Source organism: Aquarana catesbeiana, linkage group LG08 (genome assembly GCF_042186555.1).
Source record: "Aquarana catesbeiana isolate 2022-GZ linkage group LG08, ASM4218655v1, whole genome shotgun sequence".
NCBI classification, from domain to species: Eukaryota; Metazoa; Chordata; class Amphibia; order Anura; family Ranidae; genus Aquarana; species Aquarana catesbeiana.
The window spans coordinates 277,196,619-277,318,514 of record NC_133331.1 but is presented as its reverse complement, the minus strand read 5'-3'; the positions used below and the strand labels follow the sequence as shown (position 1 = coordinate 277,318,514).

The following is a 121,896-nucleotide window of genomic DNA, read 5'->3' as shown; positions in this document are numbered from 1 at the left end:
AGCGACAGCGGCAGCATATACACTACAGTACATGACGAGTTGGCTGTTTTGACAGAACAGCGATACACTACAGTACATGACGAACTGGCTGTTTTGACAGAACAGTGGCAGCATATACACTACAGTCCATGACGAGTTGGCTGTTTTGACAGAACAGTGGCAGCATATACACTACAGTACATGACGAGTTGGCTGCTTTGACAGAACAGCGGCAGCATATACACTACAGTACATGACCAGTTGGCTGTTTTGACAGAACACTGGGTAAGGAGGAAAAAAACTGTTGCCACCTTGGAGGCAGTCAATTTGCTGGTTATTAGCTGGCGGTATAACAATGTCCACTCATTATATGGTGTACCGTAGTGTATATGCTGCAGTTGTTCTGTCAAAACAGCCAACTCGTCAAAATCTCCAATTATTGGTGCTGCAGAGTCATCGGAAGTGACGTGGTTGGATATTTTGGCGCGTCTGTGTTTTCGGCAGAACAACGGCTGGGATTCCTCATGGTCAGCTCCCATATCCAAGATGGCGGCACCGGGGACCCACAGTGGTAAGGAGAATCCGCTGCGGGAAGAGAGCGCTGGAATCCAGGCACTGCTAAGTACCTGATTTTATGCATTTAGAAGCTACAGTATTTGTTAAAAAAAAAAAAAAAGTGAACTATCGCTGCATTCAAACCTAAGCTTATTGAGAATGTGTGCAAAAGTGTGCCGCGTTTGTGTACATTCTCAGGCATAGAGCAGTCCATTCATTTTAATGGGCTGCTCTACACGTGGCAAAGTCGCTCTTGCAGCATTTTGACGCATCGAGCCTCGCACGTTTTCCTGTGTGGAAAAAAAAATGCATGTCTGCTTGCCATATTTGGGGGTGCCATTAATAATAAACCGCGCCCGCAGACACAACACGCGTTTTATGCGTCTGTTCAGATCAGGTGTGAATGGAACCGAACAGGGTTTCTAATCTTTCTAAACTCTATAACTAAACCATTTAAAATACTATATTAAAATATTATATTTCCCCCTATCTTATAAGAAGGGGGCACAGCCAGATCCAACATTCCTCTGCTCCACCTTTATTAAATATTCATAAACCTTATTACAGTACTAAACATCAGCTTGAGTAGGAAAGCCCCGACCTGCGCCCTCTGCTGGCCAACGGGCGCATACGCTTTGGCTGCAGACAAAACCTCTGCCCAGATTGGTACCTAAAAGGACCCGTAGCAGTGTAAGAGGCCATTTTCTTGTAGCACAGAGGGAAAGGGAAGGAAGTAGAGCAGCGGCCATTTTGTTGTGGTTCATCAGGAATTTTGTAGAATTGATAGAAGAGCGCAGGTGCCAGGTTCCCCTTGTCTGTCCATTGTGTATTTACTACTCACAGTGCAGGGTGTGTGTGTTTATGTGTAAGCTGAAACAGGTAGGTTGGTTCAATGTATGTAATAATTATATTATTAATATTAGCCTAATCTGGGGGCTGAAATAATTAGAGTGATTTTGGGTGTATAGAAAGTGCAGCAGTGTAAATATTAAATACCTAGCATGTATAATCTCTACTAGGAGCCTAAAATTCAACCACATTTTGTATTACAGTGAAACATAGGGGATGCCCCCTAATGTTACCCACGTACAACCGTAGAAGCTTGTGAACGGATCGCTCTACACAATGTCCAATCAACATATCCAGTTCAGAGTGTAAAGTTCACCTTCAGCTATTGAGCTCCGTAGATGCCAGGCTTTTTTCAACAAGGTAACTTGCTCAAATTTAAAAGGTTACTTCACCTTTACCAAAAAAAAAAAAAAAAACTCCTATGCAAATAAGGAGCTTCTGTAGGGGTTGCTGAGGATGTTGCTAAGCAATGCCCAGCTGTTACTGCTCACCTCCATCATCACAGGAGTGAGCTCTTAAAAGCTGAGCTCAGAGCTACTGCATCAGGGGAGAGAAAGAGCATGTGAGGGGGTTTGAATCAAACACCCCTGTCATGGTGGAGGTGAGCAGTAACAGCCAGACGTCTCTTAGCAAAGCCTTAAGAGTTATCCAGTCAGGCTTTACGAGGTATGTAAATGGACTACACCTATAGCAAGGGCATTATTTTTTTTGGTCAAAGTTTGTATTTATATACAGATGCCCCTTAACTGCATAAGCAGTTTTATGGTAAAAGTGAACTAACCCTTTAAAGCTGTATTTATTTTTTTACAGTTAGATCCCTCTTGCCCTATAAATCATTTTCTAATCAATGATTTGTTACCACAATGCCACAAAACAATCACATTTTCTTCTTTGGAATGGCTTCCTCCATGAGGCTTCCCCACAACTTAACTGGCTTCCTATGATGGTGCCCTGTTGTTAGTTACTGAGGTTTTCAATATGACCCGTGCTCCTGCCATTGTTTGTTGCTAGAGATGGTGCTTTGTTCAGTCCAATGTATTCAGTTGGGATAGATCCTCCTGTCTGTATGAGGTGTCTTTGAGCTGGTTAGTTTGCTGTTCGGTAACTCTACAGCAGCTGTTCTCAACCTTTTTCCTGTGGAGGAACCCTTGAAATAAGTTTCCTAGTCTCAGAGAACCCCTAATAAAAAATGTACTTCAGCATGACTAGAGATACACTAATAAAAAATAAGAAAATCTGAAAATAAATATGCCCCTTACATTATTGGTCAGTTGAGAAGGGTCACTTCACACTGGTGGTCAGTGAAGAAAGGACCACATCTGGTCAGTGGAGGCCCTCCTAACATCAGTAGTCAATGGGAAGAATGTCCACTGCTTTGATGATTGGATGGAAGAATGTTCCACTTACAGACAGCTAAGAAAATCTTTGGTTACTGTCCTGAGAGATAAGAGCAGAAGTTCCATCAAACCCACCCGAGACTCCATTAAACCCACGCCAGTGTCCCTGCTGACTGATATTAACTTGAGAACCATGCAGTCGCTATCAGATCACTATGTCACTGCTCAAGGAGCCCCTATTAAGCTGTGGAGAAACCCTAGGGTTCTATGGAACCCTGTTCGAGAAAGGCTGCTCTAGAGCTTGGGGCTCAAGGGGAGTTCTTGCTGCAAGAAGAAGTTGATTGTGTGTGAGATGTACAGTATGGAAGACTATCAAGGACTAGTGGTTTACCTTTATTAATAAAAGTATTTTTTTTTTTAAGTTTGCTTCATTACAAAATTCCCTGCCGAAATCTGATTGGGAGGCTCTTCCATGTGAACTACAGTTAGTTCCTTAAGTCATGACTGATCCACATGATATGGATAAAGAGAGGAAGAATACGACCCAGAGGATCTTAAACCTCACCCTAGAGATCATGTACCTGCTGACTAGAGAGGTGAGGAGGATTCTGGGAGGTCACATGACATTACTATTATCTCTATTAATAAAACACCCTGGAGACGTGAGAAGGATTTTGTGAGGTCACATGACATCACTCTTATCTCTATTAATAAAACACAGACCTGACCAGAGAGGTGAGGAAGATTCTGGGAGGTCACATGACATCACTCTTATCTCTATTAATAAAACACCCTGGAGACGTGAGAAGGATTTTGTGAGGTCACATGACATCACTCTTATCTCTATTAATAAAACACAGACCTGACCAGAGAGGTGAGGAAGATTCTGGGAGGTCACATGACATCACTCTTATCTCTATTAATAAAACACAGACCTGACCGGAGAGGTGAGGAGGATTCTGGGAGGTCACATGACATCACTATTCTCTCTACAAATTAAACACAGACCTGACAGGAGAGGTGAGGAGGATTCTTGGATGTCACATGACATCAAAAAGAGGCTAGGTAGGAACATCTCCACGGATACATCTCCCCCCCTTCCCCTCTATACCCTTTTACCCAATGTATCTCTCCCCCCCCCCCCCCCCATATTCAAATAAGGGCTTCACAGACAGAACTTTAATGTAGGACCATTACACCAAACTCATATGATATTACCTGGATAAAGACGTAATATCCAAACCATTCTGTTGAAAGCATCACACAACCAGGAGATCAGTAAATGGCACCTCAAAGCCAGGCAGAGGAAGCTTCCACCCAGACACAGTTAGTTCCAGATGGGGGTGTTTGGGTGATGTGGCTAACTACCCGATCTCACTGAGTAATGCACGATCCGAGTCAGTACAGAGTCCTTCAAAAGGATGTGATGTACCATTTCAGTTTAAAGATATCTTATTGTTGCACCTGTTCTAACTGAGTTATATAAGTTACCACTTGACTATACCTCTTCTGTATTTTATTTGCATACCAAAACTGTCACGACATCTCAACAGATCTCTAGATTTTAAGATTGTAATGATATTTTGCCAAATGTCTTATTGTATGTACTATGCAAAACCTTCAATAAAAACATTGAAACAAAAAAAAAAAGAGGCTAGGTAGGAGACGTGAAGGATTCTGGGAATGTTACATTATATCACTGTTACCTTTATTGTTAGAACAGACACATGAATTGATAGGTAAAAGGTTCTTGTTACAAAAGAACACAAGTTTAGTGCTGTATCTGGTAATATGTGTACATTTACTTTAATACTCAGGATTACATAGTGGTGAAGAAGGCATCTGGTGAACATGTGACGCTCAACCTCAATATGGAGCATCCAAGTCCCTGTATGATACCTGACCAAATCAATGTCAAGAGAATTATGGATGTCACATATGAGATCATTGAACTGCTGACTGGAGAGGTAAGAGGTGCTGGGAAATATGGAACATTATCCAGTAACCAAAGGGATGTATCTAGATGGTGACTGTATCATTATGTGTGTCGGGTTCCTATAAAGTGTCAGGATGTCACTGTCTATTTCTCCATGTAGGAATGGGAGTATATAGAAGGACACAAGGATCTCTACAAGGATGTCATGATGGAGAACCGGCTGCCCCTCACATCGCCGGGTAAGAGGAGACTTTAATTTCTTGTAAAGAAGAGAAGAGTATTGAGGATCCACCTAGATACACACAGCCTCTGATATAAAGACATAGAAACAATGGGGTTGATTTACTAAAGCCAAATATACTTTCCTGGTGCCTTCATGGCAGCATACATATGGTTGGTTGCACCGCTGCCAACCAACCCACAGGACCACTTTAACTCTTATAAAAGAAAGAGTCAGCCCCCCCAGTCATTCTTGTAACAAGACTCAAACATTAAGGATTATAGAAAGGGAGGGCGTATGCTGCCATGGATAGGCACCAGGAAAGGAAAATAATTACGGAAAGGTAAGTATTCAATCTTCCGTTTTCCTAGTGCCTCCATGGCAGCATACATATGGTTAATAACTCGCTCCCCCCCCCCACGTGATTCTTTTTTCTGTCCTCAAGCCTGCAGGATCACCTGGAAACAGCCCTTACCACACCACTATGTTGGTGCAACCATTACAGGTTCATGCTCCCCATGTAGTATGGTGTCTCAGCACTTAGGCTGCTAAATGCGCCATAAACGTATGGGAGCCCATTTTCTGTGGATCTTTTTGGGGGCCTTTAAGGATCTTGGGGCTCTAATTTATTATTCCTTTTATCTCCCTATCTGGTCTTCTCTCCTTGTGGCTTGAAGCTGGCTTTTTTTTTTACTTTTTTATTGATTTACCTTTATCCAGGACTATATTCCCCTCCTTCTGTGGACAGGTCAGCTACAGCATGGATGCAGGGCTGGTTCCGGACCACCCAACCACCCAGGTCCGCATTCATCAGCGGCCAGCGTTCTGCCCAGCAGGGCCTTCTCAGCTGGCCACACGGAGTTAAAAGCTGTACTCTGCCCCCTCTCAATTCCCCACCCCTCCATCTCAGCAGTGGCGCTTCGTGCGCGCCTCCTGGAGCCAATTTGCCGATTTTGGAGGTGGAGTCACGTCAGGCAGAGTGACGTCATTGGCGCATGTGCTGTAGCCGTGAGAAGCGGCTGGCGGCCATCTTGGTACACTCAGTTGGCTCCTGTATATGGAAGGATGCCTGGGCTCAGTATGGAGGCAGCTGTCAGAGGGGAAACATCTCCAGAAGGTCCTGGAGAGTTCCCTCGGTTAAAGGGATACCCCCCTTGGTGTCATGGGGCCCACCCAAGCTGCTTTTTGTAGTCCAGTGCTGCACCAAAAAGATCCTCAACATACCACTAAGTAAGAGGCTGCAACATGCAGGTAAGTTTTGAACCTAAAAAAAGAATTTCGAGCATGTTGTATGAAATTCCTTTTTATGTTTCACTACAGCGAATCCCGCGGAGATTCGCTAGATGGAAGGTCAAGAAGTCATAGTAGTTCTAAACAAACACTCCACAGTTCCCAGAGGTCATCTCATCATAGCCTGCTGGGCTTGCGGAGGACAGGCCCTTCCAGAAAAATTAGTATGTGAAGGTTGTCTCTTAGAGGCCCCTGAAGACTAGGAAAAGGACAAGCAAGAGGAAAACCCTTCTTCCTTTTTTGGCTTGATTGAACCATTTGTGGTCGCAGTAAAAGATGCAATACAGTGGGAGGAGGCTCCTGAACCCCCTGCCAGAAAATATTTTTCGGAGCTGAAGAAAAAATCTCCATCCTTCTCACTTATGGAAGAAGTAAAGGAAATAGTGACTAACCAGAAACACAACAGTGCCATAGGATTGTCTCAGATCTAAAGAAGGCCTATCAGGCAGCAGGAGGAGCTTGCAAGCCAGCAGTGCCCTAACTTCTGTCTCCAGGGCCACAAGAGCTTGGACCAATAATATCGAGCAAGCTCTCAGGCGAGGCATGGATTTTGAGGACATTATTAAATCCCTTGATGAGTTGAAATTGGCCTCAGATTTTATAGTTGAAGCAGCTATAGATACCCTGAAATGTTGGCTAAAACCACGGTCAGCGGATCCATCATCCAAGTGAACAATGAAGCCACAATAGCTCACAGGTTAAGTACTCTGACAGCCAGTGCAGCCATGGGAGACTTCCTGACAGACATGGGTTCAGATCCACATGTCAGCGTTCACTAGTGAAGGAGCCACTCCTCGCAGGTTAAGTACTCTGACAGCCAGCGTAGCCATGGGAGGCTTCCTGAAAACGTGGGACCTCCTCCTCATGTTGGCTCCTTGTGATATTGGGCAAGTCACTTCATGTATGTGTCGCAGCCTTAAAATGGTGCCACATACCCTACGATAGGAAAGCTCTATTTGGTGAGAAGCTGGATACCGTGATAAATAGTTACAAGAGGAAAAAGTGGCTTAATCCCTCAATATAGAAACAGGAGGGAAACGTTTTCTACATGGCCTGCTTTCCAACAAGAGTTGCTAGGGCATATCGTCCAGGGAGAGAATACTGAAAGGGCTCCCAAGAAAACTTTTTGAAGAGGGGGAAGCAGAAGACTACAACCTCCACGCACGAAAATCAAAAGTCCTTTTGATTTCTTGCCCACCCAAGCCGTAACAGTGGGATGCCGACTCAGGGCTTCCACTCTGGTTTTGGTGGGAACTTGTTCGGACCAGTGGGTCACTTCCACGATCCTTCAGGGTCATCCTTTTTTGGAGGTTCAGGCATCACCCTCCCCGCTCTTCCTTCCTACCCACCAAAATTGCAAGCTCCAAGGGAAAGAAATTTTTTTTGCTCCAATATGTTCATATGCTGTGACATCAACAAGCAGTAGTGCCGGCCCCAGAATTGGAATGATTCGGAGGGTTATATGCCCCATTCTTTCGGGTACCCCAAAGGGTCAGGGGGGGAATAGAGATCAGTACTACATCTGAAGTGGCTAAACATATTTATCCGCTTGGAACACTTCAAGATGAAATCCCTCAACACAGTTGACAGTGTAGCCAGGGGTTTGGGTGGTCTCTATAGATCTCCGAGACCCATGCCTCCACATACCAATCCATCAAGATTTCCAGTCTTTGTTACGGTTCAAAATAAGAGATCTTCACCTGCAGTTAAAAATGCCTACTCTTTGGCATCTTGACAGCACTTTACGAATATTGGTATTGGTATACAGTATTGGTGGCAATTTTGGCTCCTATCTGAGGGAAAGGGATATGCGTTCTACATTACCTAGATGATATATTGATTCTGTCCCAAGACAAAAGAATTCTGGAAACACACCTACAGGAAGTCTTGACCACACTGATCAAGTACAGATGGCTAATTGATTATGCAAAAAATCAACTTATACCTGCCCCGAGAATAGCATACCTGGGTGCATTGTTCAATACCCCAGAAAAAGTGGTGTCACTTCCACTGGAGAAAATCCCTATGGTAATTGGAAAAGTATAAACCGCACTGGCAAGCAGGCCCATGTTGGCATTAAACTGCCTGAGTCTTCTGTGATCCCTCCCCTCATGCTTACCAATGGTGAAGTGGGCCAGATGGCATCTCTATGTTTTTTTTTTTTTTTTTTTTAATAGGGATTGCTATCACAGTGGAGGAGGAAAATTCTATCTCAAAAAATCCTGATCACACTAACAATAAAGTCCAGCCTGTGGTAGCGGATGAGACCATTAAACCTTCTAAACAACTGTTGTCTGGACCCCATTTCGTGGATCACTTTTTTCTGATGAAAGTCGGTTAGGTTGGGGCACCCACTATAAAGACCAATTGAGCCAGGGGAATTGGCTGTTCAACACAGAGAGCATAATCTCCAAACATCTTTGAACTAAGAGCAACATGGATGGCGGTATCGCACTTGGCTCCAAGTCCATACTCCGACAGATAGACAACAGGGCAGCTGTAGCCTACGTCCAGAGCCAAGGAGGTACACACAGCAGATTTCTATCCAGCGAGGTAACCCCGGTTTTAGGGTGGGCCGAGAAGAATCTCACCAATCTCAGAGCGTCCTATATTCCAGCTCTTGAAAATCTACTACCGCATCACCTGCTAAGAGAGTTCGCCAACAACAACAATGGTCTTTGGGCCAAGGCATCTTTCATTGGATTTGTCATCAAGGAGGCAGTTCTCAAATAGTCCTATTTTGCATCTCCACTAAAACGTCAATTCGCCTGGATTCTTCATGAGATATCCTGCCCAGAAATCAGTGGGAGTGGATGCCTTAGTCCAGCCTTGGACCTTCAGATAGGGTATGCATTTCTGGTACCTATGATTCTGAAGTTCCTTCAAGGCTTGACACAGGAGAAAGTGACCATCCTAGCAATGATCCCTTACTGGCCAAGGAGGACCTTGATTCACACTCTTGGCCAAGCTATCTCTTTGCAAGCCATTACTCCTTCCAAGCACACGTAACCTTCTGTTTCAAGGGAACTTCATCCACTCACATCCAAATATCCTGGATTTGAGGGCTTGGAAATTGAGCGGAAAAGGCTGGGGTATTTATGTTTTCCCCCATGGAATAATTCAGATACTGCTTCAAGCCAGAAAGAATTCCACCAATAATACCTACTACCTCAGATATGGAAGAAGTGTTCAGGGTTTGCGGAAGCCAACCATTTTTTCCATGATATTCTCCTTTTTTTTCTTTTTTTTTTACAAAGGGGTTTAGATCTGGATTTGGGGTTGAGTACCCTAAAGGTACAAGTATCAGTCTTATCAACCCTGACAGACACAAGATGGGCCTCTGATAGAACATTTTCAGAGGGCAGTTCTAAGACTAGGATCTCCAAGAAGGTCTCTATATCCAAAGTGAGATTTACCCTTGGTACTCAGTACTGTTATGCCCCGTACACACAAGTGGAATTTCCATCGGAAAAAACTTGGATGGTTTTTTCGAAGGAATTCCGCTCAAGCTTGGCTTGCATACGCACGGTCACACAAAAGTTTTCTGAACTTTCGACCGTCAAGAACTTCAAAAAAATGAAGTTCAATGCTTCCGAGCATGCGTCGAATTGTTTCTGAGCATGCGTAGGAATTTTCCGCGTCGGAATTGGTACAGACGATCGGAATTTCCCAACAGAGCTTTTTCCGACTAAAAAATAGAGAACCTGCTCTCAATCTTTTGCTGGTGGGAATTCCGCCAGCAAAAGTCCGATGGAGCATACACACGGTCTGAATTTCCGACCAAAAGCTCACATCGGACTTTTGCTGGGGGAATATCCGATCGTGTGTACGGGGCATTACAGTTCCTTCTTTTTCACCGACTGAAGAATGTGTTCTGGAAGAGTTTACCCTTAAAGATGCCTTTCTAATTGCCATCACCTCAGATGGGAGAGTTTCGGATATCCAAACTTAGGGGCTCAAGAACGCTACATTCTTCCCAGAATGGAGTCATCCTACAATCTATTCAGCAGTTTGACTCCAAAGTGCCACCAGTTTACCACCTTAATAGGGAGTGGGTCCTCCCGACATTGGAGGAAAATCCAGTTACTTCAAAGTGACATGAACTGGACGTAGCAAGAACTTTGCAATGGTACATTGAGCTGACGCAACCTTTTCGTGAAGTCCAACACCTGTTTGTTATCCCTAATGGCGTTAGAAGAGGGAAGAGGGATGGCAGCATCCAAATAACCCTAGCAAGCTGGATTGTACATCTGATACAAAGGCATACCGGGCTAGTGGTCTTCCAGTGAGGAGGGCAATCTGAGCTCTCTCGACTCGGGGAATGGCCTCCCCCTGGAGCGGCTTTAGCGCGGGTCTTTCAGGAATTACTTATGCGGCAAGTTGCTCTTTCTTTAACACCTTCATGGCTCACTATAGCCTGGAGCCAGCCACCCTTACTTCCCAGGTTTTTGGGAAAAGGGTTTTACAGATTGGTAGTTCTGTAATACAAATTTAATTATATATTGTTGTAGCCCTCTGAGTGAGCAAGTTATTAACCATATGTATGCTGCCATGGAGGCACCAGGAAAACGGAAAATTGAATACTTACCTTTCCGTAATTATTTTCTTTTCCTGGTGCCTATCCATGGCAGCATACGCCCTCCCTTTCTATAATCCTTAATGTTTGAGTCTTGTTACAAGAATGACTGGAGGGGGCTGGCTCTTTCTTTTATAAGAGTTAAAGTGGTCCTGTGGGTTGGTTGGGGGTGGGGTAACAACCATATATATGCTGCCATGGATAGGCACCAGGAAAGGAAAATTACAGAAATGTAAGTATTCAATTTTCCGCTGTGCACTGGAAGTGCACTTGCTCCAGAACTTAATGAGGTAAAGCTTCAGTTTGCAAATAAAACCCAATCATATGCAAGGAAAAAAAGCATTTTTGCTTGCATATGATTGGATGATAGAAATCAGCAGAACTTCCCCTCAGATCTAGAGTAACTGTAAATCAACCTCAATGTATTCAGTCAGTGTGTGTGTGTTTCATTCAGATGGATCCAGTAACAGAAATCCCCCAGAGAGATGTCTCCGTCCTCTGTATTCCCGGGACTCCACACAGGAAGATCAGGAGATCCCTCAGGAGGATCAGGTAGATTGGACTGATATTCTTCATCTATGCTATTTAAACTTCACACATTCTTGTTGGATGACAAGATTGTAACTATATATATATATATATATATATATATATATATATATATATATACACAGTGGGGCAAAAAAGTATTTAGTCAGCCACCAATTGTGCAAGTTCCTCCACTTAAAAAGATGAGAGAGGCCTGTAATTGTCATCATAGGTATACCCATAGGCGTGCCCACGGGGTGTGCCGGGTGTGCCCAGGCACACCCTAATCATCCCTGTGCTCTCATTGCCTAGCTGTGACTGCTGTGAGTAGTTGTGGCTACTGCTCATGTCACAGTTGTCACCACTGGCCTGGGTTGGTCCTGGCAAGAAAAAACATTTTGTTTGCTGCACTGCAGGGACTAGGTAGTCGCCGGGACCTCAGCTGCGGCGAAGCGATCCAGCCGCATTTGCCGATGGGTCTTCTATAGTTCCGGCAGCGCAGGTCCCGCAGGCGGCGGAGTGATATACATCTGCACTCCGCCCCCCCTCCGGCCTCCTCTCTCTCCCTTCCCTTAGAAGAAGCAGCGGACTCGGCGGAGCCTGGAATCGGATAGCGGTATGTGGGTGGCTCAGTGAGGTGAGCAGTGGCAGTGAGACAGCACTGAGCACTGCAGGAAAGGGCAGCCACACGATGGACCAAAAACAGAAAAGGCAACTCGATATGAACCCTGTCCCTACCAGCAAAAAAAGTAAGTGTGCATTTTTATTATATATACACACACACACACACTTACTTTTTTGCTGACAAGCCAGGCAGGGTTCATATTGATTTGAATTGTATATGTAATGTATATATATATACATACATACATACATACGTGTGTGTGTAATATATATATGTATACACAATTCAAATCAATATGAACCCTGCCTGGCTTGTCAGCAAAAAAACAAGTGTGTGTGTATATATATATATATATATATATATATATATATATATATATATATATATATATATATATATATATATGAGAAAAGTTGCGCCACTAGTGACACAAAAAAATTACTAGAAAATAGCAGCTAGCATCAACAATATGACAAATTGTTTATAGAATAAGTAATAAAAAATGCAGCGCTAAGGGAATACAAACACCCCCACGGATCACCTTAGGGGTGAGTATTCAACTGGTGGATAATAAGTAATGAGAAATATTACAAATGTACAAAAATGCATTAAAAGTGTCAAGTGCATAAATGATGATGGGTGAACTCGTGTACATGACACAGGCAAGTACCTATTGTACATAAAGTCATATGACACAGCCCTGAGTATTCATTCCCTCTGTTGTTTTTGATGCACATCCCAGATTGCCGTGTGTGGAAGTAGTTTCCCATATTATATATCTTTCATCACCAGAAAGAATATTATGCACTGCCTCCTCCAACAGACTATATATCTCTACATAGAGGAGTTTGGGGATTTGTTTTCTTGTTTATCACAGGCCTATTATCATCTGGATCAGCCTGTGTGTATGTATATATATATATATATGTATATATATATATATATATATATATATATATATATATATATATATATATATATATATATATATATATATATATATATATATATATATATATATACACAGACGCACGTGTGTTTGAGCTTTGGTTTGAGGTGCACACCCTAATGCAATAGGCTGCGCACGCCTATGGGTATACCTCAACTATGAGAGACAAAATGTGGAAACAAATCCAGACAATCACATTGTCTGATTTGGGAAGAATTTATTTGCAAATTATGGTGAAAAATAAGTATTTTGTCAATATCAAAAGTTCATCTCAATACTTTGTTATATATCCTTTGTTGGCAATGACAGAGGTCAAACATTTTCTGTAATGCCCCGTACACACGGTCGTATTTTCCGACGGAAAATGTGTGATAGGACCTTGTTGTCGGAAATTCCGACCGCGTGTAGGCTCCATCACACATTTTCCATCGGATTTTTCAATTTTCCAACACACAAAGTTTGATAGCATGCTATAAAATTTTCCGACAACAACATCCGTTGTCGGAATTTCCGATCGTGTGTACACAAATCCGACGCACAAAGTGCCATGCATGCTCAGAATAAATAAAGAGATGAAAGCTATTGGCTACTGCCCCGTTTATAGTGCCGACGTACGTGTTTTACGTCACCGCGTTCAGAATGATCGGATTTTCCGACAACTTTGTGTGACCGTGTGTATGCAAGACAAGTTTGAGCCAACATCCGTCGGAAAAAATCCATGGATTTTGTTGTCGGAATGTCCGATCAATGTCCGACCGTGTGTACGGGGCATAAGTCTTCACAAGGTTGTCACACACTGTTGCTTGTATGTTGGCCCATTCCTCCATGCAGATCTCCTCTAGAGCAGTGATGTTTTGGGGCTGTCGCTGGGCAACACGGACTTTCAACTCCCTTCCAAAGGTTTTCTATGGGGTTGAGATCTGGAGATGCCATGATCTTAGAATGCTTCTTACGAAGCCACTCCTTCGTTGCCCAGGCGGTGTGTTTGGGATCAATGTCATGCGGAAAGACCCAGCCATGTTTCATCTTCAATGCCCTTGCTGATGGGAGGAGGTTTGCACTCAAAATCTCACGATACATGGCCCCATTCATTCTTTCATGTACACGGATCAGTCATCCTGTTCCCTTTGCAGAGAAACAGCCCCAAAGCATGATGTTGCCACCCCCATGCTTCACAGTAGGTATGGTGTTCTTTGGTTGCAACTCAGCATTGTCTCTCCTCCAAACACGACGAGTTCTGTTTCCACCAAACAGTTCTACTTTGGTTTCATCTGACCATATGACATTCTCCCAATCCTCTTCTGGATCATCCAAATACTCTCTAGTAAACCTCAGATGGGCCTGGACATGTACTGGCTTAAGCAGGGGGACATGTCTGACACTGCAGGATCTGAGTCCCTGGCGGCGTAGTGTGTTACTGATGGTAGCCTTTGTTACGTTGGTCCCAGCTCTCTGCAGGTCATTCACTAGGTCCCCCCGTGTGGTTCTGGGATTTTTACTCACCGTTCTTGTGATCATTTTGATCCCACAGGGTGAGATCTTGCATGGACCCCCAGATCGAGGGAGATTATCAGTGGTCTTGTATGTCTTTCATTACCTAATTATTGCTCCCACGTTTAATTTCTTCACAACAAGCTACTTGCCTATTGCAGATTCAGTCTTCTCAGCCTGGTGCAGGTCTACAATTTTGTTTCTGGTGTTCTTCGACAGCTCTTTGGTCTTCACCATAGTGGAGTTTGGAGTGTGACTGTTTGAGGTTGTGGACAGGTGTCTTTTATACTGATATTAAGTTCAAACAGGTGCCATTAATACAGGTAATGAGTGGAGGACAGAGGAGCCTCTTAAAGAAGAAGATACAGGTCTGTGAGAGCCAGAAATCTTGCTTGTTTGTAGGTGACCAAATACTTATTTTCCACCATAATTTGCAAATAAATTCTTTCAAAAATCAGACAATGTGATTGTCTGGATTTGTTTCCACATTTTGTCTCTCATAGTTGAGGTATACCTATGATGACAATTACAGGCCTCTCTCATCTTTTTAAGTGGGAGAACTTGCAAAATTGGTGGCTGACTAAATACTTTTTCGCCTCACTGTATATATATATATATATATATATATATATATATATATATATATATATACACACAGCATCTCACAAAAGTGAGTACACCCCTCACATTTTTGTAAACATTTTATTCTATCTTTTCATGTGACAACACTGAAGAAATGACACTTTGCTACAATGTAAAGTAGTGAGTGTACAGCTTGTATAACAGTGTAAATTTGCTGCCCCCTCAAAATTACTCAACACAGAGCCATTGTTGTGTAAAAAACTCGAGCGCTGAAATGATATTTGTAATAAATAGTGATTGAGAAATAAATAAATAAATAGGCTGCAATCATTCTTAAGTGTTCAAACACCCTATTATCACTATTTACTTCAGGGTGTCTGAACACTTAAGAATGATTGCAGCCTACTTAATACACAGCCATTAATGTCTAAACCGCTAGCAACAAAAGTGAGTACACCCCTAAGTGAAAATATCCAAATTGGGCCCAATTAGCCATTTTCCCTCTCCGATGTCATGGGACTCATTAGTGTTACAAGGTCTCAGGTGTGAATGGGGAGCAGGTGTGTTAAATTTGGTGTTATCACTCTCACTCTCTCATACTGGTCACTGGAAGTTCAACATGGCACCTCATGGCAAAGAACTCTCTGAGGATCTAAAAAAAAAAAATGTTTTGCTTTACATAAAGATGGCATAGGCTATAAGAATATTGCCAAGACCCTGAAACTTAGCTGCAGCACGGTGGCCAAGACCATACAGTGGTTTAACAGGACAGGTTCCACTCAGAACAGGCCTCGCCATGGTCAACCAAAGAAGTTGAGTACATGTGCTCGGCGTCATATCCAGAGGTTGTCTTTGGGAAATAGACTTATGAGTGCTGCCAGCATTGCTGTAGAGGTTGAAGGGGTGGGGGGTCAGCCTGTCAGTGCTCAGACCATACGCCGCACACTGCATCAAATTGGTCTGCATGGCTGTCGTCACAGAAGGAAGCCTCTTCTAAAGATGATGCACAAGAAAGCCCGCAAAAAGTTTGCCGAAGACAAGCAGACTAAGGACATGGATTACTGGAACCATGTCCTGTGGTCTGATGAGACCAAGATGAACTTATTTGATTCAGATAGTGTCAAGTGTGTGTGGCGGCAACCAGGTGAGGAGTACAAAGACAAGTGTGTCTTGCCTACAGTTAAGCATGGTGGTGGCATTGTCATGGTCTCGGGCTTCATGAGTGCTGCCGGCATTGGGGAGCTACAGTTCATTGAGGAAACCATGAATGCCAACATCTAGTACTATGACATACTGATGCAGAGTATGATCCCCTCCCTTGAGAGACTGGACCCCAGGGCATGATTCCAACATGATAACAACCCCAAGAACACCTCCAAGATGATCACTGCCTTGGTAAAGAAGCTGAGGGTAAAGGTGATGGACTGGCCAAGCATGTCTCCTGACCTAAACCCTATTGAGCATCTGTGGGGCATCCTCAAACGGAAGGCAGAGGAGCGCAAGGTCTCTAACATCCACCAGCTCCGAGATGTCGTCATGGAGGAGTGGAAGAGGACTCCAGTGGCAACCTGTGAAGCTCTGGTGAACTCCATGCCCAAGAGGGTTAAGGCAGTGCTGGAAAATGGTGGCCACACAAAATATTGACACTTTGGGCCCAGTTTGGACATTTTCACTTAGGGGTGTACTCACTTTTGTTGGCAGTGTTTTAGACAATAATGGCTGTGTGTTGAGTTATTTTGAGGGGATAACAAATTTACACTGTTATACAAGCTATACACTGACTACTTTATATATATATATAGATATATATATAGATATATATCTATATATATCTATATATATATCTATATATATATAAAGTAGTCAGTGTATAGCTTGTATAACAGTGTAAACAGTGTATATCTATATATAGAGATAGATAGATAGATAGATAGATAGATAGATAGATAGATAGATAGATAGATAGATAGATAGATAGATAGATAGATAGATAGATAGATAGATAGATAGAGATATATATATATATATATATATATATATATATATATATATATATATATATATATATATCAGATTTTTTCAAAATCTTGATTATAATGCTATTATACATTTTGTATTATCCAGGGTGAAGATATAATTGCTATTAAGGTTGAAGTTAAAGAAGAATCAGTAGGGCCATATATGAAGGAAGATGAGTCATGTAAGGAGGAAATCCCTCCAGAGATCAGCACAGGTGAGTAATAAACAGTAAATCCAGAGAAGAGTCCCAGATTCTCCTTGTTCAGTCACTACAACAATCTCTTCTTCTCCCCCCTCCTCTGTCAGTAGACAGTAATGAGGAGACAGTATGTGCCCAGTGGGGGAGTCAGGAGCCATCAGCCTCTATTAGACTCCGGCTCTCCTCCTCACATCATGTCATTGTGTGTTACCAGCCAAGAGATGTGACCAGTCTCCCCCCACACACACTCTCTGGGGTCTCTCATACATCTCAGTACAGGGGGCTTGACTCTCATCTTTATTCACAGACACCAGAGCCACTCAGACAGAGGCCAAAAGTGAAGAGGAGGACCTACAAGTGATAATTAAAAAGGATGAAGAGCAGGAACTTCCTCCATATATCAGCATAGGTGAGTATTAAACACTAAATTCAGGAAAGCTACTTTATTTATTTCAGGTACTTATATAGCGCTGTCAATTTACGCAGCACTTTACATATACTTTGGCTCCAAACGCATTGCGTCCCTCAGGTGTGAATCCAGAGAAGAGTCCCAGATTCTCCTTGTTCAGTCACTACAACAATCTCTTCTTCTCCCCCCTCCTCTGTCAGTAGACAGTAATGGGGAGACAGTATGTGCCCAGTGGGGGAGTCAGGAGCCATCAGCCTCTATTAGACTCCGGCTCTCCTCCTCACATCATGTCATTCTATGTTGATGGCTAGGTAAGCCAGCAGGCTGGCATGTTCTCATTACAAAGTAGTCAGTTTACTTTTAGGTGCTTTTGACCTGTTTATCCTCCTCTTTAGATGTCTGTGCATTTGCATTAACTTCTATGAGGAGAAAATCAGTTCTGATGCAAGCAAATATCTATGTATTCGAGCCAAAATTCTTCTTACATTCTTTTTCTTGGTTCCTTCAGATGGCCGACATAGCAAGAATAACTCAGAGAAATGTCCCATTATCTCTACGTATGTTGAAATAGAAGATGACATCACATTCTGTTCCTCAAAAGAACCTGATCCTGTTCTTCACAGTTCAGATGTATCGCCTGATCCTTCTACACAAAGGGGGAGTTTTCAGGATCGCTCACCTCCCATCACCCATCAGACAGCTCATGCAGAATGTGATTCGTTTCCATGCGCTGAATGTCTCACTGAGAGAGCAGAACTTATCACACACCAGAGGTCTCACACAAGGGAGAAACCTTTTTCATGTTTAAAGTGCGGGAAGTGTTTTCCCTGGAAATCGCATCTCATCGCACATGAAAAAATTCACACAGGGGAGAAGTCATATTCCTGTTCTGAATGTGGAAAGTGTTTTTCCTGGAGAAGAAACCTAACCATACATAAACGAGTTCACACAGGTGAAAGGCCATATGCATGTTCTGTGTGCGGAAAATGTTTTAGACAGAAGTCGGTTCTCGACATCCACGAACGAACTCACAGGCCAGAAAAGCCATTCTCTTGTTCCGAGTGTGGGAAATGTTTTACCCAGAAAGGACAGCTTGTTTCCCATCAGAAGACTCACACGGGGGAGAAGCCTTTTTCATGTTCTGAATGCGGCAAGTGCTTTGGTTCAAAGTCAGATCTTATAAGACATCAGAGGAGTCATACGGGGGAGAAGCCGTTTTCATGTCCCGAATGTGGGAAGTGTTTTTCTTACAGAGCCAATCTGGTTCAGCACCAGAGAGGCCACACGGGCATTAAACCGTATCAATGTCCCGAGTGCGGGAGAGGTTTTAAACGAAAGTCCCATCTGAACGAGCACCAAAAGATTCACAGCGGCGATCGCCCATTCTCGTGTTTGGAGTGCAAGAGAGAGTATACCAGTAGGGCTGCTCTAGCTAGGCACGAGAGACTCCACACTGGTGATTGTCCTTATTTCTGTTCAGCGTGTGATAGAGGCTTTAACAATAAATCAGATTTGGTTATACACGAGAGAGTTCACTCTGGGGATCGCCCCTATTCATGTTCAGTGTGCGGGAGAAGCTTTACCAGCAAATCAGCGCTGGGTAGACATGAGAGAGCCCACACTGGTGATCACCCATATTCATGTAATGAGTGTGGACAACAGTTTTCGCATAAATCCTCCCTCATGTCACATCTCAGTTCCCATGAGATACAAGAGTTTCCTGTGCCTAGAGGCAGCAGTTTAGTAACTTAAATTTAGCACACATGGGTACTGAGTGAGCAACCACACATGTACTCAATGGAGTATGAATTATAGTGTCACCCAACCCCTATCTTGCTCTGTAGGCAACCAACTGCACTTCTATTTGCCTGCCCCTATCTTGCTGGCTTCCAGTCCTGTCTTGCCCTACCTTTCTGTCTTCCAGTCAAGCTCTGCTCTTTTGGCACCCAGTTGCTATGCCCAGCTCTCTGCCTTACTATATCTTGCTGACTTCCAGTTCTGCCTTGCTGTCTCCTAGGCCTGTCTTTCCATGCCTTTCCAGCTCCTTGCCCTGTTTTGCTAGTAGTTCCTATTCCTTTCTTGTTTTGCTCTGCAAGTATTTAATCCAGGCTTGGCTTGCCTTGCTATTTCTCAATCCTACCTTGCCTGTACACGGTGTGTCTAGTTTGCTCTTGCACTATTTAAAAGGTCTGTTGTCTTCTCTGGTTTACTTGTATTAGTGTCATTATAGCAAAACTAAACCCACCAATTTAACTCCCAAAACATTTCCACTCAAGCATGCCTTACATGATAACTGCTAGCTCTCAACCAACCTGTCATGTCATCACATAGCTGATGTCATAGCTGTTCACACATGAAACACTATGGCAACCAGGGCTTTTTTTCAGCTGGAACTTGGTGGAACTCACCACCTCTGGCTCAGACCCCTCTGCTCTCTGCTCACCACTATCACTTGTAAACACAAAAGTCCGGCTTCTGTGTTTACAAGTGACAGCTTGTCTCCCACCGGCTTCCACAGATCTGATCTCTTAGGCCTGGTTCACACCTATGCATTTTCTAGTGCATTTTCAGTTTTGCAGAAACACACTACAGTCCATTTAACATGGTTTCCTATGGATTTAGTTCACATCTGTGCAACTTATGGAAAGGGCCAGGGATTTATTTCTGGTTTTTGATTCCATAGACTTCAATTGATCAAAAATGTGTATTGAAAACCCGCAAAATGCACCTGGAATATGCAAACTGCAAACTGCATAGGTGTGAATCAGGCCTTAAGTGGCTCCCACCAAGTGCAGGATGGGGACAAGTGAGATGAAGGTGCCCAAAGTGCAGTGTTGATGCTGACACCCCCCACTGGATGATCTCCCTGCAAGTGAATGAGGTAGAGCCACCTACAGTGTGTGGGGAGATATTAGAGAAGAAGAAGGGTGAAAGTGATATGTGGATGGGGGATGCAGAGGTAAGCAGCCATGGAAGAAAGCTGAGCTCTGCACTCTCTGTGTGTAGCGCACCCCTGAACTCTGCACTGTGTATGCAGCACACCCCCAAGCTCTGCACGTAGCGCAATTCTAAACTCTGCACTTTGTATGTAACCCCCCTGAACTCTGCACTCTGTACTTACTATGTGCTGTACTAAGCACTCCTGGTATTAAATACCGCTTTAGGACCCTCCCACTGTTAGCGAAATTTGACCATACCCACTATTTGATGCGGTTTGGAGGGTGTGTGTGAAGGTGGGAGAGGAGGGGTTTTGGGATTAAGTTCCAGCACCTATTCTATGAGGGAAAAAAGCCCTCATGGCAACTGTAGATCACGCAGAGGCTGAGATGGCAGCTTCCTTAGCTGTAAAGGATAGAAGGGTTTAGTTCCCCCTAAAGTTTATCATTATTGTTATTTATTCACTTTCCCACCGTTATTGCACATTCACTTCTCACAATAATATTTTACTCATCCTGGAGACATTGTTCCAAGTCTGCACATTCACTTCTGACAATAATATTTTACTCATCCTGGAGACATTGTTCCAAGTCAAGTTACCATTGTGGTTACACCATACAAACAGGATTCCCACATAGGTAGCCTGACATATGAGGTGTGACAATTTAATTCCCGGAAAGCCCACCGCATGGCACTATGGTGATGAGTCACACAGCCATTCACCCTCAAGCGTGTTCTGACATATTCCAGTCTGTACTCGCCTGGGTCGCAGATCAGTTGACTCAGTCTTTACGGAGTAGCAGATGAAAAAACAATGTGTGTGCATTGCACTGTTGGCAGAAAATGAGTGACAGGAATCTGGAGCAGCGGAATAACATCAAATTTTGTGTGAAAATTGGCAAAAGTGCGAGTGAAACTTTAGCTCTCTTACAACAGGTGAACATTCCATGAAGGAAGCAAATGCTTTTGAATGGCATAGGTGGTGTAGGGAGGGGCAGGAAGATCTCCACAATGATGCAAGAAGTGGGCAGACAAAAATGCATAGGATGGATGCAAATGTGGACAGAGTGCGAACCCTCGTATGCTCATGCTTGTCTGTGTGTGTGTGTTTTTTTTTTATCACAATAGTTAGATAGTTCACTACGAGTTTATAGAAGATGGTACAATGGTCAACCAACATTGTTACTTGGAAATTCTGAAATGGTTACGGGAATCTGTTCAGAGGAAAGGGCTGGAACTCTGCCTGACAAGTAGATCCTCCGCCACGACAATACTTCAGCACAAACATTTTTTTTTTTACAATCCATTCCGCAAATTAAATTGTCACACCTTGTTCTAAGACCCAAATGGCAAGGTGATGCATTATGGAGTTCACTAGGCATCTTGAGGCATTTGTTTACCTCTGTGTGTTATGGTTTGGTGTAACATGAATATCAAATCCATTATATTTTCATCCGTCTATGGAGCATGAGGGGTTATTGTAAGAACAGTGGTGATAATTTACTAATTTTACATTTGGTAGGGCAAAGAATGTATGATTTCCAACACTTTCAATTGTTAATCAACACCTGATCAGATCTCTTTTTTCTCAGATCCTCTGGACATTTCAGCCCAGGATTCCTGACTCTTAATCCTATATTTTAAAGCTGCAAAGCCTCAGCTACTGCTTTTCTACCAATAGCAAACAGACCTGCCTCCCAGTCCTAAAATTGTTATTTATTTCTGCCCAATAATTATGACTCCTGACCATGTTGCTTTTGCCCACTTCAACATCCCCAACTCCCTAATTGCACCTCTCTGGGAGAAGATAATTCAAGTTTTCAGCCACCCCTTTCCACCATGAGCAACCTCATTCCATTCTGCTACAATACTCAAAGCCTCTAATCATATCCCCATTGCCCACATTGAAAACTTTAGCAATAAAGACTCTTTTTTTCCAGTAACACAGCACCTCAACACTCTACTGGCTATATTTTTGCCCCCAGTGATTCAAGATACAACCACAGAGACTCCTGCTAAGAAATTTAAATGGAAGAATATGTTCTACCAGCAAATACCTTCCAGCCTCAAGCTCAAATTTCAGCTGACAATCCTACACCAGCTACTGTCCAGCCACCAGCTAAGCATCTAGCTCCAGTGGCTTTGAAGGCTTCAAATCTCTTCTCCCAGCTACAGCTGTCTTTGAACTTTGAGCCACAATTCTGCGGCTTATTTTCTTGTAACTTTTAAAAGCTACACTGATGTCACACAAAGATAAATAGTTCCTTGCAAAGGATGAAGTATTAATGTGCTGTACCTCTCCAGTAGCACGGCTGCCAACCTTCACTCTGTTCAAGCACAACAGCTTTTGTCAAAATCTTCAGCATATGGTTCCATCCTCTGGCTTCTGCACCAATATGGGATACAGCAATTACAGAGGGATTAGCAGTTGCAACCACAACACGTGGCAAAGGACATTGACATCCCACCTCCCAGAAGCATTGGATGCTGTAGATTTCGATGAAGGTTGTAGTGCATAATTGGGTGAAGTTATTCTTTTGCAGAGAACTGTTTCAAGTTTTTATGGCATGAAAAATGGCTTTACTCATTCTCTCGACATGTACAGTCTTTTGTGTGATAGCCATAACCGTTTACCCTGCCTCTACTGAACTCTGCTCCAGTGGCTCTCCATCCCCCCCACACACTCCACATTTGTGATCCAGAATCTAGACATGCCATCACCCTGACTCTGCTCCAGACAACCCACACCCTGAGTCTCCTCCACAAGACCTGCTCTCTTACTCTGCTCAAGAAGACCTGAACCCTGGGTCTCCACCAGAAGACCTGCACCATGAGTCTCCTCCAGAGGACCTGTACCATGAGCCTCCAACAGAAGTGTGTGTCCTGACTATGCACTGGAAAACCTGCACCATGAGTCTCCAACAGAAGACCTGTACCATGAGCCTCCAACAGAAGTGTGTGTCCTGACTATGCACTGGAAAACCTGCACCATGAGTCTCCAATAGAAGACCTGTGCCATAAGTCTCCTCCAGAAGACATGCCATCACCCTGACTCTGCTCCAGACGACCCACACCCTGAGTCTCCACCAGAAGACCTGCACCATGAGTCTCCTCCAGAGGACCTGTACCATGAGCCTCCAATAGAAGATCTGTACCATGAGTCTACTCCAGATGACCTGTGTCCTGACTATGCACTGGAAAACCTGTACCATGAGCCTCCACCAGAAGATCTGCGCCATGAGTCTCCTTCAGAAGACCTGCATCCTGACTATGCTCTGGAAGACATGCACCATCACTCTTCTCCGGAAGACCTGCACTAGTATCTACTCTACTAATACTCTGTTTAAATTGTCAGTCTCTCCAGATACTATCTTGCCTGAGTTGCTTGTCTCACTTAAGACAAAGCCTTCAGTCATCTCTCTTGCCCATGATAATCCTGTCTCCATTGCTGGTCCTGCTCAAAACTACTCTAAACTGCCAGCCTCTCTGGAGACTATGTCTGAGTAGCTACTCTATCCCAAGATGATCTTGTCACAGTTGCCTGTCTTGCCTAAAACAGTGGTCTATCCCCTTTGAGACAACCTTGCTAGAGATGCTTGTCTCTCTAGAGACTGACAAAATTATCAGTGGCTAATATGTCTGAGCTAACAGTCTGTCCTGTATTGACTGAGTTGCCTTTCTCTCCTGAGACTGTCCTGTGAGAACCAATCTCTCTCCCTAGACTGTTCTATTTGAGCCTTCTAGAATATACCGTATCTCTCTCATCAGTCCTGTCTGAGTTGAAGGTCTTCTGAGGTGCCAATTGTCTTTGGAGGCAGCGAGTTTACTTTTCTCACAAACCTTGGCAGTGGGGTACCCAGCCTTTTGCCAGAACCCGGTGGGGAAGTACCCAACTTTTGCCAGGCCTAACCTTTTTGTCAGACCCCGCTGGTGTAGTACATAACTTCTGCCAGACCCACTTGGTGGTCCCCATCTCATTTGCTTCACCCAGCTGCAAATTTAATTTTGATGCTATTCTCAAATACCTTACAGAACCTGCAGTGGCTTCTTGGACCTGCATGTGTGACCTATATATGTTTGGTTCAATCCCAGTTACTTACTACATTTGAGGATTCACCCTTGTGTTTTGAAAAATAGCTTACTGCAGGAGTTCTTTGGTTCTCATCTGCTTTTACTAGGAATGGCTGGGACCCATAGCTTCCGCTCCCATGGTTGAAGGGGCCCAGATTGGGAACCCTGTTATTAAATATTTTCTCTCTTTTACCTATAGTAACACTTTTAGGCTTTACTTTACTACCTCTCACAAGAGTGACTTCTTAGAAATCTGTTTTACCATGTAGTTTTGGCTACCTGTCCTGTTAGCTCCTGTCCTAAGCAGTCAGTCCTAAGCCTTGCTCTGCCCTGGTAGTTCTTGGTCCTATCCTACCTAGTCAATCCCCAGCCTTTCCCTAACAATTACAAATCTTGCCCTACTCACTCATCACCAATCCGGTACCATCCTGCTAGTTCCTAGTCCTGTACTGCCCAGACAGCTCCAAATCCTGTCCTGTTGAGGAAAGTGGAAAGATAGCACCGGACCCGTAGGGTTATCCTGCAGGTATTGTTATCTTAATCTTAGGGTATTTATGTTTGTATAAATAATCTGGTTCCTGGGCAGGCAGCTTTTACACCCCAGATGATCTCCACAATCTCCTTGGCTTGTAGTGTAATGTAACAAGAATTTAAATTAAGGAGCCACACCACCCACCGTTAAGAGGTCCAGATACAACATGATACCATTAAAAGTAAGGGGTACAATCCAAAAGGTATCCAACAAGTTTCAGGGGTCCAAGAGCACCCCCTTCATCAGGACTTGACTGACTAAAATGTGAACACACCTACACCTACTAAAAAGTGAACTACAATGTAGTGTGAATTATAAGCACAGGTCTGTTCAACTACTTGTTTGGCAGCCAAGCCCTGATGAAGGGGGTGCTCTGGGACCCCCAGAATGTGTTGGCTACTTTTTGAATTGTACCCCTGACTTTGGATGGAATAAAATTGTATCTTGACCTCTTGAAAGTGGTGTGGCGCTTCAGTTCCCAGTCCTGTCCTGTTAATATCTAGTTCTGACTTGCTCAGTCCGTCCCCAGGCTTGCCTTCCTAATTACCAGTCTTGTCTTCCTCAGTCATTCCCTAATCCTGTCCTGCCCTGCCCAGTCAGTCCCCACTCCTGTCCTACCAGTTTCCAAAATGTTTACAGACCTGTCCTGCCCAATCAATCCCTAGTCCTTTTTTGCTCCCAGTCAATTCCCAGCCCTTTCCTACCCAATCAGCCCTCAGTTCTGTCCTGCCTAGTCAATTCCCAGTCCTTTTCTGCCCAATCAGCCCTCAGTCCTGTCCTGCCTGGTCAATACCCAGTCCTTTTCTGCCCAATCAGCCCTCAGCTCTGTCCTGCCAGGTCAATCCCCAGTCATTTTTTGTCCATCCAATCCCTAATCCTTTTCTTCCTAGTCAATCCCCAATTTTATTTCAGCCCAATCAATCTCCGGTCCCACCTTTCTCTATTCTTACTAATACAGAGTGTATATATTATGCTCATACCCTGCCCAATAGTCTGGTTTGCTTGAATTATTGCTGGTATTTCTGCATCTCATAGTATGTTAATTGCTGCCTTGATATATATTCTATTTATACTCTTAGCAATAAAGACATATTGCATTTATTTTGTCGTCTTTTATTCTTAATTTTTCGCATACGGTTCTAATTGTACCTCTCAAATAGGAGTCCTGTAGAATTTTGCTGATAGAAAGATCCTTAATTGCAACTGATGTGCAGTGTGGTCCGGCCTGATCAGGGCAGTGGTCATGCACCGATCTGGGCACTTTGCGCTGCTCCATTTTTTTAAATGAACTTTATTGAGATTTTTATTTTCTAGCAAAAAAATTATGATTTTTATATGTAGGAGAGAAGTGTCAGAATTGGCTTGGGAGGGAAGTGGTTAAAGCTGAACTCCACCCTTCCATTCAGTGCTGCTTAGTTGTACAGGCTTCTCTCTTGTACTAAAAATGCTTACTCTACTTTCGCTGCACACTGTAAGCATCTCACATCTCTCCAGCCTGCCTGACCTTGGCCTGTCCTTCTCATAAATTAAATTTAATACTTCTTGCATGCGAATGTTACATACGGTGTTGTGCATGCAAATGCAGACCACATACCACACCAAATGCAAATGCAGACCACATAGGAACCAGTGGACCAGACTGGTATCCATCCATCAAAGTATTTAATAATAATATTTGAAAACAAGTTGCATTTCATTCATTGTACCTTGCTTTGTGCACTGGTGCACAGTCATGTTGGAACAGGAAGGGGCCCTCCCCAAACTGTTCCCACAAAGCTGGGAACATGAAATTTCTTAGGTATCAGGTATGCTCACACCAAGCCCAACCCCTGAAAAACAACCACATACCATAATCCCCCTCCACCAAATGATGTGGACCAGTGCACAAAGCAAGGTCCATAAAGACATGGATGAGCGAGTTTGAGGTGGAGGAACTTGAATGGTCCTGACCTCAACCTGATAGAACACCTTTGGGATGAATTAGAGCAGAGACTGTGAGCCAGGCCCTCTTCATTCACATCAGTGCCTGACCTCACAAATGCGCTTCTGGAAGAATGGTCAAACATTCCCATAGACACACTCCTAAACCTTGTGGACAGTCTTCCCAGAAGAATTGAATATGAATGCTATAGCTGTAAAGGGGAGCCCTACGGACTAAGACTGGGATACCATCAAAGTTCATGTGCGTGTAAAGGCAGGCGTCCCCATACTTTTGGTAAAAATAGTATATATATATATATATATATATATATATATATATATATGTATATATATATATATATATACACACACACACAATATCTCACAAAAGTGAGTACACCTCTGACATTTTTGTAAATATTTTATTACATCTTTTCATGTGACAACACTGAAGAAATGACACTTTGCTACAATGTAAAGTAGTGAGTGTACAGCTTGTATAACAGTGTAAATTTGCTGTCCCCTCAAAATAACTCAACACACAGCCATTAATGTCTAAACCGCTGGCAACAAAAGTGAGTACACCCCTAAGTGAAAATGTTTAAATTGGGCACAAAGTGTCAATATTTTTTTTTTGTTTCATAAAGATTTTATTGAAGGTTTTGACGCACAATACAGTAAATGATTCCATAGACATCACTGCAGGTAAACTAGTACATACAAAAACAGAACAAAACATGGTATACAGAAGCAACTCCACCCATGGCCCATATGAATAATAAGATCCGAGGGAGTCATCCTGTTCCTGTGGCATGTGATTAGCTATTCCCAATATTGTACCCTTTATTCAAGTTTATTGTATGGAATGACCACAAACTGTGTGGTATTTAAGAACAAGGTACATAGGATCGCCATTGGTTAGGTCGCTTGAAGTATCCAAAAAGGGGTGTGCGAGCAATATCGGTCAACATTTTTTTGTTACTGTTCCCACTGTGCCCTTTTATATCTATTTTGGTAGGAGGGAAAGGAAGAAGAGGGGAGGAAAAAAAGAAAAGAGGGGGGATTCAGAGGATAGAGGGAGGAGAGGGGGGTGGGGCCACCACCAGCTACCATCTCCATCTCTAACATGTCGATTTGTATCTTGTGGTAATTAATGAGCCGTAAGGAGGATCATTTGCTGCTAAGACCCCATCTCACGGGACATGTCACTTGCTATGTCGTATCAGCTCTTGTAGGTCTGAGAATCTCGGAACGTGTACCAAGCTGCCCATATGGCTGAGTATTCAGATATTTGGTTGAGAGTGGTATATATTAGCTCCTCCATCACTGCAACATGGTGGATATGAGAGGTCCACTCCTGCATAGAGGGAGGAGACGTAGACCTCCAGTGGACCGGTACACAAAGCCTAGCAGCTTTGAACATGTGGATAGCTACCGACTTTTTCTTGGGATTTGTGAATGATGTAGTAAATATTGTGCTGGAGTGAACTCTAGCGGGAGTGAAGTGATGATCAGAGTTGTTGTGTCATGGACCTTACGCCAATACAGCTAAATCAGCGAGCATTTTCTTATGTAGCCACATTCAGGGAGCGTGGTCAAGTGCGTACAGTGGCGTAATGCTCCCCAAACATCAAGGCATAGAGTGTCAATATTACATGGCTTTGGGGAGAGGATCTAGTGCAGAGAGACTCAAAACCCGTAGGGTCCCTATTAAGACTCCCTCTACGAGCTGGATCGTGTAGATAATGTTTCATTTGCAGGTATGACCAGAAAGGGAACTTCATGGTATTGGATAGTTCAGCCAATTCCTTGTGTTTTTTGAACTGTCCTCTTCAGAAAAAGTGTCTTGCCTGCATTTCCCTGTGTGGCCAGTCTGCTGGCAGGAAATTCCTGGCTAGGCCTAGAACGAAAGTAGGGTTACCCCTAAGAGGGGTGATCGAGCACTCCTTGGAGGAGAGCGTATACTTAGTACATGCTCTGTCAAACGCATGCAGAGTAGCTTCAATTATCGGATGAGCATAGAGATCGGGTGATATGTGTTCTTTTTGGAGCCATAGTACTATGCGTAGTTCAGCACCCGAGACTAATGCCGCGTACACACAGTCGGACTTTTCGGCTACAAAAGTCCGACAGCCCGTCTGACAGACTTTCGACGGACTTTTGGCGGACTTGCGGCAGACTTTCTAACGAACGGACTTGCCTACATACGATCACACAAAAGTCAGACGGATTCGTACGTGATGACGTACACCAGACTAAAATAAGGAAGTTGATAGCCAATAGCTGCCCTAGCGTTGGTTTTTGTCCGTCAGACTAGCATACAGAGGAGCGGATTTTTCGACCGGACTCGAGTCCGTCGGAAAGATTTGAAGCATGTTCCAAATCTAAAGTCAGTCAGATTTTCGACCAAAAAGTCCACTGCAGGTCCGATGAAGCCCACACACGGTCGAATTGTCCATCGGATTTGGTCTGTCGGCATCCGTCGGACCAGTCCAGTCGAAAAGTCCGACCGTGTGTACGCGGCATTAATGTTTGAGACCAACCCAAGCTTTACACCTTTCATGGATCTTCCCCAAAGTGTCAATATTTTGTGTGGCCACCATTATTTTCCAGCACTGCCTTAACCCCCTTGGGCATGGAGTTCACCAGAGCTTCACAAGTTGCCACTGGAGTCCTCTTCCACTCCTCCATGATGACATCACCGAGCTGGTGGATGTTAGAGACCTTGCACTCCTCCACTTTCCATTTGAGGCTGCCCTACAGATGCTCAATAGGATTTAGGTCTGGAGCCATGCTTGGCCAGTCCTTTACCCTCAGCTTCATTAGCAAGGCAGTGGTCATCTTGGAGGTGTGCTTGGGGTCGTTACCATGTTGGAATACTGCCCTGCAGCCCAGTCTCCGAATAGAGGGGATCATGCTCTGCTTCAGTATGTCATAGTACATGTTGGCACTCATGGTTCCCTCAATGAACTGTAGCTCCCCAGTGCTGGTAGCACTCATGCAGTCCCAGACCATGACACTCCCACCACCATGCTTGACTGTAGGTAAGACACACTTGTCTTTGTACTCCTCACCTGATTGCCGCCACACACGCTTGACACCATCTGAACCAAATAAGCTTATCTTGGTCTCATCAGACCACAGGACATGGTTCCAGTAATCCATGTCCTTAGTCTGCTTGTCTTCAGCAAAGTGTTTGCGGGCTTTCTTGTGCATCATCTTTAGAAGAGGCTTCCTTCTGGGATGACAGCTATGCAGAACAATTTGATGCAGTGTGCAGTGTATGGTCTGAGCACTGACAGGCTGATCCCCCACCCCTTCAACCTCTGCAGCAATGCTGGCAGCATTCATACGTCTATTTCCCAAAGACAACCTCTGGATATGACGCTGAGCACGTGCACTCAACCTCTTTGGTCGACCATGGCGAGGCCTGTTCTGAGTGGAACCTGTCCTGTTAAACCAATGTATGGTCTTGGCCAACATGCTGCTGCTCGGCTTTAGGGTCTTGGCAATCTTCATATGCTAGGCCATCTGTATGTAGAGCAACAATTCTTTTTTTCAGATCCTCAGAGAGTTCTTTGCAATGAGGTGCCATGTTGAACTTCCAGTAAACAGTATGAGAGAGTGAGAGTGATAACACCAAATTTAATACACCTGCTCCCCATTCACACCTGAGACCTTGTAACACTAGCGAGGAGGGAAAATGGCTAATTGGGCCCAATTTGGACATTTTCACTTAGGGGTGTACTCACTTTTGTTGCCAGCGATTTAGACATTAATGGCTGTGTGTCAAGTTATTTTGGGTGGACAGCAAATTTACACTGTTATACAAGTGGTACACTCACTACTTTACATTGTAGCAAAGTGTAATTTCTTCAGTGTTGTCACATGAAAAGATATAATAAAATATTTACAAAAATGTGAGAGGTGTACTCACTTTTGTGAGATACTGTATATATCCAGAAAAGTTTAGCACTTATGAGTTAGCTGTTCTTGCTGCTGTGCATCCAGCACAGAAATCAATGCTCTACCCAAATCTCACATTTGTTCCCCTAATGATAACTCTCATTAACCAAACTTATAATTTAGGGCAAAATAAAAAAAAAAAATCTTCAGTATGTCTCTGTAATACATGCATATTTTCCAATGTTTTATCCCTTTAAAACACTGAAAGTTAAAAAAAAAAAAAAAAAAATTCTAACCAATCCCCGCCCCTCTCTGTCCTCAATATTGATTTTTTTTCTAGCGTGTTTGAATTCAAAGAGCCTGCCTACACATCAAGTGAAGGGAAAGGGCTATTGGGAGATGTAGTTCTGGGGGCGTACCCATTTCAATAGGAAATGAGCTCCCAGCAGCTGCCTCCAGAAGAATTTTACAAGCCTGGTGATAATGTCACAGGGAGTAATAAAAGCTCATTCTTGCTATAGGAATGTAAAAGGAAAAAAAAAAGTGGGAATATGATCTTGAGGGGAAGAAAGAGGTTTGAGGGTGAAATTTGGTAGTGCTTCGACACACCTTTTAAAACCTAACTCAATTTTTTAGCTTTGAATAGAGCAGTAGAAAATCATCTATGTATCCATCTTTGCCATTGTATTACAATAGGGAAGAGTTGAAACTGAAATATATATTTTTTTTTTATTTCAGTCTGTGATCCCATTAGATACAGGAAATGGGGTTTCACTCATTACTGGGACAGGAAGCCATGGACAGTAAGGCCTTGTTTCCATGTGCGGCTATTTTACAGCCCCCACTGAAAAGCGTTTTGTGGTGGATTGCTTTTCAGTGGTGTTTGACAGGGGTCTTGGAGGCAATATGTCACCTCCTGGAAACCTACTGTATTTTAACCATTAAAAGCCCAGAGCACTGTGCTGCAAACGCTAAACAATACAAGCTGTATTGTACAAGAGATAAAATAATTCTCCCACTCCACAAGACTTTGGTCTGGCCGCACCTGGAGTATGCTCTCCAGTTCTGTCCTGGAATTGCCCCCTTGGCCGATCTGATGCCCCCTAAAAAATGCTGCCGCATCCCTTACTGCCCGCTGTACTTCTGGCCGAGACCCGCTTTATTTTTCACCCCCAGATGCTGCCTTGCTCACTGCCCAAACAACTGGTTGCTAGACACGGAGCGCCTGGCATTTAGAAACCAGTGACGTCACGACGAGGAGGAGTGCAGAGCCCCAGCATTTAGAGCAAGCCAGAGGAGGATTCCTCCTCCTAGTGCCTAAGCTCTGCCCTCCAACTCTGGTTCTTCCCTGAAGGCTGTTCCTGCCACTGGAAGAAAGGTAGGAGAAATGCTCCCTGCAGTGCCCCGAGGAAGCTCATGGCCACTCTTCTCCCTCCCATACACTGCCCCCCACCAGTCATGCTGTACAGTCCCCCCATACTGTCCTTCACTACCACCCCTCCCATCATACTGCCCTCCACTACCACCCCTCCCATCATACTGCCCTCCACCCCATCATACTGCCCTCCATCCCATTATACTTCCCTCCACTACCACCCCTCCCATCATACTGCCCTCCACTACCACCCCTCCCATCATACTGTCCTCCACTACCACCCCTCCCATCAAACTGTCCTCCACTGCCACCTCTCCCATCATACTGCCCTCCACTGCCACCCCTCCCATCATACTGTCCTCCACTGCCACCTCTCTCATCTGCCACCCCTCCAATTAAACTGCCCTCCAGTACCTCTCCTCCCATCATACTGTCCTCCACCCCATCATACTGTCCTCCACTGCCACCCTCTCCCATCATACTGCCCTCCATGCCATTATACTTCCCTCCACTACCACCCGTCCCATCATACCGCCCTCCACTACCACCCCTCCCATCATACTGCCCTCCACTGCCACCCCTCCCATCATACTGCCCTCCACTGCCACCCTCCCATCATACTGCCCTCCACTGCCACACCTCCCATCATACTGTCCTCCACCCCATCATACTGCCCTCCACTGCCACCCTCTCCCATCATACTGCCCTCCATGCCATTATACTTCCCTCCACTACCACCCCTCCCATCATACCACCCTCCACTACCACCCCTCCCATCATACTGCCCTCCACTGCCACCCCTCCCATCATACTGCCCTTCACTGCCACCCCTCCCATCATACTGTCCACTTCCACTACCACCCCTCCCATCATACTGCCCTTCACTGCCACCTCTCCCATCATACTGCCCTCCACCCCATCATACTGCCCTCCACTGCCTCCCCTCCCATTATACTGCTCTCTACTACCTCCCCTCCCATCATACTACCCTCCCTCCTATCATACTGCCCTCCAATGCCATACTCTCCCATCATACTGCCCTCCACCCCATCATACTGCCCTCCACTGCCACTCCTTCCATCATACTGCCCTCAACTGCCACCCCTTCCCATCAAAAACCGTAAAAAAAAAAACAGATAAAAAATAAAATTGTAATATAAAATATAATGGTAAAAAAAAAAATGTAACAAGAATTAAAAACTACTAATCCTATCCACTGCCCTACTGACAATATCCACTGCCCTACTGACCATGTCCACTGTTCTACTGACCATATCCGCTGCTCTACTGACCATATCCACTGCTCTAGTGACAATATCCACTACCCTACTGACCACGTCCACTGCCCTACTGACCACGTCCACTGCTCTACTGACCATGTCCACTGCCCTACTGACACCATTCACAGTCCACACTGACACCACTGGCGGAACTACCAGCATAGGTTGCACTTGCGACTGGGCCCTGGCCTTCTGCCACCATGGCGGGGCCCAAGACTGCAGCTCTGCACATGTGAAAGGGATCCGCTGTGGGACCATAAAGGGTCGTGGGATCAGTGGGAAGGGCTCTGGGCTCGGAGGGGATGACCCAGGCCGGAGGTCGGGCGGGCCCTTCATGGTTTCTTGCACCAGGGCACAGAAGGTTCTAATTACGTCTCTGCTGCACCCTGTATATAGCTCATCCCAGTACACTGCACCTTGTATATAGCTCATCTCAGAACCCTGCCCCTTGTATATAGCTCATCCCAGAACCCTGCACCCTGTATATAGCTCATCTCAGAACCCTGCACTCTGTACATAGCTCATCCCAGAACCCTGCACTCTGTACATAGCTCATCCCAGAACCCTGCACTCTGTACATAGCTCATCCCAGAACCCTGCACTGTGTACTTATCTCACCCCAGAACCCTGCACTCTGTACATAGCTCATCCCAGTACCCTGCACCCTGTACATAGCTCATCCCAGTACCCTGCACCCTGTACATAGCTCATCCCAGTACCCTGCACCCTTTATATAGCTCATCTCAGAACCATGGACCCTGTATATAGCTCATCCCAGAACTCTGCATATAGCTCATCCCAGAACTCTGCACGCTGTATATAGCGCATCCAAGAACCCTGCACCCTGTATATAGCTTATCCCAGAACCCTGCACCCTGTATATAGCTCATCCCAGAACCCTGCACCCTGTATATAGCTCATCCCAGAACCCTGCACTCTGTACATAGCTCATCTCAGAACCCTGCACTCTGTACATAGCTCATCCCAGAATCCTGCACTCTGTACATAGCTCATCCCAGAACCTTGCACTCTGTACATGGCTCATCCCAGAACCCTGCACTCTATACATAGCTCATCTCAGAACCCTGCACTCGGTACATAGCTCATCCCAAAACCCCTTCACTCTGCATGCAGCTCATCCCAGAACCCTGCACTCTGTACATAGCTCATCCTAAAACCCTGCAATCTGTACACAGCTCATCCCAGAACCCTGCACTCTGTACACAGCTCATCCCAGAACCCTGTACTTGTCTCAATCTAGAGCACTAAGTGTAATTTCTATCTGCTGCTTCCTTCTTCTGCTATCAACATGAAACACTCCTGACAAGTTTTCCTGACACCAAGAGAAAAATTGTTACAGGGGAGGGGCCTCATGCTGATTGACAGCCTCAGCTCTGTTGCTGTGTGAAGAGGGTTTTGTCTCCTCACTGATGAAACTTCAGCTCTCCACTCCCTGCTTTTTAGAGCTGAGAGATCCTGTGTAAATTCTGCACTTTGAATGGATGTAGGAGACAGACGGCTATAGATAAACATGTACAACTTGTGTAGGAGGACTTTTTTAATCTCTGTGTATCACCTGAGGCCATCCACTTCACTGGGTATATGTAAGGATTTACATCATTAAAGTCAAAACAAAAAAAATAAAAAAATAAAAAGAAGTAATACTTACCTGCTCTGAGCAACTAATTGCACAGAAATGTCACCTTCGTCCTCATCTTGTAGTCTCTGCCGGAGCAGTAGGCTCCTCGCCTCCTTTGAGTGCCTCCTGTAGCAAGCCGGGTGCTAAGGAGGCACCTGTGCGTGCTCCCACGCCAAGCTGTGTGCATCCATAGACATACACAGTACCAGTAAGCCACGCCCCTGATCCCTCCCCACAGAAGTTTTACTGACAGTAGCAGCACCTATGGCTCCGCTGCCCTCAGTTTCTCCTGTGAAAGTGAGGGGAGCAACACTGGAGCCACAGACAGCACTGAACAGTTGACATTAAATCAGGTAAGAGTTTAGAGACGGTGGGTTGGATAGGTATTGGAATGTTTTTTTATTACCTTACTGCAGAGAATGCATTAAGGTAAAAAAAATTAGACTTTAGTACTATAACAATTTGAAATATTTTATGTACAGCCCATCATCAGGAAGGAAGAGAGCAAATAGAGAGAAGGTGGTGATAGGTTGTAGCAGATGATAAAGTGATCCTTGTGTTACAAATATACAAAAACAACAACATTTATTAAATAAAATAATAACATCTATATGTTAACATGCATTTACTTGATAGAAAAAAATATAATTTTGCATTTTTTTTCAGGTAAACATGAAAGGTGACCTCTGAAAATGTCCTATTTACCACTTTCAGTCAACAGGTGGCACTCTCTAGGCAAATCCAGCTGCCTTTGCAAGCTCATAGTACAACAGCTCCTGCACAAAAACAAAAAAAAAAATCACTACTTCTGCATAATCTGATCTCCATCCCCAAGCAATATTTAGCTCAACTCTTACTATGATTTCTTTCTTGAAGTTTCTGCAGAAGAGCAGGGAAGATCAAACTACACTTCAGGAGGGACTCTTTCGGAAGTGCCATGTCCCCTTTTCCTACACCCTTAATGGGATAAGCCATACAGAATAATTAGGAGACTAATACTCCTCAAGAGTTTTATGGGAACTTTGATGTCTTAAAAGATGGCCCCGCTGTGAAAAACATTTCCCACACTCAGAACAGGAATATGGCTTCTCCCCTGTGTGAGTCCTCTGATGTATATCAAGATCTGATTTCCGCACAAAACATTTCCCGCACTCAGGGCATGAATACGGCTTCTCTGCTGCATGATATTTTTGATGTACAAGAAGTGTTGATTTTTGTGAATAACATTTCCCACATTCAGGGCAGGAATATGGCTTCTCCCCCGTGTGGCATATCTGATGTTGGGAAAGATGGGCCTTCTGAGAAAAACATTTCCTGCATGCAGGACAGGAATAAGGCTTCTCCCCTCGGTGAGATCTTAGGTGTGCAAAAAATTCTGTTTTTGACTGATAACATGTCTTGCACTCCATACAGAAATATGGCATCTTGCGCTTGTGATTTCTTTGATGTCTTAAAAGTTGGGATTTCCACAAAAAACCTTCACCACACTCAGGGCAGAAATACGGCTTCTCACCCATGTGAGAATTCTGATGTTTGGTAAGAGAGGACTTATCCAAAAAACATTTCCCGCACTCAAGGCAGAAATAAGACTTCTCACCTGTGTGGCAGCTTTGGTGTCCGTCCAAATGACATTTTGAGATAAAAAATTTCTCGCACTCGGGACAGAAATACAACCGTTTACTCATGTGAGATCTTTATGCACATGGCCACCAGTACAGGAAAACCTGTTATCTGTTTAAAGAACAGCACTGTCCTTTACATTATGAGGTTCCTCAAGATGGGCATTTGAGGAAGCTGGCTTTTCTCCTAGACAATACTGTGTGATGTCCTCATCTTCTGATTTACAGTCTGGAGACAAGATGAGAAAGTCCTCTGAGGATTTCCTCATGCCCCATCCATGCACTAAAAACAAATAAAGATTAATATTTAACGTGAGCTTACTTAAACCAGGACTTAGTCTACATTAGGCAGTTCTGTTGCTCATTATCTTATAAGCTAAAGAACATCCCTGCTATCCCTGATGAAGTCACGTGACGCAATGCGGAAAACGGAAGCATGGTGACGTCACTTTTGGTTACAGATGGAAGTAGCTATCATGGTACACCCAGTTTAATTTTACATGCTGTTTATGGGTCCTATTTTATATTCTTATTGAGCTAATAAAAAAATGACTACCCTATGGATAGCTCCTGGTCCCTTATCTTTTGAGCACTGAGCGAGATATTGAAGGGGACATACACCTTGTGCCTGTGGGAACATGCAGAATCTAATGAGTGACCCTGGAAACTGATGCAACTGAGCACTTATTGACCTGTATAATCTATGGGTCAGTTGACAAGGTGAGCATGCACGCCTGATGGTGGTGGAACACGGTTGTGTGTTTATTCCAAGATTCACTGGTGTATCTATTTAAAGACTATCAAGGTTTGGTGAAGAGGGATGTATGCATCTCTTTGAAGTTTGAACACTTAATTAGACTTTATTTCATCACTTAAACATTGTTCTGTTCTTTTGTCTGTGGTTTTTTACCTTTTTTTGCATTAGCAACTCAGCCGGGTGTTTATGTTTGTTATTTGCTTTATTTTCTATATATTGTCATTTTTTGCACTCTAATGCCCCGTACACACGATAGGATTTTCCGACAACAAAATCCTAGATTTATTTCCGACAGATGTTGGCTAAAACTTGTCTTCCATACACACGGTCACATAAATGTCGGAAATTCCGAACGTCAAGAACGCGGTGACATACAACCCGTACGACAAGCCAGGAAAAATGAAGTTCAATAGCCAGTGCGGCTCTTCTGCTTGATTCCGAGCATGCGTGGAATTTTGTGCTTCGGAATTGTGTACACACGGTCGGAAAATTTGAGATCCAGATCTCAAATTTTGCTTGTCGGAAATTCCGACGGAAAATGTCTGATGGAGCCTACACACGGTCGGAATTTCCGACAACAAGCTCCCATCAAACATTTGTTGTCGGAAAATTCTATCGTGTGTACAGGGCATATGGATAACACCCATCTATTTATTTTCTATGTGATGCTATATATCACATTTTTAGTATTTATTCCACTATATGTGGGTTTGATGGGCGGGAGGGTGTTGGAAATCATTTTTTGTCCAACATTTTTTTGTTGCTTATTTTCCTATGAGATATCATTCATCTATTTCTTCATTTTCTCATCATATATGAGTTAGATACTTTGGTGGTTCTTTGCTATTAAGCATCTGATTACTGATTTGGTTACTACCTTTATCACTACCTTTCACTTGACGTAGTTGTTGTAGTAGCACAGCACCAATTTTTGGTTACAGTAACTTATAAGCCCACCCTCAAGTGAACCACTAAGTGGGTCCTCCGAATCATCCTCCATTTCATTCCTGCATTCAACCCCCAGCTCATTTCTGCCAGATATAAAGGAGAACTGGATTTTTTTAAGGCATGACAATTTATCATTTTTAAAACTGTAAAATTTTACAATTTAGCGCATGCTTTAACGTGACATGTTAGGTACTTCCGTTCTGCAGCCGGCCTATTAGTAATTGGCTGGGCTCGGCTCAGGTGGGGGGCGATATGCAAGGAGGGGATGCAGAGAGGAAGCTTGGGGACAAATGCAGTCTTAACTAGCACTTTTCTGCTGTTTGCGGACAGCAGGAAAGTGCCCTGTTTTTATTGGCAACACTGCTGGGGGCCCCTCACCAGTGGCTGCACCTTGCGACCCTGGTAGTTTCGCCACTGCCCTATGTATACGCCCACATGTGTGACTCCATAGTCACATGGGCTGCTCAGATGTGATTGGGAGGAAATGCTCAGCATAGAAACTCACTGAAAATGTGCAGAGCTGTCTACACAGCTGAAATATTCCCAACTGCAGTGAGGACATGGACAGAAGGGGGAGATGGAGGACAACAAGATCTACCAGGTTTTTTGCAGAATACTGAAAACGAATCTCGTAGTGGCAGAGTGAGTATGAACAGCATTTATTACACAATTTATTGATATTTTTTAACGATGTGGGTTTAGTGACACATTAATGTTTATGACCCACCTGTGCTGATCTCTGTAGGAGTGTCTTCTTCTATAAATGACCCTGCAATTCCATCCTCCTTCATAGACTGCTGATCATCCCTCACATATGTTTCTTCTTCTTCTTCTGCCTTAATCTCAACCTTTATATCCATTAGATCTTCACCCTAAGCCAATACAATGGTTGGAAAATATACGGTTTAAAAATGCAAGACCACATATAAATCATCTTGTAGGGTCCATGCGTTGTCTTGCGTTGTGGAATAATTTTTCTTGTCCTAGATGCTCCGTTCCACCAACCTGATTATGGTATGTATAGTTGTGATCTTCTTGGGTGTAATCCTGTGAATTCAGAGGACAGGGACATCTCTCTGATGAGTTTCTGGTACTAGATGGCTCCATCATACCATGGAGATCCTTGTGTCCTTCTGAACACTCCTCCATTACACCATCTTCACTATACTCCTCTTTTACCCCTTCTTTCACAATATTATTACAGTTTATCGGGTCTCCTTTCTGAATAAATAACACAAATATATATTTAAGTGTAAAATAGAGCCAATGTACAGAATAGGATATAACTACTGATTGTTAATTATTTACCTGATCATGATGAGGGATGATGTGATTGTCACATCTCTCTGGTGGGTTTCTGTTATTAGGTGGCTCCGTTGTGACATCCTTGTGTCTTTCTAAAAACTCCTTCATCGCACCATACTCCTTATCTTGCTCTTTATACTCTTCTTTAACAAAAATATTATAATTCCCGGGCTTTCCACTCTGAATAGATAATAAAACATTTTAGGTATGAAACAAGCTTGTTTGTTAGTGGATAATATCCCATGACTTCCAGCATGCTCACCTCTCTTATAAGGAATTCAATGATCCTTTTAGTGACTTCTAAGATCTTCTGCATGGTGTGCTTCTCAAGTTTTAGGGAGTCACGTGGAGGCAGTGTGATGGTCATATGTTCACCAGATTTCACAGGAGGAATACTCTATTAGAAAACAACAGTATTATCATGTTAGAATGCCAGAATCCTCCTCACCTCTCCAGTCAGGTCTGTGTTTTATTAATAGAGATAAGAGTGATGTCATGTGATCTCCCAGAATCCTCCTTACCTCTCCAGTCAGGTCTGTGTTTTATTAATAGAGATAAGAGTGATGTCATGTGACCTCCCAGAATCCTCCTCACCTCTCCGGTCAGGTCTGTGTTTTATTAATAGAGATAAGAGTGATGTCATGTGATCTCCCAGAATCCTCCTTACCTCTCCGGTCAGGTCTGTGTTTTATTAATAGAGATAAGAGTGACGTCATGTGACCTCCCAGAATCCTTCTCACCTCTCCAGTCAGGTCTGTGTTTTATTAATAGAGATAAGAGTGATGTCATGTGATCTCCCAGAATCCTCCTCTCTGGTCAGCTCTGTGTTTTATTAATAGAGATAAGAGTGATGTCATGTGATCTCCCAGAATCCTCCTCATCTCTCCAGTCAGCTCTGTGTTTTATTAATAGAGATAAGAGTGATGTCATGTGACCTCCCAGAATCCTCCTCTCTGGTCAGCTCTGTGTTTTATTAATAGAGATAAGAGTGATGTCATGTGATCTCCCAGAATCCTCCTCACCTCTCCGGTCAGGTCTGTGTTTTATTAATAGAGATAAGAGTGACGTCATGTGACCTCCCAGAATCCTTCTCACCTCTCCAGTCAGGTCTGTGTTTTATTAACCACTTCAGCCCTGAAAGGATTTGCCCCCTTAATGACCAGGCCATTTTTTGTGATACGGCACTGCGTTGTTTTAACTGACAATTGCGTGGTCATGCAACGCTGTACACAAACAAAATTTATGTCCTTTTTTTCACACAAATAGAGCTTTCTTTTGGTGGTATTTGATCACCTCTGCGGTTTAAATGTTTTGTGCTATAAACAAAAAAAGATCGGCAATTAAAAAAAAAACAAAAAAAACACAATATTTTTAACTTTTTGCTATAACAAATACCTAACCCCCCCCCCCCCCCCCCAAAAAAAAAATTTCTTCATCATACATAGGCCAATATGTATTTTTACATATTTTTGGTTAAAAAAAAAGCAATAAGCGTATATTGAATGGTTTGCGCAAAAGTTATAGCGTCTACAAAATAGGGGGTATATTTATTATTAACTAGTAATGGCGGTGATCAGCGGTTTTTAGCGGGACTGTGACATTGCGGCGGATAGAACGGACACTTTTTTGGGACCATTGACATTTATACAGCGATCAGTGCTAAAAATAGCCACTGATCACTGTATAAATGTCACTGGAAGGGAAGGGGTTAACACTAGGGGGCGATCAAAGGGGTTAAGTGTGTCCTAGGGAGGTGTTTCTAAATATGGGGGGAGTGTAATGAGAGGGAGTAGAAATAGATTGCTGTTCCTGATTACTAGGAACAGCAGATCCCGCTTTACTTCCCTGACAGAACGAGGATCTGTCTGTTTACATTGACAGATCCCCGTTCTGTCTCTGAGGAGTGATCGCGGGTTCCCGCTGGCCACGCGCATCGGCTCGGGAGCGCACCCCCTATACCTCTTAAAGCGGCTGGCGTACACCTATGGCGCTTTGCGCAGCTGTGCCAACCTGGTCGGCAAGAGGTTAATAGAGATAAGAGTGATGTCATGTGATCTCCCAGAATTCTCCTCACCTCTCCAGTAAGAAAGTAGATGATCTCCAGAGTGAAGTCCAATATCTTTTCTGTCATTATCCTCGCCTCATCCATGGTCTGTGGATCAGTCATGACTCGAACACTGGACTCTGGGTATGGTGCAAAGGCTATAGGAATGCAATAAATAAAGGTACATAGCCAGTATGTATTTAAGAACTATGGCCTCCTGTGGGGACACATTTAATGTGCACTATTTATTGTTTTTTGGGATATGGGATCCTTATACATTTTTGCCTGCTGGATCATCACAAGTTGCATATTCTGTGTTTTGTTTTTATTTAGTTTTAGGAACACTAAATAGGATCCTTCTTCTGCTGCCTTTAATGTTTTTTCTGTGCGGCACTGCTGTGTGGTTTGTGTAGGGTCAGTGTTATGTCGGAGCACATGCTAACTATGGATGGAGGGACACTTGGGGGAGCTGTGAGGTCAGTGTGATGTCAGAGCATGTGCTGACCCTGGATGGAGGGCAGTGGGAGGTGGTGCTGAACAGACACAAAGGTCAGTGTGATGTCATGGGATGTGCTGACTCTGAATAGAGGGGCAGTGAGAGAAGAAACTTTCTTGTTCAGTGTAGGGTAAGTGTGATGTCAGAGGATGCTTTGGCCCTGAGTGGAAGAGCTTTGGGAGGAGAAACTCTGAGGTCAGTGTGATGTCACGGGACACCCCTACTCTAGATGAAGGTGCTGTGAGGTCATTGTCACGTCAGTTTGCTAGAATGTCCTGATTCCAGATTGTGGCGATGTAAGGCCAGTGTAGGGTCAGTGGGATGTCAGGAGACACACTAAAGCGGCATACACACGGGCGGACTTTTCGACCGGACTGGTTCGACAGACCGAAACCGGCGGACAATCCGACCGTGTGTGGGCTGCATCGGACTTCAGACAGACTGTTTCGGTCCGAAATCCGACGGACTTTAGATTTGAAACTTGCTTCAAATCTTCCCACCGGACTCAGTTCTTATCGGAAAACCCGTTTGTCTGTATGCTGGTTCGACGGACCAAATACGACGCAAGGGCAGCTACAGCATCTGCCAGCGATAATGTGATCGCGCTGGTTCTCGGCGACAGGGTGCTACATCTCGCGCTCGCTGCAATAGGAAAAACACATTTTCCTATTGCAGCGAGCGCGGGAGGAGGCGACAATGTCCCTTAGGTCTGGTATGGATTTTGGGGGGACCCCAACGCCATTTTTTCGGCGTAGGGGGGTTCCCCATAAAATCCATACCAGACCTAAGGGCCTGGTATACCCTGCGGCGGGACCCGCAAGGTGTCAATCTCGCAGATAAAAGCGGCGAGACTGACTTCCTTTTCTAGTCTCGTCGTACCCGAGTCACGTTCAAAATGAACGGACTTGTCCGTGTGTGGGAAAGTCCATTCATTCGGAAACTCCGTCGAAAGTCCGTCGGGAAGACCATCGGACCTAGTCTGCCGGAAAGTCCAGTCGTGTGTAGACAAGTCCGTCCGTTCAGAAAGTCAGTCGGGAAGACCATCGGACCTAGTCTGCCGGAAAGTCCAGTCGCGTGTACGCTGCATAACTCTGGATGAAGGGGCAATGGGAGAAGGAACTTGGAAGTCACTGTATGGTAAGTGTGATGTCAGAGGATGCGCTAACCTAAGGAGCACTAGGAGGAGGAGATGTGAGGCCAATGTAGGGTCAGTAATATGTCAAAAGCCGTGATAGATCCTGTATGAGGCTCTTGGATGAACCAAATCTTTGATCCTTGGTGCGTCTCGTCTCTCCTAACAGAAAAGTAAACTTTGAACCTAAAGTGGAACCCTAGTCAGAAAATTTATTCCTGCTAGATCACTTCAGGCCAGCCCATTTTGCAGGTATAGCTATGTAAAATATTAAAAATAAGCGCCTATACTGTGTAAAATCCAGTAATACACTGCCTCACCCTACTCTGTAAATGCTCAGTTTCTCTCTATTTTTAGACACTGCTGAATTTGTAGAGGCCGATCTGCTGACAGAATTAAATCCTCCTATCTATTAAAGCCAAGGAAGCTGTTTCTGTTTGATCTGCAACTGCCAGGATGCTGCACATATGATTAGTTGCGTCACCAGCCATTTGTTGGTTTGAAAGTTTGATTGAGGACACAAGCAAATGTGAATGTTAGCAATCCCGGCATTCCAGAAACGTAACTGTTTTATGAAACCGTTAAAGTGGTTGTACATCCTGTACAACCACTTTTACCTACAGGTAAGCCTATATTAAGGCTTACCTGTAGGTGCTTGAAACATCTCCTAAACCTCCACAGTTCAGGAGATATTTACTAAAAAGTCGAGCGACGATCACTACGGCGCATCGAGCCCTTTCTAATAGGGGTCATGCCGTGACTGGCGGCTCCCGCGCGGGAGTGATGTGACGCGGCTCCGGCCAGTCACAGAGCCGGAGTTCGCGGCCCCTGAAGGAAGAGGGGCGAAGATGGATGCTCCCTGTCAGTGGGGACAACAGAGACATCGCCGGCTTTGGTTTCAGGCAAGTAACACATAATGAGCTACTACTATGTGATGCATAGTAGCCCCTTATGCTTTACCTTTGCTGGCAAATAAAGAGGAAGTAAAACCCACCAGGGTTCACTTCCTCTTTAAATCGGTGGCTTTACTTCCACTTAATGATTTGCTGCTGCTCAGGGGCTCTGGACAGCTAATTGGCAGCCTCCAGCAAGAAGAAACAGGAACAATGCTGGAGGCAATTTACAGCACACGCTAATTTTGGTAGCATATGTGGAATGTATGTTTCTTGCTTTTTTATAAAGTTGTTATGGGTAAAGTTCCTCTTTGAGAATTATATATATATATATATATATATATATATATATTTATGTGCTTTCCTTTTACTCTAGAGCCTTTGCTGATCACATTTTGGGATGAATATCTGAGAAGAAAAAAAAATATATATTAAACGCCTAGGGTCACTGACGTGGCCAGAACTTTTTCTTGATATTGGAGATGTGTCGCTCTTCCACCCATGACCTTTCCACCTTAGCAGTCTATCCTAATGGATTAAAAAAAAACTTTTATTGGGTTCAGCAGATGGTGACTTTATTAGGCCCCTCTCACATGGGCTTTTCGATCAGGTTCACTTGTCAATTATTTGAGCAGATCTGATCAGAAGCTCCAATGCAGATTTATAAGCAGATTTATAAGCAGGCTGAACTAAAGGGACGTGTGTCCACCTACCTCCGAGTCCGTTCAGGTCCAGAAACGGGAAACGGACTGCATTCTTTTCCATCTTTCCAAACCTAACCATGACCAAAATAGCCTGATGTAGAGGGACACAAGTCCATTTACATCAGAGCCATCACTTATTTGCCAGACACAAACTGAATAGGCACGGATGTAAAAAAACAGACATCTGTCCCATTCTGCTCTGATTCAACGGGTGATCTGCTAATGGATCCTCTGCAAATGCAGCAGAGCAGCTCCATCTGAAAGAACCCTAAAGGCGTGGTTTTGAATATATATGTGTTTATTTTATGAGCTTCGATTAGTAAGAAAGAGGGAAAATCACGGTGTTCACACTACGCATGTGAGCTATCGCCACGAATGTTAGAGTGAGAGCAATAATTCTAGTGCTAGACCTCCTCTGTAACTCTAAACGTGTAACCTGTAAACATTTTAAAAGTGTCGCCTATGGAGATTTTTAAGTATAGCAGTTTGTCGCCATTCCATGAGTGTGCCCAATTTTAAAGCATGACATGTTAGGTATCTGTTTACTCTGCGTAACATCATCTTTTATACCTTAACAAAAAATTGGGTTATAAATGTTTTTTGTTGCATTAAAATTCATTAAAGTGTATTTTTTCCCAAAAAATTGTGTATGAAAACAGCTTCGCCATTTTATTCTCTAGGGTCTCTGCTAAAAAAAAAAATATGTATACTGATTGAGGGTTTCGAGTAATTTTCTAGCAACAAATACTGATTTTTACTTGTAATTAAAAATTGTCAGAAAAGGCCTGGTCTTCAAGTGGATATGTGTAACAACATCTGCTAGAAATGAAAGACATGACAGTAACAATGCAGTACAAGGAGGGACATGACACAGGTTACTGTGTGTAAATATAAAACTGTCCTATTACCTCCTCTGCTGCCAGTTTCAGCAATGTCTCTTCTCTATTTCCCTCAACTCACCTGGAAGTGTTACATCACTTCCTGTCTGTAGGCATCATAGAGACTTCCTGTCTGTAGGTATCATAGAGACTTCCTGTCTGTAGGTATCATAGAGACTTCCTGTCTGTAGGTATCATAGAGACTTTCTGTCTGTAGGTGTAATAGAGACTTCCTGTCTCAGTATACATGAGATTACCACCCTGTGGAGCTCAATGGAAGTGCATTCTCTTTGTGACACGTAATTCTCGTAGAGTTGCTGGTATTACTCAAGGGAAATGGAAGGTTATTTTATATGAGGGTGTAGCACCCTGATGTTTAGGCAGAGTTCCTATTACATTTATTTGCCAAGAGATAGTTGCCTTGGCCAACTGATAGGAGGTCAATTGATTTCACCCTAATTCTGGAATTGCTGCACTTCTCTCTTCTGTCACTGGGTGGTCGGGTATCTGATGGCACTAGAAAAAAAAAAAAAAGGGCATTGCAAGGACAGATTAGGAATGAATGGGGTGTCTCAGCCAATGGGCAGGGATTTTTTTGGGTCCCTTGGCCTGCTGGGAGAGCCTATTTGAGTCAGGTGATCGGGGTTCTGTACCACCTGGACAGCTGTCTGGGTGGACGTGTGTCGTATTGCCCCGGGCTGCTAGGCCAGAAACCTAAGTCCTATCTGAGAGCCTATCCAGAAGTATTGCAGGGTTGGGACTGTGGGCTTGTAGACTGCGGGCTAGTAATGACTCCGCCAGCCGGGGAACCTGTCATGGTTGGAGGTAGAGGGGAAGCTGTCACCACAAAGGGACCATCCACCTTGCTACCGGAGACCACAGTGAGTGAGCTGAGGCCAGTACCAGAGCAGACTTCTCGTCAACCGGGGACGGTAAAGAAATGGGAAAGCATCAGCAAGTGCCAAGTCAGGGACCCAGCGGGACAGCAGAGGTGACGCTTGTGGAGTGCCAAGCCAGGGACCTAATGTGTTAGCAGGGGTGAAGCTTGAGGAGTATCTGTGAGTGCCAAGCCAAGGGGTCCAGCAGTGAAGCGGGGGTGACGCTTGAGGTTGATACTAAGTGCTACAGTGAAAGAGCTCAGAGGATCCAGTGGCTATTGGATCTGAAGTCTAGTGAGAGAGACTGGGAGCTTGTTGAGTGAAGACCCACAGTGAGTGAGTGTGGGGTAAATAGAACTGTTTGTATTGCAGAAGATGAATACCTTTTGCCATTAGTAACAGCTACAAGAGTGTTGCCATAGGAGACAGCAATTCTACCTCTACAGAAGTGGTGTCCGGCTGGAGGCCTTATAGCTGTCTGCCTATAGAAGTCTCGGAGTCTGCCAATTAACATTGCATCTGCCTAAGGGTGTCCTGGCCCTAATCCTCTCTCACAGTTCTGTTTAAGAGACAATACATTTCTTTCCATTCAAAAAGTGTCTGGCGCCCACCTGTTCATCTTGTATTACATCACCATGCCTTGCAACCGACTCTACATTGAAGGATGTCAGCTGTCCTTAACACTGGAGGTTACCATTGGGCTTCAGGAGTATTTGAAATAGATTTTCCAAAATTTAAATTAGGTACCCTAGTTTTGTTTAGGTCAAATCCCTTGATTAGGCTGATTAGGGCTAATTTAGACTTAGGAAGGATGGGTCAACATCACATATTCTGTTTGAGAGTGAAGTAAAAACATACATACTCACCTGGTTGAGACTGGACTGGTTGAGGCTTTGATGTCTCAGATCCAGGCTGCTGCCAAAATGTGCTTCCTACTCTGAGAAGTGGAAGCACCCTTACATTGTACTGGTGGGCTTAGGGGTCCCAGGAAGGCAACAAAAGGAAGTGCAAAGCCTTGATGTCTGGGAAGAGTGAAAAGCTCCCTTTTGATGAGTAGAGATAGTACCCATAGGAGTAGGAGAAGTTTTTTTTCCTCTGGGGTAGGAGTACTTTTCCCCCAGTGACTTCCTTGATAAATTTATTAAGGGATTCCCCAAAAAAGGCATTCATCATCATGCGTAAAAGGTGTCTTATCAAGCAGCCCCAGCAAAACAAGTTCTAAGCCATGCTATGTCCCCTCTGCAATAACGAACACTTACCTGCCTGCTTGCAGTCTTCTGTTGATAGAATGTGCACAAGAGCCTCGGCTCTCCAGGGACTCTCCCTCCTCATTGGCTGAGACAGCAGCGGAAGCCATTGGCTCTCACTGCTGTCAATCACAGCCAGTGAGACAATAAGGAGAGAGAGGGGGCGGGGCTCTGTGTGCAAATGGGATGCAGAGCAATGGCTCAAGAGCGAGGCTGCTTGGATGTCCCCATAGCATTCTGCTTGCTCTGGGGGCACTGGGCAAGAGGGAGGGGCCTAACTCAGAGGCTAAACACCTTACCTCCATTCTTACAAACCATGATGACTGAAAGTCGAAATACCAAGTAAAGGTATTTTCTGTAAAGAAGAAGGTAAATTGTACAGCTACCACTCCAGCTACCACCACCAAACACTGAGCAGAGTGAAGAGCTGCTGATTGACAGTCAGCGGCTCTCTACTCGGGGAGGTGAGAGAACCGAACCATCGGCGCTGTTCGATCGCTCGGTTCTCAGTGTAGAGACGGGGGGGGGACAGGTGCAGCATCCACCTAGGTTAATATAAAAGGGGGAAAAAAATCCCATTCTTCTCTTTTAAAGGCCACTTTTTTGGGATGCGGCACTTCGTTTACTTTAACTGTCAACTGCGCGGTTGTGCAATGCTGTACCCAAATAAAATTTTTGTCCTTTTTTTCCCACAAATAGAGCGTTTATTTGGTGGTTTTTGATCACTCCTGCGGTTTTTATTTTTTTTCACTAGAAACAAAGAAAGATCGACAATTTTGAAAAAATATATATATATTTTCTTTCTGCTATTAAACATACACAGATATTGAGTCCGCTCCTGCTGTGTATAATCACAGCGGGAGCGGGTCGCCAGCAGTGCGCGTGCCCACCCCTGGCCATAATGGCCTAGTATATGTGCGTGGGGTGGTCGCTAAGCGGTTCAAATGACCTCCAAGGTCCGCTTTATTGGAGAGAAGAGTAATGACATGTGACCTTCCAGAATTCTCCTCACCTCTCCGGTCACCAGGTAGATGATCTCCAGTGTAATGCCTCATACACACGGTCGGATTTTCCGATGGAAAATGTTCAATGGGAGCTTGTTGTCGGAAATTCCAACCGTGTGTAAGCTCCATCGGACATTTTCTATCGGAATTTCCGTCACAGAAAATTTGAGATCTTAATCTCAAATTTTCCGACAACAAAATCCGTTGTCAGAAATTCCGATCATGTGTACACAATTCCGACGCACAAAGTTCCACGCATGCTCGGAATCAAGCAGAAGAGCCGCACTGGCTATTGAACTTAATTTTTCTTGGCTCGTTGTACGTGTTGTACGTCACCGCGTTCTCGAGGATCGGAATTTCCACCAGATTTGTGTGACCGTGTGTATGCAAGACAATTTTGAGCCAACATCCGTCGTAAAAAATCAATGGGTTTTGTTGTCGGAATGTCCGATCGTGTGTACAGGGCATAAGGCTCAATATCCTCTCAGTCAACGTCCATTAATTGAGGAGCAGGAATCCTGAAAGTGTCAAAAGATCAATTATGACTTTATATGCTTGGTCATTGATTGCTTCACATATATATCACACACAGTCAACAAATCATTCCTTACGTCCACCAAAATTCCCATCCATAATTCCTGTATTCCTTCTCTAGATCTACAAAAACAGTTGAGGAGTCAAAATATGGTGACCAAATGTGGGCCAAGTTTCTACTCAATATACAAGGTTCACAAGTATTCTTTGGCTAATATGTTCATGAATAATCACAACAAATATCCTCTAAGTGGTGTTGCCTTGATTTGGTGGGTATGAAAGATTAGTCTTAAGGTGTATTGTTTGCTACTAAAAAAAAGTCTGACCTGACACCATGAGGATAATACAGAATGGAGACACCCCAAGTGCCATAAAAAGTCTATGGAAGCCTCACATTTTGCCCAGGGAACCCTTGTGGAGGACCTTATGTTCTGCAGTGTTTAGTGCAAATAAGGAGGATCCACCAGATAATCACTTTTAGGGTTCATTTACACTTGCTTCGACTGTAACACACGTTAAAGTGCCCACCGCTTCAACATGCTTTTTGATGTATTTTTGATGCTTTGGTGATGCTTTTTTTTGAAACTTGGTAAATTCCCCATGCGTGTTGATTTTTGATTTGGCTCAGTAGTATCCACACTCAGCAGATCCTCAGCTCATTAGTACACCTGTTTATCAGATCCCCAGCTCATTAGTACCCCTGTTTAGCATGTCCCCAGCTCATTGATATCCTCGTTCAGCAGGTCCCTAGCTTATTATTACCCTTATTTAGCAGCTCCCTAGCTTATTAGTACCCTTGTTCAGCAGTTAACCTGCTCAGTATTACCCCCAGCTCTGCTGATCCCCCACTCAGTAGTAACCCCCAGCTCTGGTGATCCTCTGGTTAGCTGATCCTTCTCTCTCTCCGGTTCTCGCTCACCTCCCGCTATATTGCTCCCACACTGGCCACACGCTCCCACCACGTGTGACATTGCTAGTTTCTCCTGCTACGGTCCTCCAGCTCTGCTGATCCTCTGCCACTCATTCTTCTCTCTCAGGTCCCCACTTACCTACTGCTATAGCCTTCTCATGTTCCACACTATGTATTCCATCTGCTAGTTGCCCCACTCCAGTCCAGACCCTGCACACCTTCCTGCTGCTCCACGATGCACACCAGATGTGAAGTCTGTACCAGACACTTCCAGAAAATATACACATGAACTGGAAGTGACTGCTGATAATGTCTTCCTGGTTTTCTTCTTAGTTTCCTAGTGCATCCTGGGATATCTCTTACCTGCAATACCTAGGAAAGGGAAGCTAACGCTGAATAAAAGCCTTTCAAAAGCTGTAGGTGCTGTTAGTGAGCATTGCCATAGACTTCTATGGAGGCTTTGGAGATGCTTTGAAGCACCCAGAAAGCAACATGGGGTATAAGTTTTTGAAGCAAAGCAAACATTTGAAGAGGACTGTAAGGTTACCATTTTATTTAGTGACAGGGGCTTTTGTTGGCATTCAGAGTGCTTTAAAAAAGCATGTCCAATGCCACATTTTGTAAAGGAGCCCTTATCCTCTTCCTCCCTTGCTGTGGCCACCATCTTTTGTGCCATAGGTGAGGGTGGCCACACAAAGGATCTCAAAGTGGGTGAAAGGTATGTTGGTTGGGTGATGATGGGTGCAGTAATGGAGTCAGGATAAGTATGTATTACACCAGTCTCCAGATACAAAAACCTGTGGCTACCATGATGGACGATGTAGTACTACTATGGCAATGCACATGCAACTTTCTACCCCCTTCCATCCTTTAAGTGATTGCCTGTAAAAAAAAATATGAATTTGGGGTTAGCAACACTGCCTTTCCAGAATGCACACACATAACCATATGTTACCCCTTACTGCCTACCCCAGTGTCCTGTTTTACCAGTTTAAACTGTCACAGTGCTCACATAATCAGAAGCCAGTCCCTCTAGCTACCAGCTTTATTGCTATCCCTCTCCCCATTGATTGACCCTCTCTATGTGTCCTGTGTACTGTTATCACCGAAAATAAATATCTAGTGGAACCAAGTGCCTTCAGAAGTCACCTAATTAGTAAATAGAGTCCACCTGTGTGCCATTAAGGCTGGGTTCACACACTATTGTGAATTGGATGTGGAATCCCCGCATCCAATTTGCAATAGCAGGAGATTTTGACCGGCTCTCTATGGAGCCGGTTCACATATCTCTGATGCGGCTCTGGTGCTTTTGGTCCATTTCAGGTCTGAATTCAGCCCAAATTTGAGCTGAAATCTGACCTAAAACGGTGAACGGGGACGCACGGGACCCCTGCTGGGATACGCATCGGTATTAGGTGTGAACCCAGCCTTAATCTCAGTATAAATACAGCTGTTCTGTGGACCCATAAGAGGTTTGTTAGAGAACCTTAGTGAACAAACAGCATAAAGAAGACCAAGGAATACACCGGACAGGTCAGGGATAAAGTTGTGGAGAAGTGTAAAGCAGGGTTAGGTTATAAAAAAAATATCCCAAGCTTTGAACATCTCACGGAGCACTGTTCAATCCATCATCCGAAAATGGAAAGTGTATGGCACAACTGAAAACCTACCAAGACATGACTGTCCACCTAAACTGACAGGCCAGGCAAGGAGAGCATTCATCAGAGAAGCAGCCAAGAGACCCATGGTAACTCTGGAGGAGCTGCAGAGATCCACAGCTCAGGTGGGAGAATCTATCCACAGGGCAACTATTAGTCCTGCACTCCACAAATCTGGCCTTTATGGAAGAGTGGCGAGAAGAAAGACTTTGTTGAAAGAAAGCCATAAGAAGTCTCGTTTGCAGTTTGTGAGAAGCCATGTGGGGGACACAGCAAACATGTGGAAGAAGGTGCTCTGGTCACATGAGATTAAAATTTAACTTTTTGCCTAAAAGCAAAACGCTATGTGTGGCAGAAAACGTATGCCCTGTACACACGACCGGTTTTGCCGTTGGAATAAACTCTGAAGATTTTTCTGATGGAATTCCGCTCAAGCTGTCTTGCATACACACGGTCACACCAAATTCTGACCGTCCAGAACGCGGTGACGTACAACACGTAGGACGGGACAACACGTACGATGTCTCGTACTTGCTTCAGAGCATGCATCATTTTTTGTACGTTGGAACAGCATACAGACGAGCGGTTTTCCCGATAGGAATTTGTTCCGTCTGAAAAATATAGAACATGTTCTCTATCTAAGTCCGTCTGAATTTTAAATGTAAAAAGTCTGATGGGGCATACACACGGTCGGAATATACGATGAAAAGCTCCCATTGGACTTTTTCTGTCGGAAATTCCGACCGTGTTTACGGGGCATAACACTGCACATCGCCCTGAACACACCATCCCAACCGTGAAACATGGTGGTGGCAGCATCATGTTGTGGGGATGCTTTTCTTCAGCAAGGACAGGGAAGCTGGTCAGAGTTGATGGGAAAATGGATGGAGCCAAATACAGGGCAATCTTAGAAGAAAACCTGTTCAGAGTCTGCAAAAGATTTAAGACTGGGGCGGAGGTTCACCTTCCAGCAGGACAACGACCCTAAACATACAGCCAGAGCTACAATAGAATGGTTTAGATCAAAGCATATTCATGTGTTAGAATGGCCCAGTCAAAGTCCAGACCTAAATCCAATTGAGAATCTGTGGCAAGACTTGAGAATTGCTGTTCACAGATACTCTCCATCCAATCTGACAGAGCTTGAGCTATTTTGCAAAGAAGAATGAGCAAAAGTGTCACTCTCTAGATGTGCAAAGTTGGTAGAGACATCCCCAAAAAGACTTGCAGCTGTAATTGCAGTGAAAGGTGGTTCTACAAAGTATTGACCCCACAATTTTCACATATTTATTTGTAAAAAAAAATTGAAAACCATTTATCATTTTCTTCCACTTCACAATTATGTGCCACTTTGTGTTGGTCTATCACATAAAAGCCCAACAAAAGACATTTATGTTTTTGGTTGTAACATGACAAAGTGTGGAAAATTTCAAGGGATATGAATACATTTTTCAAGGCACTGTATACTATCTTGCCTAAAAAGTCCAATTAAATGGAGGGAGTTTTTTTTTTTTTTTTTTTTATGTATCCAATGGGGACACTAGTTCTGGTGACAGCAAGTGATTTGTCACATTTCCCTTAACTGCCTGTTATGGCTATGGGACAGGAAGTGAAGGGAAATCTCCCCAATGGGGACACAGATGGCAAAAAAAAAAAAAAAACTGATGGGGATATAACCCTCCCCTATTCTATCCAAAATGAAAACAAAAACCTATAGTTCTACTTTAAGCATGTAACCCCCTATGGCAGGGCCCAGCAGTGCGGTGGTAAAATAGTAACTTGTGCACTCAGGGCACCATTATATAATGCATTGGCTGCATCTTTTCAGAGGAAGCTCCCCCAGCTCCAGTCCTATCAGAGCTCACCATCTACATATCGGGGCAGCAGGGTGGCTTAGTGGTCAGCACTTCTGCCTTGCAGCACTGGGGTCTTCGGTTCAGATCCTGGCTTGGGAGTTTTCATGTTCTTCCTGTGTGGGTTACCTCCCACACCCCAAAGGCATCACCCCCTGTGTGAAATATGATCCTTAGAGTGTGAGCTCTTGTGGGTAGGGACTGATGTGTAAATTGACAGCTCTATATAAATGCCTATAATGAATAATCAGAGGACTTGCAGGAAGATGATGATGTATGGAGGTGACATGATCCCCCCATCCAGTCCACACAGAGTGCTGGGACCCCCTTCTCTCATAATAAGAAGACATTATTACCTGTTCTTCACTCCAGCTGCAAATAAGTGGCCGTTCTACTCCCTGGCCATAAAAAAAAAAAATCACAATCGAAACCAGGAAGCAGCTGGGCTGCTGTGGAACGCACAGATAACCACAGGGCGGAAGCAGCTGTATACTAGCAATGAAGCCCCGCCCTCTGAGCTCTTGTTACAAGAGAAGCCAATAGTTGGCAGACAAAAGACTCCTTTGTATGGGGGAGGAGGTCGTTTTCATTCCCTCAGGCTTCTTATTCTAAATATTTACTAAATACGTTTTGATTTTTTTTGTTATAGATGTTAATAATTTATTATCAGTTTAAAATTGTAGATATTTATTCTTGTAGAGGCAGAGGTTGTCATCAGTTCTGGAAAATCGGCGGCCATTTTGTTGTAGACCTGAAGGAGGCTCTCCAGCAGTGTGAGAATCCTCCTGGAGGGGGTGTTATCCTGGAGAGTGTGTACCCAGTGAGGAGAAGGTAATAATGTCTTCTTATTATGAGAGAAGGGGGTCCCAGCACTGTGTGTGGACTGGATGGGGGGATCATGTCTTCTCCACACATCATCATCTTCCTGCAAGTCCTCTGATGTGGAGAACATTAGATGGGGAGTTCCACTAGGAATTATGGCACTGGGGGGTGAAGACACTAGGGATGATGGCACTGGAGATGATGACACTGGGGCTGATGGCACTGGGGGTGAAGACACTGGGGGTGATGGCACTGGGGGTGAAGACACTGGTAATGATGGCACTGGAGATGATGACACTGGGGGTGACATTTTTTGAAGACACTGGGGATGATGGCACTGGGGGGTGAAGACACTGGGGATGATGGCACTGGGGGTGAAGACACTGGGGATGATGGCACTGGGGATGATGACACTGGGGGTGAAGACACTGGGGATGAAGGCACTGGGGGTGAAGACACTGGGGATGAAGGCACTGGGGGTGAAGACACTAGGGATTATGGCACTGGGGATGATGACACTGGGGATGATGGCACTGGGGGTGAAGACACTGGGGGTGATGGCACTGGGGGTGAAGACACTGGGGGTTATGGCACTGGGGGTGAAGACACTGGGGATGATGACATTGGGGATGATGGCACTGGCGATGAAGACACTGGGAATGATGGCACTGGGGGTGAAGACACTGGTAATGATGGCACTGGAGATGATGACACTGGGGGTGACATTTGGTGAAGACACTGGGGATGATGGCACTGGGGGTGAAGACACTGGGGATGATGACATTGGGGATGATGGCACTGGGGGTGAAGACACTGGTAATGATGGCACTGGAGATGATGACACTGGGGGTGACATTTGGTGAAGACACTGGGGATGATGGCCTTGGGGGTGAAGACACTGGGGATGATGGCACTGGGGGTGATGGCACTGGGGGTGATGACACTGGGGGTTTTGACACTGGGGATGATGGCACTGGGGGTGAAGACACTAGGGATGATGGCACTGGGGATGAAGACACTGGGGGATGAAGACACTGGGGGTGATGGCACTGGGGATGATGGCACTGGAGGTGAAGACACTGGGGATGATGGCACTGGGGGTGATGACACTGGGAACGATTACATTGAGGATGATGGCACTGGGGATGATGGCACTGGGGGTGATGACACTGGGAATGATGACAGTGGGGATGGTGGCACTGGGGGTGAAGACACTAGGGATGATGGCACTAGGGGTGATGACACCGGGAATGATGGCACTGGGGGTTTTGACATTGGAAATGATGGGGATGATGGGACTGGGGGAGAAGACACTAGGGATGATGGCACTGGAGGTGATGACACTGGGGATAATGGCACTGGGGGTGAATTAACTGGGGATGATGACACTGGGGATGATGGCACTGGGGGTGAAGACACTGGGGATGATGGCACTGGGGATGATGGCACTGGGGGTGATGGCACTGGGGGTGATGACACCGGGAATGATGACACTGGGGGTTTTGACATTGGGAATGATGGGGATGATGGCACTGGGGGTGAAGACGCTGGGGGTGATGGCACTGGGGGTGAAGAAACTGGGGATGATGGCACTGGGGATGATGGCACTGGGGGGTGATGACATTGGGGATAATGACACTGGGAATGATGACACTGGGGGTGACATTTGGTGAAGACACTGGGGATGATGGCCTCGGGTGTGAAGACACTGGGGATGATGGCACTGGGGGTGAAGACACTAGGGATGATGTCACTGGGGGTGATGACACTGGGGGTTTTGACACTGGGAATGATGACACTGGGGATGATGGCACTGGGGGTGAAGACACTAGGGATGATGACACTGGGGGATGATGGCACTGGGGGATGATGGCACTGGGGATGAAGACACTGGGGATGATGACACTGGGGGATGATGGCACTGGGGGATGATGGCACTGGAGGTGAAGACACTGGGGATGATGGCACTGGGGGTGATGACACTGGGAATGATGACATTGAGGATGATGGCACTGGGAATGATGACACTGGGGATGGTGGCACTGGGGGTAAAGACACTAGGGATGAATGCACTAGGGGTGATGACACCGGGAATGATGACACTGGGGGTTTTGACATTGGGAATGATGGAGATGATGGCACTGGGGGTGAAGACACTAGGGATGATGGCACTGGGGGTGAAGAAACTGGGGATGATGGCACTGGGGGTGATGGCACTGGGGGTGATGACACCGGGAATTATGACACTGGGGGTTTTGACATTGGGAATAATGGGGATGATGGCACTGGGGGTGAAGACACTAGGGATGATGGCACTGGGGGTGATGACACTGGGGATAATGGCAATGAGGGTGAATTAACTGGGGATGATGACACTGGCGATGATTGCACTGGGGGTGAAGACACTGGGGATGATGGCACTGGAGATGATGGCACTGGGGTTGATGGCACTGGGGATGATGGCACTGGGGGTGATGACACCGGGAATGATGACACTGGGGGTTTTGACATTGGGAATGATGGGGATGATGGCACTGGGGGTGAAGACACTGGGGATGATGGCACTGGGGGTGAAGAAACTGGGGATGATGACACTGGGGATGATGGCACTGGGGATGATGGCACTGGTGGTGATGACACTGGGGATGATGGCACTTAGGGTGAAGACACTGGGGACACCGGGGATGATGGCACTGGGGGTGAAGACACTGGGGATGATTTCACTGGAGGAGAAGACACTGAGGGTGAAGGCGCTTGGGATGATGGGACAGGGGATGATGGCACTTGTGGTAAAGGCACTGGGTATGATGGCACTGGAGATGATGCGTACACACGGGCGTACACGGACTAATGCTGCGTACATACGGGCGGACTTTTCGACGGACTAGGTCCGGCGGACTTTTCGACGGGAGTTTCCGACGGACTTTCGAATGAACGGACTTGCCTACACACGAGCAACCAAAGTCTGATGGATTCGTACGTCATGACGTACGACCGGACTAAAATAAGTAAGTTCATAGCCAGTAGCCAATAGCTGCCCTAGCGTCGGTTTTTGTCCGTCAGACTAGCATACAGACAAGCGGACTTTTCAACCGGACTCGAGTCCATCGGAAAGATTTGAAACATGTTTTATTTCTAGGTCCGTCAGACTTTTGGGAAAAAAAAGTTCGCTGGAACCCACACATGGTCGAATTGTCTGACGGAGTCCGGTCCGTTGGACCTAGTCCATCGAAAAGTCTGCTCGTGTGTACGCAGCATAAGGGTGATGGCACTGGTGGTGATGACACTGGGGCCATATTTTCCAGAAAGCCAGAGCCTCTACCTTCTAAAAATCCATCTATTGATGGGGGAAAGCATGGAACGTGGATTTGGTAAGTGCAGCAGGCAGCTTCCTCCCATCTGTTTGGGTTCGGGCACTTCCTGGCGTGTCAGATGCCTGCGTCCTCACCATTGCCATAGTGTGTATCCAGCTTAAAATGGCAGCTTCCTTGGCTGACAAGCATGGGACAGTTTAGTTCTACTTTATTGGTTTTAAAAAACAGTTACATTCAAGGCATGTTAGGAATGCTAACTGTCAGCTTTGCTTGTGCTCTTAACCAAACTGTCAAGCCACCAAATGGCTGGTGTCATAACTGATCGCATGTGCAGCACATGACATGACAGTTATAGATCAAAGGCTAAGGTGGCAGCTTCCTTGGCTGAAAATGATCGGAGGGTTTAATTCCACTTTTAGTTCGGGGCTGATATGTGCTTAGGATTTATTTTGCGAGCTACAGCTTTTTAAATTGTATTCATTTTTGTTGCAGTGTGAGCTTTAAGAAGCAGCCCATATGCCAATCACAAAGTGAGAAATACAGAGGAGTGGGATTATATAGAAGGACACATGGATATGTAGAAGGACGTCATGATGGAGAACCGGCCGCCCCTCACATCACCGGGTAAGAGGAGACTTTCATTTCTTGTAAAGGAGAGAAGAGTATTGAGGATCCCCCTAGATACACACATCCTCTGATATAAAGACATAGAAACAATGTATCAGTCAGTGTGTGTGTTTCCTACAGATGGATCCAGGAACAGAAATCCCCCAGAGAGATGTCCCCATCCTCTGTATTCCCGGGACTCCACACAGGAACATCAGGAGATCCTTCAGGAGGTAGATGGGAATTAGGGGTCTTAAAGTAGAACTAAATGCAAAACCTTTTTATTTTTATTTTGGATAGAGTAAGGGAGGAGGGTTATAACCTGCCAGTTTATTTTGCCATCTGCTTTACCATTGGGGAGATTTCCCATCACTTCCTTTTTCTCAGACCAGAAAGGAAGAGAGAGGAAATCTCTCCAAAGTGAGGGAATTCTTGGTTGTCACTAGAACTAGTGTCTCCATTGGAAGATTTGCCCTTTATTACTGTTCTGGGGACAATTCAAAATTTAGGATTTTCTTTCACGAGGACAAATAATGGGGGCACAAACAATAATAAAAATAAGACAGGTGTGCTAATCACTCTCCACTTCGTCCAAAACCTAAAAGAAAAAAAAAAAAAAAAAGGTTGTGCCTTTAGTGATACAAATTATATTATTATGCTTTGATTTTAAATTGTAATACATATAATATTGCAAATAATTGTGTGTTATCCAGGATGAAGGCCTGAATATTGTTAAAGTTGAATATGAAGAAGATGTGAGTGATGAAGATCTGTTTAAGGAGGAGAACATTCCTCCAGAGATCAGCACAGGTGAGTAATAAACATTAAATCCAGAGAAGAGTCCCAGATTCTCCTTGTTCAGTCACTACAACAATCTCTTCTTCTCCCCCCTCCTCTGTCAGTAGACAGTAATGAGGAGACAGAATGTGCCCAGTGGGGGAGTCAGGAGACATCAGCCTCTATTAGACTCCGGCTCTCCTCCTCACATCATGTCATTGTGTGTTACCAGCCAAGAGATGTGACCAGTCTCCCTCCACACACACTCTCTGGGGTCTCTCATACATCTCAGTACAGGGGGCTTCACTCTCTTCTTTATTCACAGACACCAGAGCCAATCAGAGTGATGTAAAATCCGAGGAGGAGGAAGAAGAACATGCAGCAATTAAAGAGGAGGAAATTCCTCTAGAGATCAGCACAGGTGAGATAAAAATTAAATTCAGCACAGCTTCAACTGTCTACTGTACATTTGGAGGACACTTTTCATCAGCTATTTAGTTATTTAAATTTCCTATCAATACATCCAGTTATGCCGCGTACACACAATCGGAATTTCCGTCAGAAAAAACTTGGATGGTTTTTCCGACGGAATTCCGCTCAAGCTTGCCTTGCATACACACGGTCACACAAAAGTTCTCTGAACTTTCGACCGTCAAGAATGCAGTGACGTTCAACACTACGACGAGCCGAGAAAATGAAGTTCAATGCTTCCGAGCATGCATCGAATTGTTTCCGAGCATGTGTGATTTTTTTGCGCATCCGAATTGCATACAGACGATCGCATTTTTCGGATAGGAACTTTTCCCGACCGAAAAATAGAGAACAAGCTGTCAATCTTTTGCTGGCTGGAATTCCACCAGCAAAAGACCGATGGAGCATACACATAGTCGCATTTTCCAACAAAGAGCTCTCATTGGAGTTTTGCTGGCGGCATTTCCGATCGTGTGTATGCGGCATCAGTGTTAACAATTACACATAGGTACATTTCTGTTTCCTACAGATGGATCCAGTAACAGAAATCCCCCAGAGAGATGTCCCCGTCCTCTGTATTCCCGGGACTCCACACTGGAAGATCAGGAGATCCCTCAGGAGGATCAGGTAGATAAAGTGATGAATCTGAACATTCAATGGGGTGAATGAAAAATTATGGATAAAATGTATGAAATTGGACTCTGATCCAGTGGCAGTTTTGACTGCAGATTATTTTTAGGAGGTACTGAAAGCAAAGGCGGGCATAACTTTTTTGTAACTTTACATACAAGTAGGTTGTTTAACTGCTTGCCGACCAGCCACTGCAGTTATACTGCGACAGGTTGACTCGGCTGCGCAGATCGCCGTACCGGTACGGTGGTCCCTTTAATGGCTATAGCAGGCGCCGGAGCTGATGCGAGTGGCCGGTGGCCGCGACATCCGCCGGCTGCCTGCGATCACAGAGAGCCAGAACGGGGATCTGTCAATGTAGACAAACACATCCCTGTTCTGTCAGGGGAGTAGAGAGAGATCGACTTTTCCTAGTGATCAGGAACAGCGATCTCTCTCCACTCCCTGTCAGTACACTTTCCCCTCAGTTAGAAACACTTCGCTAGGGAAAACTTAACCCCTTGAGCGCCCGCTAGTGTTAACCCCTTCCCTGCCAGTGTCAGTTATACAGTGATCAGTGGCTATTTTTAGCTCTGATCGCTGTATAAATGTCACTGGTCCCAAAAAAGTGTCAAAGTGTCCGATCTGTCTGCCGCAATATTGCAGTCCTGCGAAAAATCGCTGATCACCGCCATTACAGGGAAAAAAAATAAAAAATAAAAATGCCATAAATCTATCCCTTTTTTTGTAGACGCTATAACTTTTGCGCAAACCAATCAATATACGCTTATTGTGATTTTTTTTTTTTTTTACCAAACATATCTAGAAGAATACATATTGGCCTAAACTGATGAAGAAATGTGTTTTTTTTTAATTTTTTTGGTGGGGGATATTTATTATAGCGAAAAGAAAAAAAAATACCGTATTTATCGTGGGTGCGTATAATTCGCCCATCCCCCGCCAATCTCCCGCTGATTGTGAGCGGAGGATCGAGCCGCCGAGATAAATAGCCGAGTGTGCTTGGCTCCGCTCACAGTCACGCCCAGTCCCGCCCTATGATGGACATAACACAGGGACTGGGCGTGACTGTGAGCGGAGCCAAGCCGAGTACACTCGGCTACTCTCGGCTCCGCTCGGGACTGTGAGAGGACCCGAGAGCCGCCGAGAGGACCCAAGAGCCGCCGAGATACACAGGACATCCGGCTCTGTATCTCGGCGGTGCCATTTTTAAACTGGAAGACTGCAATGACAAGACTGCAATGACAAGGCTACACTGACACGGCTGCAATGACAAGGCTGCACTGACAAGGCGGCACTGACAAGGCTGCACTGGGGAAGGCTGCACTGACAAGGCTGCACTGACAAGGCTGCACTGACAAGGCTGCACTGACAAGGCTACACTGACAAGGCTGCAATGACAAGGCTGCACTGACAAGGCTGCAATGACAAGGCTACACTGACAAGGCTGCACTGACAAGGCTGCACTGACAAGGCTGCAATGACAAGGCTGCACTGACAAGGCTGCACTGACAAGGCTGCACTGACAAGGCTACACTGACAAGGCTGCACTGACAAGGCTGCACTGACAAGGCTGCACTGACAAGGCTGCACTGACAAGGCTGCAATGACACGGCTGCAATGTCAAGGCTGCACTGACAAGGCTGCACTGACGAAGGCTACACTGACAAGGCTGCAAATGACACTGACAAGGCTACACTCACAAGGCTGCACTGACAAGGCTGCAAATGACACTGACAATTCTGCGATGACACTGGAGAAGACTGCAGATGGACACTGATAAGGCTGCATTAATGGGCATTTAAATGTAAGTTTTTTCCTTAAACTTCCCTCCTAAACTTGGGGTGCGTGTTATACGCCGATAAATACGTTTTTTTTTTTCAAAATTGTTGCTCTTTTTTTGTTTATAGCGCAAAAAATAAAAAACGCAGAGGTGATCAAATACCACCAAAAGAAAGCTCTATTTGTGGGGAAAAAAGGACCTAAATTTTGTTTGGGTACAGCGTCGCATGACCACGCAATTGTCAGTTAAAACGACGCAGTGCCGTATCGCAAAAAATGGCCTGGTCACTAAGGGGGTAAATCCTTCTGGGGCTGAAGTGGTTAAATTTCACATGTTGGTGGAGTAACTCTTCCTCTATAGTTACTCTGCTTCCTTTGCATTGCACATAAATAATGGATTCCAAGCAAGAGAGATGACCTCCTTGATAAGGGCAATGGCTTGCCATTGGTGACTCAATGGTGTCCTCTTCATAAAAACATTCTGTAGCCTTCTGTTTATGTTGGACAGCCTGCACCCATCCTTCATCAGCAACTCAATGATAACACGTTTCTTCTGCTTGGAATCCAGTATTTACCTGCAATGAGTTACTATAAAAAAAGAGTTACCCTACCAACAACTATGCAAGTTATTAAAAAAAGTTATGCCCATGTTGGTAGAGTAACTCTTCCTTTATAGTAACTCTTTTTCATCTTTTTTATTGCAGGTTAATAATGGATTCCAAGCAGAAGCAATGTGCTGTCATTGAGTTCTTGATGAAGGAGGGGTGCAGGCTGTCTGACATCCACAGAAGGCTACAGAATGTTAACGGAGATGACATCACTGATAAGGGCAATGTCTTGTCATTGGTGGCATCTCATTAACCACTTCCATACCGGGCCTATTCTGGCACTCCTCTCCTACATGTAAAAATCATCATTTTTTTGCTAGAAAATTACTCAGAACCCCCAAACATTATATATTTTTTTTAGCAGACACCCTAGAGAATAAAATGGTGGTCATTTCAACTTTTTATCTCGCATGGTATTTGCGCAACAATTTTTCAAACGTGTTTTTTTGGGTAAAAAAAAACAATTTCATGATTTAAAAAAGAACAAAACAGTAAAGTTAGCCCAATTTTTAAATGTATTTATTTATTTATTTTATATATATAATGTGAAAGATGATGTTACACCGAGTAAATAGATACCCAACATGTCACGCTTTAAAATTGTGCACATTCATGGAATGACGCCAAGCTTGAGTACTTAAAAATCTTCATAGGCGATGCTTTAACATTTTTTACAGGTTACATGTTTCGAGGTACAAAGGAGGTCCAGTGCTAGAATTGTTGCTTGTGCTCCAACGCACGCGGCGATACCTTACATGTGTGGTTTGAACGGTGTTTACATATGTGGGCGGGACTAATGTATGCGTTCGCTTCTGAGCGCGAGCTACCGGCGATTTAAATTATTATTTTTTTATTTTATTTTTTATTTTACTTTATTTTTTTTATTTGTACTTTCTTTTACAACATTTCTTTTTTTTTTGGATCACTTTTATTCCTGTTAAAGGAATGTAAACATCCCTTGTAATAGGAATCATTCGTGACAGATCCTCTATATGGAGAGACCCCGCATCTCTCCTCCAGGCTGAAAAGCATGAGATCGGAAAAAAAATCCACGATCTCACGCTTACCAGCCGCGATCATGGCTTTGTTTACATCCGCGGCCCGGATGTGACATTAAAACGTCGCGCCCGGGCCTCCGACGGTCATAGAGATGACCGGTGACCATTTGGTCACCGGACATCTCTATGCTCGTCATCAGGTGGCGCAGTTTGTCTCTCCGGGTCCCCGATGGCATGGGAGAGCCCGGAGAAGCACCGGATGGTGGCGGGAGGGGGGGGGGGATGTCCTCTCCCATCGCCTGTAAAAACGATCAAGCGGCGAAACTGCCACTATGATCATTCTTATGGTGCACAGAATCGCTGGGTGAAAACAAGGATATCTGAATGATGCCTGTAGCTGCAGGTATCATTCAGATATTCCCACTGAAAGTCCAGGACGTCATATGACATCTTTGGGAGGGAAGTGGTTAAACATTCAGTAGCTTTCAGTGGATGTTGGACAGCCTGCACCCTTTCTTTATCTAGAACTCAATGATGGCATGTTGCTTTTGCTTGGAATCAATTATTTACATGCAATGAAAAAGAAGAAGAGTTACTATAGTTGAAGAGTTACTCTACCAACATGTGAAAATTTAAACGACCTATGTAAGTTAATAAAAAAGTTATGCCCACTTTTTTACATTCAGTACAGCCCTCGTAATAAGGTTTGCACTTTCATTTTGCATGATATCTGTATTAACACATTTAGAAAATTGCCATGTTTTCTATATAGTTGATTGCATTTATGGCCTAATGCTTTCATCTCAAACAGACGCACAACTTCGATATGGTTCTAGACAAGTGTTAAGTATGTGCAGTAATGATACTGACCACTAGAGGGAGAATGGAATTAAATAAGCCAGTGGTGGTCAACTTGCGTAAAACAGGGCAACTGAGTGTGGCCTATGACATCACCAAGAGGCTGTAAATGTTAGAGTCTCCAAAAAGATGACATGAAATGGTTAGAGACTGTGAATGTGCTTCGGGGGGGGCAGTCATAGACTGTAGACACATTACAAGCAGCTAGATATCACTGCCTGTACAAACAATGCTTAGGCCATGAGGGCTTAACCTGTGGCCCTCCAGCTGTTTCAGAACTACAAGTCCCATAAGGGCATTGCAAGGATGACAGTTGTAAACATGGATCTCAAAGTCAGAGGCATAATGGGACTTGTAGTTTTGCAACAGCTGGAGGGCCACAGGTGAAGCACCCATGGCTTAGGCATTTGTGCTCCCTACCGCCTCCCTAAACTTCATTTGTGACACATTTCATATTTGTATCTGCAAGATCAAATATTTCCCTAAGTATTATAAAAGATTAACAAGATAAAAAAGCACAGTAGAGTATGTGCTGCTAAGGAGGGTGGCACTAAAGTGACCCTGGGTGGGCAAATCACAGGGGTACTTCAAGCCATAAAAAGGGTAATGTTCATCCTGCTAAACATTCAGATTACTACAAACATTGGGGTTGATTCACTAAAACTGGTGCAGCTCTGCATAGAAATCAATCAGCTTCCAGGTTTTATTTGTCAAAGATGAAAGATTAACTAAACAAGATGAAGTTAGAAGCTGATTGGCTACCATGCAGAGCTGCATCAGATTTTGCACTCTCCAGTTTTAGTAAATCAATCCCATTGCATGATCATATATGCTCAGATATACCAGTGGGGTTGTGAGGCCAAATCTTCTGGTACATGCACACAGTCCTACAGATAACTTTTACTTTAGTTAAAATAATTAATTTCTACTGTTTTCTGTTATTTAGGATGAAAATCTGATTACAATTAAAGTGAAAGAAGAAGCAGAAGAGCTATATGTGAAAGGGGATGAGCTGTGTAAGAAGAAAATTCCTACAGAGATAGGCACAGGTAGTCACTTTTTGCTTGTTTTGTGATCCAAACACCCCTATGAGACAGCACAGTCAGGTCCTGGACCTCCAGTACCGGTACAAGAGAAGTATGGCCTATGCCTTTTTTGGCCATATTTTACTTGTGGGTCACAGGAGTGCACTTACTTTTCATGGGGCCCCCTACAGCCTACCCGATGGGGCCCCCAAGACCCCGCCCCTAACCCTGTCATTATTGAGGTATCTAATAGGCAGCTACAGATTTCACCCCTCTATTGACAGGAAAGTTCTAAAATAAGGCATTCCTACTTAGAATGTGCATCATCATGTATATTATTATACTTATTACAAACTTATACAAACACAAACACATATTATAAAGCATTTTAGAACTTTTTTGACAACAACTAATTAGCAGGGATGAGCTCAGGCGTGTTTGGACCCTAGCTATCCTGCCAGGAAAATATGATATTACACACTGATAAGCAAGTGGGTGTTACATAGTTACATAGTTACATAGTAGGTGAGGTTGAAAAAAGACACAAGTCCATCAAGTCCAACCTATGTGTGTGATTATATGTCAGTATTACATTACATATCCCTGTATGTTGCGGTCATTCAGGTGATTATCTAATAGTTTCTTGAAGCTATCAATGCTCCCCGCTGAGACCACCGCCTGTGGAAGGGAATTCCACATCCTTGCCGCTCTTACAGTAAAGAACCCTCTACGTAGTTTAAGGTTAAACCTCTTTTCTTCTAATTGTAATGAGTGGCCATGAGTCTTATTAAACTCTCTTCTGCGAAAAAGTTTTATCCCTATTGTGGGGTCACCAGTACAGTATTTGTAAATTGAAATCATATCCCCTCTCAAGCGTCTCTTCTCCAGAGAAAATAAGTTCAGTGCTCGCAACCTTTCCTCATAACTAAGATCCTCCAGACCCTTTATTAGCTTTGTTGCCCTTCTTTGTACTCGCTCCATTTCCAGTACATCCCTCCTGAGGACTGGTGCCCAGAACTGGACAGCATACTCCAGGTGCGGCCGGACCAGAGTCTTGTAGAGCGGGAGAATTATCGTTTTATCTCTGGAGTTGATCCCCCTTTTAATGCATGCCAATATTCTGTTTGCTTTATTAGCGGCAGCTTGGCATTGCATGCCATTGCTGAGCCTATCATCTACTAGGACCCCCAGGTCCTTTTCCATCCTAGATTCCCCCAGAGGTTCTCCCCCCAGTGTATAGATTGCATTCATATTTTTGCCACCCAAATGCACTATTTTACATTTTTCTACATTGAACCTCATTTGCCATGTAGTTGCCCACCCCATTAATTTGTTCAGGTCTTTTTGCAAGGTTTCCACATCCTGCGGAGAAGTTATTGCCCTGCTTAGCTTAGTATCGTCTGCAAATACAGAGATTGAACTGTTTATCCCATCCTCCAGGTCATTCATGAATAAATTAAATAGGATTGGTCCCAGCACAGAACCCTGGGGGACCCCACTACCCACCCCTGACCATTCTGAGTACTCCCCATTTATCACCACCCTCTGAACACGCCCTTGTAGCCAGTTTTCAATCCATGTACTCACCCTATGGTCCATGCCAACGGACCTTATTTTGTACAGTAAACGTTTATGGGGAACTGTGTCAAATGCTTTTGCAAAATCCAGATACACCACGTCTACGGGCCTTCCTTTATCTAGATGGCAACTCACCTCCTCATAGAAGGTTAATAGATTGGTTTGGCAAGAACGATTCTTCATGAATCCATGCTGATTACTGCTAATGATATCATTCTTATTACTAAAATCTTGTTGCAGTGTAGTTTTTTTTTTTTTTAGCTGAAAATTAACCCTAAAGCTGCCCGGGCCCCCCTGTTGAGCTGACATGGCCCAAGCCCAGTACAACAGGAAGTTTTGTGGGAAATTACTGCACTAAACCAAAAAAATAGTAAAAAAGCAGCTAACAAAGTCCAAACAGAATAAAGAAAATACAGTGTAGCACTAAAAACAAAAATGATAGCACTGTAGTGTGCTTAGCCTATAACAAATGCGATGATCAAAAAACAATGTTCACTGTGATGAACTGGTGGGAAAAGAAATTTGAAATAAAATGTCCATAAATTATACAGTGATAATTCTTCAATTAAAGTGATGATGGACAACATGCGATTGGCAGTGAAGTTGTATAGATGAAAAAACGATCCTCTGTCATGAAGAAATAGATGGGTACTCTTACCGGATGTGGTAGACCCACTTACCAGCGGTAGTGGGTCAATCGAGCTTATGTGGGCCGAATGCCTCACAATGTAGATTTAGGTGGGAGAGAGGTCACTTCCAGCAGGATACGACTGGTCTACAGTGATGGTAGTCCAGGCAAGATTCCTGAATCCTTGTGATTCTCCAGTGGTGACAACAAACCTCCACTTAATGTACTGACCCTCAGAAGGTCAGAGAGTGTAAGGAGGCTCAACCAAACCGGGGAAGAAATGGAGAAAAGGGAAAAAGCTCCATATGGTGCAGGTCAAACCAGATCGGTCTATTTAAAATTACAGTACATCAAGGTTCACTGAGTACATAAAAAAGTGATCATGAATAAAATGTAAAATAGAATCAAAAGAGCAATATGGGGAGCAAGCGTAGCGGATCCGACGTGTTTCGTCCAAAACAGACTTCAACTGGGGCATAGCAACAGAATCGGTTGTACTGCCTTATCAGTGGCCCTGGGCAACTCACAAGGTGCATGAGGATAAGAGTATGTCATTAACCGTTGAGCCTCAGTGTGTCTTCAGAAGCCAGGAAGCAAATGCCTCTGTCAGGAGATGTGTTGGACACCAAAAACAAAACCAGAAATCCTTGGGCCACCCTGGAGTGCATGGACTGCACAAGACTGTAAGTGCCGTCACGCCTGGGAGGTCTGGAACTTGGGGAGCGTGACCACCTCTTGACCCTTAAAAAAGGAGCAGTTACACTCAAAAACATGGAGCCATGCTCCCCACGTCGTGGCCCTTCCAGATCTGATGGCACTTCCAGTCTTGTGCAGTCCATGCGCTCCAGGGTGGCTCCAGGATTTCCTGTTTCGTTTCTGGTGTCCTACACATCTGACAGTAGCATCTGCTTCCTGGCTTCTGAAGACACACTGTGGCTCAACAGCTAATTGCACTGGGTGGATGATATGCTCTTATCCTTATGCACCTTGTCAGTTACCACTTATTATTTTTCATAAAGTGTTTTCCTATATACTGCACTTAGTTGGCGTCCTGTGCTGTTTCCTCTAGAGAGGACAGACTGCAACAGAACACTTTTCTGCAAATAAAATGAAAAAGAGTTAGAACTTGCTAGATCATCGTTACTTACTGTGTATTCCTATCTCCATCAGGTCACCCCCCCACAGTTATTACCTTTTTTGTTTTACTTGAACCTCCCTCTTAGGTTGTAAGCTCTAATGAGCAGGGCCCTCTGATTCCTCCTGTATTGAATTGTATTGTAACTGTACTGTCTGCCCTCACGTTGTAAAGCGATGCACAAACTCTTGGCTCTAAATAAATCCTGTATAATAATAATAATAATAATCCTAGTAGTAAGTGTTCCCTTCATTCCTGGTCCTGCTGTCCCAGGACAAAGGGTCTTGTCTATGTTTAGTTGTCCAACATTAACAGTCTTTGTTTCTAATTTTCACCAGATGGACGATATAGAATGTATAGAAAGCGTCCCATGGTGTTTGATGACAACATAGAAGATGATGACATAGAAGATGATGTTAGCTCTAGTTCTTCAGAAGAAGACCCCATTACTCCAAAAGTCCATCAAGCACTTCTTAGCAAAGGTCCATCAAGTGATCCCGCTACACTTGCTCTTAGTTTTCCTAAACACTCCCGTTCCATCTCCAACCATACACCTCGTGGAAGGAGAGAACCCTTCCAGAGTTCTAAGCCTGGCAAATGTTTTACCAGGAAAGGAGAACATACCTCACCAAATCCAACTCTCCCAGAGGGGAAGACCTATTGTTGTTCCGTATGTGGGAAACTGTTTAACAGAAAGGGAAATCTTATATCCCATCAAAGGACTCACTCGGGAGAGAAGCCCTTCCCCTGCTCCGAATGTGGGAAATCTTTTGCTTGGAAGGTCCAACTTGTCCGTCACCAGACGACCCACCCAATCGTGAATCCGCTCTCCTGTCCTGACTGCGGTGAATGTTTTACAGAGAGAGAAACCCTCATCTCACATAAGAAAACGCACACCATGGAGAAACCGTATTCTTGCCCTGAATGCGGCAAATGTTTTTCCTGGAAAGACCAACTCGTCAGGCACCTGAAAATCCACACAGGGGAAAAGCCGTATTCCTGCTCCGAGTGCGGGAAGTGTTTTCCGCGCATCTCAGCTCTTAATAGACACAAGAAAGTTCACACGGGCCAGAGGCCATATTCTTGTTTGGAATGTGGGAATTCATTTACAGAACGCTCTTACCTCATCATCCATGAGAGGACCCACACGTCGGAGAAGCCTTTTTCCTGCTCAGAATGCGGCAAAAGGTTTAACCGGACAGGGAATCTGTTTGCGCACCAGAGGACTCACACGGGGGTGAAGCCCTATTCGTGCTCTGAATGCGGTGAACGGTTTACTCAGAAGTCGACTCTTATTAGACATGAAAAGGTTCACACGGGGGAGAAGCCATATTCATGTTCCGAGTGTGGCAAATGTTTTGCCCAGAAGGGGACACTTGTTTTACATGAGAGGACACACACTGGGGAATGCCCGTATGCCTGTTCCCAGTGCGGAAAACGTTTTTCACGGAGAGACTATCTCATCTCTCACCTTGTATTCCATGACAAAAACAGAATTAAAAATTGAAAGAACTTTTTTTCCTAAATGCAATTTTTTATACATCTTTGATAGGTTGAATAAATTAGGTTGAGTGGGAAAAGGTTAAAACTACTACTAGGTTTATATTGATTCCATTATACCCTTTGAGCAGCTTTTCCCCTCACTTCCTGTTCTGGTGACTCCAGAACAGGAAGTGAGGGTTAATGGGGTCACCAAGAGGCAATAAAACCCAAGAATTCTAACCTTTACCCACTGTACAAAGAAAAGGAATTTGTATCAAATACTTATCATAATTTTCCTTTCCTGACGCCAATCTATGCCAACATACATGTGACATAGCTCCACCCCTATCTCCACCCACAGAACCTGTTTAAATCTATAAAAGGAAATCTAGAGCTACCTCCCCATTCTCCGTAAAAAATAGCAAGATCAAAAAATGGAGGGTTCATATGCTGCCATGGATTGGCGTCAAGAAAGGAAAATCACGGTAAGTATTTGATACAATTTTCAGTTTTCCTGACGCCAGCATACATGTGATAAAGAACAAGCTAAACAGGGAGGGCTAGAATGTATAATAAAACTTTACTTCAACAGACATGGAAGCCTGGACCGCCTTTCCGTTGAAGTCCTCTGACGAAGAAAGCCCCTGGACCTTCCCTGTAGTGCCTGAGGCAGGGCACTGCAGTAACCAGCCTGCTGCTTTGCAGATGGTCTCCATAGACATTTTGCATGCACTGCCCCAAATTTAAAGGCTTAGAGATGGGGAGGTTGCTCTAGCTTTCCTTCTTGTGGATTTAACCAGGTCCTATGGGTAGAGTTAGGAGTGGAGCAACAGTATATCACATGTATGCTGTCATGATTTTGGCATCAGAAAAATTGTTTTGCTACTGTCTCTGTCTGCAATTTCCTATGACTTTCCTTTTAAGGTGGCATCAATTTTTAGTAAAGGAAGGAAAGGCAAACCCCTTTTATTAGGGCCACAGACAACAAAAAATTCCTGGGGGTCTGTTAACCATTTCCTTCTCTACTAAATAAGTATTTTTAATGTAGTCTGTGTTCCTGGTGGGTACTTTTCCTCACTTCCTGTTTTCCTGCTGCCAGGAACAGGAAGTGAGATAAATGTGCCCAGTGGGAACACAGACAACAGTAAAAACTTGATAGGCGTTCTAGCACTCCTCTATCCAAAAAAAAAAAAATTTATATATATATATGTATATATATATATATACACACACACACACTATATTACCAAAAGTCTGTGCCTGCCTTTACACGCACATGAACTTTAATGGCATCCCAGTCTTAGTCCATAGGGTTCAATATTGAGTTGGCCCACCCTTTGCAGCTATAACAGCTTCAACTCTTCTGGGAGGGCTGTCCACAAGGTTTAGGAGTGTGTCTATGGGAATGTTTGACCATTCCTCTAGGTCATTTGTGAGGTCAGGCGCTGATGTTGGACGAGATGGCCTGGCTCGCAGTTTCTACTGTAATATTTCCCAAAGTTGTTCTATGAGGTTGAGGTCAGGACTCTGTGCAGGCCAGTCAAGCTCCTCCACCCAAAATTAACTCATCCATGTCTTTATGGACCTTGCTTTGTGCACTGGTGCGCAGTCATGTTGGAACAGGAAGGGGCCATCCCCAAACTGTTCCCACAACATTGGGAGCATGAAATTGTCCAAAATGTCTTGGTATGTGGACGCCTTAAGAGTTCCCTTCACTGGAACTAAGGGGCCAAGTCCAACCCCTGAAAAACAACCCCCACACCATAATTCCCCCTCCACCAAATGATTTGGACCAGTGCACAAAGCAAGGTCCATAAAAGACATGGATGAGCGAGTTTAGGGTGGAGGAACTTGTCTGGCCTGCACAGAGTCCTAACCTCAACCCGACAGAACACCTTTGGGATGAATTAGAGGGGAGACTGCGAGCCAGGCCTTCTCTTCCAACATCGGTGCCTGACCTCTCAAATGCACTTTTGGAAGACTGGTCAAACATTCCCATAGACACACTCCTAAACCTTGTGGACAGCCTTCTGAGAAGAGTTGAAGCTGTTATTGCTGCAAAGGGCGGGCCAACTCAATATTGAACCCTATGGACTAAGTTTGGGATGGCATTAAAGTTTGCATGTGTGTGTAAAGGCAAACAAGATATTTGGGGGGCACACTCTAAAAAATGCAAGGCAGGCGCCCCAATACTTTTGGTAATAGAGTGTATGTTTTGGTGGCTGAACATTGGCTCTTGAAGTGGAACTATAGGCATTGACTTAAATCAGGCAGTTTATCAGTAGCACAGCCTTGCTTGTTTTCCACCATGTAATATTGTTTTTTTTCTCATCCATTGAGAGACACAGGACATCATATACTGTTGGGTTATGCTGCCATCTGTCAAACAGAAAAGCTGTGGCCCAGCCTGGGATAACCCCTCCTACACCCAGCATGTCTTGGTTTTTCGTTAGTGTCCTAGGAGGAGGACAGATTTCCCCCAGCTCTGCTGAGAAACATCTAACCAGTTTTTTGTGCTTGCCTTTTTTTTTTTCCTAGTTTTTAACTGTATATTCCCCTTCCATTGACTTTGCTCAAGATTCCTCAGTATGCTGATGCTTAAGCTGGTCTCTATGTAGCAGCTATCTGAATCAGTATTTCCTCAGTTTAGCTTTGGAGGTCCTAGCCAGACCGCCCTGGACTGGACACGCAGAGCTAGCCTGGAATGTGACCTTCAGGCACTGGACTCTACATTGTGGTGCTTTCCAGACCAGAGTTTACTGATTGCACTAGCTGCTGAGCACTTTTTGGGTCCAGAGTCGTGGCACTGCCTCAGGTGTGACTTTGTTTCTGAAGACACACTTAGTGAGTAAGCCTGGTTGGGCTGAAGCACTGCGAGTTACCTATTTGCACCATTGGACACCATGCTAAATTCCCATTGCTGCCAGTTTTACCGCAGAAAGGGTTAGCACTCAAAGAGTGAGCAGGAACCGCTGATTGGGGTATCTCACGCATGCGATCAGCCTTCTCTTTCCATCCATTTAGCTTAGAAGCTCCATCCTGTTGCTGCTCCTCCTTTGAAAAGCACCACATGGAGCTCTGATCCCCAGTCTTTCTTGCTGCCCACCATCCAATCCTCATGAGTACAAACTGGCTGGGTTGGTGAATACCTGAGAGACCTTACCTCACACTCTGAGCCTGATGACATACATACACTCAACATGTCTGCACATAGACACAGAGGGGACATTCTCGCTGCTATGAGTGAACCCAGCCCATACACTCCTAACTGTTCCAGGGGCATCTACTCTGTATCCTCTGTAGTAACCAATGCCTGCTATCTGGAATCCGGTTCTACATTATTCTCTATGCGTATCCCTCTATGCGGACTAGAAGAACCTGAAGGGTTCTGATCCCTGCCTAATTGGGTGCTAGAACTGTTCCCCTTTAAAAGGAAATTTGTTAAACAGTATTCTATGCCTGCTATGGGTCCACCAGTGACCTACCTTAACAGGAAATCTACTAGACAGGTACAGGACATTCTTACCTTTAAGGTATGTACTGACAAGTAGTTGGAATCTCTGCTCAAATCCCTGTTTCCCATGGCAGTTTCTGCCCTCTGTCCTATACTGGCTACAACCCTAGTCTGTGAAACTGTTGCAGAATAGGATAGATCTCTCAAAAAGGATTTTTCACCACTGGGGTAGACCCCTTCCTAACTGAGCATGTGGAACAGATATCTCAAGCTTTAAGCTTCAGCTGTGATGGCTTATTACAAGTATCAGAATTTCAATCCCACATAAGTGTGATGTCCAGTCAGATGTTCAAAGCACTGTGGTTAAAATTCTAGGACACTGACGACACATACAAAGAGCATTCAACTTGTTTGGCCTTTTGAGGGACAACATCTCTTTAGCCCTGTAATTGACACTGTAATTAATTCCTTTGAAAGCTCATAGTCATAAGACTGGCTATGCCCTTTGACATGAAGTTACGTCCCCATTTCTTAAGACAAGGGCATACTTGCGGGTCCTTGGCTAGTTTGCCCTATAGGCATTCAGATGTAGAGAGTTGCCTATTGTCAGGAAGGGCATGCCGGTAGACAAGATGGCTCCTGTGGAAAACTGTGCTTCTTCACAGACTAATCTATGTTCCTTCTAATGAAAGTAAGAATTGGGCTCATGCATGCATGTATCCGTGTGCATCAGCGCGCTCACCGCACTAGTGACAGATGTTGGTGACAAACGGGCTAGTTAAAATGTACTAGTGCTCAGGATCAGTGCTGCTTTATCTTTAGCCTTCTGTGTATCCTGAGACCTGTAATTCTGTATCCTGACTCCAGTTGATGACCCAGCTTGCCTGACTACTCCCTGCATTGACCTCGGCATGTCCTCTGACCACTGCTTCTGCGGGCTTCATTTGCTTCTGTTCCTTTGATCGGTTCCTGACCCAGCTTGTACCCTGACAACGCTCCTACCTGTGCTTCTGCATATGATCTGCTCTGCCTGTGTAACCTTGCCTGCCTGACTCTGCTACTCTTCCAGTACCTGCTTACAATCCTGCTATGCCTGCTAATCTACAGTCTGCTACCAGCACTTGCCCCACCCGCCCGCTGTCACCAGTACCAGTCTGCTTCAGTCTGCTGACTACCAGGTGCCTGCCAGCTCGCCTGCTTCGCTGAAGACCACTGACCGCTTCTCCTGCCTGGTGTGGACACCTGCTCTGCTACTAGCAAGGCTTACAGAAACATGCCACTCTGCGCGCCTGTGCCTCCTGTTCACACTACCAGGGGCGCCGAGTCAGAGGTGTAGGAGAGGCCTTCCTCATCATATTAGGCTTTGCTACCAGGTACAGGATATTTGTTAAGCTTACAGACTGACTCCCTGTCCCTGGAGCTCCCTTATGTTGCTGCCTCTTTTCTTCCCTGTGCCAGCGCATAGAATATTGCATATTGCTTTGATTGCTCCCCATCTGGATAGAGAACTGCACCCTCAGTGTTGCTCATGCACACCCATTACCTCTCAAAACATCAACTCGTATGTTTGGCTGAGTGCCTTGACCTGACATTGCCATGATAGGACACTCAGTCGACCTTAGGATGAGAGTAGGTGTATTTGATCCTGATCTACAGCCATCAGGAGAGATAGCAGGACAATACTGTGGTGAGTCTCAGTCTTATTGGCACTGTATCCTTGGGGGAAATTCCCTGGAATCTGGTTCCTCCCTACCAATAACCTCTGGTTATGAAGGAGAGCCCCATTGGTTACGCCTTTGGCCCTGTTTTGGAGGTCAGAGAACGAGGGCTCAGTGTATCAATAGGCTGTTGAAAGGCAGAACAGGGAATGTCTCTGCCAGTTCGAGGGACATGTCCACTTGTGTTGGCTGAAACAGGTTTTATTTTAAAGGCCCATTGGAAGTTTTGTCTTTGCTCAGGCAATTGTCTGTATTGCCAAGATTTATTTTTCTTGCTCAATGGATATGTACTGCATGGATACTGATACTTTGCTGGATCTAGGGGATCAGGAGAATTACTAGACCTATAGCTTAAGGTTAAGGATAATCAGGATTGGTCTTCAGCTGGATCCCACTGCAGTATCTCCAGCGGTACCTCTTGGTTCCAAAGAGGATGCATTACCTTCAACCTCAGCACTATCTGGTTGTGTCCATCTCACCAGTCTGGGCTTAGGTCCCAATTCCATTGTGGGGATGGCTTCCATGCACCCTATTCCTTCAGTTACCCCCGCTATGTTTCCTGGGCTCAGCGCTCTCATTAGCATACCCAGGGAGAGCATAACAGGTGCCGCTGGGCATATGGAAGGGAGATTAGCAAATTTTACTTTTCTTATTTCCCCTTCCTACTAAACCCCAGAACCAATGTGTAAAGTGTCACTTCCGGGTTCGGCTGTCACTTTCCCCAGCCAGTCTGGCTGGGAAAGAAGCCAATGGAGTGCAGTCTGCACTCCATTCATTTCAATAGAGGACAGGTGAGATATCAGGGTCAGGTCTAAAAGACCCCTTATGTTTTATTAACCCTTTTCCTGCTGTAAATACTATGGCAGTGGCTTTGGAGAGTTTCATACACACTTTTTTGTTCCCTATGTGATGAAAAAAATGTTTAGTAAAAAAAAAAAGTGAAGTGTAAAAAATGTAATTTACATCAAAGCACTTAAAATCCCCCTCCAAAAAATGTTTGAGCACCCCCCCCCCCCACATGAACATAAATACACATGCTGGGGGTGCCTAAACGCAAAAACATTGATTGCACTACACAAGTTACATAACGCTGCATGTGCCAGAGTGAGATCAATAATTCTAGGCTCATTATTTATAGTTAACTCTAAACAGATAACCTCTGATAGGCTCTTAAAATGTTGCCCATAGAAAACATAGAGTACTGAAGACTGAAGTTTGTCACTGTTTCATGGGTGCACGCAACTTTAAGGTTTGACATGTTGGGTATCTATTTAGTCAGTGCAACCCGTCTTTTATATTTTACCAAAACAGTTGGGTCATTTGTGTGCTCTAAAATTAACTTCAGAATATTTTTACTGATATTTTTTGTTTCATAAACTGTTGCACCTAATTAGGTTCCTCCTTTCTTCTTTCACTACTTCTCCCTGCTGCACTGTCCAGTCAAGCAGCAGGAGAATGAGAGATGAGCTGCAGTGTGGCCCTAAGAAAGCCTAGGCTGTGTGACACCTGCCCCTTAACCGCTTGCTGCCAAACAACGTACCCTTACGTCGCTAGTCCTCAAGTCTTTATAACAGGATGCCTGCAGCTGCCTGATTGACCAGCTGGTGCTTCTGCTGCCTGATCACAGAGTCGAACAAAGACCAGATCGGCTTTGTTTGGCTCCATGATATAGTAACCCGGAAGTGATGACCTTACGTCACTTCCAGTTGTCTATAAGCAGTGCAACACAGCAACCCTTCCTAATTAATTGTCTTGACAGAGTGAGCTACTGGCATTGAGGTGCTTCTGCAGAGTGGTGTATCTGTAGACCAAAGTGGTCAAGTCCAGATGGTTGGAAGAGGGGAGACTGAGAGCGCACCAGTAGGAGGCTTCTAGGTGCCCTGTTTACACTGGTGACTGGTTCATACTGAAGCCATATATTGTATTGCTTAGCAATGTCAGTGCACTGATGCTCGCTGTCCCTCAACCCTACCTATAAAAGCAATGTCCCCAATGAAAGATCAGGCAATGCATAAAAAATGGTGGACATATACTGAATCCCAGAGAACCAGGAAGAAGTCTGACTGATTTCTAGGCTTATCAACACCCATGCTGTGTTCCCGAGTACCTACTGTCTTGATTTCCACGGAATACATAAAGTAAAGCTGCTGGAAGATGAAACATCATGCATGGGAGAATTCATTCCCTACATAGAGGCCTTCATCTTGACCTCTAGCACAAGATCAATGATTATGCATACCATGCACCACTTATAAGGGTGAACATACAGAAGACAATTTGAACAATTATTTTTCTTTTGGATGGAGATATTTTTTTGAATACAAGCTCAATTTTTATAAAGCTCAATGCTTGGCCTTACCATACATAATAAAATTGAAAGATATGTTTTAATAATTTTTTATTACAATATGGCTTGTGTAACAATTATATCTACAAATTCTCCTAAAATGTTTTGCCTGTAGACAGTCTAATGTAAGGTATGATATGTTTCCCATTTGCATGTTTTGCCCCGTATAGTGTACTATGGGCAGCCTCCTTTCTGTGTCCTGGACTATATAGCCCCAGTACAATGTACTTGTGGAATGGACTAACAAATGAGATGGCCAGCTTGGAGCTCAGCACAGGAAGGAAAAGGGACATAAAGAGATGACCGAGAGCAACAACATCCACAGGAAGGCGGGTGGTGTTTTCTGGAGGGGGTAGTCCTTCATCCCCATCTCCTTTGCAAACTGGGATTAATTCCTAAGCAACAGATCAGTAGCTTTTACAAGAGTTTGATAAAAGACCCGCAAGCCACACTTTACTGCTGCTGAGCCACTAAAGATACACAAATATGTAGCACTAACTCACGGTGGAGCTGCTGATTTATTGCGGGCTGTTTCCGTCACCTTTTTACCTGTGGTTTCACCAACACCGGGTCTAGGGTCCTCGTTGAGCTCGTTATCAGATAATATAGGCAACAGTCACTTTAGTACTTTTCCAATGCTTTAATGGGAGATAACTGGAAGAAGTAGCAGGAAAGAGGTAGAAGAAGAGTTGCAGCGAAGTTCAAATACCTTTTCTTGGTGTAGCATTAAGGAATTGAAATCTCAAGGGTGAATATATCCTCCGTTCAGGATTTAATCTTTGCCCGCCCGTATAGGTCTCTCTCACTAACCTAGCAGCCGGAACGCAGCACGAACAAAAAGTCTCTGCCACAGACTTGAGTGAAATAAAACTGTACGATCCTCTGCCACAGGATGTAGTAGTTTTCGATGAACAGCAAACACAGTACCAGAACCTTTAAGCCGACCCAGCAGTACTTGTGCGGTAGATTAGTTTAAGATGCGTCCTCCAATCGAGTCACCAGGCCCTTCTTAAGACCAGCCTTGCATGGTCCCTTCCAAGATGGGTCCTCCCCTGGATTGTCCGGCTTCTTCCCGCAGGACAGACAGCACAGGACCATCCCAGCGATAGCAGGCCCCAGACAGGCTTCTGGGTCCACCTGCACGGCTGCCGCAACGCAACCCTCCAGACCGGAGGGCCGCGAGGTAGGACTCACTAACACATGCCTCTAGGCCTTGAGGTCCACGAGGTAAAGCTCCCCGGAACATGGCGTCTGTCCCATAAATACTGTCTCCCAGAATGCAACCCGGAGGACCACCTCCACCGAGTTGTCTACGGGACAGAAGAGCACTCATATACTTCAGCTTGTTGCTTTCCAACACCCACCCATGGTGACAACGACACCCACAGGCAGAATGTGGAACTGCACGAAAAACAGCCAAACTGGAACAGAGGCTAATCTAACAGTAAATTGAATCTGAACTATGTACAGCACAGATGACCCACTAAATTTACATATAAGCGGTAGATTGTAAAATCTACCAGCGCTACAAATATATTTGGTAAATTAATGAGATGGGTGCAGAGGAATTAGAATATACAGTACCTGGTTGATCAAAAGTGTAGTCATCATTTCAAGCTTAACTCCTACCCAAACCTTTTGTAAGTTTACATAGAGTAGGGAAGGGTAAAAACCTCAGTGTCACTAAACCCACATCATAAAAACTATCAATACATGGTGTATTCCATGCTGTGTACTCACTCAGTCACTATGGGATTCCTTTTCTGTATTCTGCAAAAAAAATGGTTGATCCTGGTGCTCTCTATCTCCCCCTTCTGTACAAGTCCCCAATTCAGCTAGGGATTTTGCAGAGCAGCGTTGGCAGCTATGCACATGCTCAGTTTTCAGTAAATGTTTGTGCTGGGCATTTCCTCCCTATCACATCTGAGCAGCCCATGTGACTATAGATTCTCACATGTGGGCCTATACACTGTGGTAAATGACAGTCCACTCCCTCCCTCTTCCTCCACGCCCACTAACCAGCTAAACACAATAGGGGTGGGATATTACTATTATTCATGTAGATTGATGGAGACTTCACCCTCCTCTTATTCTAAGACACATGCTGGACAGGTGTGACACTTACACCGTGTTACTGCCAAAAAATAATAAAGATTTGATTTAATATATATTTGTATAACAATTTAAAACAGGTTATTGATATTATTTATTTTTACTCTTATTCCCAAAGGCTTTTTATTTATTTTTTGAACATGTGACCAGCAGCAGAGGACTAAAAGGTCCTCCTGCTTATGTTTCCCTGCAGACAGGCTGGGAAAGAGCTGGGTCATGTGCTGTATATTAAGAAAAAGATACTTAGATGTTGTTTTTTTTTTTTTTTTTTTTTTTATTAAAATAATTACAGTGCCATCATCCCCATACAGAGAGAGAATGGACAACAATGTACATTACACAGTGTGTGTTTAGTAAAACATTAACATACACAAGGTTGCCTTTTGAGGGATCCAGTCCTACGCCTTAAATCAATAGGAAAGTGTACAAAAAATAAATAAAAGGGGCCCAAAATACTAGCATTGTTTCCATTTTGTGTTTTACAAATTTTTTTGACAATACTACAAAAAAACAGAGGAAGATAACACTATTACATGTAAACCACCTATGGGAAGTCCATACGAAATATGATTCTGAGGTATAAATGGGGAGGAGGGTGGTATGGTGGAATGGGGAGGTATGCAAACTCAAGGAGGTTGGTAATCAATGCAAGTCTCAAGCATGCTGTAATTAAAGCTCCAGGCACAAATAAAAAGACACACATTTTGGCAAAGTTTTAAATGCAAGAAGTGTATGTACCTACGTGTAACTTAATTTTAGCCTTTTGCTAAAGCAGAGCTCAGACTGTGGGAGGCAGAAGCAGAACAAAAAACAGTAAGCTGCGCTGCAGTACTCATGTGCTGGCAAGAGTCATACTGATTGGAGGAAAGAGTGGCGGATATGAGCTCATCAGTCTGCTGCTTCTCTTTTTTGCTGTCCAGTTAAAGCCTGGCAGAGACGGCTACTTAACGGCAGGGCTGAATAAATCTTGAGTCTAGAGACAGAAATACAAATACCCTGGAAAGTAAAACTGCTCCTATGCATGTATTTTGACTGTGCAGTTGGGTGTTTGGCTGGAGTTCAAATGGCAAACTATACTGTAATGGGTTTGAGTCAATTTTCTATGTTCATAATATTTAATACTGTTTCTTTAATTCAATATTGATTTAAAATCTTTTTTTTTTTTTACAATAATTACTTTATACAGGCTGCACCCAGGACACTGGCATCATAGACTATTAAAGGTTTTTTAGGGAGTGGACACCACATAGGCTGTTTGCTTTCAGACTGTCTGAGCCATTCTCAACTTTTTCAACCAGGAACCCTTAAAATAACTTTCAGGTCTCAGGGAACCCTTGGTAAAAATTACTATACAGTGAGAAATATAATTATTCAATCCCTTGCAGATTTTGTAAGTTTGCCTGCTTACAAAGAAATGAAGGGTCTATCATTTTTATCATAGGTGCATTTTAAATGATAGAGACAGAATATCAACCAAAAATCCAGAAAAAAAAAAAACACATGATACAAATGTTATAAATTGAGTTGCAGTTCGGTGAGTAAAATAAGTATAAGCAAAACATAACTTAGTACTTGGTGGAGAAACCCTTGTTGGCAAGCCCAGAGGTTAGACGTTTCTTGTAGTTGGTTACCAGGTTTGTACACATCTCAGGAGGGATTTTGGTCCACTCTTCTTTACAGATCTTCACCAAATCTAAAATTTGGCAACTAGAAGTTTCAGCTCCCTACATACAGTGCGGCAAAAAAGTATTTAGTCAGCCACCAATTGTGCAAGTTCTCCCACTTAAAAAGATGAGAGAGGCCTGTAATTGTCATCATAGGTATACCTCAACTATGAGAGACAAAATGTGGAAACAAATCCAGACAATCACATTGTCTGATTTTTGAAAGAATTTATTTGCAAATTATGGTGGAAAATAACGATTTGGTCACCTACAAACAAGCAAGATTTCTGGCTCTCACAGACCTGTATCTTCTTCTTTAAGAGGCTCCTCTGTCCTCCACTCATTACCTATATTAATGGCACCTGTTTGAACTTGTTATCAGTATAAAAGACACCTGTCCACAACCTCAAACAGTCACACTCCAAACTCCACTATGGTGAAGACCAAAGAGCTGTCGAAAGACACCAGAAACAAAATTGTAGACCTGCACTAGGCTGGGAAGACTGAATCTGCAATAGGCAAGTAGCTTGGTGTGAAGAAATCAACTGTGGGAGCAATAATTAGAAAATGGAAGACATACAAGACCACTGATAATCTCCTCGATCCGGGGCTCCACGCAAGATCTCACCACATGGGGTCAAAATGATCGCAAGAACGGTGAGCAAAAATCCCAGAACCACACGGGGGGACCTAGTGAATGACCTGCAGAGAGCTGGGACCAACGTAACAAAGGCTACCATCAGTAACACACTACGCCGCCAGGGACTCAGATCCTGCAGTGCCAGACGTGTCCCCCTGCTTAAGCTAGTACATGTCCGGGCCCGTCTGATGTTTGCTAGAGAGCATTTGGATGATCCAGAAGAGGATTGGGAGAATGTCATATGGTCAGATGAAACCAAAGTAGAACTGTTTGGTAGAAACACAACTTGTCGTGTTTGGAGGAGAGAGAATGCTGAGTTGCAACCAAAGAACACCATGCCTACTGTGAAGCATGGGGGTGGCAACATCATGCTCTGGGGCTGTTTCTCTGCAAAGGGAACAGGGCGACTGATCATGTACATGAAAGAATGAATGAGCCGTGTTATAAAATTTTGTAAATAAGCAATTTTTCTCCTTCACTGATGCATGCTGATGAGGCTGCACTGAGGGGCACTGATAAGGCAGCACAGATGGGCACTGGTGAGGTGGCACTAATGAGCACTGATGATGAGGCAGTAATATGCAGCACTAATGGGCACTCATAGGCGGCACTGATGAGGAGGCACTGGGAGGCTTTACTGCTGTGCATTGATTGGCACTACAATGGGCACTGATTGGCATTTTTAAACATCATACCTGGTGGTCCTGGGTGGCATCCCTGGTGGCCCTGGGTGGGCATCCATGGGTGATATCCCTGGTGGTCCTGGGTGGGCATCCTCGGGGGAGGGGGGGGGCTGCGCTGATAATCAATCAGCGCAGACCCCCCTGTCAGGAGAGTAGCGGATCGGCTCTCCTCTACTCGTGTCTGACAGGAAAAGTTTATAAACGCCTCTTCCTGTTTACACTGTGATCAGCTGTGATTGGACACAGCTGATCACGTGATAAAGAACCTCCGTCAGAGGCTCTTTACCCAGAGCGGAGATGCGGTATATCAGACTGACACACGCCACCACCGATTGCCGCACTGCGTGTCCCTGGGGGCGTGCGATCCCGGGTTATCACGTCATATGACGTCCAATTAGGATAACACAACCGCTTTGCGCACGTCATATTGCTGTATGGCGGGTGGGAAGTGGTTGAGGTCTGGAGACTGGCTAGGCCACTCCACGACCTTAATGTGCTTCTTCTTGAGCCCCTCCTTTGTTGCCTTGAAGGTTTGTTTTGGAACATTGTCATGCTGGAAGACCCATCCACAACCTATCTTCAGTGTTCTGGCTAAGGGAAGAAGGTTCTCATCCAAGATTTTACAATACACGACTCCCGCCAATTGGCTCCTCAATGCAAAAGAGGAGGCCTGTACCTTTAGCAGAGAAACAGCACCAAAGCATAATGTTTCCACTTCCGTGCTTTACTGTAGGAATTGTATTCTTTAAGGTCATAGTCTGCATTTTTCTTCCTCCAAACACGGCAAGTCGAGTTAATGCCAAAGAGCTCAATTTTGGTCTCATCTGACCACAGCACTTTCTCCCAATCCTTCTCTGAATCATTTAGATGTTCATTGGCGAGCTTCAGATGGGCCTGTACATGTGCCTTCTTCAGGACTGGGACCTTGAGAGCTCTGAAGGATTTCAGTCCATGGCGGCGTATTGTGTTACCAATGGTTTGTTTGGTGACTGTAATCCCAACTGCCTTGATATCATTCACAAGCTCCTCCCTTGTAGTTCTGGGCTGATCCTTCACTTTTCTCATGATCATCCTTATCCCATAAAGGCGAAAACATGCATGGAGCCCCAGACCGAGGGCGATTGGTAGTTTTTCTGTATTTCTTCCAGTTGCGAATAATTGCCCCAACAGTTGTCTCCTTCTCACCACGCTTCTTGTAGCCCATTCCAGCCTTGTGCAGGTCTACAATCTTGTCCCTGACGTCTTTTGACAGCTCTTTGGTCTTGCCCATGATAGTGAGGTTTGAATGGAAGAAAGAGATTCTGTGGACAGGTGTCTTTGATACACATAACAAGTTGTCCTTAGGAGCACCTTCTTAATTTGACAGGACTAATCCGTGTTCCACCTGAGCACACACTGTAGCCAGTCTGTGGGAGTCAGAATTATTGTTGGTTGGTTCCAAATACTTATTTTACTCACTGAACTGCAACACAATTTATAACATTTGTATCAAATGTGTTTTTTTTTTCTGGATTTGTGGTTGATATTCTGTCTCTATCATATAAAATACTCCTATGATATCAATTATAGACCCTTCATTTCTTTGTAAGTGAGCAAACCTTCAAAATCTGCAGGGGATCAAATCATTATTTTCCGCACTGTATCTACAGCTCATGATACATTAGTGTGATGGTCAGTGGGAAGAATGCTCCTTACACTTGTGGTCATTAGGAAGGATTACCACCACAGATAGCTAAAAAGATCAGTGGTGTCAGTGGGATCTTATCCCAGAGGCAGAAATTTCAGCGGTTCCATTGTCTTTATATAACAAACCTTTGTGCTATATAGAAGTATTACATTTCCAATCACCTTGTGTGAACTTTCTCGTGTTTGACAAGAGTTGACTTTTGAGTAAAACACCTTCCGCACTCCGTACATGAAAACGGCTTTTCCCCCGTGTGAAGTCTCTCGTGTCTCACGAGGGATGTCTTCTCCGTGAAACACTTTCCACATTCAGAACATGCAAACGGCTTCACTCCCGTGTGAGTTTTCTGATGGTTAGCGAGACGCGACCTATCTGTAAAGCATTTCCCGCACAGGGAACACAAATACGGCTTCTCACCTGTGTGAACCTTTTCATGTTTAATAAGAGTTGCTTTCTGGGCAAAACATTTCCCGCAACTAAAACACGAATATGGCTTTACCCCTGTGTGAGTCCTCTGGTGTGCAATGAGAGTGGTCCTCTCTGTGAAGCATTTTCCGCATTCAGAACAGGAAAATGGCTTTACCCCAGTATGGACTTTTTCATGTCTAATTAGAGTGGATTTCTGGGTAAAACACTCGCCACATTCAGAACAGGAAAATGGCTTCTCCCCCGTGTGCGTCCTTTCATGCTTAGCAAGGTTTGTTCTTTCGGAGAAAGATCTCCCACACTCGGAACAGGAATACGGCTTGTCTCCTGTGTGAACTTTCTCATGCATTTTAAGAGACGACTTCTGGAAAAAAAATTTCCCACATTCGGAGCAAGAGTATGACATTTCCCCCGTGTGAATTCTCTGATGGGAGATGAGTTTCGCCTTACAGACAAAGCATTTTCCACATATGGAACACGGGAACGTTTCACCCCCTGTACGAGCCACATGATGAGCAACGGGCTGGGATGGATTAGATGACGGATCTGCACTGTGAGGTGCTGGATGAAGATCTGGGTCAATGGCATTCTCTTCTAAAGAACCAGATTTGACATCATCATCTACTTGACAATCTGGGGAGACAATGGGAAGTCCTTCTGTGTTGTACCTTCTGTATCGTCCATCTGGAGGAAATAAGTAAAACAAGAAATAATTAGGTTTAAAAAACTTCAGCCTAAAAAAATCAACAGAACATTGGTTCTTTTGAAATCAGCAAATATATTTAGGGCTCTACCATAATGGCATTTGTAGACCTGTGACTTGGTTGGCAGGGTTAAAAAACTTGGTGGCACAAAAAAAAAAAAAAAAAAATGTGGCAGCACTAAGCCTCAGCATAAGCAAACTGTGATACATTTTTCCTTGTTTTCTTTCCCTCTTCTGTACAGTTCTGGGCTTTTATGGCTAAATTAATTAAGGCAACTGCAGGGGGATGTCAAAGTAGAACTAAACCCATCAATTTAACTGCCTTATACACACATTGCTCCAGCTCTCTGCATCCCTCCCCCTGGATCACACTGCTGCCTTATACACAATTTTGGCTCTCTGCCCCCTCTACCCCCCCCCCCCCCCCCCCACACACACACACACACACTCTGCATCACACTGCACAGACTCATCATTGGATCTCACCTCCCTATCCATCCACATGCTCGAGCTTTGAGCTACACTTTGTGATAAGCGCTGCCATTGGAAGTCCCCTCATTCTTCACCTCCTGCTCTCTGCACTACTTCCGGCGCCTCCCTCTGAGTTCACAGGAGCCAAAACCACAGAGGAGGCATCAAGTATCAATGCGCAGTGAAAATATTGACTGTCAACATGCACTGAGAACAACACTGGAAACAACACTGGACGGTATACATCCGCCACAATGTTGATTTGCAGTAGAACCCTTGGGGACCACCAAAATTTTCTTGTGGACCACTGGTTGGCGACCGCTGGTCTAAACAACTCTCAACTCCAATTACTATGCGATGCACAAATATCATGAAGTAAAGCAAAAACTTCCCCTTTCTTTCCTTAATTGAGCCAAATTCCTCCTTCATTTGTGTCTCACCTGCTCCCCCCTACCAGACGCTGCAGTTCACATTGGGAGGGTGTCACCAATAGAGGCAGTTCTGTCAATTGACATCAAATGACAGGTGTGGCAATGTGCTGATTGACAAGCTACAGTCTTGTAAAACAGCAGTGATGATGCTAGCAACAACACCCCCTGAAACGTCTTCTCATCCCACTGCATGAATGTGGCACCACTGCTCAAAATGCAGGAACAGTGCAGCAGTACAAGAAGCTGCATACAGGGAAATTAACAAAAGGCATCAGTCGCTGAACCCCCTGGGATGCAAGGCTCCTGACAGGGGCAAGGCATACTATGCTACCCTTTGATAAAGTCCAGAGGACGCAACGTGACAGGGAGGCGTGACTACTGCTGAAGTTACTTGATAGCAATAATGCGGGTGAACTTGTATGCAAAGCTGGATCTTACTGAAGTAATGCAAGTGAGTTTTTTTATTTACAGTGCCTTGAAAAAGTATTCACACCCCTTAAAAATTACCCACATTTTGTCATGTTACAACCGAAAACGTAAATGTTTTTTATTGTGATTTTATGTGATAGACCAACTCAAAGTGGCAAATAATTGTGAAGTGGAAGGAAAATGATAATGGTTTTCAACTTTTTTTACAAATAAATATGTGATGATGGGCCATTCTAACACATGAATATTCTTTGATATAAATCATTACTTTGTAGCTCTGGCTGTGTTTTTGGGCTGTTGTCCTGCTGAACCTCCGCCCCAGTCTCAAGTCTTTTGCAGACTAATGCCCTGTACACACGATAGGATTTTCCGACAACAAAATCCATGTTTTTTTCCAACGGATGTTGGCTTAAACTTGTCTTGCATACACACGGTCACATAAATCTTGTCGGAAATTCCGAACGTCAAGAACGCGGTGACGTACAACACGTACGATGAGCCGAGAAAAATGAAGTTCAATAGCCAGTGCGGCTCTTCTGCTTGATTCTGAGCATGCGTGGAACTTTGTGCGTGGAAATTGTGTACACACGATCGGAATTTACGAAAACGGATTTTGTTGTCGGAAAATTTGAGAGCCAGATCTCAAATTTTGTGTGACGGAAATTCTGATGGAAAATGTCTGATGGAGCCTACACACGGTCAGGGGAGCTCCACAAATTTATCCCTGACCTGGTTGGTGTGTTCCTTCACCTTTATGATGCTGTTTGTTCACTAAGTTTCTCTAACTAACCTCTGAGGGCTTCATAGAACAGTTGTATTTATACTGAGATTGAATTACACACAGGTGGACTCTACTTACTAATTAGGTGACTTCTGAAGGCAATTGGTTCCACTAGATTTCACTTAGGGGTAACACAGTAAATGGGGGCTAAATACAAATGCACGCCACACTTTTCAAATATTTATTTGTAAAAAATGTTGATAACCATTTACCATTTTCCTTCCACTTCATAATTATGTACCACTTTGTGTTGGTCTATCACATAAAATCCCAATAAAATACATTTACATTTTTGGTTGTAACATGACAGAATGTGGAAAATTTCAAGGGGTGTGAATATTTTTTCAAGGCACTGTACATAATCTGAATAAACATATGTAGCACCCTGGGGTTTAGTCGAGGATGCTCCTCACAAATTACTTGCCAGAAGTAGCTATTTTAGTCAATTGTTAGAGATCTATTGATTTCTCCCTAAGTTTGGCCTTGTTGTACTTTTCTCTTCTACCGCTAGGTGGCTGGGCACTTGGTGGTAGGGTATGTGGGGTGTCTCAGCCAATCAGCAGGAGTTTTCTTGGATCCCTTGGCCTGCTGGGAGAGCCTATATATTCAGGTGGAGTCAGGTGATCTATGGTCTGTGCCATCTGGACGACTGGCTGAGCTGATGGTCGTATGCCCTGGGCTGCTAGGCCGGAGATTGGGCCTATCCCAGGGGCGTTTGGCTGCCAGGCTGTGTAAAGGCCTATCCAGAAGTAAGAGGGCAGCGCAGAGTTGGGATTGTAAGAGGGCAGCGCAGGGTTGGGATTGCGGCTTGCAGTCCAACCAGAAGTGACAGAACCTGTCGTGGTCGGAGGTAGAGGGAAAGCTGTCTGTGGTCTGCGGTTTGTGAAATGAACGAAATGCAACACATGGAGGAACAGATAAGGAGGGAAGAGAATGTAAGAAATCAAATGCCAAAAATATGGCAACAATGGGAAGCGTTTCGATTCTCGACAAATATTATACAATATTTATGAAGGGGCACGTACCGCCCCATGGAGATGTTTTTTATTTTTTTATTTTATTAGTCGATTTGTTTTATTTTGATGATGAAGTGATAAAGTTTAAATGTTGTGGGATGATTGGTTTAGGAGGCCCATCTAAAGAGGTGAGGATCCACCTGATTGGGGAACAGAGGTGTTTGTAGAGTACTGGGGATTCAGGAAGCATTCTAATGATCCACACAGTCGGGAAGTCATATTTGGAGTATATTATTGCATGATTTATTGGAGGACAAAATAAAGCAAAGAGACACTTTTTTCTATGGTGTGATTAACCAGTTCCCGCCCGGTTGTCAATCTGCTATAGACTGGGCAGGAACTGGTTGATCACACCATAGGAAAATAGAACATTTTGGTGGTCCCCAAGGGTTCTACTGCAAATTAACATTGTGGCTGAAGTACAGTATCTCACAAAAGTCAGTAAACTCCTCACATTTTTGTAAATATTTTATTATATCTTCTCATGTAACAACACTGAAGAAATGACACTTTGCTACAATGTAAAGTAGTGAGTGTACAGCTTGTATAACAGTGTAAATTTGCTGTCCCCTCAAAATAACTCAACACACAGCCATTAATGTCTAAACTGTTGTCAACAAAAGTGAGTACACTCCTAAGTGAAAATGTCCAAATTGAGCCCAATCAGCCATTTTCCCTCCCTGGCGTCATGTGACTTGTTAGTGCTACAAGGTTTCAGGTATGTTAAATTTGGTGTTATCGCTCTCACTCTCTCATACTGGTCACCGGAAGTTCAACACAGCACCACATGGCAAAAAACTCTCTGAGGATCTGAAAAAAACAGAATTGTTGCTTTACACAAAGCTGGCCTAGGCTATAAGAAGATTGCCAAGACCCTAAAACTGAGCTGCAGCATGGTGGCCAAGACCATACAGCGGTTTAACAGGACAGATTCCACTCAGAACAGGCCTCGCCATGGTCGACCAAAGAAGTTGAGTGCACATGCTCAGCGTCATATCCAAAGGTTGTCTTTGGGAAATAGACATATGAGTGCTGCCAGCATTGTTGTAGAGGTTGAAGGGGTGGGGGGTCAGCCTGTTGGTGCTCAGACCATACGCCGCACACTGCATCAAATTTTTATGCATTGCTGTCATCCCAGAAGGAAGCCTCTTCTAAAGATGATGCACAAGAAAGCCAGCAAACAGTTTGCTGAATACAAGCAGACTAAGGACATGGATTACTGGAACCATGTCCTTTGGTCTGATGAGACCAAGATAGACTTATTTGGTTCAGATGGTGTCAAGCGTGAGTGGCGGCAACCAGGTGAGGAGTACAAAGACAAGTGTGTCTTGCCTACAGTCAAGCATGGTGGGGGGAGTGTCATAGTCTGGGGCTGCATGAGTGCTGCCGGAACTGGGAGCTACAGTTCATTGAGGGAACCATGAATGCCAACATGTACTGTGACATACTGAAGCAGAGCATGATCCCCTCCCTTCGGAGACTGGGCCACGGGACAGTATTCCAACATGATAACGACCACAAACACACCTCCAAGATGACCACTGCCATGCTAAAGAAGCTGAGGGTAAAGGTGATGGACTGGCCAAGCATGTCTTCAGACCTAAACCCTATTGAGCATCTGTGGGGCATCCTCAAAACAGAAGGTGGAGGAGTGCAAGGTCTCTAACATCCACCAGCTCCGTGATGTCGTCATGGAGAAGTGGAAGAGGACTCCAGTGGCAACCTGTGAAGCTCTGGTGAACTCCATGCCCAAGAGGGTTAAGGCAGTGCTGGAAAATAATGGTGGCCACAAAAAATATTGACACTTTGGGCCCAATTTGGACATTTTCACTTTTGTTGCCAGTAGTTTAGACATGAATGGCTGTGTGTTGAGTTATTTTGAGGGGGCAGCAAATTTACACTGTTATACAAGCTGTACACTCTCTTACTTTACATTGTAGCAAAGTGTCATTTCTTCAGTGTTGTCACATGAAAAGTTATAATAAAATATTTACAAAAATGTGAGGGGTGTACTCACTTTTGTGAGATACCGTATATGTATAAGTCATATGACATCCTCCCTCCCGGTCACGTCGCTCATGCGTGCCGATCGGTGGTGAGCCATGTCCCTTGGACACAGTGCATCACCAATCAGGGTAACATAGTTACATAGTTAATCAGGTTGAAAAAATTACACAATGGTAATAGTAATGGTAATGACATTGGTTCTTTATCATGTGATCGGCTGTGTCCAATCACAGCTGGTCACAAATGCAAACAAACAGTGGTAACTTGCTGTTACCGGCTTCTCCCCCTCACACACCGATCCTGTGTACCCGTTAGTGCAGCCTATCAGTGTACCTATCAGAGCAGGCCATCAGTGTACCCGTGAGCAAATCTATCAGTATACCTGTCAGAGCAGGCCATCAATGTACCTGTCAGAGCAGGCCATCAATGTACCTGTCAGAGCAGGCCATCAATGTACCTGTCAGAGCAGGCCATCAGTGTACCCGTGAGCGCATCCATCAGGCCATCAGTGTACCTGTCAGAGCAGGCCATCAGTGTACCTGTCAGAGCACATCCATCAGTGCACCTGTCAGTGCATTCATCACTGCAGCCTATCTGTGTTGGGTTATTTTTCCCACAGAAATGTAGAAGTATAAATTTTGGCCTAAATTTATGAAGAAAAATTACTTATTTGCAAAATTTATAATAGAAAAACTTTTTTTTTGCTTATATCACAAAAAAAAAAAAAAAACAGTGGTGGGCGGCACAGTAGTGTAGTGGGTAGCACTCTTGCCTAGCAGTAAAAAGGGTCGCTGATCCGAATCCCAACCACGGACACTACCTGCTTGGAGTTTGCATGTTCTCCCTGTGCCTGTGTGGGTTTACTCCGGGTACTCCGGTTTCCTCCCACACTCCAAAGACATGCTGGTAGGTTAATTGGCTTCTGTCTAAATTGGCCCTAGTATATGGATGTGAGTTAGGGACCTTAGATTGTAAGCTCCTAGAGGGTAGGGACTGATGTGAATGTACAATGTATATGTAAAGCTCTGCATAAACTGACGGTGCTATATAAGTACCTTAAATAAATAAATAATAAAATAAATGAATTAACCACTTGAGCCCCGGATCATTATGCTGCCTAAGGACCAGATGTCTTTTTCCAATTTGGCACTGCGTCGCTTTAACTGCTAATTGCGCGGTCATGCAATGCTGTACCCAAACGAAATTTGCGTCCTTTTCTTCCCACAAATAGAGCTTTCTTTTGATGGTATTTGATCACCTCTACGGTTTTTATTTTTTGCGCTATAAACGGAAAAAGACCGAAAATTTTGAAAAAAAAAAATGATATTTTCTACTTTTTGTTATAAAAAAAATCCAATAAACTCAATTTTAGTCATACATTTAGGCCAAAATGTATTCGGCCACATGTCTTTGGTGAAAAAATGTCAATAAGTGTATATTTATTGGTTTGCGCAAAAGTTATAGCGTCTACAAACTAGGGTACATTTTCTGTAATTTACACAGCTTTTAGTTTATGACTGCCTATGTCATTTCTTGAGGTGCTAAAATGGCAGGGCAGTACAACCCCCCCCCCAAATGACCCCATTTTGGAAAGTAGACACCCCAAGGAAATTGCTGAGAGGCATGTTGAACCCATTGAATATTTATTTTTTTTGTCCCGAGTGATTGAATAATGACAAAAAAAAAAAAATATATATTTACAAAAAGTTGTCACTAAATTATATATTGCTCACACAGGCCATGGGCCTATGTGGAATTGCACCCCAAAATACATTCAGCTGCTTCTCCTGAGTATGGGGATACCACATGTGTGGGACTTTTTGGAAGCCTAGCCGCGTACGGGGCCCCGAAAACCAATCACCGCCTTCAGGATTTCTAAGGGCGTGAATTTTTGATTTCACTCTTCACTGCCTATCACAGTTTCGGAGGCCATGGAATGCCCAGGTGGCACAAAACCCCCCCAAATGACCCCATTTTGGAAAGTAGACACCCCAAGCTATTTGCTGAGAGGCATGGTGAGTATTTTGCAGCTCTCATTTGTTTTTGAAAATGAAGAAAGACAAGAAAAAACATTTATTTTTTTATTTTTTCAATTTTCAAAACTTTTTGACAAAAAGTGAGGTCTGCAAAATACTCACTATACCTCTCAGCAAATAGCTTGGGGTGTCTACTTTCCAAAATGGGGTCATTTGGGGGGGTTTTGTGCCACCTGGGCATTCCATGGCCTCCGAAACTGTGATAGGCAGTGAAGAGTGAAATCAAAAATTCACGCCCTTAGAAAGCCTGAAGGCGGTGCTTGGTTTTCGGGGTCCCGTGCGCGGCTAGGCTCCCAAAAAGTCACTCAGGAGAAGCAGCAGAATGTATTTTGGGGTGTAATTTCACATATTCCCATGGCATGTTTGAGCAATATATCATTTAGTGACAATTTTGTGCAAAAAAAAAAAAAAATTGTCTCTTTCCCGCAACTTGTGTCGCAATATAAAATATTCCATGGACTCGACATGCCTCTCAGCAAATAGCTTGGGGTGTCTACTTTCTAAAATTGGGGCATTTGGGGGGGTTTTGAACTGTCCTGGCATTTTATGCACAACATTTAGAAGCTTATGTCACACATCACCCACTCTTCTAACCACTTGAAGACAAAGCCCTTTCTGACACTTATTGTTTACATGAAAAAGTTATTTTTTTTTGCAAGAAAATTACTTTGAACCCCCAAACATTATATATTTTTTTAAGCAAATGCCCTACAGATTAAAATGGTGGGTGTTTCATTTTTTTTTCACACAGTATTTGCGCAGCGATTTTTCAAACGCATTTTTTGGGGAAAAAACACACTTTTTTAAATTTTAATGCACTAAAACACACTATATTGCCCAAATGTTTGATGAAATAAAAAAGATGATCTTAGGCCGAGTACATGGATACCAAACATGACATGCTTTACAATTGCGCAGAAACGTGCAGTGGCAACAAAATAAATAAATTTTTAAAAGCCTTTAAAAGCCTTTACAGGTTACCACTTTAGATTTACAGAGGAGGTCTACTGCAAAAATTACTGCCCTCGATCTGACCTTCGCGGTGATACCTCACATGCATGGTGCAATTGCTGTTTACGTTTGACGACAGACCGCCGCTTGCGTTCGCCTTAGCGCGAGAGAAGGGGGCGACAGGGGTGCTTTTTTTTTTTTTTTTTCCTTTATTATTTTTTTGCTTTTTTATCTTATTTTTAAACTGTTCCTTTCATTTTTTTTTTAAATCATTTTTATTGTTATCTCAGGGAATGTAAATATCCCCTATGATAGCAATAGGTAGTGACAGGTACTCTTTTTTGAAAAAATTGGGGTCTATTAGACCCTAGATCTCTCCTCTGCCCTCAAAGCATCTGACGACACCAAGATCGGTGTGATAAAATGCTTCCCCAAATTCCCAATGGCGCTATTTACATCCGGCGAAATCTAAGTCATAAAATGCTCGTAGCTTCCGGTTTCTTAGGCCATAGAGATGTTTGGAGCCACTCTGGTCTCTGATCAGCTCTATGGTCAGCTGGCTGAATCACCGGCTGCATTCTCAGGTTCCCTGTTGAGACAGGAGAGCCAGAGAAAAACACGGAAGACGGTGGGGGGGGGGCATTCCCTCCCACGGCTTGTAAAAGCAGTCTAGAGGCTAATTAGCCGCTAAGATTGCTTTTACATGAAAGCCGACTGCTGGCTGAAAAGAATGATACCAAGATGATACCTAAACCTGCAGGCATCATTCTGGTATAACCACTCAAAGTCGTGAATGGCGTACCTGAAGACAAAAAAATGGTTAACAATAAAGCACAGTAAACAGTAAAGTATAAAAAATTGCATACCTGAAAAGCAAACATGATAAAACATAATAACAATAAAACATTGCAGAATAGAATACAGTAAAAAAGAGCAGAACAATAGAGAGAGAGAATAGAGAGAGAGAGAACAATAAAACGACAACTTTTTTTTATTTTATATATTTTTTTTTTTTTTTACACTTTTTTTGTAACTAACTTTTATAACTGCAACCGGTTCCAGGTTCGGGTCTCTCAAAATGCGATGGCATCTTGGGAGACCCTGTGAAAGTGTGCCTAGTCTGTGCAATGCTGTACCCTACGCTAATACTCAACTAGTGAATGGTAGCGTTCAAAACATTCACCAATGCAAAGACCAGGATTGTCAGGACAGGAGGGACAATACTAGCGGGTGTCACGCCTATATCCGCGCTTGCTGCAGACACGACATCTTTTTTGGGGGTTCGTTGGGTAGGGGTACTCGGGAGGACATAAAGAAAATGCCTCTCATGCAGCCGACTGCATTTGGTTGGGGATGTGAATGGGGGAAGTACGGGCGCTGCAGAAGTGGTGGGTTCCCAATTAGGATTGGCGAATGCAGCAGGAAGGGCACTATGGGCACGACGGGCCTGTGTTTGTCTTCTTGGTGGCAGCGGGACACTACTTGTGCTTGCCACCTCACCAGCTTGAACTGCACTTATGGGACTCGCCACGTCACCAAGTGTTACTGCAGTGCTGATTTGACTACGACCGGGGTGTACTAGGCCGCTGGTGCTTGCCAGTTCAATAAAAAGCTACAAAAAAAACTGTTAGCGATCGCAGGGATCAGGCCTGACTCTGCGAACGCTGCAGTTATGCATTTAGTGTTTTGTAAGTGACAGTGATCGATCGATACTGCACTTGGGTGGGCTGGGCCGGGCGGAGGGGCAAAATGCAGGTACTAGCAGGTATCTGGGCTGATCCCGCTAACACTGCGTTTTTGGGAACCCTAAACTGCTGGGGACGCTAGTATAGATCTGATCGGATCAGATATTGATCCGATCAGATACTATACCACTAAGGGAGGCGTATGCTGCGTGCGTGGGTGTTAGCGGTACTGGCGCTAATCTGACGCTGCCTGGGGCGACGCATATCACCGCCGGGCGATCAGGGGGCTAAACCTTTATTCGGTAATAAACGGCGGGTGCCCTGACACCTGTCCTAACACTGTAACTGTCACAATCTGACACCATGCAGTAATCAGAAAAAAAAAACAAAAACTGCTGGTGTCAGTTTGTGACGGGGGGGGGGTTGGGGGGTGTGATTGGGGGGGGATCGGGGGGGGGGGGGGGATCGGGGTGTTTTGTGTGCCTGGCATGTTGTACTGTGTGTGTGTGTTTTCACTCACATACCTGTCTTCTCCCCTCGGCGCCGGAACGGAAAATACCGAGCCGAGGAGAGATGACATCATTTCCTTTGCTGCTGTTTAGCATACAGCAGCAAAGGAAATGATCTGATTGGCCGGCGGCGATCGCGAGGGGGGGGCCACGAAGGGATGGCCTCCCCCTCACCTCCGATCGCCGGGGGACATAACAGGACTGCCTCGGTACGTGATTTTGCCTGCCCGTGCCGCCTTGCCCACGTACATCGGCGTGAGGCGGTCCTTAAGTGGTTAAAGGGTTACTAAACTCTTGTTTTTTTTTAACTACCAAACATGTCATACTTACAGTACCCCCACTGTTCAGTTGGTTTTGCACAGAGTGGCCCCGATCCTCCTCTTCTGGGGTCCCTCAGCGGCGCTTGTGGCTCCTCCTCTTCTCGAGTGCCCCGTTGGAGAAGCGCTCTCCTTCGGGACACCCGTGCAGGCATGCTCCTGTGTCCTGCTGCTGCGTCTTTTGACACAGACAGCAGTACTCGGCTCTTCCACCCGGTGCCCACGTCATTGAATTTGATAGACAGCCGGGGGAGCCAATGGCTGCGCTGCTACCAATCTATCCAATCAGGACATGAGGCACCAGCCATAGCTGGTGTGCTCTTGCCCGGAGCAAGAAAGACAGGGCTCAGGTAAGTAAAACAGATGGTCTGGGGGGCTGCAGCATGACAGGAGGTTTTTCACCTTAATGCATTAAATGCATTAAGGTGAAAAACCACAAGGGTTTACAACCCCTTTAAATACCACCAAAAGAAAGCTCTATCTGTCTCAAAAAAAAAGATAAAGATTTAGTTTGGGCACAGTAATTTGTGATTCAAGGTGTGACAGTGATGAAAACCAAAAATTGGCCTGGGCAGGAAGGGGGTAAAAGTGCCTTGAAGTGGTTAAACACAAAAAAAGCACAAGGACACTTTATTATTGATAAAATTGCTATTTATTTGCATACATTTTTTGAGCACTTTATCAGTTTATTATGATATATATATATATATATATATATATATATATATATATATATATATATATATATATATATACTGTATATATATTTTTTTATTCGTTTTATATGAAGCGCTACACTGTTATTTATTGAAGGCATACTATAGTCTATCTAGGTAGAAGCCAGGTGGACCTCGCTCCTTTAAGTACTAGGTGAGAGCTCTCCAGAAGCGAGACCCCCAGTCAGGGAAAGAAAAAATACCCGAAGGCCACAGATCCTCTCCCTGGCATCAGGACAGGCCCTGAAAAAACCTGCATCCTCAGTCTCTGTGAGGTTAAAAACAAAAAAAAAAAAAAACTTGCAATGTAAAAGCCCATGATAAATATGTGTTGAAGACGTTTGAACACTTTGTGCTCTGTTGTTACAATGTCCAGTAAAATGCAATAAAAATGTATTACTGTGAAAAATGACATCATTTATATTGTAAAAAGGAAGTCTGCTGTGACAGAGGAGAAATTTTGCATTGACAAATTGTAACGTTGGACGGACATTGACATTTTCCGAATATAGTTTTTATTCCTCACCTGTGCTGATCTCCATTGGAATTTCCTCCACTTTAATCCTTACAGTTCTATCTTCCTCCTCCTCAGCTTTGGCGTCTATCTGAATGTCTCTGGTGTCTCCGGGGTCTGTGAATAAAGATGAGAGTGAAGCCCCCTGTACTGAGATGTATGAGAGACCCCAGAGAGTGTGCGTGGGGGGAGACTGGTCATGGCCAGTGGCGTCGCTAGGGGGTGGCTTTTGGGGCTATAGCCCCGAGTCTCTGCAGGGGTCCCCAAGGGTAGGGGAGGCTCTCTGGGGACCCTGATGTAAGTGAAGGGGCTCTCTGGGGACCCTGATGCAAGGGGGAGGCTCTCAGGGGACCCTGATTTTAAAGGAGGAGGCTCTGGGGACCCTGATGTAAGTGGGGGGCTCCCTGGGGATATACACACACGTATATTACTGTATATACATGTGTATGCCCGCCCAAGCGTATGACTTTCTTTACTACGCTGCTATGGGCTCTAGCCCCAGATCTTTTGTAGACCTAGCAACGCCCCTGGTCATGGCCCTTTTTTAAAAAAATTCTTTCTATTTTTGGTAAGCAACAGAACAATCACAGATTATTTACACTGCATAGAGCAGCGGTCTCCAAACTGTGGCCCTTTGCTTGCATTTATCTGGCCCTTGGGGTACTATTCTGTCCCCTGACATCAACAATGGATCATAATTTCTGTCGAAAACACCAATGGGTCCTTATTCCTCCTACTGACACCATCAAAAGGGCACAATACTTCTCAATAATAGGAATGATGGGGCACAATTCCTCCCACTTACACCAACGATGGGCCACTATTCCTTCCACTGACACTAAGAAAAGGGCACAATTCCTTCCACTGACACCAACCATGGGGCACTATTCCTTCCACTAACATCAATGATAAGGCACTTTTCCTCCCACTGACAGCAATAATGGGGCCCTATTCCCCCCACTGACATCAACAATGGGACATTACACCATCCACTGACTCCAAGAAAAGGGGATAATTCCTCCCACTGACACCAACATTGGGGCAGAATTATTTCCATTGACACTAACAATGGGGCACTATTCCTCCACTGGCACCAAAGATAGAGCATTGTTTAGTCCCACTTGACGCTAGGACTTTTTCTTCCCCTACTGACCACAGTTCAGCCCCCCTAAAGTCTTCAGGACAGTAAACTGGCACTTTGTTAAGAAAGTTTGGAGACCCCTGGTATAGAGCACCACATTGAACATACACAGCTATAAGGCATATCATTCATAAGAGATTTGAGACTAAAGTCTAAAGCCCCACTAAAAAGCATTTTTTTTTATATTGCAAGAATGAGATAAGAAAAAATAATAGAAAGAAAGGGAAGAAAAAAAGGAGGGGTGATAGAAAAGAGGAAGGGGAAAAAAGGGAAAGGGGCTTCTATCCTGCTGCCATTGGGGATTTTTCATTAAGAGGACATAGTAAATTTAAATTGGAGCCTATGGAACCACGTCTTAGGGAAGTGCTCTTCCTGGTGGCGCAACGATTGTCTACTGACAGAGGAGGGGGGAGAAGAAGAGATTGTTGTAGTGACTAAACAAGGAGAATCTGGGACTCTTCTCTGGATTGAGACTACATTCACACCTGAGGGACGCAACGCGTTTGGCACTCAAGTAGCTTATGTACATTTTTTGGAACTGAGCCAAGCACACTTTTGCAGGTTTTTTTTGTTTGGGATGCCATTAAAAAATAAGAGATTATTGTAGTGACTGAACAAGGAGAATCTGGGACTCTTCTCTGGATTTAGTTTTTATTACTCACCTGTGCTGATCTCTGGAGGGATTTCCTCCCCCTTATATGGATCATCACTCCCCTCAAACATTTCTTCATCTTCAACTTTAACAACAATCAGGCCTTCACCCTGGAGAAGACACAATACAGCATCTATTCACCAGGTTTGGATTTTTGATTTCATGAAACATACAAATATCAGGCTATTTTAAAACTTTAGTTCCATCTACCTGATCCTCCTGAGGGATCTCCTGATGTTCCTGTGTGGAGTCCCGGGAATACAGAGGACGGGGACATCTCTCTGGGGGATTTCTGTTACTGGATCCATCTGTAGGAAACACACACACTGACTGAATACATTGGGGAACATTTATCATAACTGGAGCAGACAGAATCTGGAGCAGTTGTGCAAAGTAACCCCTCATCTTCAGTGAATGTGTCGATTTCTCTCTGCATCCCTAGCCAGGAGCTGCTGCGTGATAGCAACCCATTCAGGTCTATTAGGATGCAGCGACTGTGGAATAATGTAACAGCCATGCGGGTGAATGGCTCTAAGCGCACATTATGTGTGTTCTGAGATGCTCATCTGCACGCCTGTCACATTGTGTCCATGCAGCCACTACATCCTAATAGCAGAACTAAACCCATGGATTTAAAGTGGAACTAAAGATCCAGTGTCACAAGCAGCAAGCAGGCAGATTCTTTATTGCAGAAGAGATCCACAATAAAATACACCTACCTGCCGGCTCACTGGCTTCTCAGGCATGTAAACTGAGCTGGGCATGTGCAGCTCAGCTTTCATTACTGGCACAGTCCCTGTGCGCTGGGATGACGGACTCCTGCACATGCCAACAAAAACAGCCGAAGACTGGCACCCGGCAGAAGATTCTGTTGCTGGCAAGCAGTGGCGGCCCGTCCATTAGGGGCCCAGGGGTGCCGCCCTCCTAATCCATGCATCCAGCCCCTAATCTAATGCAGGGCACCGGACGCATTGATTCCAATGTTTGTTTGTTTTTTTCAAAAAAGGGTGGGCTCGGGGTGCAGAACACTGCGCCCTGAGCCCACCCAGTTGTGTGACAATAGCAAATTAATATTCTCTATTGTCTTCCTGCTTCTCCTCCCAGCCAATCAGGAAGCCGGTCCTGAGACCCGATTGGCCAAGAGGAGAAGCGACTGTGTTGGCCATTCCTGAGGGAGGATGTATGGGGAGATCCGGGAGATGGCCGCCACCGTCCTCATCGGAGTGATCTCTCTGCATCGCCGCCAACGCCACAGAGGATGTACAGGGAGATCCAGGAGATGTCCGCCACTGTCCTGATTAGAGTGATCTCTCTGCATTGCCGCCAACGCCACAGAGGATGTACAGGGAGATCCAGGAGATGTCCGCCACTGTCCTGATTAGAGTGATCTCTCTGCATTGCCGCCAACGCCACAGAGGATGTACAGGGAGATCCAGGAGATGTCCGCCACTGTCCTGATTAGAGTGATCTCTCTGCATTGCCGCCAACGCCACAGAGGATGTACAGGGAGATCTGGGAGATTGGCGCCACTGTCCTCATCGGAGTGATCTCTCTGCATCGCCACCTATGCCACAGAGGACGTACAGGGAGATCTGGGAGATGGCCGCCACCGCCCTCATCGAAGTGATCTCTCTGCATCGCCACCTATGCCACAGAGGATGTACAGGGAGATCCAGGAGATGGCCGCCACTGTCCTGATTAGAGTGATCTCTCTGCATCGCCACCTATGCCACAGAGGATGTACGGGGAGATCCGGGAGATGGCCATCACCGTCCTCATCTGAGTGATCTCTCTGCATCGCCGCCAACGCCCCCCCCTCCCCCGGCTGGAGCACCAGCCACCACTGCCGGCAAGGGATAGGAATTTTTGTCATTCAGACATTTAGATGTTTCTGAATCTCCAAATCACAAAGGTATAGAAAACAAATCCAAAATTATTTATACCGGAAACAACAAATTGATTTGTTTCATTCCTTTGCGACTTCAGAGGGTTTTGTAAGTTCAGTAATATTTGACACACTCTGTATTGTTATGATTGGTTAAAGTCGCATCAAGTCACAAGCAACTCAAAATGTAAAGTCGCACGACTTTGGGGTTGCACCAGTGTGAACCGAGCCTTAGCCCCAGTTCACACATATGAAATGCAGCGATCCCTGCGCATTTCTCGCACTGCATTGAAATCGCACTGTTTTTGCAATCCACTGCGGGTGTCAGTACAAAGTTAACGCCCCCCCCCCCAAGAGGATCGCAAACGCAGTGCGCTTTGCCTGCACAGATTTGCATGGTACAATCCGTGTGACGCGGTTACGGTGCAGCTCCAAAAAAGGTGCCCACACTTTTTTGGTGCGATTTGAGCCCATTCAAAATTAGGGAATTTGCGGTGTGGTTCCTGTGCAATTCACATATGAATATTTGTGTGAACCAGGGCTTAATGTTTGAAGCATCTGAAATAACATAACAACATAACTAATTAATCTTCCAAAATAACTCCCGAAAATACTAATCGATTCTGAACAATGAATATACAAAATGAATCCGAATATACAAAGTGATTTTGTAAAACAAATCATTCTAACATAATCAATAGGATGAAACAAAGTGATTAAATCGGAGCTCCACCCAAAATGGAAAGCTCCGCTTGTTTGCCCCCTCCCATTTGCCACCTTTTGGGGGGAGCGAGTACCTGTTTTTGACATGTACCCATCCCCACTTCTGGGTGAAGTTCGCCCCCCCTCTTTCCCCCACTGCCGGGTCATTCCCAGTAGGGAACCAGTTATAATGCCACAAGGCTTCAATGTCAGTTCTCCGTACAAGGAATGGCCGCGGCAGCACCCGAGAGCCCCCTGAAAAATTGTCTGGGGTGCCGACATCGCGGGGTCCCTGGACAGGTAAGTGAAGTGTCCCAATATTAAAAATCAGCAACCACAGTATTTGTAGCTGCTGACTTCTAACTTTTTAGTGTGTGTGTGTGTGGGGGGGGGCTGGAGCTCCTCTTTAACTTAACCACTTCAATACAGGGCACTTTCACACCTTTCTGCCCAGACCAATTTTCAGCTTTCAGTGCCAATGAGATGGCACCGGAGAGGTGGCACTGATGGGCACTGATAGGCAGCACGGATGGGCATTGATAGGCGGCACTGAAAGGCTGCACTGATGGGTACTTATTGGTGGCACTGATGGGCACTGATAGGCAGCACTGACGGGCACTGAAAGGCGACACTGATGGGCATTAATGGGCACTGATGGGTGGCACTGGATTTCACTGATAGACATCACTGGCAGGCATTTTTCAATGGCACTGATTGGCAGTTGCCTGGGCAATGACTGGCATTTCCCTGGTGGTCTAGGGTGGCATACCTGGTGGTCCAGTGCGGTGGCCATCCCTGGTGGTCTTGGGTGGGCATCCGAGGGGGGGGCTGTGCTGATAAACAATCAGCACAGACCCCCCCTGTCAGGGGAGCAGCCGATTGGCTCTCCTCTACTCGCGTCTGTCAGACGTGAGTGAGGAAAAGCCGATCATTGGCTCTTCCTGTTTACATCATGATCAGCCGTGATTGGCCACGGCCAGTGTTAATTTTGTCGACTAAAACGACTAAAACATTTTAGTCAACTAAATGAATATTATTTTAGTCGACTAAAACTAAAACAACCGAGATGACTAAAATACGACTAAAACTAAAATGGCATTTTAGTCAAAAGACTAAGACTAAAACTAAATTGAAATTTGACTTCAAAATTAACACTGGTCTGTAGTGCATGTTCATACCTCAATACCATAATAAATAACACATTAGATTTTTCACTCCAGTAGTCTATAATAAGTTTGGAAATTGTAGAGAAATGTTAACTAATGCATTACAACTTAATTACACCCATTAGAATTTAGACAACTAAAATGAGTTTTAGTTGACTAAAATGTACTGGAGATTTAGTCGACTAAATACGACAAAAACTAAAACAATTGCAGAAGACTAAAATGGGACTAAAACTAAAATGCCATTTTAGCCCTAAGACTAAGACTAAAACTAAATCGAAATTTGCTGCCAAAATTAACACTGGTCATGGCTGATCATGTGGTAAAGAGTCTCTGTCAGAGACTCTTTATATAGATCGGAGTTGCGGTTTGTCAGACTGACACGCCGCAACAACAATCGCCGTGATGCGCGCCCCCGTCATATGCCGTCCAGTAAAGATATCGCAACAACGTCATTTTGCTATATGGCGGGCGGCATGTGGTTAAAGCAAAGCTCTTTTTTTTTTTGAAAAAAAATACTGCAGCTGCTGACTTTTAATTTTAGGACACTTACCTGTCCAGGAACCCAGCGGTGTTTTCACCCCGGCCGATTTGTTTAAAATGGGCTCTCAGGTGCTGCCGCCGCCATCATGGGTAAGGGAAACCATCAGTGAAGCCTTACGGCTTCACAACCAGTTCCCTACTGCGCATTGGCGAAGTGCGCTGCGATTTGTGAATCTCCCGGGGGCGGGGGAAGGAGGAGGGGGGCCGAACATCGGGAAGAGTTTGCTGCAGTGAAGTCAGCCAGAAATGGGAGCGGGTACCTGTCAACACCATGGTACCCGCTCCCCCCCCGAAAGGTGCCAAATGTGGCAGCAGAGGGTGGGGGGGATAAGCGGAGTTTCCCCTTTTGGGTGGAGCTCTGCTTTAAGCTTTGGAAATGAAAAGTAGAAGCTGATTGGTTGTCATGTACAACGGTTCCAATCTGAGTAAATCTCTCCCATTGTTTCTATGTCTTTATATCAGAGGATGTGTGTATCTAGGTGGATTCTCAATACTCTTCTCTTCTTTACAAGAAATTAAAGTCTCCTCTTACCCGGCGATGTGAGGGGCGGCCGGTTCTCCATCATGACGTCCTTCTATACACTCCCACTCCTCTGTAAAAGAATACAATCAAATATGATACAAGTGTGATATATATATATATATATATATTTAAATACATATTAACGAAGGCAAGGGTCTACCTCTGTGTGGCAGGAAGATCAGAGAATCCATATACAATATATACAATAACTCTCCTGCCACAAGCATTTGCTTTTCTTATGTACCAAGACTGTCTGCAGAATAAACCCCAACACCATCATCCCCAGCACAGCCACCATATCATGTTCTACACATCAGAGGACTTGTAGGAAGATGATGATGTATGGAGGTGACATGATCCCCCCATCCAGTCCACACACAGAGTGCTGGGACCCCCTTCTCTCATAATAAGAAGACATTATTACCTCCTCCTTACTGGACACACATTCTGCAAACCTCACACCCCCTCCAGGAGGATTTTTTTTTTTTTTTTTAGCTAAACTCCACCCCTCCTTTCTCCTACTATGGTCTACAAAAAAATGGCCGCCCACCCTCTGGCACTGAAGACAATTTCTCCTGGCAGACATTCGCCCTCTAGTGGTGACTCTGCTTCTACATTAAAACAAACGGACGGCTGATACTGTGGGAGATGGTCCAGTCGATCGGCTAGGACGGTGTCACTATGGTAACCAGGAAACAGCTGTGGAACGCACACAGCGGATATGCTGGAGCCATAGAGCGGAAGTGGAGAAGAATGGTTAGGTCTGTCTTTTATATTGATTGGACCCTGGGCAAACCCTTTCTCGCTCCCAAATCATTTTATGCAGCAGATCAGACAGTGATTGGTTGCTAGAGGTTACAGCACGTCATGTCTGCTTGCTGATTGGTTGCTAGAGGTTACTCGGCGAGGGGGGGGGGGGGTGTTCTTGGGGTAGAGTGTGATTGGTGAATATTGGGAATTGGTAAATGGAATAAGTGGCAGTGCTGGGTGGGGATAGGATTAGTGACACTCACTTACAGTGATATATCATTGTCCACACAGTCCCCCTGTATTTGGGGGGGGGGGGGGTGAGAGGGGGAGGATGAGAGAGACCCCTAGCTTTGTCTGCAGTCTCTCCTGTGCCTCCCTGTCTGCTGATAGGTGTGTGTGATGCCCGGTACCTGGCGTGCCAGCAGTGTGCAGGGTCCGCTCTCATTCTGTGTGATCTGCTCCTTCCTCTGTGGTCCCTGGCTGTCTGCGCTCCATCTGTCCTGGTCCTCCGGGGGCCCCTGGTCAGCCTATCTTCAAGGCGGCTACTGCTGTTATCGGAGGTACGAGCCAGAAGGTTGGAGGAGTCCATGCTCTGAGAGGCACCGGGGATGCTACACCTGCTGCTGCTGCTTCTCGCTTCTCCAGTGGTCAGGGAGGCAGTGGAGATCTTCTCTCTCCCTGGCTCTCAATCCTAGCCACCCTTGATGCTCATCTTCCCCCAACTCCCTCCACCACCGGACTGGGACCCACCAAGACAAGGGGCTCAAGGGCCAGTTGCTTTGGGCCCCACAACAATGATTGGGCCTGGGGCAGCTGTCCCTTTTGCCCTGCATTAAAGACGGCCCTGCAAATGTGTAATGAGATGCACTTTAATCAGTGGAAAGTGGTGTTTGCTGCTTTTTAACTTGAGGACTGCCACTGACAGAAATGACACTTCAGTAGACTGCAGTAAAACTGCACTAACGCACTAAGATATACTGCAGTAAAGCTGCACTGATGCACAATATACTGTAGTAAAACTGCACTGACACAATATACTGCAGTAAAACTGCACTGACACACCACAATATACTGCAATAAAACTGCACTGACACACCACAATATACTGCAGTAAAACTGCACTGACGTACTACAATACACTGCAGTAAAACTGCACTGACACACTACAATATACTGCAGTAAAACGGCACTGGCGCAGTACAATATACTGCAGTAAAACTGCACTGACGCACTGCAATACACTGCAGTAAAACTGCACTGATGCACTACAATACACTGCAGTAAAACTGCACTGACATATACTGCAGTAAAACTGCACTGATGCACTACAATATACTGCAGTAAAACTGCACTGACGCACTACAATATACTGCAGCAAAACTGCACTGACGCACTACAATACACTGCAGTAAAACTGCACTGACGCACTACAATACCCTGCAGTAAAACTGCACTGCTGCACTGCAATATACTGCAGTAAAACTGCACTGATGCATTACAATACACTGCAGTAAATCTGCACTGACGCACTACAATATATTATAGTAAAACTGCACTGACGCACTACAATAATCTGCAGTAAAACTACACTGAAGCTGCACTATTACTAAATTCACACTACACTGACACACAACACTCACAATAGAAACACAATAGCACACTAACTTACTAGTAGCACTCCAATATAAGACTACAAATGGCTCCTCTTGGAAGGAACCTTTTATAGTGTGGGGTGGGTCTATGAGCCATGATTGGCCTAAGTCATCATGACTTTCTCCAATCATGACTCTGACAGTGTTGTGTGCCCTGATTTGGCAAAGCCTTCATTGTGTCGGCCAATCAGGGCTTAGAATGCACTGTGCAGCAGCTCCCACTTCCTCCCGGGGGTCCGTGGCGCCAGAAGGAAGTTCACCTCTCCTCCCTCCCTGCAATCTTCTGAGACAGGTCACAGGTCTCAGAAGATTGCCTGGCCAATCACAGTATGCAGCGTGGCTCACGCATGCGCAGTGCGTGCCCAGCTGTGAAGCCACACAGCGCTCAGAGTAGTGATACTGGCACCGCAGAGAGGAGGGGGAGAGGAGCGGGGCTTTGTTTGCCCGAATTGCTGGACCGTGGGACAGGTAGGTGATTGTCTGATTATTAAAAGTCAGCAGCTTCACTTTTTGTAGCTGCTGACTTTTATAGGGGCGGAGCTCCGCTTTAGCAACCTATTGACTGTGCGCTCAGCGGGAGAACATCCCACTAAGTGCCCAGAAAGTTTGGGTGTTAGGCAAGGCCCAAACCAAGTGGTGCCTGAACACTGTAACCCCTCACAGTTACTCTTGCTGGGTGCAGGAACGGCCCTGCTGTTATAAGTTAGAAAAAAAATTGAAATGACATGGACATGTTAAACAGGTGCAGAAAAATTAGGAGGCCTCTTCTGCATGTTGTGGCTCAATAACACGGGCAGCACCGGAAAAAAAGAAGCAAGCCCCGCCTGCAGAGGATGCACTATGTCCGCGACCACCACTTTTCACTGTAGACACAGAGGATGCTGCCCTCTTTTAGTGGCCTGTGAGCGTCTGCCTCTCCTTGTTGGCCTTTCGGACGTGATGAGGATTTTTTGGGGGGATTTTTATAACCTTTTATTATAGAGTGTGGGGGGGGGGGGATATGGTGCTTTGGTGCAATACCTTTGTGCTTGGTGCACTTTAAACCGTTTTATTATAGTTGTTTTTTTTTTTTTTTTTTTTTAATAAAGAAAATAAGAGTGCAGCAATTGTGGAGAATTTTTTTTTTACTGCTGCTGCCGCTGCAAAAATAGATAAATAAATGTAAAACAATTAAGAAAGACCAAAAAAAAAAAATAAAAACAGTGGTGACGCAGATTTGCCATACACACAATTTGGGGTGTTCGCGGCAAATTCGAAAGCCGCGGAACACCCTTTAAAAGTCTATGGGAGAAATCAAAAGTGCTAATTTTAAAGGCTTATATGCATGGTATTGTCATAAAAAGTGTTTGGGGACCCGGGTCCTGCCCCAGGGGACATGGATCAATGCAAAAAAAAGTTTTAAAAACGGCCGTTTTTTCGGGAGCAGTGATTTTAATAATGCTTAAAGTGAAACAATAAAAGTGTAACATTCCTTTAAATTTGGTACCTGGGGGGTGTCTATAGTATGCCTGTAAAGGGGCGCATGTTTCCCGTGTTTAGAACAGTCTGACAGCAAAATGACATTTCAAAGGAAAAAAAGTCATTTAAAACTACTCGCGGCTATTGCATTGCCGGTCCGACAATACACATAGAAGTTCATTGATAAAAATGGCATGGGATATCCCCATAGGGGAAGCCCGAACCAAAATAAAAAAAAAAATAGCGTGGGGGTCCACCTAAATTTCATACCAGGCCCTTCAGGTCTGGTATGGATATTAAGGAGAACCCCGCGCCAAAATTTAAAAAAAATGGCGTGGGGTCCCCCTCAAAATCTATACCAGGCCCTTCAGGTCTGGTATGGATTTCAAGGGGAACCCCGCACCAAAATTAAAAAGAAAATGTCGTGGGTTTCCCCCTAAAAATCCATACCAGACCCTTATCCGAGCACGCAACCTGGCAGGCCACAGAAAAAGAGGGGGGACGAGAGAGCTCCCCCCCTCCTGAACCGTACCAGGCCACATGCCCTTAACATTGGGAGGGCCTCATCCCCACAACCCTTGCCCGATGGTTGTGGGGATCTGCGGGTGGGGGGCTTATCGGAATCTGGAAGCCCCCTTTGAAAAGGGGACCCCTAGATCCCGCCCCTCCCCCCTGTGTGAAATTTTTCACAAAAAAAATGTCAAAAATGTTACAAATGACAAGAGTTTTTGACAATTCCTTTATTTAAAGTCCTCTTTTCCATCTTCTTCTGGGGCGTTGCTGGGTCTACAAAAGATCTCAGGCTAGAGCCCATAGCAGTGAAGTAAAGAAAGTCATACACTTGGGCGGACATACACATGTATATAATATACGTGTGTGTGCATGTATATGTGATATATATATATATATATATATATATATATATATATATATATATATATATATATATATATATATAATATACGTGTGTGTGTGTATATATATTGTTACATATCTGAGTGCAGATCCCCCACTTACATCAGGTTCCCCAGAGCCCCCCTCATTACATCAGTGTCCCTAGAGAGCCCCCCCCTTTACATCAGGGTCCCCAGAGAGCCCCTTCCTTACAGTGTCCCCAGAGAGCCCCCCCCCCTACATCAGTGTCACCAGAGGGCCCCCCTCTTACATCAATATCCCCAGAGGGTGCTTTCCTTATAACAGTGTCCCCAGAAAGCCCTCCCTTACATCAGGGTCCCCAGACAGCCGCACTCCCCCCCCCCCCTTCCTGAGATTCCCCTGTAGCTGACTGGTCTCTGCTATCTGTGCACCTCCAACCCCCAAGCACATCTCTGTACCCCCCACCTGGGGGGAGGTGGAAGGCGGCAATCGGCAGCTCTATGCTGTCCACAGGCAGCGGGATCTCCCTGGGGCTAGTAGTTCTCTTGCCCAGTGTAGAGGGGAGGGGCCTCTGACCCGGCATGCATCAGCAAGAGTGTACAAGCAGAGCGTCACACTTGTACACTGAAGAGTGAAACTGATACATGCCCGGATCAGAGGCTCCTCCCCTCTCCACTGTATATACTGGGGAAGAGAACTACTAGCCCCAGGGAGATTCCGCCGCCCACAGGCAACAGAGCTGCCGATCGTCGCCTCCCGCACTGCATTCTAAATGGACAGCCAGAGGCAGGGGGAGATGTTGGGTCTTAGGGCCCCCCCCCCCAAAACGGCAGAGCTGCAGGTCCCAGTCGCAAGTGCGACTGCTGCGACTGTGAACTCGCTCCGCCTTTCATACCATGTGCTCACCTTTAGTCATGAACCTGTGTACCACCAGGTCAATGTGCACTTTTCCCTTTAAGGGATCACTCCTGGGTCTTCCAAATGATGGTGAGGTAAGTAGTGTCCACATAAATCCTCCAATGTAGAAGTATTGTGGCCCTTTAAATGAATGGTTCTCCCCTTCCTAATCATGGGGTTGTAGATTTTAGAAACGTAAAAAACAAATTCAAACAGAGACAGCGGCACCGCAGCTCCCACATCACTTCTGGATTTGGCACGCCTTCTTCACCCGACTCCGCCCAATGTGTGTTGTCACAATATCACGTGTCCTCTGGGAACAAATGATGAAGCACCATGCCCCCCTACTGATACAAATGATTTTAAGAATTCCTTATATCAACAGAAAGAAATGCAGCATTACTACTTCCAGTGATCACGGATAATCCCAGAGAGCCATGGGTGAGGCAATCCGGCCCCGCTCCCACTCACCCTCTTTGCTGCCTCCTCCTGACCCCCATCCAGGCTGAAGCTCCACTCCAGGTACTCTCTGCTCACCAGATGGGTCAAGCTGACAGCGCCTATTGCATTGACTCTGAGTTCCCAAACTGGCCGAAAGGGGGTAGCTTGGTCAAGGGCAGGAGAGCCTCTGGTGGGGCACGGAGCCGGTCTCTGCTTGTACATGGCGTACACATCCATGCTGGGGGCCTGTACTCTGTCCTCATATACTGTACTTGATAGGACATTGGCAGGGACCCTTTATTCCTCTTCAGGAAGACTTTAGGCATGTCTGCAGTGGAAGCGGTGAAACCTGGTTGCAGGATGTCAGTCTGCCTCTGCTGTTGGGACATTGTTATCCCTACTTACCGCTGACACATGGGCATATTTTACTCCAATTACAGAAATCAGGCCAAGCCTTTTACTCCTGGAGGTCACAGTTTAAAATTGGTTCAAATTTGAACTGCCATTGATAAGAGAAAAAATAGAAATGCCCTCACAGCTAGTTACATTTCCACCAATATTTGTTACATGTTTTCTTGCTAATGGTTTTAAACAGTAGCATTTGTCCATATATCTCTCCTTCTCATTATTGTAGATGGCTCTTGATGTCGCTTCAGATTTCCTTCACATCCAATTTTATGATGATTTCAGAGACTCGTTATATATTTTCCTTTATTTCCTTATACTGAACACCAAAAAGCTGTTGCAACTACATACCACAAGGTGGCAGTGCTCTCCATTCCGCCATCCCCTTGTGCTGCACAGCAAAAAGCTGTTCTCCGACTTACCACAAGGTGGCAGGACTCTCCTTTGTTTTATATCCTTGCGTCGCACACAAAAGAGCTGTTGCCACAACATACCACAAGGTGGCAGTGCTGTCCATTCCGCTATCACCTTTTGCCGCATAAACAAGAACTGTTCCCTGATTTACCACAAGGTGGCAGTGCTGTTCCTCAGTCACAAGAAGAGACAGAGCTGCTGTTTCGTCAGATTAGGCGGCCCGTCAGAATTTGTAATGAAAGTGACGTTCATCGGCCATCTTGGTACACCCCGCACAGCCGCAGCAAGCATAGAGTCTGAAGTCGCCAAGCGCACATCTTTTTACACCCACCGAAATCCTGCATGTCACACTTTACCACTAAACGGAGCTTATATAGTGAAATTCAATATTTTGAAATCCGTCAGGCTGTTTTGGTGTTGAATCTTAAAAGCAGCGGCAAGCCTGCCGATCTCACAGGTTTGTTAATCTGACAGAACATCGCTGCTTTTTACAATTCATCATCAAAACAGTCTGACGGATTTCAAAATACTGAACTTCGCTACATAAGCTGAGTTTACTGTAAAAAAAGTGTGCAAGACTCCGGTGGGTGTAACAAGATGTCCGCTTACTGCCTTCTCACTATATCCTTATTGTGGACAAGTGCGGGGTGTAGCAAGATGGCCGCGGCACGTCACTTCTGTTAGAAAATCTGACAGGTCGCCAAATCAAAACACCGCCCTGGCTGGATTCCTAGTGGCTGAGATGTGTATCGCCCCTCCTCCCTTCTACTTCCAGTTCTTGGCCGTATACAATAATGCTGAATGACGAGTTGTAGTCTCCAATCATCAGCCTATGGCTGTCACCACAAACACTCCGCCGTACGAGAGCAGAGCCGTCATTACCAATCATCCACGTGTAATACTGGATACTAGCCAGCAGGTGGCAGCACAACCCCCTCTAGTAGACCCCGGAATGTTGTGCCCTGCTGCCTCCCACTGTCACCGGCCGATGCCCCAACGGAGCCAATAATTCTCTCCCCTATGAGGAATAACGGGACCCGTACTGAGACCGATACTAGAGGACAGCATAGAAGTCCCAGCGATTGTATGAGCGGATATCTAATCCCTAAGGTGAGCGATTCTAACAAGCTCAACGTATTCAGCCCTTTGTATGAGAAGGTAGGTGGCCCTGAGAAGGACCTTTGTGTAGATGAAGTGGGTAGTAGGTGTCTATGAGGGTTTATCCTCCGAATCCGTAGAGAGTGCGCCCCTGGCGTTTGAGAGCATAGACGACATCCATGGAGGTGACGGTCTTCCTCTTGGCGTGCTCGGTGTAGGTGACGGCATCGCGGATGACATTCTCCAGGAAAACCTTCAGCACTCCGCGGGTCTCCTCATAGATGAGTCCGGAGATGCGCTTGACACCCCCTCTGCGGGCCAAACGTCGGATGGCGGGTTTGGTGATGCCCTGGATGTTGTCCCGGAGCACCTTCCTGTGCCGCTTGGCGCCTCCTTTCCCCAGACCTTTCCCTCCTTTACCGCGACCAGACATCTCAGAAATCCTTGTTATCCAGACGAACAGTAAAGAAACCGCACACAGCCGCCTCCTTATATACAGCCTGAGCGGACCTGATGGGGGATAGATAGGAGGGGTTAGAGGAGGGCGTGTCCTGACGTCACGATAAGTCCGCCTATCCAGGTTCTAAATTATCCAATCCTCAGCCGTTTCTCGGTTGAATGTTCTTTTTTCTCTAATTAGGGAAAGGCCAACAGATTGAACAAAGTGTGTGTAGGGAACGTTCTAGAACCCGATCACATAGAAATAGAAGTTCTGATTTCTAATTCATCCTCTGTATTTGTTGGCGGAGGAGACAGATCATATTCACAAAACAAAGATAGAAGAGAGATGTGCAGTGATAGTGACTTCTCTCAGATCGTCTCTTACCCTTCCCGCCGACCGTACGCAGATATGCGTACTCGGCTTTCCGGGGTTATACCGGGATGATGCACGCAGCTGCAGGCATCATCCCGGTGCCGTTGTTTACAGCGGGCGATCGGCTACCCGTGTATAACAACCGATGCGGCTAAAAGCCGCTCGGCTGTTATACCGGAGGAGCGGGAGGGGACATCCCCCCCCTCCCGCCGCCTCCCGCCGCTGTTACCGGGCCTTCTGTGCGATTCGGGAGGCCCGGTGTCCAATCGGTACCTTCGGCGGCTGGGGGCGGACTGGAATGAAGCTGTGAGCGGCTTCGTACCAGCCTTCTTGTTGTAAACGCGGAAGCGACGTCATGACGTCACTTCCCGTTTACTCGGCTACCAATGGCGCCAAATTTTAAAAAGTACACAGTATTCAGAATCGCCGTTTTCGGCGATCTGAATACTTTGACGTGTAAAGGAGGGATGGGGGGTCTTTTAGACCCCCCATCCCTCCATAAAGAGTACCTGTCACCACCTATTACTGTCACAAGGGATGTTTACATTCCTTGTGACAGCAATAAAAGTAAAAAAAAAAAAAAAAAAAAATTTTTAAAACACAATTTATAAAGTAATAAAATAAATAAATAAATAAAAAAAAAAATTTAAAGTGCCCCTGTCCCCGCGAGCTCGCGCAGCAAAGTAAACGCATACGGAAGTTGCGCCCGCATATGTAAACGGTGTTCAAACCACACATGTGAGGTATCGCCGCGATCGTCAGAGCGAGAGCAATAATGCTAGCCCTAGACTTCCTCTGTAACTCAAACCTGGTAACCTTAAAAATTTTTTAAAGCGTCACCTATGGAAATTCATAGGTACCATAGTTTGTCGCCATTCCACGAGTGCGTGCAATTATAAAGGGTGACATGTTTGGTATCTATTTATTCGGCGTAACATCATCTTTCACATTATACAAAAAAATTGGGGTAACTTTACTGTTTGGATTTTTTAAAATTCATGAAAGTGTCCCTTTTCCAAAAATTTGCGTTTAAAACACCGCTGCACAAATACTGTGTGATAAAAAATATTGCAACAATCGCCATTTTATTCTCTAGATTCCCTGTTAAAAAAATATATATAATGTTTGGGAACTCTAAGTAATTTTCTAGCAAAAAATACGGATTTTAACTTGTAAACACCAAATTTCAAAAATAGGCTTAGTCATGAAAGGGTTAAACAGAGAGACATCATTACTGATCACTGCCGGCTATAGAAAGGTGAGCGGATGGAACGTATTAGAGGAGACTTTTCTACTCCCTATGATGACCATTGGATGTCACCTGATGATCATTACCGGGGAGATCGGTGGTGAGGTCATGTCTCTGACGTCATCCAAACAAATGTCTTCACTGCATACTCAGACATTAGAACATTCACATTTGAGGAAGAAAATATATTATCATAATATAAGAAATGACAAAATAGTATAAAGTAAAATACAAAACAGACAAAGGGACCTTTAAATGCAGCATTTGTCACTCCTCCTCACCCCTCCAATAACGGGATATTTTACCTCCCAGTTCTTATAGATAAATGACCCCAACCGAAAAGAGAAAGAATTTCAGGGATATGAGCGCACTCACATGACCAATCACTATGGACATAACAAGTCCTTTTCATCTGTTGTCTTCCCTCCTGTCCCATAATATATTGTAAATAGACAATTGTCTTAGAGAGATTTATTAGTTCTCTAATCAGACCTAGGAAGCCATTTCTTTCCCAATAATTCTCACAATTATTTAGCCGACCTTTTAGTAAATCTGACCAGAGAAGCCTTCTTAGATCATTAACACTTATATCCCTGGATATAGAGTTCTCCTTCTAATCGATCCTCCTGTTTATAAATGGAGTGCCGCTCCCGCACCTTTCACTGGTGACCTTCCTATCCAGATTTCTATAGAAAGTCCCCACAATGAACGCTCGGCTCTGGGCTCCTTCAGCTCATACATTGCACGGATGGATTGGGACATGTAGGATCCTTTGCTGATCTCTCACAAGTCATGTATCCCCAGAGTCCTGGAACAGATGAGATCTCATACATTGTATTATGTCTCCAGAATCCCGGATCTCTGATCATCTTCTATTAGAATGGGATAGGACCCGGCACGGCTGCTGCACATAATCAGAGGAGTGCAAACCACTCCAATCCCTCAGTGTTCATATATTGTATTATTTCTCCAGGATCTCAGATCATCTTCTATTAGTTATACACTGAGAATGAGACAGGAGCCGGTGTCTTGTCAAATACAGTCCCCTATCATATAGTGTCCACCCTGTACTGCGCAGGCGCAGTATGGAGGACAAACGAGACGCCGAAAGTCTCCGAAGTTTAACAGCTGATCATCAGCTGTACACGGCGCCTGCGACTCTGGACATAGAGTGAGAACAAATAGTTGCCGAGCGCAGCGAGGCCGTGCCCGAAGCGTGGCGAGCGAAGCGAGCCTGCGAGGGGCCCTCTTACACAGCCATCGCTAAGAAGTGCCGAAGCGCCGTGTACAGCTGATGGTCAGCTGATCAACTTCGGACACTTTCGGCATCTCCTTCTGCTCCGTACTGCGCAAGCGCTGCGCCTGCGCAGTACGGAGCGGACACTATTCGATAGGAGGACAGTATATGTCAGAACACCGGCACAGCTGCTACACATTACCAGATCTGCGCATCAGCCGATCTTACACTATTCTGCTCTATTTCTACTCTTCTCATTCATTATCCACAGAAGACAATTATTGGCACCCCGGAGAGAGTTGTACATTTCTCATTCCAAGCATCGAAAGAATTGATAAAGATTTGTATATCATCATACAGTGAGCCTACTAAAAGTGGAGCCGAGAGATGCGATTTCAATCTGAATGTGACATCGGGGCTGCCTTATCAAAAAACTGGCTGAATACGTTTAATTTATGATGACAGTGAAGAGTCCATTCTCCTCATAACACAATGTTCTTGTTGCTGATCATTCTAACATGTCCGATCAGTACAATGATTTGGGAATTGTCGGGGATTTTCAGTCTCCGATCGGCAGAGGACAGCAGGGAGAGGTCTCTGAAGAGATCCTTTGTATCAGGAGGGATATCTGATCTTTTTAATTAAGCGAATCAGCAATTCTCTGTTTGATTTATTATATACAAATTTACAATCAGAGATTACCTGTAAAAGATACATGTACAATCTGTGATGTGGATCTCACATAATTGCATTTTTACAGAAAATTACAGCGCAGCACATTGAAAAGAGAAAGGTTCATAATGATGTGTGTGGCGATTGTAAGCTCTATTTATTTTTATTTGCTAATGTTTTTCAATGGAAAGTGGAGTTACCCTTTAAGATTCCTCCAAGATGTGAGTCTTTTTATCTAGTTCTCAGTTGTGGTGAGGTGCAGTTGGAATGTATTGTCACCTATTGTCAGATCTGCTCAGGTCAGAAGTCAGGGTGGGCTTAGAGGTCAGACTAAGCTAAGGTTAGAGTAAAACACGAACGAGGTGATTGTCAAATCATTTATGTTCCTTTCTATAGACTATGATCTTATCTAGACTAATATCTTCCAATGTAATCATCAGTGATAAACAGCTTTGGGTGCAAAAAATAAATAAATACATAAAGCAGCTATTATAGCAGAATAAGTGACTTATGCTGTGACACTGCTGTGTGCAGTGTCAATAAACTTACATAGCATGATACATTGACAATATATTTGTCATAATGATAAATAGTACATGAAATATGACATGTTCTCATCAGATGACACCTTTGTATCTCTAACAATCTTCCCCATCACATCACACAAGGATCTCAGGTCTCCGGCTGATGTTTTTGTTCCAGGCTCCTTCTACTCAGCTATAGATGAGCAGAGTTCTGTATTAGAGGGAAATGTTTCCTGATCTTCACTCTTCACTCATCTAATGTGAAGATGATTGTAGTGGGAGATGTGAGAAGATTGTTTTCTGATGAGAATGTGTGTAGAAAAGCAGGTAGAAGGAAGAATGGGAATATCATCAATGCTTTATGTGCATTAATTAGTCCGGAATGAATAGAAACGGAATCGGAAGATTATTGAATAATGTAAAACATTTCCATATGTTCTCTTTTTTTTTTTTTTTTTTATATTTTTATTAAGTTTTAAAGATATACAAAGCATAGTACGGTGTACATTTGTACAGCATAGTGTTATCCATATTAAACATTTATCTCAAAAATAAACTTGAGCGAAACAGTATCGTTGAGGCAATATCAATTCTCAGAACTTAAGAACACTTTGAGAATATAACATATTGGTAAGTCGCATATCTTTTCCTCTAGTTGGGGCAGTAATAGAATACGATGAAAACACTTGTGGTTGTTAGCCGGGATTGTCATACAGACCGTGCGAATTAAGATAATGGTGTGTTTGAGACTAACCAGGGGAAGTTGTACTGCACATAACACTTAATAAATTACTAAGGGGTTGGTTTAGTGTTCAGTGTGTCTATTAACAGTTAATAGTAATAGTTAAGTTTAATTAAGTTAATTTAATTGAATGCCGACCATAGTCTTTCGACCCTCTCCCCTGGGCACCCCTAATGGGGGCTATCTGTGCCCAGTGAGGGTGTAACCATTAATGTATTTTTAGGGCATGTCGGATCTAGATATAAAGTGTGAAGGGATACCTTTCTCGCCAGGAACTGATAGGGGACTGACGTGTTTAGGGTATATACATTGACGGGAAGGAGCGAATGGGAAAGAGGGGGATGAGGGGAAGATGGAGGTTTAGGCTGGGGCTTATATTCCAACAATTCTATGATCATTCAAGAGCGAGTCTATGTTGCTTTCAGAATCCATGATGGGAGGAATGTTCTGTGCTTGTGTCGGTTGTGAATCTTTAAAATGGAACCAACAAGCCCATGTTTCTCTAAATTTAGATGGTGTGTCAGATGTTTGATGTATGAGATTTTCTATCTCGGCCACTCTGTCCACTCTCCGAACCCATTCTGTGATTGAGGGAGGAGATGTGCTTCTCCAGTGCACAGGAATGCACAAGTTCGCCACATTTATGAGATGGAGGACTAGCGATTTTTTGTATAAGCATTGAGGAATGGATGTATGATGGAGTAGAAATTGTGCCGGGGTAAAGTCAGGGGTGTATGTAGTTATTTGAGTGATTAAGCGATGTATGTCAGCCCAGTAGGGTTGAATGAGGGGACATTCCCACCAAATGTGAAGGAGAGAGCCTCTAGCTGCGTTACATCTCCAGCATTTAGGGGATACGGATGGTACAAATTTGTTAATTTTGTTGGGGGTCCTATACCATTTCGTGTAGATTTTGAATTTACACTCCTGTATCGCTACGTTAATTGAGCCTTTGTGAATGTACGTGTGTACATTTCTCCATTCATCTGGAGTAAAGACTTGGTTCAGTTCAGTTTCCCATTGTGTTATTAATTTATCTTTTTTGATGTCATGCGATGTGAAAAGGAGTGCGTGGATGGTCGAGATGAGGTGTCTTTGAGGTTCCTGACTATTACAAAGGAGTTCGAAGGGTGTGAGTTCCCTGTGTATATTGGCGGTGAGTTGTAGGCTATGGACGAAGTGGCGGATCTGAAGGTATTTGTAAAAAGGAATATTATATTCAGGGAGTTTAGTAGCCAATGCCTGGTGTGACAGAATTGATCCATGAAGGAACAAATGTTGTGCTGTGAGGCGAGGTCTGTGTGGATCATTTGTGGGGTGTAGTAGAGACACTCCCGGCTTAAAGTCAGGGTTATCTTCTATAGGTGTCATTGGTCCTGGTGTGGGTTGAAGCTTCATTATTTTGCATGCCGCTTTAAAGTTTGAGAGTGTGGAGTTGATCAGGGGATTTGATGTGGCTGTTTTTGGAATTTGTTTTGGGTTAATCCAAGGGAGAAGTTTCAACGGGATCTTGGTGAAAGCGTTTTCAATGTGTACCCACTCTTTTTCTCTGCTGTGTATGTGCCAGTCAACAATTCTGGCTAGATGGCAGACCCGGTAGTATGTTTGTATGTCCGGGACTTGTAATCCTCCCTGTAGTTTTGGGAGCGTCATTCTGTGCCAGTTCAATCTGGGCTGTTTGGAGAGCCAGATAAACTTCCTACAGATCCTTTTGTAAGAGGCAAAGAAAGAGAGTGGGAGCATTATCGGAATGGTTTGAAGTAGGTATAGTAACCTAGGTAGTATGTTCATTTTTAAAATAGCTATCCTTCCGAACCACGAAAATGGACCGGTTTGGCATCTTTGCATATCATTCTGGATAGTTTTTAAAATGGGTATAAAGTTTAGCCGATATAGGTCTGACAGTCTGGCTGGGATTTTGATACCTAGGTACGTTATTGCTTGTGATTCCCAACCAAACGGGAAGTTATGTTTGCATTGTGTAACCGTCTCAATTGTTAGCGATATGTTAAGGGCTTTGGATTTAGAAAAGTTTATTTGCAAGTTTGAAAGGGTTTTGAAAAGTGCGAAGTCTCTGAGAAGGTTCGGGATGGTAGTGATCGGATCCGTGAGAAAGAGAAGGACGTCGTCGGTGTATGCCACTACTTTGTATTGTTTTTGGTTTATTGTAATGCCTTTAATATCCGGGTTCTCTCTAATTCTGCGCAGCATGGGTTCCATAGTCAGAATAATGATCAGTGGGGATAGAGGGCATCCCTGTCTAGTTCCGTTGGACACGGAGAAGGCGCCCGACAAGCCACCATTCACTCTTACTTTGGCCGTGGGAGAAGAATAGAGAGTCAAGATCATTTTGATTAATCGTGTCGGAAGGCCTATTGCGTGCAGGGTTGCTTCCATAAAGTCCTAGGCCACCCTGTCAAACGCCTTCTCCGCGTCCAACGAAAGGAGGAAGCCCTTAGTGGCGGTGGAGGTTAACCAATGGTGTACGTTTAGAGCTTTAGAAGTATTGTCTTTAGCTTCTCTACCCGGGACAAATCCTACTTGGTCAGTGGCAATTAAATTGGGAATCAGGGGTAAAAGACGGTTAGCTATGGCTTTAGCATATCATTTTACGTCTACATTTAGTAGAGAAATGGGGCGATAGTTAGAGACCATCTTGTTATCTTTTCTTGGTTTGGGGATGAGAGTAATATGCGCTTCTAATATGTCTTTGGAGGCTGTACTATTGAGTGTAAGGCTATTAAATGCCTTGACTAGGTGAGGTGTAAGCAATTCAGGAAAAGTTTTGTAGTAACTGACTGGCAGTCCATCGGGACCGGGGCTTTTGCCCGTTTTCATATGTTTTAGTGCCAGTGTAATCTCCTCCGTAGTCAAGGGATTGTCAAGAGATTCAGCCTCCTCCGCCTTGAGTGGTGAGGGAGAGTATTGGGATAGAAAATTTTGAATTGCCGTATTCCTGTCCGGTAGGGTGGGAGAAGTCTGGTTTGTGCGAAGATTGTACATGTCTGTGAAGTAGCGTACAAATTGTTTCGCTATGTCCTCTGACGCGACTACTGTTTTACCCGAGGGGTCTACAATTGAGTGAATAGTGTGTGCGGCTTTTTTAGCCTGAAGTGCTCTAGCTAGCATCTTCCCTGACTTGTTACCAAACTCATAGAAGCATTTTTTCGTAAGCATGTATTTGCGTTTAACGTTTTTGTGTAATTCTTCTAAGAGATCGTTTCTCAATTGCGTCAGCTCGGCTAATGTGTCTGAGGCCAGGGATGCTTTGTGTTTCCGTTCCAATTGTGAAATGCGGTTAGTAATTACCTCCAGTCTTGCTTTCCTTTGTTTGTTTCTATGCGTGGCCTGGGACAAGAATGTTCCTCTTATAACACATTTATGTGCAGCCCATACTACCTCTGGAGAGGATTCATTCTGTCCGTTGTCACTAAAATAGTTATTTAGGTGTTGGGAGACGGTGTGCGCTATGTCAGCGTCTGTGAGGAGAGATGTGTCCAAGCGCCAGATGGGAGAGTGTTTCCTTATGTTGGGAATGTGTAGAGTCATGGTTATGGGGTTGTGGTCGGAGAGTATCATCGGGTCAATGGAGGATGTCTGGAGCATCGGCAGGTCAGTTTGGGAGATAAAGAAGTAATCTATACGAGAGTATTTGGAGTGTGGTGGGGAGAAAAAGGTAAAGTCTTTGCCATTTGGGTTAAGTGTGCGCCATGTATCATGTGATAATAGATTTCTTAATTGTGTTTTGATAGCTCGTAGAGCCCTATAAGAAGAAGACGAGGCTCCATTAGATGTATCAAGGGATGGATTTAGAGGAATGTTGAAGTCGCCGCCTACTATAAGGGTGCCCGCGGTAAAAGTCGTGAGAAGTTGCAACGTGTTGCGAAAAAATGTCACTTGTTGCGTGTTTGGCGCATACAGGTTGGCAATGGTTAGTGTTTGTTTGTGTATAGAGCCTTTGATGAAAAGGAATCTACCCTGTGGGT

The 121,896-nt window shown here is 44.6% G+C and overlaps 4 protein-coding genes across 10 annotated transcripts; 2 read left to right on the top strand and 2 right to left on the bottom strand.

The window, feature by feature from the left end:
* The first annotated feature begins 326 nt into the window (after positions 1-326).
* LOC141106517 (uncharacterized) lies at positions 327-26,185 on the top strand. 2 transcript variants are annotated; one of them, XM_073597347.1, is made up of 9 exons: positions 330-1,413; positions 1,587-1,743; positions 3,143-3,316; positions 4,538-4,687; positions 4,817-4,895; positions 11,197-11,294; positions 17,042-17,150; positions 17,443-17,544; positions 18,053-26,185. In XM_073597347.1, exons 3-9 carry the CDS (start codon positions 3,221-3,223, stop codon positions 19,294-19,296), a joined length of 1,878 nt encoding a protein of 625 aa, XP_073453448.1. In that variant the 5' UTR covers positions 330-1,413; positions 1,587-1,743; positions 3,143-3,220; the 3' UTR covers positions 19,297-26,185. The 2 variants fall into 2 exon arrangements, with proteins under 2 accessions (XP_073453449.1, XP_073453448.1); XM_073597348.1 differs by lacking the exon at positions 17,443-17,544 and having other exon boundaries at positions 327-1,413.
* Positions 26,186-36,939: 10,754 nt separating this feature from the next.
* LOC141106536 (uncharacterized) lies at positions 36,940-54,574 on the bottom strand. Of its 2 annotated transcripts, none has more exons than XM_073597392.1 (7): positions 54,421-54,574; positions 41,908-42,035; positions 40,096-40,230; positions 39,837-40,013; positions 39,534-39,749; positions 39,256-39,400; positions 36,940-37,106 (listed from the first exon to the last, which is right to left on the bottom strand). In XM_073597392.1, the coding sequence occupies exons 2-7, from the start codon at positions 41,998-42,000 to the stop codon at positions 36,940-36,942; spliced, it is 933 nt and encodes a 310-aa protein (XP_073453493.1). In that variant the 5' UTR covers positions 42,001-42,035; positions 54,421-54,574. The 2 variants fall into 2 exon arrangements, with proteins under 2 accessions (XP_073453493.1, XP_073453492.1); XM_073597391.1 differs by lacking the exon at positions 54,421-54,574 and adding an exon at positions 46,011-46,321.
* LOC141106525 (uncharacterized) lies at positions 54,565-70,800 on the top strand. The gene is made up of 8 exons (XM_073597358.1): positions 54,565-54,869; positions 58,693-58,824; positions 58,948-59,039; positions 59,520-59,616; positions 59,909-60,004; positions 60,584-60,681; positions 65,874-65,976; positions 69,632-70,800. The coding sequence occupies exons 2-8, from the start codon at positions 58,791-58,793 to the stop codon at positions 70,798-70,800; spliced, it is 1,689 nt and encodes a 562-aa protein (XP_073453459.1). The 5' UTR covers positions 54,565-54,869; positions 58,693-58,790.
* A 9,639-nt stretch (positions 70,801-80,439) lies between these two features.
* Positions 80,440-105,572, bottom strand: LOC141106533 (uncharacterized). Of its 5 annotated transcripts, none has more exons than XM_073597385.1 (6): positions 105,106-105,572; positions 104,691-104,751; positions 100,073-100,170; positions 99,873-99,995; positions 98,082-98,186; positions 80,440-86,187 (listed from the first exon to the last, which is right to left on the bottom strand). In XM_073597385.1, exons 3-6 carry the CDS (start codon positions 100,137-100,139, stop codon positions 85,238-85,240), a joined length of 1,245 nt encoding a protein of 414 aa, XP_073453486.1. In that variant the 5' UTR covers positions 100,140-100,170; positions 104,691-104,751; positions 105,106-105,572; the 3' UTR covers positions 80,440-85,237. The 5 variants fall into 5 exon arrangements, with proteins under 5 accessions (XP_073453486.1, XP_073453484.1, XP_073453487.1 ...); XM_073597383.1 differs by having other exon boundaries at positions 99,873-99,972; XM_073597386.1 differs by lacking the exon at positions 105,106-105,572 and adding an exon at positions 104,842-105,096.
* Positions 105,573-121,896: the final 16,324 nt, after the last annotated feature.

Coding starts and splice junctions, on each gene's coding strand:
- LOC141106517 (XM_073597347.1), top strand. CDS start 3,221: ATGACTGATCCACATGATATGGATAAAGAGAGGAAGAATACGACCCAG. Junction 3,317..4,537: donor TGTACCTGCTGACTAGAGAG/GTGAGGAGGATT, acceptor TTTAATACTCAG/GATTACATAGTGGTGAAGAA. Junction 4,896..11,196: donor GCTGCCCCTCACATCGCCGG/GTAAGAGGAGAC, acceptor TGTTTCATTCAG/ATGGATCCAGTAACAGAAAT.
- LOC141106536 (XM_073597392.1), bottom strand. CDS start 42,000: ATGACTGATCCACAGACCATGGATGAGGCGAGGATAATGACAGAAAAG. Junction 40,231..41,907: donor TCTACTTTCTTACTGGAGAG/GTGAGGAGAATT, acceptor GTTTTCTAATAG/AGTATTCCTCCTGTGAAATC. Junction 40,014..40,095: donor TTGAATTCCTTATAAGAGAG/GTGAGCATGCTG, acceptor TTATCTATTCAG/AGTGGAAAGCCCGGGAATTA.
- LOC141106525 (XM_073597358.1), top strand. CDS start 58,791: ATGATGGAGAACCGGCCGCCCCTCACATCACCGG. Junction 59,040..59,519: donor ATCAGGAGATCCTTCAGGAG/GTAGATGGGAAT, acceptor TGTGTTATCCAG/GATGAAGGCCTGAATATTGT. Junction 60,682..65,873: donor AGATCCCTCAGGAGGATCAG/GTAGATAAAGTG, acceptor TCTGTTATTTAG/GATGAAAATCTGATTACAAT.
- LOC141106533 (XM_073597383.1), bottom strand. CDS start 104,724: ATGATGGAGAACCGGCCGCCCCTCACATCGCCGG. Junction 99,973..100,072: donor AGATCCCTCAGGAGGATCAG/GTAGATGGAACT, acceptor TGTCTTCTCCAG/GGTGAAGGCCTGATTGTTGT. Junction 98,187..99,872: donor CCCTCCAGAGATCAGCACAG/GTGAGTAATAAA, acceptor CTTTATTCACAG/ACCCCGGAGACACCAGAGAC.